This window comes from Xenopus laevis, chromosome 7S, assembly GCF_017654675.1.
Source record: "Xenopus laevis strain J_2021 chromosome 7S, Xenopus_laevis_v10.1, whole genome shotgun sequence".
Classification (NCBI taxonomy): Eukaryota; Metazoa; Chordata; class Amphibia; order Anura; family Pipidae; genus Xenopus; species Xenopus laevis.
The window spans coordinates 71,645,850-71,790,028 of record NC_054384.1 but is presented as its reverse complement, the minus strand read 5'-3'; the positions used below and the strand labels follow the sequence as shown (position 1 = coordinate 71,790,028).

The window sequence follows — 144,179 nt, the reverse complement described above, 5'->3', positions numbered from 1 at the left end:
AGATTTTCTATCAATTATTCTAACTATACTAGACCAGTATAAGAAAAATGCTAAGTGGTTGTTAAGGGCCAGACCAAGGATCTGAAACTAGAAATGATCTTGGTGTTGTGAACTACACACAGGCCTGGATTTGTGGAAAGGCCACCAAGGTCAGCAGGATTTTATGGGGCGGCATGAAGCACAACCACACCCGCATTGGTTCAGAAGCTCTGGAGCTGATCATGAGATACAATTGTTTTTTAAAATTTCCCATGAGCCAATCCCCAGTGCTCCCGACCTGATGATGAAAATTTGTGCATGTGCACAGATAAAGGGGAGGGGACAGACGTGACAAACATCAGTGGCCTAGGGGCACCTGCTACACATGAACTGTACATCCCAGCATCACTGACTGCAGATGACAATGCTTGAAGTCACAGATGAAAACTGGAATTTGTAATGTAATTATGCTCTTGAGCTTTAGGCTGCTTAGGGTAAGGTGATACTGTAACATGAACCCAGTGTTCCTGAACCCAAGATACCGCATGTGTATATCCTGTACATAAATTTTAAAAAAATTCCTTTTTTCCCTGTTATGTACATTTGTTGGTGCTTGATCTCAGCTCTTCGCACAGCACATTTCTTATTCAGATAAAGGGTTTGTTAGTGTGAGTTATGGCTGGATGGGATGTGCATATTCTGATAAAATAATAACATCAGAGATACATCTACATGTGATATACGCTCAATGTCTAGACACAATATATTAGGATAATTTATCACTTTAGCTCAGAGCATACAAAATGAGACCACCAAACACCATCTGAGAGAATGGCTAGCAAGTTCAATATTGGTGGAGGGCAGGAACAGTTCAATGAAGGGTGCAAAACAGCTTATAGTAATACAGGGATCCATCATCTTGAAACTAGTTATCCAGAATACTCCAAATTATAAGAAGTCCATCCCCCATATACTCCATCCTATCTCAGATATAATATCTCATTGGGTTTTAATTAATGTTAAAGCAGACCTGTCACCGAAAGATAAAAAGCTGTATAATTAAAGTCTCTTGCAAATTAAACATGGCAACCAAATTCTTTTTTTTTATTAAAACAGTCATACCTGTTATAAAGTAAAAAAAATATCTGAGCTGTCAATCATATATTGCCTGTCCCGGCTCTATGCCTGAGACATAGAGGTGTGGCAGTCAATTACTTTCACTTTCCATTCAGTACTTCCTCGATATCACTGCACTCTTTTACACTCTATAATTGTGTAGGCCACTGCACATGGGGTCAAGCCCCCTTCTGGCACATACACAAAATGTTGGGGTGATATACAACTTTCCTTAATAACTGTCACCAAAATATTAAATATATAATAATAATAAAAATAATATAGTATAAGTAAAGTTTATTTTGTTCAATTAATAAGACAAAAAAGGATTTGGAATTATTTATTGGGGTGACAGGTCCCCTTTAAATTAATTTTTTAATAGACTAAAAGTATGGTGAGCCAAATTACAGAAAGAATTCTTAACCATAAAACATTAGGTCCCAAACATTCTATAACACATCCCATACCTGTATTGGGTGCAACTGTGCACATTGGTGATTCAGTGAAAGATGACTGATCATATTGTGCAGAGGCAGCTGGGGAAAGGAGAAGTAAAGCTTAAATAAAAAAGGAGCGAGAAATGATGTACATTATGTTTTGGGTGTAATAACTCACCCTGGTGGTCTAGTGGTTCGGCAGGGATGCCCGCCGCGCCATAGGCGGGGACGCCCAACACGCCGTGCCGCGTCTTCCTGTGAGCCGATTCCTTAGGGCGCGCGAGACAATGGCGCGAAATTCAAAGATATATAAAGGGCCTTTGGTATTTTTTCATTGCCCGTTATAGGTTTATCTCCTTGAGTTCCTGTGTGCTATTTCATCTGTTCCTGATATCTGATACCTGCTTTTGACCCCTGCCTGCCTGACTAAGCTGACTTCTGTGTTCCCGACCCCTGCTTGGTAAACCGACTATTCTGTTATCTGTATTCCGACCCGTGCCTGTCCTGACCATTCTTGATTGATCTCCCGGATTTGACCCCTGCTTGTTTTACTCCGCTTGTTTTCTGCCTGCACCGACCCGGCCTGATTTCGACTACACTTTCTGTATGTGACCTTCTGCCCAAAAGACTTTTACATAACAATCATGCCCCTCTGCTCGTCCAGAACCCTTAGCTTGGCTCATCTCTTTATAAGACCTGGCGGCATCCGATTAGCCGAGGGCTCCTCTCAAGATGAAAGGCGGCTGTTAAAGGCAGAAGCAAGAGCCGAGACCAGGGAGCCTAGCATTGGTTCTGGATTTTGGGTGCCGTTCGTGACATTGGGCTTCTGTACCAGCCCCCCCAAGGCAATCACATCCCTTTTGCAGTAAAGATCTGTGTCTCCAAAGATGCCCCAGTAGCTCCCCATCTTCTTTTCAGCTGATTCACTGCACATGCTCTGTGCTGCTGTTACTTACTGAGTTTAGGAGCCCACTCACAATATACAGTACACATAGAATAGAAATGTCACAATATACTGTAAGGCTAATGTAGGTGTACGAGATGAGGGATGCCAGTTAACTGAGAACAAAATCTGAAAGGAGAATGAGAATGAGGGGTTGCAGAGATGACTCACTAATGTGCACCATAGAGACAAGGTAATTGTACTGCAGTTGCAGAACCAAAGAAGAATTATGATGATTCAAAAGCAAATGAGAGATGTGCATGAACAGAAGTTGAAACATCTTGTGCATTGGTAGATGCAACAGAGAGATTTATGTTCTCACCCTGCTTTTGTGGTTTCCCCTCACCTCCAAAATCATCTTGGAAGGGCAACTGATCCTGATAAAAATGACTTTAATCAGGGACAGCATGCCACCCCCCCCCCTCCCGCTTCGAGATTAAAACATTAGCGTCACAGAGCATCATTGGGGGCCACATCGCTAGTGCAATATCGCTCTCTGCACTAGCAGAGCCAAATTTCCAGGTTAAACCCTGAAATTTGATTCTTAAAGGAGAACTAAACCCCCTCCTTAAACCCCCCTTAAAAATCACTACCCCCTACCCTAAATAGTCCCACTCTCTGCTCCCCCCCAACTAGATGTTACCTCATGTAATTGCCCCTAATTGCAGAGTCAGTGCAGCAGAGCTCACGTGCACCATCTTTGCCTCTTTGGTCTTTTTCAGGAACTGAGTGGTGTATCGGCTCATGCGCAGTTGGAGCAGTTTTCCAGATTATGACAACTGTCCATGCACCGTAAGTGATGGAAATTGCTGAAGGGAAAGAAGAAGACCTGAAGAAGAATGAAGAACCAGAAGATGGAGCCCGTGAGCTCTGCTGCTCTGACTCTGCAAGGAGATTTAAGTAAAGAATTAGGGGCAATTACAGGAGGTGATGCTTGATAAAGGGGGCGTGGCCCCAAAACGTTGCACTTTTGCACTGCATTAATTAAATTGCAAGGGCTTGCCCTGCTGCTCCGTATCCTGTGTGCCAGTGAAGTTTTTTGTACCTGGTTGTGAGGTGGCCGATTCCTCTGTCGCTGGGCACCAGGAGGATATTTTTCGCTCGGGAGGTGTGTGTTGTGTGGTTTCTCCAAAGTTGTTTGCAATTACAGGAGGTAACACCTAAACTGGGGGTGCAGAGAGGGGGGCTATGTAGGTTATGGGGTACTGATTTTTAATAGCAAGGGGGTTTAGTTCTCCATTAAAGTTACAAGCGTCGTTTTTTTGCAGCTCTGTAAAGAGCTCTGATGTATATTGCCACTATATAAAGTATATTAATAATATGTACACTGGGAAATGTGAGTACAGAGCATAACTGCCGAAAAGTGTAACTAAAGAGCTGTACGTATAGTGTCAGTTAAGTGATATATAGATACTAAGAAATTTCCATGCCATGCATCTCTGAATAAATTCACAAAGAAATTGAACCTCCATCTCTCCAGTGGATTTTCATTATTAGATGACCTGTTATCCAAAATGCCTGGAACCTGGGGTTTTCAGGATAATGGATCTTTCCATAATTTAAATTCTCATACCTTAAGTCTACTAGAAAGTAATGTAAACATTAAATAAACTAAATAAACTCCTTTTGCTTCCAATAAGGATTAATTATATCTTAGCTGGGATCAAGAACAAGGTACTGTTTTATTATTATGGAGAAAAAGGAAATCATTTATAAAATTTCAGATTATTTGATTACAATGGAGCCTATGGAAGACAGTGCTTATGTAATTCAGAGCTTTATGGACTAGGATAATAATCACAGCAAGCTTTCAGAACATTTCAGTTCCTTCTTCAAAGCTGCTTTGAAGAAGGAACTGAAATGTTCTGAAAGCTTGCTATGAAGCATACCTTTGTTATGATTCATATCAAAAGTTTTACCCTATAACGTTTTCAACTGGCTAACACAGTACACAACACTTTACCTTATTTTATTCTAATTAACAGAGTGATACAGTGGAGGATTAGTAAAGATATTGGACCTTTTTCTTCTCCAATGTGTCTGTCTTCTTGCAGAAAGAAGATGTTAAATGAATATTGGTGACTCATAGTTTACACTTAAAAGAATAGGCTTAAAGCATTAAAATGGCTAAATATTGGAAATTGCACTTCTCGTTTCAAGTAGTAACATGTGGTAACTTAATGATTGGAGCAAAGGCTTAATATTACCAAATGTTTTCTGGCACAAATAACCTCTAATAGTTATTGTGTGTTGCTTTCAAGTACCAGTTTAAGTAATGGAATAGGATACTATTCCTTTTTGAAAGACTAAGAAGAAACTCCAAATTGTATCTTAAAGAGCAGTACAATATGAAGTCAAATGAGAAACACAATGCAAAATGAATAGGGATTGCTTTTCTGGCGGGGACTGTAGATCAGTGCTATATTAGGTTTCTCAGATAGTTTGTCATGTCTTAGATCAATCTTAGAAATCAATCCCAGGAAAATCCAGACAATGAAAAGAGTAGGATAAGATCTAAACTGACATCCGCCTTGGTTGTTAATTGCCTTGTTAGCAACTTTGTTGTCCAGTGCATATTTTAGTATAGGATAATGGTTCTACTTTATTAGTACTGCATGTTATATCCCGGTGGGTACCATCCAATTATATGCTGGCATGGTTACTGGCAGATTAGACTTCCAGTCCAACAGGATTCTTACAATGTAATATATAAAAGAAACAGTAGGGTCAAATATGAGATTGTAGCAGAGTAAGGTACTACAGACTGACCAGGTGGTTCTGTTTACCCTTGGGTGGCTAATCTGTAATCCTTAAAAACCAGGCTGGTCAGTCTCTCAGGGGCTCTGACTGGGAAAGAGACAAGTTCATAGAAGTCTATATACATACACAAACCCACAGTTACCCGCTCAGAGTTCTGTAATTTTGCTGCCATTTTCTTTTTTCTGTATTGTTGGTGCTGCTGAAAGCAATTTTTGTTGTTTTGGAAGAAAACTGCCTTTATTTTGCAACCTGTTTTTTGCTGTTCTGACACTTAAGGGCACATTTACTTAGGGTCGAATATCGAGGGTTAATTAACTCTCGAATTCGACCCTCGAGGTAAAATCCTTCAACTTCGAATATCGAAGTCGAAGGATTTACCACAAATCATTCGATCAAAAAAATCTTAAAAAACTTATGGGGAAGGTCCCCATAGTCTAACATTGTAGCTTGGTAGGTTTAAAGTGGCGAAGTGTGTAGTCGATAGTACTTTGACTATCGAATTGTCGAATAGTCGAACGATTTTTACTTCGAATCATTCGAATCGAAGTCAAAGTCGTAGTCGATGGTCAAAGTACCCAAAAAAAAAAAAGTTTATTTACATTGAATCCCTCACTCGAGCTTAGTAAATGTGCCCCTAACTCTGTGGGAGCCTGTCATATATTGTGTCTGAAGTGGGATATTAATCCACAGAGTAGCACTTGTTTGTTAGAGGGGCCACAGCAAAAATGGAGGTATTTTTGTAAAACCTGGTGCAGCAACAGGGTGAGCAGATCCAGTTAATCAGGCAGTTACAAGAAGAAATATTCAAGCTGCAGCAGCACCAATTCCATCCTGTACAGTCCAGAGACAGCACCCACGCCTAGACATTGCCTCTTAAAAATGAGGCAGTCTGATGATCTAGAGACATTTTTGAAAACTTTGAACACCTTTGAAAGGGTAGTCAGTGCCCAAAAACGGCCTGAGGACCAATAGGAAATTTTACTGGCACCAATTCTGAATGGTGAAGAACAGTCGGCATACAAAAATCTTCCTGCAGAAAATGCTAATGTCTACCAAAAAGTAAAGTCTGCCATAATGGACAGACTGGGCCTCACACCAGAGGTATACCTCTAGTAATTCCAGTTTGAGCCATATTCCACCCTGGTCCAGCCGAGTTTTAGTCCAGCGGCACCAGGTGGGTCCAGCCTGCAACAAAGACTACGGATCAGGTGATAGAGACTGTTGTCCTAGAACATTTTCTGCTTGTCCTGCCTGTTGAGGTTCACCAGTGGGTCCAAAGGCAGCAAGCTAAAACCCTTCCGCTAGCTGTACAACTAGTGGAAAATTACCTTTCAGCAGAAGAGGAATGTGGTCCAGAAGCTGTGTAAAATAAATGGCAAAGGTTTGTGTAATTTTAAGCAATGCGAATGCCAGATTTTATGCCATTATTTCACATTGCTTCTGGAGGAAGTCTCTCTAAGAAAAACGCATAAAAATTGTATGCCGTTTTCTACACGGCAAAGCCTGGCAATGTGTGGTGTATTATCACACTGTTTTTACCCAGCATAATAAATATGCCCCTATGAGTTAATGACCAGCCAGTTTCCCTTGGTTTGCAGTTGCAAGGGACTTGCCTTTCTTTTCTTCCCGAATACCAATACCTTCCCCTGTGAAACATGCGTCCAGATGCACTGGATAAACTGTTACCTTTCTCACCAGACAGCTTTACCCAGGCACAGCTCTGGAAAAAGTCCCGGAAACAGATATGAATGGCCAAACAGGACTGGGTTTCTTAAAAAAGCGCCTAAAGGTAAAATCACTTTGGGGTCTCCTGCCCAGAGTCCCAGAGGGAGGTCTGGCAACTTAGCGTATAGAAGTCTACGAATATATAGACACACAGTTACTTGCTCAGATGTCTGTAATTTTGCTGCCATTGTCTTTTTTCTGTATTATTGGTGCTGCTGAAAGATATTTTTGTTGTTTTAGAAGAAAACTGCCTTTATTTTGCAACCTGTTTTTGTCTGAAATAAAATAAATTTTTGTTTAAGAGACATTTGTTGTTCTGACACTTACTTTTGGGAACCTGCCATAGGGATAATTAGACTAGAACATTGATCCCCAACCAGTGGCTCATGATGAACATGTTGCCCAACGACCCCTTGAATAATGTAGCTGCTCCCATTGGCTTCAAAGCAGGTGCTTATTTTTTTTTTAATTCTTGGCTTGTAGGTAAGTTTTGATTGCATATGAACCAGGTATACTGCCAAACAGGGCCTCATGTAGGCTGCCAGCCCACACAGGGGCTATCAAAAAGAGCACCCCCAGGTACTTTTTTTCATGCTTGTGTTGCTCGCCAACCCTTTTTACATTTGAATGTGGCTCACAAGTAAAAAATGTTGGGGTTCACAAAGCTACACAAGCTAAAACAATGCAATCTCCCTAACCTTAGTACTGTGCAAAATATAATATAGCACTGGAATTTCTGGTTCGTCTATAAAATGGAATTCTGCAACTGATAATCATAGCGTACACTCTTTTTACAACAATGTTTACAACAATGATATCACAACAACTCCTTTTCATTTATTATAGGCTTAATGCTGGCTTGAAACCATGGGAGTTGTAGTTCAGCCACAACTAGAGCACGGTTAGCTGCATATGCATATTTTTGAGAGAAGGATACAGAACAAGAGAATCAAAGAAACTCATTCACACACGTGATTCTCTTTGCGATCGAAACAATCTTTTTTGATGACATAATCTCTGCTAAATGTGCAGAGAAGATCTGATAGAAAAAGAGGAAAGACAAGGGGGGAGGAGCTGGAGGAAAAGGCAGATTAATTGGAGCCGTTCTTGAAATGTCAAGGCATAAGTTATTAACTTCAGGTAATGCAGGTCCCGGAGCCCTGAGGAAATAAAATGAGAATCTAGAACTCTCTGGGCCTAGGTCCCCAGGGGACATATATTAATTAATCAAAAAGTTAATGAGATGCCTGTACCCACCACCTCCTCCCAGAGCTGTATTCCTATTAACTGAGATTATTACACTGGTAATCAGACGTCTGCTGCAAATTGTTATTTGTTATTGCTCCACTGCCACCAATTTAGCAGGTCCATCACGGCTAGAGATAGCTGAATGTGGCAAGTACGATTGTCTGTGCTACCGACTGGCTCTGAGCCATCAAAACAATACTTCATATATTCTTTTAACAGAGCAGCATCTAATGAGCTTTAGCAACCTGTGACATAATCCACATAAGTCAAAAAGAGAATCATAGCCCAAGCAATAACAGTAATACTGGTGCTGTGCTATTATGTTTAGGGTAATGGAGTTAGATAAATAAATAAGAAGGAAAGGACATATTCCCCCTAACCCTTTCCTTCTGCATATTCTGAATGAGTAAAAGCACTAGTCCCCCAATATTCCTTTTTCCTCTTTAATTTCTACATGTGAAATTACATGGCATGCTATTTTGAAAAGAAGTGATCAGATGAGTGTTTTCAGAGTTTTGGTATCCAAGCCCTATTTTGGCCACAACCTACCTGATTACAAGGTTACAGATATATCAGAATAATTGATGAGAATAAATGATTGATGAGATTCGTCTTTCTGCTAAGACTAATTACAAAAATGCTAAGTGGGTAAATAAGAATTTGCCTCAAAAGAAAGAGTTGTAGCTGTTAAATATATATTTTTTAAATAGTTTTTAACCATTTGAAGGTCATGACACATTTGTTTTAGGGTGAGCTCATGTCTAGGGCATTAGAGTATCGCTTTGTTTTCCGAAGTCGCCCAAAGTTGATTCACGAGGAAACTTTGGGCGTCTTCGGAAAACCGAAGCGATCCGTATGACATCCTGCCGGCGATTCACATTCTTACTGGCAGGAAGGCATTTCGGGTAGATTAGTCACCCCACAGTAGAAGAGATTTGTCACTGGGCGACTAATCTCCCCGAATCTGCCACCAACCTTAGAAGGTGAAAAACGAAACTTTACACTTCAATATTATAAAAAAACAATCACTAATAGAAAGTAGTTGCAAAAAATCGTTATTTCTGGAGAAATGTCTGAAAACTACTAAACTGGAAAAAGTTTTTGAAAGTGAGCAACCTCTTCAATGCTGTCCCCCTTGTAAATTGTGAGTCCCTGCTCCTCAACCAGAGAGGGTCAGCCCTACATGTGGGGATATTTGGGTGATATGCTTTCAGTGGGACTCATTTATAAACTTCATGCAGTGCAGAATGATTCGTACAGTTGATATATTTGTCCTGCGCATGGTTATATTTATAAAACTGGATAAGAATGGTCAATTAATGTGCAAACAGAATTGGATTTTTTTTTCACACTGCGAATGCCCATAAGAGCTTTTTAAATATGACAAAAATCCCAAATTGAAAATAGTTATGCACACATTTACGCCACGAGATTGGTGGTAGAGAAAATATTTGCAAAACAGTTTAGCAAATTGAGAAGTTTAGCTGTCAACGCTATTTTTGCACACAACAGCCTCGCACAGTGGCCACGAAAATTTAATCACAATAGGAATTTGCAAAAAAACAAAAGATGGGCACAGCAGTGCAATATTTTGGCGTTCAGGAAAAAACATAGGCAATGCAACAATTTGCAAATATATTTACACTGCTCAAACTTTATAAATGACCCCCAGTTTTTCTAGTAGGTACAATTACAGAAAAAAAGGGGCTGGAGTCTAAATGAGCACTTGGGATGAAATTGTTATGATATGGGGATGCTTCTTTATAATATGTGCCCTCACTCTCGTGGCAGTGCATGAGCTACAAATCCTGACTTCTTACAGGCCATAATTATATATCATAAAAGCTAGTGGCTTACCTATCTCTGTCTAAAACTGATCGCTTGCGCCAAATGTTCTTAAAACATAAACCATGTCGCGAGTAAGGCGTCCCGATGGCACTACAACATTTTATTAAAATATATTGCAGAAGAAGCAGAGCCACATCACATTTTCTGGTATTTATCACAATACCCTTAGCCTTTAGCCTTCTTTCAATTCTGATACATAATTTACTAGTGTTATTGCTTTGTTCTGAAAGCATCATACAAAAGAATCTATTAAAATGATACAGGCAGCCAAGTTATTGTTATTATTTTTTCTAGAAACGTGTATGTATTTATGAAATGACTCCCCTGTTAAAAGCTTGCCTAATCCTAGAGCGAATCTTGTTGCCTTTTTCCTGAGTTATATGCTCACATCTCTGTAGCGTCAAGTGAACAAAATGCTCTGTAGGGAGCTAGGGCTCGGGAAGGGGGTTGGCTCTTTATGAGAAGGACTCTACCCAGATATCGTTATAAAATAATTACATAGTGGCTGGAACATAACGATTTTATTACAGTCATAAAGAAAACACCAATTAGTCTGTGAGCTCCGGCAGCTCTAATTACATGTTAATATATGAGGCACTTAGGTTACCAAGTACTTAGAACACATGGAATTCTGGGGAAGATATAGAGAATGGGATCTAGATATGCACATATATAAAGGCCACTGCCTTGGTTTTGTTTCCTCCTGCCTTCTGTCCTATATTACTGTAACAACACTACCAGATTCTCTGCAAATTATGATACAGCATGTGTCTTTGGGGTTATAATTATAGAGATTAATTCTTGGGACCTGGTGGAGTCCTGGGGCATATATCCTATATAATAAAGTTGAAGTGTCTCTGCGTCCAGTCCCTGTGTCCGTGGGATTGCGCTACTGCGCATGTGCCCCACGGACCGTCTCTGGCGAATTTTTTTTAGACTAGAACAATTCTGTTTTTATAAATGTTTGACTACATATGTTCTAGCGCCCGTTAATTTAACGGGCTTAATATCTAGTATATATAGAGCAACATCCAAGGGGTTGGAGAGCTCACGAGCTACTGGTTGGGGATCACTGGCCTACGTGAAAGCAAACGTGGCATGAACTTCTAATAGTTAAAAAGTGTAAATAGCATATATTTAACAGTTACAATTTGTATCAATAATCCCACATTAATAATTAATTCTTTTTTGATTACTTTTTTAATAGAGGATATGATTCACTGGCATAGTATTGGTGAGGATGTAGCTTCATCTTAACAATTCCCCAGGTAGAATCAGGACGAAGTAGACTTTGCCGAAAAGGGTAACGTATTGGAAAGTTTACATTTTGATAAATTTGTGAGTGAAACGGCGCGAAAGTTCTCTAGTGCTGTGCTTTTTCGCTATGGAATTGTCTTCGATAGCGATCGCCTTTAGTAAATGTGCCCCATGAATCATAGGCCTGCTGTAACAAACAGTTCAAGGTCCCTTCTGCTGGCAGCTCCATCTGTACTTTTCCTGCAACATAACTCTATTGCCATCAAAAGAATAAAGTAAAACAAACAATTCTGCTGCCAAGGGTGTTTGCTGAAATTCCTGCTATCCTGTCATCAGGGGGATAAACATTATGAGAGGTCTCATTCCATATACTGTATTACATTGTATTCTTGAAGGTGGATTTGCTTCAGGTTGTTCAGCTTTGCTGGATGACATGTGTACACCTCATATCAGGGTTGGAACTAGGAGTATACATAAGAACTTATGTACAGGCTTCAGTCCATGTGGATGAAAAGCAGATAGATAGTGTGACTAGTGATGGGCGAAATTATTCGCCAAGCGCAAACTCACTGCGACTTCCCGCAATTCACCGCCGGCAAATAAATTTGCGAAACCGGTGTAAAAATTCGCCAGTGTAAAAAAAACGGACAAAAATGAGTCGCTGGTGCCATTTAGCGAATTCTTTGCCGTTTCGCTGGAAATTCCCAAATTATTCGCCGAAGCGAAATGCCACAGATTCGCCCATCACTAAGGGGCACATTTACTATTGGTCGAATATCGAGGGTTAATTAACGCTCAATATTCGACCGTCGAAGTAAAATCCTTCGACTTCGAACATCAAAGTCAAAGGATTTACTGCATTTCCTTCGTTCATACGATCGAAGGAAAAATCGTTCGATCGAAGATTAAATCCTTCGAATCAAACTATTCGAAGGATTTTAATCCATCGATCGAAGGATTTTCCTTCGATCAAAAAAAGCTTAGAAAGTTTATGGGGAAGGTCGCCATAGGCTAACATTGGTGCTCAGTAGATTTTAGGTGGCTAAGTAGGTGGTCAAAGTTTTTTTTAAAGAGACAGTACTTCGACTATCGAATGGTCGAATAGTCGAACGATTTTTAGTTCAAATCGTTCGAGTCGAAGTTGTAGTCGAAGGTCAACGTAGCCAATTCGATGGTCGAAGTAGCCAAAAAAAACTTCGAAATTTGAAGTATTTTTCATTCTAATCCTTCACTCAAGCTTAGTAAATGTGCCCCGTAGTGTGACGCTATCATTAGGAACAAGCTAATGTTTTCACCTGTTTTAGATTTGTAGTGAAATTCACAGTCTTCACTTATTTTGTGAATTTTCAATAGAATTTCTCTATGATGTCTGTTTTGGCTGAAAAAGAATGCCATGCCTTCCAAATATTCTGCTTTTTTTTTTTTTGCACACTGGAGAGACAGCTGTATTCACGACATACATGTGCCTAATTAATGAATAATTAATAATTCATGCGAAATTAAAAGAGGGTTTTGGTTAACGTGTTTTTAAGAATTTCTGGCTTAAGCAATTGGGAGAAAGGGTATTTAGCCAGTATGATTTTGTTCTATGAAGAACAGTTGTAGCATAGTGGAAAGGAGCTGCTCTTACAATGCAGGATAATGAATATGTAATGGCAAAGCTACAAACCCTTAACTGCAATGTATTTTGGCAAGAAGATTTTGTGGAATTTTCCATAATTCACAAACTTTTACATGAAGCATAATACTCTGAGTTTACTCAACACTAGCCACCGCCTCTTTACATTCACATACTTTACTATACGAATAGTGTTTTTAATTACCATTACAGATATGGAACCCGATATACAGAAAGCTCTGAATTACGGAAAATATGTCTCCAATAGACTCATATATCAAATAATCTAAATTTTAAAAAATATTTCCTTTTTTCCCTATAATAATAAAACAGTAGCTTGTATATAAATCAAACTAAGATATAATTAATCCGTATTAGAAGCGAAAGCAGCCTATTGTGTTTATTTAATGTTTATATGATTTTCTAGTAGACTTAAGGTATGAAGATTCAAATTAAGTTATTCGGAAGACCTCAGGTCTCGAGCATTCTGGATAACAGGTCCCATACCTGTAATATTATTATTATTATTGTTAGATTTATGCTTTCAGCATTGATGAATCAGATGAATGGCTTCTTTAGTGGCACCCTCCCAAACAGGCCAGCGTTATACAGAGCTCTTGATGTGGTTTTGAGTACTTTGTTCACTGTTCATGTGGAGAGCTGGGACAGGTGATTATACTTTAAAGTATTGATTGGCATGAAGTTTTATGCAATCTGTAGGCGGTGTCCTATTCCATTTGATAAGCATGCATGTTTTTTACTTATTTGTAAATACACTTTTATTTACAGTCTGATCATTTTACTGCATGATCAGAGCCTTTCCTCTACTTATTTGTAGTTTTCTGTCTGAGCCATTTTGAGAACCTTTATCAGTAGAGGCAAAATGTTAATTTAAGCATTGGATTTCAACCTTTTTAACCTGAAATTCAGCTTTAATACAATTGCATGTTACCCGACTAAACCTCTCCAAGTGCAAGCCAGTTTAGTGGGGGTAGGGGTGATAGAACAGGTATCAGTCTGAAAGCCAGCCAGGGTGCCTCCATACACAAGAAAAAAAGTTGCCAAATTAGTCTATAGATTTAACTCCTAACCAGGCCCCACAACATGCTAATGAAAGGCAGACAGATAGTATGGTGCCACAACCAGATATAATGTATATTCCATGCCTACAATCCACTATGTATTCATGTGGAATGATTTTTCTCTATTTTTCTATAGTGTATACATGACAAGATGTGATGATGGGGTGCCTCTAGGACCAACCCCTGCCTGCAGCTCTACCTCCCCCCAACACACATAGGGCAAATTTACTAAAGGGACTAACGCTGGCGAAGATTGACTAACGGTCGCTGGCATATCTTCGCTAGCGAAGACTCTAGCTCCCTAATTTTCGCTCTGGCGAATGGACATAACTACACAAATTCACTAAGATGTGGATTTTACTGAAAGTTACCTCTTGTGCCAGACTTGCCTACGCCACCTCAGACCAGGCGAAGTGCAATAGAGTAGATAGAACTTCCTCAAAATTTAGTTGAAAGATTTTCTATGTCCCAAAAAACGCTGGCGTCTTCTCCTTTTTTCAGGGTGATAGGCTGCAAAAGAGCGTAAAAATTTTTTGGGGTAACCCGCTTCATTTCCTAACATGTGGCACATAAACTAAACACTGAATTCATGTGTAGGGCAATATAACAACTCTATTTTATTTTATTAAGCTTCCCTGGGCTTGTGTAATGTAATGTTTTTTCTGCAACATATACGTCCATCCAACTTTAACTTCCCTCCGTATGCAAATTAGCCAACGCTAGCGCAACTTCGCTCTGCTTGCCGAATTAACGCTAGCGCAACTTCGCCAGCATTCCGCGCCCTGGACGCAACTTCCCATGTTAGTGAATTAGTAGTGAAATTTTTGCCTGGGGAAGTGTTAAGCTGTCTGCGAAGCCATCGCTGGCGAATATTCGCCGATTAGTTAATTTGTCCCATACTCTCGCCTCTAAATTCTGAAAAAGTTTCCTTGAGCTCCAAGACACCATACTATGTTACTGAAACTAGCATTCCTGCTCAACTGATCTGAATCTGGAAGTTGAAGCTCTTGGAGTTTAGAACAAGAGTTAGAAAATACCGTCCATGAACATTTTGCTCATTTAGTAACTGCTATGTAGACATTTTAAATTGTACACTAAGAGGTCAGTTTTAAACATCCCATCTATATTTCCATTAGTAAGAGTAATTATTCTTCAAAATGAGGGGAAGCGTTGTTAACCCTTTCATTGTCTGTGGTATTCCAAAGCCCTAACTGTGTTGTTTTATTTCTTCCCATTCCAGATGACAAAATGTTAAATCTCTTTATAAAAATATATCTTTCCCAGAGGATCCATTAGTGTCGAAAATAAGGAAAATTCCCATCTCTACTAATTGCAAAGTATCTGGCGATTATTAATCTTTTTTTAATTCTATTAAGAGCGATGGTCCTGGAAGGTGTATTCATTTCACATTCAGGAGTCTGAGTACTTCATTAGAAAAAGCTTCCTATGTAATTGAAAACTAGTTCTGATCTTCTATAAATATCTATTCCTAGACTCCTGCCTGTGATGGGACCCACGCGCCTTTGAGTATTTCACAGTACGGGGTCACCAGAGGGCATGGATTTAGCATAATATACAGCAATCAGATTGGCTCATTTATTAGGCACACAAGCTGCATTCATTTAAATGATCCACCTCTCAAGCAAACACATAGGGGCAAATTCACTAAGCGCCGAAGCACCGAACGCTAGCGTTAATTCGCTAGCGTTTGGCATTTTCGTTACTGCGCAAATTCACTAACGAACGCTGGCATAGTTTCGCTAGTGTTACTTCGCACCCTTACGCCAGGTGAATTTTCGCTAGCGACGTAACTACGCAAATTCACTAACTTGCGCAGTGTACTGAACGCTACCTTTTACGCTAGACTTCCTTCGCCACCTCAGACCTGGCGAAGCGCAATAGAGTAGATAGGGATTCTTTCAAAAAAAGTCAACATTTTTTCTAAGTCCCAAAAAACGCTGGAGTGATTTCTACATTATGGGTGATAGGCTGAAAAAGATCGAAAAAATTTTTGGGGCTCCCCTCCTTCCCCCCTACATTTCCTGACTCATGGCAACTTACCTAGACAGTGAGCACATATGTAGGGCAAAATAAAAATTTTATTTGATGTTTTGAAGGTTTCCCAGGCATATGTAGTGCTGATACGTATTCCTCCATTGAAATTTGAATTTGGCGACGTATGCAAATTAGCCTTCGCTAGCGTAACTGCGCTTTACATAGTGAATCAACGCTAGCGGAACTTCGCAACCTTACGCTACCCCTGAGCGCAACTTCGGATTTTTGTGAATTTGCGGAGCGCTGGCGAAACTACGCCTGTCTAAGAGCGGCGAAGTTGCGCCTGGCGCAACTTTGCATCTTAGTGAATTTGCCCCATAACGTTTATATGAAGGTATGAGAAGAGAGCATGGGTCTGTATATACTTTCCATCTAATGCAGGATATCTGTCAACTCTGCTGACAGCAGTGCTGTTAACCCTCACTCTTCTGGAAGCAAGTGCTGTTATCTTTCTTTTATACAGAGCACTAAATGCTTTATGTCCATGTTTTTATGGACAAGTTGCAATTAGTGTCATACATGAAACTTTTTGGAGTTCTTGGAGAGGAAGGAAACTATTAAACATCCATCAGAGTAAACGTTATGCTATTTATACAATATGTAATTCATTCTTTTAAGACTTTTTATTTATTTTTATTTATTATACAGACCTACTGGTTTTCAAAGTGACCATTGAATGATCCCTTTATGATCTTCGTCTCATCATTTGTTTTGTACTGAGGCTTAAAAGTACCTTTGAGGGCTGTTATTATCCCTTACTGATACAGTAGTATTGACATATTACCAAGTTCTTTACAGGGCCTACCCTAGCAGAGCTTACAAAATTGGGTCCCTATCATAGTTCCACACACAGAAGGGTCTTATGTAGTGATGGGCGAATTTGTCCCATTCCGCTTTCACCCATTTCGCTTTGCAAATTTCCCGCATAATTCGCGAAATGCATTGATGTCAATGGGTGTCAAAATAATTTTGACGTGCTTCAATTTTTATGTGCGCGACTACTCTGACAAAGATTTTTGATGCACCGGAGTTTTTGACGTGCCAGATTTTTCGCCGGCAAATATTCTCCATAGTATTGCAAATTTATTCGCCGCAGAAGAAACACAGAAATTGCCTGCAAATTCGCACCTGTCGAGTTAGTCCCATTTCGCTTCTCTGAAAAATCCTCAAATTTCCCGCGTAATTCGCGAAACACATTGATGTCAAGGGGTGTCAAAATCAATTTTTATGTGCGCGACTACTCTGACAAATTTTTCTGAAGCGCCTGATTTTTTGACATGGAAAATGCCTGCAAATTCGCTCCTGCCAAATTTATTCGCCCATCACTAGTCTTGTGTATATTTTCTCAAGGTTTTTGAAGTATGAATAGAAATTGGAAGAATTAGAAGATCCCAATCTGGCACTAAATACAGGACCCCAACATTGAAGGGAGCAATGCAAATGATGTAGAGTTACAGGCCTCCTATGACAAAGCTTTGGATTACTAAAAAAACCCTTATATAATATGTGATTGTGCTATATACACTGTAGCTTCACTATTATTTCTCCAACCTTTCTATCTCTTCAACTTGCCACATTCAAGTCTATTCCTTCACCACTATATCACAAAAGGAGTTACTTCTGAACACTCAGATGAGCTTTTGCCCAGAATGCAGTGAGTTTTCACATAAATCTAGCGTTGTTGCAGCCACTTGTAAGTAGTGACTTGCACAATCGCACCCATAGGACAAAAAAAAACGTGCAATTGTGTATCAAGCAATTTTGTTGAAAATTATCTAAGGCATAATGTAATTTCCAGCTGGCCAAAGGCTTGGGCATGCAGATTGAGCTCGAGCTATGCGCCCCAGGTGTTGCAAAAATTTTAAAATCCGGCTGATAGGTCGGGGCTGCACACAGCCTCACTTTTATTAATTCCCCCCACTTATTTATTTTTTAAGGCACTTATCACAGTTTTAAGCACTTATTTTGGACAGGCGCAATGCCTCCGGGTATACACTTGTCTAGGGGGGAGATGTGTGGCCTTTTGGTTCCTTCTCCCCCTGAACATTGGCCTATGATGGGCGCATTCGGGGATCGGAGAAAGGGGTCCCCCTAGCTTTGCGGCGAAGGGGATCTGAAGACCCTTGCCCCCTGTCTGTGCCTTTTGGCCGGGGAGGTCGGGGATAAAGGGTCCCACCTTAGCCTCAGCGACGGTGGAGTTGAAGACCCTGTTTTATCTGCGCGCCTTTTGGGACAGATAATCTGGAGTTTTTATGGGGGGGGGGGCTAAATTCCATTGCACCCCTTGCACATTGTGTGTGACACTGGCACTGGGTGAACGAAGCAAAATAATGTAATTTCCAGCAGATTGAATCAAAGAGATCTATGACTTCACAATGTTGCCAAAGGTGAGGTGAATACAATCAGGCCTGGACTGGGATCTAAAATAGGCTCTGGTATTTCAAATATATAGAGGCCCAAAAAGTCTCAGTGGCATCTTTTATAAGCAGAATCCAAAGATTGCCAGTCCAGGCCTGAATACGGCCAAAGTAATACAATTGGATTGGAGGTTTGCACCTTCTGAGGCAGAGAAGAATAGTGGAGTCCATATGTGGGCATAAGTATGTGGAAATAAAGGGTTTATTATTAGCTGGTAAGACCAGAGTTATCATGCAATGTGCTAGAAGAAGTGATTAAATCCCAAATAAAAATAATATTTAAATGAGAAATCCCCACATTCTTATAGTTCATCCAAAATTAGCAAGACATGTTAATGTTAGATCTGTTCTTATATGCTGGTTATCGAGCTGTTCTGTTTAAGTGCTTGTTATCAAAATTCTAATTATTGGCATAGAGGGTTAAACAATTTCTTTTTTCAATGTTATCCCCTATGCACACTCTCTGCTCTCTCTCTCTCTGTCAAAGTGGAGTCCATATGTGGGCATAAGTATGAGGAAATAAAGGGTTTATTATTAGATGGAAAGACCAGAGTTATCATGCAGTGTACTATGTAAAATGAGCTATGAGCTACGGCACCAGAGGATTTATCATGTAGAAAACTTTAAATTAAAAAAAAAAATGTATAGAAGAAGTGATTTAATCTCAAATAAAAATAATGTACAATCCAGTTAGCCCAAAGAAATTAGAAATCCCCACATTTTAACAGTTCACCCAAAACTAGCAAGACATTTTAATGTTAAAACTGTTCTGTTTAAATGCTTGTTATCAAAATTCTGGTATTTCTTTAAAAATTGCAATTCTAATTTTGGAATAGAGGGTTAAACAATGTTTATCCCCTATGCACACTCTCTTCTCACTGTCATTTGCCTTGTTAATAGGACTCCTGTCTCTTTAATGAGATTGAAGTGAAAGCTTTAATTTTTCACCACAACGCCTATAATTGCATTTTCTGAGTGTTTGAAAAGAGTGACAAAAGGACTATTAATCTACGCTTTGCTAAAAGAACATAGAGAGAAGGTTTAATCTCTTCTGGAAGTTTATCTCCTGATTTTAGCTTATCAGACAGCACTGGGCATCTGTCTAATGTTCAGTGACCTGCTGGCTCCATAGTCTCAAAAGAAGCTCAGGCAATAATACCTTTCCTACTTAATATTGTGTGACTTTCTAACTTCTCAGCTTCTATCTGGTGTAAAGTGATTTCCTGATTACAGAGAGCCATAACATGTTCAGTCTTAGCTGGGTTCCTAATGTGATCTGCTTACCACAGATCTGTACACAAAGGTTTTAAAGATCTTACTGCATCCATATTCATTGACATCACATCCAGTAACAGGACAATGGAGTGCAAAAATGTGATAATCATTTTTCTTAGCATTCTCAGTGGAAAACTCAGGACATTCTCTGGCCATGCACCCAATCTACACCTTAAGGTGGCCATAGACGTAACAATTACGATCTTTCTTGGAAACTATCTTTCCAAGAAAGATCGTTCGTTTCAATACACACTTGTAGAGCTGAATCGTCAGATATACAGGTAGATATACGGGAAGAATAGAATAGAATTCTACCTGTATCTGACGATTCAGCACTAACAATGGGCGATGTTTGGGTCCCTTCAAAGACACCCTATCAAAATTTTCTGTCCAGCCCGATCGACGAGCCGACCGATATCCAAGTCTTCTGCCGATATTGGTCGGCTCTTTTTCCACCATACACGGAACGAATATCGGACGAAAATTCGTTTCGTACGATATTATCTGTGCGTCTATGGCCACCATTAGTCTCCCCTAATCAAATCTACAAATCATCCCCACTTACAAACATACTCCTCCTATATTTCATGAAGAGTGCCCTTAGACATGAGGGGGCCTCCTCTCCCAATAAATAAGGTTATGATAAGATTTATAAGCTGCCTCACCAAAGGAGAACAACAATTCATCTACTCAGGACCTTGGACATCACCTAAATGCATTGACTTTGCACAAGGCCACACAAAATATTATTGACCCGTCTGGGACCAGGACTATGGGGCCACCAGTCACTGTTTGATTCCCAGTTTAAGCATTTCTCCCTTTTCTAGTAAGCAGTAGATCATTTTTCTGTGTTAACATGAGTTGTTGACCCATAGGTACCTGGGGAGCTTTACTGTAGGAGGATGTGGTCCCAAATCTGTGTAAACTGGGACAGGGTGAATAACAACGTGTCCTCCGTTTTTAAAAACTTTAGAGACTTTGGAAATCTGGAATTGTCATTTTATAATTCACTTCCCCTGTCTGGTCTAATACCTCAAACGATCTTGCCACTAAGATTTTGTTTCATGAGAAAAGGAGAAGTAACAACATTTTATCACCAGACTGAAATGTCTGAAGACAAGCATTTCTACTGAAGTGTTGTTGCCGACTTCCTCAGATTTCCTTTGGCAAATTGACCAAACAGATCTAAGTGATCTCTTAAATCTCTGACATACTGGTCAGCTTGAAGAAGGTGAAATCATTTTATTTCAAAATGTAAATAGTTCATGCGATATTAGTTTAGCCACCAGGGTGCATCAGCCAGTACAAGTTGGCCTGGAGCGAGTATTCCCTATATAAGTACAGTAAGTGAAGGAGCCATGTACTTCCTTTTTGACAGACAATACAGACCAGGTGGGTACCTGTTTCTTGCTAGGGCTAGACAGAGAGGAAAGAGATTACATAGTTACATAGTTAGATCGGGTTGAAAAAAGACTAAGTCCATCAAGTTCAACCCCTCCAGAGCACATGCTATCATCCAAAGGCTCATGGATAACATTATGCACTCTTACAAATTAAAATTCTACCTATCTTGATGACATTGTAGTTTAAAGTAAAACTTGGCAAGGTTACCTGGACCAATTAATAGCTTGCACTCCTTAAGAGAAGCCAGCCTGACAGCAAATCTCAAGAAGTGTGCATTGGTTAAAACTAAGGCAAAATACTTGGGATACGTAGTAGGTAATTTACTGTATTTAGAAGAAGATAGACCTTTTGTAACTTTATTGTATATAGCTAGTGTAGTTAGTGTAGCCTATTTTATTATTGCAATGTTGAGCTGAATTTAATTGCCTAGTCTGTAAAGAAGGCATTTAAGTATGAATTCCATTGTACGGTGTACGTTGTACTCTTGAATCGTGAAAAAGGTAATGGGCAGGTAAAACTTGCTGCAGACAATGCAGTGGCTCAAAAAGACCCCAGTTCCAAAAAACAAAAACTGAAGTAAGGTAATTTTGGGAGTTTGCTGACTATTACTGCTGCTTTATATATTCACTAACCTGACAAAGAACAATGACCCAACAAGGGTAGTCTGCTCACGAGAGTGTGAAAGAGCGTTTGATCATGTTTAAATCTTTCTAACAAGCTGGCCTACATTAAAACGTTCAAGATTTTTCTTTTATTCTTTTAATAAATAATAATTTGTCCTTCAGACAGAAGCCTCAGAGTTTGGCCCGTGGGCAGTGTTGTTTAACAGGGTTGAGCATCCAATACTTAGTAGCAAATTTTCCCCAAAGAAGACAACTACTATGGAAGAGTATTTAGCTGCTAAATGGGCCATTGAGACACTAACATACTGCCGAGCAAGGGTACAATTTAACTGAATGCACCATTAAAATGGCTACACTGCAGTATGGCAGCCAATGACATGTGCACCTGGCGTCCAGTCTCTGTGTCATCCTCTATGAAGGATAACAACAAATCCTTACAGATCTGTACAGTCTACTACACAATATGTTATTGGGAACATCAACATACTTTAAGAGTAATATTATAATGAAACATTCTAATTAGAATTGATGAGGGAGGTCTAGCTGTCCAATACAATACAGCTGCCAATACCCCATTGCTACGTATATGTGTAATGCTAGTCTACAGAAATATCAATAGCAGCAGTAAGGTCCAAAAGGGGCAAAAATCAGCATTTAGGGTAGAAAAACGTTCATCTCAATGGCAAGACAAATATCTGCAGTCATCCTCGGTATTGCATAACATTTGAAAACAACTGCAACTTCCAGCAACTTTTGCACAGCCACAGGAACTGCCCCCTTGGGGCATATTTAATACAGTTTATGAAAACCAAGGCAAAGTCATATGGTTCCAGTCTTTTTCATACAGAGTCAGATCACTAAAAAAACTAAATTATTTAATGTTATAAGTAAGAAATAAAATCCAACTTGTGGGGTTTTCCTGATTTCATGGCTGCTAATCAAACAAATACATAATTATCTCTATGAGACAAATGAATTATTTATCAAGACTTGTATAAATACTTCCAGAGCAAACATTTATCCAGCGCACGCTGAGAGTAATTACCAAGTGCTAGAGACTCTTTTGCAGCATAAAATATTGTTATCCTGAGACACAAGAAATTTCCCCACCAAATATCATTGCCTGCGAAATAATGGATCTGTGTGAATAATAGATATATCTGGCACAGATGTGCCTGTGTTCAGCAGGCCTGCATGGCAAGAGTTGTGCCTGGCTCGGGAATCCTGAAGTCAGTGATATTAATATCCATAATAAAGTTTATTGCATTTACATGTAAAACATTACTTTTTAACTGTATTTTAGTTAGTATGGATGACCCCACAATGTAGAACATTATACAAATGGTCCAACATCTTGAGTAGCACATTGGAAGTGATTTTAAATGATTCTATCTTCTAGAAATATTTGTAGTTTTGTAAAAGGTTTATTGAACAAGGAATGTTTAACGGCAGTAATAATAATATGCAATAAGATTAAATTGTACAACAGAGCAACACAAGAGCATTACACTCACACATAAATATGCTATATTGCTATAATTATTTTAATTTTATTATATTGCTATAATCTGATTAATTGCATATTGTACAATATAGCAGCTTTAGTTGTGACTGTAATGTAAACTGTAATGTAGTACAGTTTATACTGACTAACTGCACTGCATTCGCCCATCACTACCTGTCCATAAATTTTTGACGCAGGCGAATTTTCCCTGGAGTTTTCAAATGTATTCACTGGAGGTGAAACGCAGGAATTTATTCACCCATTACTACCGGTAAAGAATATTAGAGACAGTTGATGCCAATCCCTGAGGTCTGTAATGAACCTACCCTAATGCCCTACTCATCTCAGGTCCCAGAGGAAGTTACTTCCTAATAAAGTGCCATGCAAGTGATGTGACAGACAAGATTTCATATCTGACTTCCCATTTTCCCATTAGTTAGTAATCGGTTATTAAAGGGGACCCGTCACCCAAAAAAATTATTAAAAATCCTATTTTATCACATTAGTCAAGCAAAATGAACTTAAAATAAATATATAAACTATATAAATTATTTGAATCTTGTTTCCTTCAGTCTGGGAATTCAAAATTATGGCAACAGGCAGCAGCCATTTTGTGCACATTCTTATTAAGGCAAGCCTTGTATCATCTCAGAATCTTGTTGTGCACCAGAATGGGGGACCTGATGTCCATCCCCATGCCCTGGCTACACAATTAAATGGTAAAGGGAACGGAGGAATGTGGGGAGAGCAGTGACATCTAGGAAGTGCTGAATGGAAAATGAAAGTAACTGTCTGCCCCGCCTCTATGCCCATGGCATAGAGGAGGGGCAGACAATATTTGATTGACAGCTGAGATTTTTAAATGAGTTTACAACAGCTATGAATGCTTTAATAAAAAATAGAAATTGGATTTCATGTTTCATTTGAAAAGGACTTTTATTATACAGATTTTTGTGTCTGGGTGACAGGTCCACTTTAAGTCACTTGGCCAGTCTGGTTATTGTAGCAGGGAAATGCAATAATCTCTGTTCATACACGTTCTTCTACATCACCCTCCAGACTCTTTTGTTGGGACCCTCTTTACAGCTCTTTTCCGACAATAGCAGTAGGGTCTCGTGCTGTCGATCCAGAAAAAAATGGCTACAAGAAAGAATGCAAAGGCAGCTTGATTTGCTTTAGTAAATAGTGTATCATAAAAGATAAAAACAGAAGTCAGTATCTTGTTATAGGGACCCCTAAACCAGGGAGAACCAGGAAGATACAAATTCTAAACCTGTCAGTCAGTACATTCAGTGTATAAGGGTCAGAGTCCATATTTCATAGCTTTTTGGTGTTGCTGTTGAAGGGACATGTTCTGTATCTAAAAGATTTGTTCTGCCTTTTGTATCCTGCTGAGGGACGTAGACTTAATTCATTTAAAAATGACCCCTAATGTCTGTAAGAAGGAATGTGACAGATTTCTAAAGTATAGGTCTCCTCCTCATGTTATACTGTGAGGTGGGGAGACAGAGACATATTTTAGGTGTCATAGACCCCCAATGTTTCTGCGTTTTATTAACTGTTCTCATTTCTCCGTCATACATTACAAGTCTGTGAGTCTGAATGCTAACAGAGACTGTGGCTAAGGCAGTTGCATGAAAGAAGAGTAATGGGTATAACCCTCTTAGTGAATCTTATTGAAGGGAGGATCCTAAAATAAGATACTAATCTGAATTTAACACATTACAAATGAGCTCATCAGCTCAAATCTAATTATTATGTGCCAGGCCTAGCTTAATTGCTTGTCCTTGACATAAATAATGTCTGCCATAAGCCTATTAGCCTATGTAAGCCTATTATTGCAGTAATTGCGGTGCTGTCAAAAGCACAAAACGGAAACGGACGAAGAGAGGAAAATAATGGGATGCAATTAATAAGCAAACAGGGACAAGCAGCTTTCTAATAATTACACAGGACATACAGATCTAAGTCGGTGTTCAGTCTGCAAAGCACAGGCCTAGAAGTAGGTATGTAGGTCAGATTTAGCCTGGCATGCAGAATGTACAGAAGTAAAACAGGAACACAGGGTCAGATAGTATGTTAGGAAGGGAGGAGAGGGTGCCAGCGGTCACACATAAAAAAGATTTAGAACAGTAGTAGGATAAGGGAGAGAAATACTGGGGTGAAAGTAAGTTGGCAGGTTTCAAGTGATAGTGAAAGGGTGTCAAGGAAAGTCTTGGGAAAGAGTTTATCATATCACAGGAGAATCAACTGGCAATATAAAATCAATTTAAAGGATCTGGATTCATTGCATATGATGTAAGCAAGCTCAGTTTAAGCACTAGTTGTAGATCAGAAGTAGAAATAAAATAATTTGATAGTATAATGGTGAAGATACACAGAACCACTAGTAGTCGCAGCTCCAAAATAGACTATAGTCTCTGCTTAAACACTACGGGCAGATTTATCAAAGGTCGAAGTGAAAATTTTAATTAAAAAATTGGATTTCAAGCTAATTTTTGTGTACTTCAACTACGGAATAGTCCAAATTCGATTGATTTGATTTTGAAAAAAATTCGAAAAATTCGAATTTCGAAATTTATCATGTACTGTATCTTTGAAAATTGACTATGACCATTCGCCATCTAAAACCTGCCGAATTGCTGTTTTAGCCTATGGGGGACCTCCTAGAACCTATTTGGAGTCAATTGGTGGACTCTGAAAAATCAAAGGTTTTTTGGGAAAAAACTTTGAATCGTACGATGTGAATGCGCTCGAAAACAGACCTATTCGATCGGAAACAGACCTGTTTGGCCAAAAAAAACAAACTTTGATTTAATTTCGGTTGGTCTTTTTGAATTCGAATTTCGAAGTTTTTCAAATTTGAAATTCGATCTTTGATAAATCTACTCCTACATGTGGTACTGGAGGCCTTGTTTATTATCACAAAAATGCATGTTCCCATTAATACACCCTACACATGCTCATGACAGCTGCATGCTGGAATTCTGGGAAAGGATGTTGCATTATGGGTAAACACATTGCAAATTGCACTTTTAGGGGGACATGTACCTTTTTAGTAGTCATGGTTAAGTGTTTTCCTATATTCCTATATATATATATATATATATATATATATATATATATATATATATATATATATATATATATATATATATATATTTACCTTTAATTTGCATACTTTCAGTTAATTAACATAAACACATGTCATTAAAAGAGACTCACAGATGCAGAATCCTACCTACCAATAAAAGTGTTTGGCAGAGAGAAAATACATGTTTCATAGACATAATAAAATAGATAAAAGCCCTACACATGCATGTGCTAGGAAAAGGTATAGGAAAAGAATTGTGTGATTATTTAGTTCAATGTTCTTACTAATAAATATATATTAATGCCTCTTGGATACTGCCTATGCTCTAGATGTCACAAATTAGATAATTAGATTGCATTGAATTTCTGATTGCATGGGCAATAGCACCATCTTCTGGGCAGCCATAGAAATATTAGAAAAGTAATATTTTAGAATAGCCGTAGGTTTCGCTGATGTGCAGCTCCAAATAATGCAAAAATTAAAAAGAAAAGGATTTATTAAATCACATCATGTTACATCATTATGGTGCTCAATACAACCAGTTTCTGGTTATTGACAGTTACTTTTCCTAGATTTGCCCTAGGCACTAAAGCCAAAAAATGAAATGTTTTCTAAATATTCAAATTTAGGTAGAATAGATCAAAATGAGCTTTGTTCTGTGCCCTCCTAATGCAACCTCTTCTGTCATATTTACATTTAGGCTATGGACATACGTGCGTTTTTTTTTACAAAGCCGACCACTGCGTAAATACGTTAGCGGTTTCAAGTTTAGACAATGGCACATTACGCTAGCATACTGTATTTAAGCAACGTGTGTCCATAGCCTTAGGTTTGGTGCATGCATCAAAAGTGTTATGGGAAAGCACTTTGGACAACACTCACTTGATAGAGTGGGAAGGAAAATGCCTATACAGGTATGGGACCCGTTATCCAGAATGCTCGGGACCTGGGGTTTGTCGGATAACGGATCTTTCCGTAATTTGGGTCTTCATGCCTTAAGTCTACTAGAAATTCATTTAAACATAAATAAACCCAATAGGCTGGTTTTGCTTCCAATAAGCATTAATGATATTAGTTTGGATCAAGTAAAAGCTACTGTTTTATTATTACAGAGAAAAGGGAAATCATTTTTAAAAATTTGTATTATTTGGATAAAATGGAGTCTAATTCGGAACTTTCTGGATATCGGGTTTCCGGATAAGGGATCCTATACCTGTATTAGAAATTGCTGAGTGACCATAGCTAGGGTTGCCACCTTTGCCAGTAGCTAATATTGAACATAGGGGACAGGGCAGATATCAGCTCGACGCGTTTCGTGACGATAGTGTCACTTCATCAGAAGCATGCTTCTGATGAAGTGACACTATCGTCACGAAACGCTTCGAGCTGTTATTCCCCTGCCCACTATTTTTGCTATAATGAAGCTATTTATTTTTGCTATAACAAAGCCGTATATGTTTTAACATATTGGTTCGCACCTACATTTACATCTTTCCGGTGGAGTCCATATTCTCTATTTTGCATTACTTGTTTGCCGCGGCCAGAGCGGATCACTTGGTCTCACCGGTGGGTGGATTACCTATGAGGACTCACTCTCCTCCACCATAACTCTTCCTTTTTTCATCATCGAGGGTGGGGCAGTGATATTGGAGTGGGCATGATGATGTCAGAAGCTGGCACACTGATGTCTGTGTTGTTATGACGCCGGACCGGGGTTATCGCATGACTTAGATGCAACTGGCTGGATTTCTGTTCAGTTTTCTCAATGTTTGACACCAGACATAACATTTAAACAGACATCCCTTTGAATAACAGATGTCCATTTCAAAACCACACTGTTGGCAACCCTATATCTGTCTATATTCTGCTTGACGAGTAAGCCTAATCCTTTAATTATAAGTATGGGATATACAGAAAGCAGTTATCCAGAAAGCTTTGAAATACAGCAATGCTAATTTAGAAAAAATTTCTTACTTTTGCTTGATATGTTTTTTTTTTTTATTCCTGTAATAAGAAATGAACTGCATTTGACATTAAGTAAATCATGCTGAGGTGAGTATTTTGGTAGATTGGCAGATTACTGGCAGATTATTGTCCGGGTTTCAAAAGTAGGGTTGCCACCTTTGTGCAGCTGACGATCAGGGCAGGAGGCGGGTCAGTGATGTTGTGGGCAGGGTGTGCTATGTCACATGGGCGGGGCTATGACCCTGTCAATCAGTGAAGATCCTGCCCGGTTTTGGAAAACTGGACAGACTGTCTTGACCAGGGCAGTCTTTCTGAAAACCGGCCTGTCTGAGTTAAATCCAGACAGGTGGCAACTCTATTCACAAGACTGAAAACCGAACAGAAAGTTGAGTCCCAAACAGGCCTTAGAAATACTGACCTGGTCAGTTAAAAACCAGATGGCAACCCAACCATGGCAATTTTGAATCTGGAGAAACATTTTTGAAAAATGTGTTCCCTTATCTGAATTGATAGATTGTTGAAAATTTAGGCTGATTTTGGATTTGCCGTAGATTATTCTGCCCACAGAGTCTCCTTACTCAATAGCATGTATAATAGAGACTAGGGATGCACTGAATCCACTATTTTGGATTTGGCTGAACCCCCGAATCCGAAATTCGGTCAAATACCGAACTGAATTCGAATCCTAATTTACATATGCAAACATTTTTAACTTCCTTGTTTTGTGACAAAAAGTCACGTGATTTCCCTCCCGCCCATAATTTGCATATGCAAATTAGGATTCGGATTTGTTTCTGCCAAGCAGAAGGATTCGGACGAATCCAAATCCTGCTGAAAAAGGCCGAATCCTGAACAAATCCTGGATTTGGTCATCCCTAATAGAGACAATAAACTTCTCCTCACCTCAGTGATAGAAAAGGAACACACACAAAATAGAACTAGGCCTGAGCCTGAGCCACATTGATTTATTCTACTGGCTGAGCCTTCAGTTTGAATTGGTTTTAGACAGCCAATCAATGTTGTAACAACTCAGGCCTCCCCCGTGGGCAAAAAATCTTCAGAGATGCCAGTTGTGGTGTAGCAATTTTCCCCGTTTCACTTGTTCCACCAGCATTTCATGCTCTCCTACCTGAGAGCCAGTGGGATCAGGAATTTCTACAACAACAGAGAAAGTAGATGCTGCAATCTAGGCCCATCTCCCACGAACACTGGACCTGCTTCCTTTAATGTTACACCACTGCAGCCAATAAAAGCATATTGTGTTGCCCATATGCCATATATTTTTGAAGAGCTGCTCTTGTATCATGGTATTTATGTGACTGATCTTCAGCTGGATTCAGAATAACTTGCTGAGGAAAACACAAAGTTTATGTTTTGCGTGAAAGTGAATTATCAAACAACACAAGACAATGCATTAGCCGATTGCTCCATGAGACAGTTTTGCTGAGCCAAGCTCCCAGCAGGACTGAGCATCTCCACAGTGTGAGAGTAAAGTTACCTAGAAATTTGATTTATTGCATGTACAGCAACCTACTAGACAGAAATTTCAGTGAAACCTGTACAAGGGAATGCTTGTGTCTCCTCCATCAGATGATAATGTGCTGGCATAATAATTCTGTAATGTCTCCTGTAGGTCAGTATATTTTATACTGTTTTCGTTAAATGCTTTCAAAATAAAGGTAGAAAGTCCTCAGACGATGCAAAACATATTTTTGCATATCATTAAAGCATCTTTCATGTGTATTTTTTCTGTGGGTCTCAGCTTGTGTCAGACAGTGGCACCTCTTAGTGAAGTCCGACATTGAATCAGCATTTTGTTGCCTATTCACTCTGATTGCAGTCATTCTTTCCCCATTCAGTCCTAGCTTCTGTTGTGTTTTGATGACTACCTCTCTATTGGCTCTGTGTAATTTGTCTTGCTTGTACAATAGGCAACTCAAAACTGGATAAATTATTTATTTGCAGGCCAAGCGGGGTCGCAGGCTTGTCATAATCATCCTATTAAATTGTACAGAAAGAGTTCAGCATCTAAAAGGAAAGGGAAAAACAAAATGAGTGCAATGACGAATCTGTATTGTGCATGTGTTACAATTTAAAACAGTGTCAGACAATACAGTATATAATTATTATTGTTCATTCAGAAAGAAGCAGCATATTCTACAGAGGTTTGGAATTCAGAATTTGAAAATAAGAGATATGAAAAATACAGATACTGACATAAAAGGTCAATATCCCTTTGCTTACATACAGTATATACAATCACACTCACAGCTACACTAACACAAATATCAGTTTAATTACCAATTAATAGTAGGTGTATAACAAAAGTCAGTTAGCACCTTTATGTATGAATTTTTCATGGGTAACATGATGCAAAATGAAAAAATATATAATTGTGGCTAATTATAGATCCCTGGTAAGGCCTCACCTAAAGTTAATTAGAAGGTGGATGCCTTCCTCAGCACCTGCTACAGTATTGTACATACAAAATATCTGCGGTTTCCAGAAACTGCTTCTGATGTAGGAGGATTCCCCAGCCTCTGTCATGGATTTCCATTGGAAATCCGGTGACAGAGCTGGGGGGGGGGTGGTGAGGGGTTAGGGTGCACGGCAAAAGAGTAAAGTGAAAAAACATATTCCCAACAGAATACTACTGTCTGCCTCAATGATCCCATAACTGTATCTCTCTAGCCACTGCTAAACTACAATTCCCAGCATTCAAAGCCAGAACCAGTAGCAGAGTTGTAGCTGATGGGCTAAGAGAGGAGATCTCAGCAGGACCTTCATTCATTGGGCATGGGAGAGTCCAGTCAGGGACCAGTGAGTTCTGATGGTGGCCCTGGTTCTATGACTGCTTATGTTTGATGTCTATTTGTTGTATTTTCATAAATGCACATTTGTGTGACTGATGTGATTGGCTGCCAATTACTGGTATATCATGCCTTACTTGAGGATGACATCACTCCCAGCTCAGCACTGATTGGCTGAAAGCTGCCAGGGAAGGTGACTTAACAGCTCAGACACAAGTGACCAGTATTTCATTTCTGGATTCAGAGGTAAGTGGAACAGACTTTATGGGGGGGGGCTAAAGTCAATGATACAAGGGGATAGTTTGGGCAGTGTGGTTTAAATGATTTATAGTAGTGCGGGGACTAGAGCCAGTAAATTCTGGCAAATGCCAAAGGGGCTGCTGTAAGATACCATAGACAGACACTATTTATTGGGCTGCTGGGGGGGGCTGTGAGGACCTCTGTGTGTCCCAAATGCCCCACCATTGCCTGCTATTGTTATTGTCTGGGAAGGTGCTTGTAATGAAATTGTCCATTGGAGATGTCAGTTTGTCTTTCCAGTTTCATCGTTTCCAATTTCATTGGAAAAGGGGGGATGGTCATTTTTGGTGATAAGCCATCAATGGGGGTACAATGGAGTACAACTACAAGGAAGGGGACAATCAATGATGGGGCCTTGAAAATAGTTTCTCGTGGCAGCCCTGCCCCTTCCCAAACTACTAAAACTTGTGGGTGCCAAAGTACCCAAAATCTGCCTGTGTGCCATTGCTAAGGGGAGTGAGACAACATGAGAACTTGCTGTCCCACCGACTCTAAACCTGTGCTTATCTAGCTGTGCCTTAACTACAATTCCCAGCACCCCCTGTGGCTGACTTGTAGTTATAGAATATAGTGTGTTATTTCTGGTTTACTTGTTACAGCTTTTGAAGTGTTAGACCATTTACTCTGCTGCTCTTTAGCTGTAACTGTCAACTGCCATTTTCCAACTGCCATTGGCCAACTGTCCCTCTCATCACTCATCCTAGTGGCCTCAGCATTAGAGCAGATGATGGGTAAGGGAGGACCTGAGAAGAAAGACAAGTAGCACAAGCCAGAACAATAGTTACATGCCTAGAATTAGGGTGTCTTGTGTTATGGGTGCAGGGGCACTGATCAGAGCTTGACTGGTTATGAAAAGCCCCAGTGGGCCCATTACTCACCTTGGCCTCTAATGGGAACCAGTGTATTCTGCCACTATTACACCCTGCCAGTATCATACAGCTTTACAGTATTGGCACAGAGGGGGATTTAGGATGTTTTGTCCCCATGTGATTTCCAGTTCAGTTTATGGCCAACCAAATGCTCACTTTCAAATGATCACTCCCATTCATTTCTAAATTCAATTTAATTGAGCCCTGGTGAAAGCAATTGGCATAGAAATGAATGAGGGTGATTCCAAGTGTTAATTTAACTATTAGTTTGTGCATTGTGTCACCAGGACTCAATCTTGGTCAGCAGGGGTGTCTAGGGCCCTTGATTGCACCATTCAATTCTGTCTCTACCAATCAGCTCCTTTATTCTATTAAAGTTGCTGCTGATTGGTGTTACTGGTTATTTATAAGGCACAAACATATTCAGTAGCGCAGTATTGAGCTATTAAGGCAAATCCAGTATATACAGATATATATGGCAGAGAAGGTTCAGTTCACAATCTCTTCTCTCTCTTTCTCTACCCATAAAGTGAAATACGAGCGATTCCCAGTGATTCTCAGCGATTCCTAGTGATTCTCAGCGATTCTCAGCGATTCCCAGGAGCAGAAGGAGATAAAGAAGAAACACAAAAGTCTTTTTAAAGACTATCAACGTTCATCAGGAGCAGAAGAACAACTTGCCCAACCCATTGTGGGTTATTTGGAGGAAGGTAAGGATCCTGCATTTTCGCATCCAGGGCCGCCATCAGGGGGGGGGACAAGTGTCCCGGGCATGAAAGGGGGCCCAGCAGTGCTGCACTTTTGAAAGAGTCAGGCCCCCCTTGAGAGCGCCCAAGCCGTGCGGCCATTTTTTGGTCCTGAACAGCCAAAATGCAGAAGTGTGAAAAGCCGAACAGCCAAATGACCCAAAGTCACGAAAACAGCTGAAGCCGAACTCCGGAAGCGGCGAAAAGACCCGAAGCTACGAAAATAGCCTAAGTACCAAATCGCCGAAAAGACCTGAAGTCACGAAAACAGCCGAAATTGAAGTCCTGAAGTGGCAAAAAGACCCAAAGTCATGAAAGGAGGCAAAGTTGAAGTCCTGAAGCAATTTAAATTCTACTGAACACCAATTTGTGGGTTTTTTTTAATCCCCTGGCCACCAATGTATTATTTTAATATTCTATAGGCCCCTGCCACAAATGTTTTTTTCAAAATTATTTTTTGGGGCCCCAATTTTTTTTAACTTGTAAGGGGGCCCATGCCACCAATATTTTTTTTTTTTAAAAAAAACAAACAAACAATTTTTAACTTGTAAGGAGGGCCCTGGAGCCAATGTTTTTTTTAAAAAATATTCTTTGGGCCTCAATTTTTTTTTTTTACTTGTAAGGGGCGGCCCTGGCACCAATGCTTTTTAAAAAAAACTTTTATGTGGGCCCTGACCATCAATAGCTTTTTTATAACTTGTGTGTGGGGGGGTTACTTTTTTAGTGCTGATGTCTGTGTGGTCTTTTAACTGTGATATGGAGTGGGTGGTATCTGGGGCCGGGCTCAGGCACAAGTGTGGGCGGGGCCCTGAAAATTTTGTTGTATAGGGCCGTGATTTCTAATGGCGGCCTCTTCCCATCTGTAATATTTATTACACAGTAGATGAGGCTGAAAAAAGACACACGTCCATCAAGGTCTACCTTTTTGTGTAACTGCTGATCCAGAGGAAAGTAGGGCCCTGACAGAAATAATGGGCTTATTTGTGGACCAAATAAAATGGGATGGTATTGTCTTAAAATGGGGACATGGGGAGCTGGTGGGGAGGGGCATTCTATATACATAAGTACGCATTTGTTTCTAATTGGAACCATATTAAAACCATAGTTTCTGAATGAAAAGGGTTCTTATTAAATAAGGTGTATATATGCTGCTGTTTTTACCTCTGCTCTTTATTGTGTTTATTTGGGGGTCTTTCATCTTTACATTAACTCTAACCTTCCCAAATCTCTATTTTATATTACAGGAACATCAAAGATGGGCATGAGTGCAAGTAGCCGGATTTACTACCAGTGGCGCTTTGAAAAGGTAAAGGTGCTCACAGCTAATTTCCTCATTTTATTTTCTGACTGCTGAGAAAGGTATCCAAGGGGTTAAAGGAGGGGCTAACCCAATGCTAAACATGTCATAACTTCTGTGTAAATACAACGAAACAGAAATTTGACAGGGTTTAGCATAGTGTGTGCCCTGACCTCAATGTTTTCTTGCTTCTTACATTTTTCTAGCCCTCACCGTGGATCTCGCCTGATCTGGACATCTTTGAGATCAGGGATTTTGAGGATCCACGCGCGGGCCCTTATCTCGAGTGCATCAGGGACAAGATCACCTTTGACATCAGGTTTGCACTCTACGATCTGTGGATGGCCAAGGACTGCGTGAAGATAACAAAATGGTGGAAATTACACCTTAAGAATGAGTTCTGGCAGGACTACAGATACATCAAGGCCCACGTGAAACACCTCTACAAAGAGCTAGAGAAGATCAACAAGGCCATACTGATTAAGAACAATGAGAGATATTCAGGTGCAGTATATAATCCATCCTTTTCTTTCCCACACTTGGTCAATGATTTCATTTTGCTTAATCACCTGATTTGTGCTTAATGTGCTCCTAAATATTACAGGTGTGGGATCCGTTATCCAAGAATCTCTCAATTACGGAAAGTTTATCTCCCATTTTATTCAACTAATCCAATTTTTTAAAAATGATTTCCCTTTTCTCTGTAATAATAAAACAGTTTCATGTACTTGATTCAAACTAAGTATAGTTATTGGAAGCAAATAAAAAACCCTGTTGGGTTTATTTAATGTTTACATGATTTTCTAGTAGACAGAAAGGTCCGTTATCCAGAAAACCCCAGGTCCCAAGCATTCTGAATAACAGGTCCCATACCCGTATAAGGATTTTACATTTATATCACTTGCTAATGTAAAAAAAAATACGTAGTCTGAGTTATCTTGTTTGGTTTTACAGGTGGTCCTCGGAACAACACGGCAAATGATACCAGCACCACCAGCAGTTTCCTCGGTACCAAATACCGATGCACCTCAGTCTAGGCACCACATCATCAGGAAACAGCAGTAACTATGGGACATCTCAATTCCACCAGCGATGCCCCCCTTTCATCCACTGCACTTTCACCAGCGGTGCTTTCAGCCACTGTAGTTCCACCAGTGGTTCCTCCACTTTATCCAAAATATGGTGTTATACACAGGGACTCCTTTAAGCCACTTGGTAGACCCTGCATTCCTTTTCATTCCATTCCTCAGACTGCAAATACCAGTGTCTGCAGGCTGGTCCAATGGAATGGAATAGAATGCAGCATTCATCGTGCGGCTTAAATGTGCCCTTGTTTATGCTGCCATATTCCCTTCTCTTTCTCATCCTTTCACCGCAGTCCCTTACCTTACCATATTCCCCCCCCTCCGCTTCCCTTGATTCATTGTGGCGCTTTGATCGTGGGAGCAAATCCGATCGCCTTTAAGGGGTCAGGAAGGAATTTTTCCCTCTAGTGAAGGAAATTCACTTTTCAGAGGTTTTTTGCCTTCCTTGCGATCAAAAAGCGCAGTTTATCTAATTATTAATAAAGCTGTGAATTACACAGATTAACCACAAAGTCATTGTGTGTATCTTTATTGTGGGTATTGGGCTAGGGATTTTTGCAGGGATAACATATAGAGGGGGAGGGAGAGAAGTTAGGATAAGGCTCTTATAGAGCAGGAAATGGTCACATTGGTTATGTTTCTCCTTGGTTCTTAACAATGAAACTGAAATAACATATAACTGCTGTGTCAGTCCTACTATCCTCCATAGGACTTATAGGAACCTATGTAATACTGAGAGCCAAAAAACATCCTTCCCAAATCTCACCCTAACTGGCCTTCGGACAACTCTCCCCTTTGGGTCTATGGAAAAGGGCCGGCTCTGTAGTTTAGAAGGGCCCTGATGGTCTGTGTTGGTTAAATGAAGCCATGGAAATTGAATATTTAGAGAGAAAACCAGTTACATGCAGATCTGCAACCAAATTCTGTTTTAGAATCATCATCTCATGCTCTTTTACCTTAGTTGTCTAAAATTCCCTGGAATTAGGAAGGAATCTACTAATTTAATAGATGATAACAAAGGCAAGTTATACTGGGTTGCAGCTGGATTAAGTGGGATATTTATATAGACTTGACACTGCCCAGCCTTTATCACACCCATTTATTAGTGTAAGAAGGTATAATCTATAAAGGTTTTATGAAACAAATGTTGAGAATCAGACTCCTGGAATGAACACAGGGTTGAACATAGCTAGCTGTACTGTATGGAGGAAGGTTATACAAGCTAAAAGTGCATTACACAATTCCCTCTGTAAATAGCTGATAAAGCAACAGGGTAATACTGAAACTGTGGGTGGTTAAATGACAGCAAGACCAGTAGTTTAGACATACAGTATGAATGAGGGTATTATAGATAAAGGGATCATGCAGGCAATTGGTTGGAAGTGATGTCATGCGAACAGTGTAGGGGGCGTGTTTAGGTCAGGTGCCTAGGGGGGCATCGGACTTATATACAGCCCTAGGAGAGAAACAAATTATCTGAAATTAAATGTTAGTACCTTAAAATATTCAATATCATGAAATCTTTACGAGTAGTAAAGGGAACCAACAGCACTGCTTGTGCTATTTATTTAAGAACATGGAATAGTACATTAGCTCTGATCTATGTTTGCAAGTGATATTTATTGTTAATGTGGCTACACTTTCAAACAAGTTAAGCCTATTGTGTGTATGTCAGAGCACTGAAATGAGATACCTGTACTTGGATTCTTTGTCGCACATCTAGATAAGTACACCAAAAGGGATTCTATACACTTACATATTACAGCAGAGTTCTGGTGAGCCCAGAGGAATGCCCAAGATGACAGTTTTATGGTATTTCTCTTCACCAAAATGCACCATTTCAGAGGCCCATAACTACTCAAAAGTGCTGCACATTATCCTTCATGTTTGTAACTCAACACAATACCTTTAAAAAAAAAAAGAAATATACTAATTTTTGAGATACTATCTAGGCAGTTTTTATTGTGCAGCATAGTGGGATGTCTAAGCAGTTACTGAATGAAGTAACATTGCAGTGAGTTGGAACAAAGTGTATCATTTACATTATATAAATACTTGAAGTCATATGGCGTCTGAGCAGCACATAACATTTTTACAGGCAACACAAAGAAAAAGGAGGTATGATAATAAAAATGTTTTCACCAGGTGTAATTACCTAGAGTCAGTGTCGACTGGCCCACAGGGATACCAGGAGAACTCCCGGTGGGCCCAGGTGTCAGTGGGCCCTCATGCTGCTAAACATTTGGCATATTTCATGGTCATTCTTTATTTCTATGAGAACAAAAAGACTAAATAAATGGAATAATAGATGATAGTATTATATTATGTAAAGAAAAGAGACGAGGAGAATAGTGGTTGAGCGAGGAGAGGAAGAATAATAGTACTGAGAGTGGGCCCCTGGTTTTAGGTTTTTGGGTGGGCCCCTGGTGTCCCAGTCTGACACTGATGATCGTGTGGTGGGGTAAGTGTCTTCTCCCTCAGGGTCCCGGGTTGTGCCATTACAGATGCACATGGGCAAGATAGGCATGAAGTACAAGTCCGGGGGGGGCAGTGCCCCTATATGTGGACGCCCATGCTGTCAAGTGATGTTTGATTATGTTAATGCCTTTTAGAGGGGCTTGGATGATTTCTGGATTAAGCATAACATCCAAGGCTATTGTGGTCTTAATTTCTACAGTTAGCATAGAAATACTGTATGTATAGTTATGTATGTGAGTGTATTCAGTGGTGAATTAATGAGATGTGAGACCTCCTAGGCTATACTTTCCACAGGCCCCAGACCCAAACCTGAACTGGTGTCGAAAGCTGGGGTGCAAGTGTGCCTGGATCTGCACACACACCTTGCCTGCCTTCCAGTGCACCAGACCAGACCCAGTACAAATAAATATTAAATGGTTCGGAAAGAAAAATAATTTTTAAAACAGCTAGATGGACCACTGATCACACCGGACCCCTAGGCTATTTAACCGTAATTGAATGTGTCAATTGAATATCTCCCAAATGAGAACAGCAAAGATAAACTGTGGCTAAGCTCACATGCAGTACTAATAAGAAGACAAAAGGAGAGTTTTAAACACCACAAAGCTGAGATCTCAAAAATTGCCATAGAATTTAATTAACCCAGTTTCAAAATGTATAGTGAGAGCTGAAATATCAGGGCTGATTAGGGTTGCCACCTAGCCGGTATTTTACCGGCCTGGCCGGTAAAAATTATTCATGATGTCAATGTTATTAATAGGAAAAAACGGCAAGAATATAGGAAGGCCGGTATTATATTTCCAGAAAAGGTGGCAACCCTAGGGCTGATGGAAACCACAGACATTATGGTTTGTTAGGTCATCATTCACTATGTTCCTATCGATGGACACGTTGCCAAAGGAAAGCCAAAGGTTGTCTTCAACAGTGTCTGATTTCAGCTGATACAACTTGTTAGTGAATCCATAATGGCACAGGTAGGCAAATCATAGGAGTACTATGATGTAAAAATATACAGTATTGCTAAGTAAGAATATACTGATAATATAATAATCATGAAAACATAATATAATAATATAGTGCTATAATGATAACACAAAATAATGGTAAAACAGCCATATAGTGGGAGTACTCTGTCATGATACTGTAATGTTAAATGATAATACAATAATCCCATGATATTATAATCCCATGAAAAAAATATTTTATAAAGCAGTGATATAATTGTAGAGAATTATGCAAGAGCAGTACAAATTAGATTTTCATCTACGTTATTAAAATTACAATGGACTATTTTTTGGTGCTGGAGGGAACCTCCTCCAGGCCCCTTGCAGTTTAGGACTGAATCTCATCCAATATAGAGCTTGACCTGGTTGCAAGGCCCGAGGTCTGTCTTGGGTTTCGCATTCGCTGCAAGTTGAATCAAACAATATACTGTAAGCATTATTGGCACTCACCGATGAAAGTTGGTGGCCCGGGTGCAGCGCCCCGAACCTGTAGCTTTGGGTGTGATGCAAGGAAATAAGAACGCACTCCTATGATAGACCAGATTGGATAAAATATCAATCTTTTTTCCATAGGTTAAAAACAAAAGTCCTAACGCGTTTCGCATCTAGAGATACATAATCATAGGCACCTTTTGTTTTTAACTTATGGAATAAAGATCGAGATGTCACAGAAGTGCATGCTCATTTCACCAACTCTTTGCATCACCATGAAATATGCAACATTGGCAACTTATTGTATTCTTGTTAGAAGCAAGCACATAAAGGCAAACTCTAATTATTTTCTACGCTCCTTGCATTAACAGTTTAAATTGAGGATAATGACCTATCTGCATTATACCTCTCCTCCCCATTTTATTTGCTAACAATGTGCAGCAGGAGTTATATGAAAGCATTACTGTATCTCCATGTGTGTTTATTGATCTAAACTGTCAGCATATCAGATCAATGTCAGTTTCCTACAAACAAAGCAGCTTCGAGTTGTTACCAAAGACAATTTAAATTGAAAATACCAGTAGGAAATTAATCTCAGACGTTTAGTGGAGATCAAGGAGGAGATTAAGCAAAGGTGTCAAAATGTCCTGTAGGCCAGGCCCCCTTGCAGTTTAGGATTGAAGATGTTCTGGTGGCAGAAGAAGGACCTACTCCTTATAAATTAACTGATATGAATATATTGTAAAGCATTTTTGCTGTTTCATCCACATGTAGTGGGAAATCTTGGCAACTGACTAGACTGGGATTAGACTGTGGGAAACAGTAAGAACCAGTGAAGTGTGAGATATTACAGAAAGAACCTATAGCCAAGGCTATAGCGCTCTCAAGATCTGTAGTTTATTTTAGTAGAGGTGTATATATATATATATATATATATATATATATATATATATATATATATATTATTTATTATTATTATTATTGTATTTTTTTATTTTGTATAATGTATCGATAGGTCTGTACAGGACCGTAACTAGGGGTTGGCAAAAGAGACATGTGCCTAGGGTGAAATGGTAGGGGAGCAATAAGTACGTACCTCATTTGTAGCCTATTCCTAGTCCAGGCACTTGTTCCCTTACCACCCACCCCCCATCGGCAACACAAACAGGCAAGTGAGCATGTGTTCAGGCATGCATGGGGTGAGCGATGAGCCAGGTTGTCTAGGGCACCCAGTGGGCTTGGCCCGGCACTGGGTCTATATGTATATACACTGGGGCATTTGGAGGTTTGAACTGGGAGATTTTTTGACTTTTTCAAGCCAAGTTAACTATGTAACTATGCAGCTGGGAAGGAGCTGGTAGGAATGCAAAATGCATTTAAGTTCACCTGTAGACTACAATGTAGATTTCATGAAAATACAAAGCTAGAATGCCCCCACCCATCTGAGCTGCTGCAGGATGGTTGCATATTGATGAGACAAGCAGTGAAATAAATTATTCTGACCAATAGTTATATAACTATAGCAATTATCATTCAGTCCTAGCACAAATGCTATCTGAACATGATTTCAGTATAACCCAGATGACAGCAGGTATTTGTGAACTGCGGTTTTACATTCGGCCTTTGATAAAAGACAAGATAAAGCATTGTGGAAGCTCTACCTCTCTGCTAAACTGAATGTAATCCTAACAAATAGGAACTGCGGAATGATACGTTACTTTATCAAAACAGATGACACTGCTGTGGGCTATAGTGAAGTAGCTCTATCCATTTATAAACCACCATTTCTAACTCCTTTTTCAGAAAGTTAATTAAAAAAAACTAAGGGGGTTTTCTTTCCTATTACAAAACATAAATTGTGTTCTTTTTATGCCAACCTCTATACTTTAGTCAGGGTTAATTTATGAGATAAAATGCAGCAATCTTTGCTGGCATTCATCCTCATCCTTCTTCACTTGAGGCAGGATCTGGTTTATAAAATCACATCTCCAGGTAATTGCGCTTAAGTTAGTGGGACATTGATCTGATATGCTGACAGTTTAGATCAATAAACACACATGGAGATACAGTAATGCTTTCATATAACTCCTGCTGCACATTGTTAGCAAATAAAATGGGGAGGAGAGGTATAATGCAGATAGGTCATTATCCTCAATTTAAACTGTTAATACAAGGAGTGTAGAAAATAATTATAGTTTGCCTTTATGTGCTTGCTTCTAACAAGAACAAAATAAGTTGCCAATGTCGCAAATTTCATGGGGGTGCAAAGAGTTGGCGCACTCCTGTGACACACCAGATTGGATAAAATCTCGATCTTTATTCCATAGGTTAAAAACAAAAGGTGCCGATGATTATGTATCTCTAGATGCGAAACGCGTTAGGACTTTTGTTTTTAATCTATGGAATAAAGATCGAGATTTTATCCAATCTGGTGTGTCACAGGTGTGCGTGCTCATTTCACGATTTCCTTGCATCTCAGCCCAAGCTACAGGTTTGGGCTGCTGCACCCGGGCCTCCAACTTTCATCAGTGAGTGCCAATAATGCTTACAGTATATTGTTTGATTCAATTTGCAGCGAATGCTAAACACTTAAAAGATGGACCTGGGGCCACGCACCCAGGTCAAGCTATATATCGGATGAGCTTTGGTTTTTCATTAGCAAATTTTTAAATGATCCTGTTTGTGGGAACACAAGTTAATAAACCTGATTTGGAGGGCTTTAGCAAATGTAACATTGTATTTATTGGAACTCCATTCCTAATTATAAGGCAAAGGCGACCTTTAGCTGTATATAACAATCCTGGCCAGGTTTTTGCCAAGGTACCTAATTTAAACACAGATCTGAAAGAACACAATAAGGGCACCTACTGGCGTGGTTTCACACATTTATCAATCAATATTTCTAATTTAGGTTTGCAACAGTCATTTGAAAGAGCAATTTTTATGTCAGTGGGGCTCTCCCTGGCTCAATGTGTCACCTAAGCTCAGCATGCAGTAGATGTTAAATCTTCCATTCTTGAACAGGCAATTGAAGTCAAACAGTTCAGATTTCAGATGACAATTTAAAGCAGGCAGTTTTTATAATCAATCAACCAAAGTACATGGCAAATCATTTTGCTTCTGTTTAACTCCCGTGCTGGTGTAAGCATGTTTTTTTGTTGAAATGAAAATAGACCAAGACAGGGCACCATCAAGCTTCTCCTCTGTTCCTCTGTGAATTGTTTTGTGTTTTATTCCATTGATCGGATTGTCACAAGTACAAGTAGTAGGGAACAGGGTCGGACTGGCCTGCCGGGGTACCGGGAAAAATCCCGGTGGGCCCCAGCCTTGGTGGGCCCCTAGCTAGGCCATTCGTTTAGTTAATATTTGACTGCATAAAAAGATGATTCGATTTTGGCACATATGCAGGCAGTGGGCGGTGTGGGCCCCACTAAAATGAAATCACAATGGTTACCGGTAAGTGATTGGTAAGTGTGGGCCCACCGCCGCCTGTTGCCCGCTTCAGTTACTTCCGCTTCTGCCCATAGCTGCTGAGGCCCTTCTCTGCTCTGCTGCTAGGGACTGTCCGCCCTGCGCCTGCACGTAAATTCTACGTTTCAGGCAGCAGGCAGCCAACCACGTCCCTCCTCCGTTCTATTAGGTGCGGTCTGGGTGCAGGGGCCAGACAGCTCGCACAATCAGAATCAGGCCCTCAGGATGTTTTTCGCATCAGTTAAGCAGTTGCTGGCAGCTGCAGAAAATGGGTGCTGTGGGCTTCTGAATATAGTGCAGCTGAGTGGAGCCGCAGCGAGGAGAACCGGATAGAAATGTAGCATGAGAAAAATCTCTTCTAAAGCAAATCAGTAGCCGCTACAGGTCCTCTCCCCAGCGGCAGCCCTTTCACCTACAGTCTCTCCAGCTCCAGGGATGCCTCTGCTTCCCATACAACACCTGATGGGGCAGAGGTTATGTAGCTACCCGAGCCTTGCGATTTCCACGGAAAGCTCCGGACCGGGCAGATTTACAGCTTGCTTTGCCTCCCACTCTCAAACAGCTTCGTTTTCTTCTTCACACTTCAGTCCTCTTGGAGCAACAAGACATGCTCAGCAGTCAAGGCAATGGGAAGGAATTCCAGCTATTTGTACATTGCAGTTCATAGCAAAGTTACTGCTAGGTGGGCAGCTGTATGAGTGGAGTTACCTAGTGGCACATGACAGGTAAGGGAAAGCTAAGTAACCCTGTCTCTACAAAATACTGGCCCACTCATTCAGTTATTTAAACATTCATCAGCAGAGAAAGTCCTAGAATTCTCTAGTGATAAATGTTTAAATAACTGAATGAGTGGGCCAGTAGCCCAGGTTCATCGCTAAATAACAAGTCATTAATTGCAGTTAGGTAGTTCTGCTCAATAAGAAAGTCTGAGAATCTCATGAATGTTTCAGCCAACCCCCCCCCCCACAAAACCTTATTCACTGTGTTACAGAATTTAGCATTTGTTTTGGGTGAAAATAACAGAGCTCCTTAGTTGTAGTAATTCACATATTTTAGCACATCATCTAACTAACTAACCTAACTAACTTGAGGACATTACTGGCTACACTGAAGCCTCCAATTGTGACTCCCAGTTGCATCAGCAGGTGTACTGACTTTGGTCTAACTAAAATAAAATAAAAAATAAAAATGTGTATAAAAGTTTGTGTCAGTGTTACTATGGTGGGGACCAGCAGAAAAAAGTTACAAGTTTTTTTTTAACCTCTTAGGGGGTAGTACACATTTAAGATAACTTTTACTATGTTATAGAATGGACAATTCTTAGCATTGTTTCAACTGGTCTTTTTTATATTTTGTATAGTTTTCAAATTACTAATGTCCTACATTTAGCCCAATTGACAAGCTTAATAAGCAAAAATTAATGAAGTTGAATTGCAATCCTTTATAAAAAAAAAAGCATGTTACAGGGAACAAGAATTATGTTATGCTTTTGTATTTATAACTAATATTTTAATTTAATATTGTCACGGCCATTCCAGTTTTTTTTATATAAAAATGCTAATTTTGATATTTGTGGGTGCTATTTTTTCCCGTTGGGGTGGGCCCTTGAGATGAGGTTTCCTGGTGGGCCCCAGGCACCCCAGTCCGACACTGGTAGGGAAGTTGTAGGACAAGACGAAAAATTCAATTGCAAATAATACAAAGCAATCCAATGTACCTGTACTGTAGGCAGAAGGACTAGAAAAGAGTCAGATAAACTCAACAAAACAGTCCTTTGAAATTACAATGCACATGATTGGTTACATTATAAAAGAGCTGTCCATATGGAGGTCTGCTGAATGGATGTGCTCCTCCATGGAATTTCTATGGCCCTCGTAATTTTCTTTTATAACATCAATATTTTAATATAATCCAGTGCTCTAAAAGTCAGTATAATAAAAAAATCAGCTGCGGCATGTAAATAGTTGCACAGGTCAGCATTCACAGATATGCATGTCTATGCACACGCACACTAAATTATATTTGAAGACCAAATGAGACCCTTTCTTAACAAGACATTGACTGTCTGATTGCTTTGGCCAAGGACATAACTTAATCTATGTACAATATTGTTTCCCAAATTGTGGGGCCCTTCTAGGGAGACCAAAGTAGTAAATGGAGGGAAGCCTGGGCACCATTTAAGATTATAATTAGTAGAGGTGGATGCTAATTTGTATTCTTGGATGTTAGCAGAACAAATGCAGGGTAATCATGTCACTGACAAAATGAAAATGAAAACACAAGGCAATATTGTACAAAAAGAGAAAATAACTCACAATACCAAAAGTATTTCATTATAGCTATTTGCTTTCATATGACCATGGGACACCTTGGGGATTTCTCATATTTCAGAGCAGGGATATACAGTTGTGTTTAGCATAATAGAAGTGTGTTTAAAAAGCGAATAAAGCTCTTATTCCTTATAATGGCTTTTATTTCCATATACACAAATGCATTGGGAACACTGCACATTCTATTCCATATGAAAACATGAAGTATCAGTTTTGTGTTATTCCTTAGTTAAGAAAAGGGAATATTAGGCTGTTCCAAAAAATAGTAGTACCTTATTTACAATAGTAGCATTCTTCTTTACAAACTCAAAAGTTCACTGTATAAATGGAAATATTTTGCTTTTCTTTGAATGACTGAACTAATATTTAGTTGTATAACCACTGTTTCTGAGAACTGCTGCACATCTGTGTTGCACGACCAACTTCTGGCACATTGCACAATTCTTCTGCATTTCTTGGTTTTACCTCAGAAACAGCATTTTTGATGTCACTACACACGTTTTCTATTGGATAAAGTTCTGAGGATTAGGCTGGGTGGTATATTTGCACTATTCTAATTAAATAATTCTATTTCATAATAGGCAACAATAATAATGTTCTGGAAAGAACATAAAATTTTAGGTTTTTAATGCCTTTAGTAAACTTCTGCTGAATACTATTCATTTGTGTCACTGATCGGGGGGGGGGGGCACAGCGGGTACATCTGCACTTGTCAAATTAGCCAGGCCCTTGTTGACAGCCCTGAACTGTTGAAGTCCCAAAGAGCCGATGTCCCGAAGACCCGAAGCCGCGAATGGAGCTGAAGCCACGTAAAGAACTGAATCGCAGAAGACCCGAAGCCGGGAATGGAGCCAAAGCCGCAAAAAGACTCAAAGTTGAGATCCAGAAGCAGCGAAAAGACCTGAAGCCATGAAAGGAGCAAAAGCTGATGCAGTCGAATCCGCAAAAAGACCTAAAGCCATGAAAGGAGCCTAAGGTAAGTTCCACTGAACACCATTGTGTTTTTTTTTTTTATTTAAACCCCTGGCCAACAATGTAATATTTTAATACTATATAGGCCCCTGTGATTTATGATGGCACCCTGTGAAGAGACAACCCCTTTTGAGAAGTAGGGGAACAGAGACCCCATGAAGTGGATTAGACTTTCTAGGAATGTAACATACAGTAGTGATAAAAAAGAAGCCTTGTGCTCAACCTAAAGATTGATAGCTGAAGGTAGCTCTCACCTAAATATAACTGGCCTAAAGTGAAGTGAAGGGACCACAGTTCAGGGAATCAGGCTTAGTATTTACTCCCTGAACATTTCTGCTGGAGGGAAACCAGACCACTAACTGTTAGCCTTCAACCTGCCTAGCCATCTCTGTAAGGGTGCTAGATATATATATCTGACAAACCTTCAGGCGTTTAACATATATATGAATTCAAAAAAAGAACCGCTCTCTCAGGACTTGATCAAAGTGTAGAAAATAATAAACGTTTCGGCTCCAAACTCAAGCCGTCATCTTTTGGAGCCGAAACGTTGAAATAAACATTTATTATTTTCTACACGTTGATCAAGTCCTGAGAGTGCGGTTCTTTTTTTGAATTCCTATATTACATATTTAACCAGCACCCAGTTAGTGACTACTAGAGGATTTTTGAGTGCACTGGTTGATGGTTGGTTATATTTATATATATTATATATATATATATATATATATATATATATATATATATATATATATATAATATATATATATATATATATATATATATCATATATATATCATATGTTAAACACCTGAAGGTTTGTCAGCTATGGTAAAAACTGAATGTGTGGTATATTTGCACTTTTTATTTAATTATAGCTGGCAACAATAATGATATTCTGGAAACAAAAATCTAATGTAACAGCAGCAGCAGCAGCAAAGTAAGAACATCAAATTTTAGGTTTTAAATGCCTTTAGTAAGCTTCTGTTGGATACTATTCATTTGTGTCACTGCCGGGTGTCTGGCTCTGCGCTGTGTCACTGTTTGTTGAAAGGTTGTTAGGTACACAAACCCCAGGCTTTCACAAACACAATGAATAGGCTCAGTCTCCACTGGCAGAACGGGCTTTCATATTCTAAATGCCTTATTTATGCCTAACTCCTCCTGAGAGGGGGGGGAATGACTGGCAGGGGAACCATAGAAACAAAACACAAGAAACTTGCGCTCAAATCAGACACCACGATCAGAGCATGGAGCTCCCCTCATTTTCCTGTATCTGTGAGCTGTGTGACTGTGGGTGAGCTGACCCGACATTCTCATTTTTGCTTCATATATTGCTGTCATACAGGTGGAAGTTTGCAGTAGAATATTGTAATTAATCAATGGTTAGCTTTAATTAGCTGTTGAAATAATGAAAATAAATGTTTTACTGGTTGCTATTGGTTCATACACTGATGTACAAATGTGTTTGTTTGGGCTCCTTAAATAGTGAAACATGTACTATTGCTATTATTTGAACTCCAATAACCATCAATCCTTGATGTGGCACCAAACTTGCTTGTTTCCAATTAAATGGGGTTTCAGTGCCCCATTTATAAAGTATTAAAGGGGAACTATCACGAAAATGAAAATTTAACATAAGCTTCCACATAATGAAATAAGAAACTTTCCAAATACAATCAATTATAAATTATGAATCGTTTCTGAATTAATCAAGTTTACGTTCACTATCCCTCTCTCAGCATCTGTTTCTCTTCATTCTCTCTTCATGCAGCAGTTGGGTGTCAGATAATCATTAACAGTCACATCCAATATATCTTATAGGGGGGCTTCCTTTCCTAACAGATGTATTAGAGCTCACTCAAATAACTGATTCCAGTACAAACAAAATCTAACAAAATAACTGCCTTTTGCACAAATCCTGCATGTAGAGAGACATGACGTCTGGTGATTTTAATAAATTGAACTCTAGGCTCTTCTAGGCAAAAGGAAGCCTCCCTATAAAGCTCCCCATAGACGCAACGATTCTTCTTGCCGAACGACCGATTTTAGGGAAGCCCGACCAATCCTTCGAAATTATCGTGCGGTTAGTGGGATTCAAACGATCGTACATCTTACGATTTTTCGGCTGACATCTGTCGGGAAATTGATCGGCCAGGTCAAAAAATCTTTGTCGGTCCCAGTGCAATCTCTCTATGTTTTCAGGGCCAAGCAGGCAGCTCCCCTTTGTTTTCCTGGTAAATTGGTCTTTTTAGTTGATGGTAAATTCGTACGATCGTACGATCGTTCTGAGAAGATCGTGGTCTCACGATCAGGATCTGATCTTTTAAAAATCTCAACATCTATGGCCAGCTTAAGATATATTGGATCTGTCTGTGAATATCTGACACCCAACTGTTACATTAAGAGAGAATGAAGAGAAACAGATGCTGAGAGAGGAATAGTGAAGATGAACTTGAGAATATTTAATTGGTTGTATTTAGAAAGTTTCTTATTTCAATATGCATAAGCTTATATTAAATTTACATTTTTGTGATAGTTCCCCTTTAAGGAAAAGGTGGCAGTTTTTTATAGAGCACACAATAGAGAGGGAGAAGTGCTGGTGGTAGTTGATAGAACACAAAATAGTGCTCCTTAGTTCTCATTTGAGAAACGCAAGTTTCTATAGATTTGCTGCACTGCAGGACACCTAGGTGCCTCATCCTGCTTGTCCATCATAACTACAATGCTGCCAAAGGTAGGTAGCACTGTATTAATGGGCGCAACAAAGGTTCTGCCCACCAGGGCTGCCACCTTAGGGGTCCACGTAACCCTCCCCCGCCACATGTACCATATATATCTTTTCTTCATGGCCGCATTGGGGGAGTTCAGGTGGATTGAGTAGAGTTTCTGGCAGGGACCAGGTCTGGGTCAGCGGGGCCCACCGAGTTTTTTCCCTGTTCAATCCAGATTGTGCTACGTTTGGAGAGAATAAATCTGCAGCCAGAGATACCAATGGCAAGGCGGAGTGCACTGTGCACCTTGCACCACCTTCAGTAAAGTGTCATATCAAATCTGCATAAGATACATCATTTAATTTATATCAGTTAGTGACCAACAATACCCAACTTTCTGTAAAAAAAAACGGTGGTTTCACATAGTTGCCAACTATCCAATATTTCCTAGGACAGTCCTAGGTTTTTATTCTCTGTCCCTGGAAAATGTCCAAGGTTTTATACAAGTGACAAATTCCATAAAGTTTAAAAATTAGAGGACAGATTCAAGTCAGAAACTGATCTTTTGGGTGATTTGGCACTGCCTGACACAGCATTCAAGGTAGCATTCAAATTAAATTAAAGTCTGACCTATTAGTAGGGGATTCGGAGTACCCAATAAGGACTAAAATCCTTAAAGAGATACTGACACTAGAAATTAAACCTTTTTATACATCTATCATAATATTGTCTTTGCATGCTATCTATAATATTGCCCTAAAAGTATTTACAGATACTTTTACATTACCCCATGTTCCTCTATGAGGGGCTGCCATTTTTGAGCTTCAGCAATCTGTTCGCATTAGAAACTCTGACAAGTTTAGAAGGGACAGTCAGGTTTAGGAAATTTTACAAATTACACATAAAAGCAGCCCTATGAGTGAAAAATCAACATGAGCTATAGGTAACATTTGATGTACATTCATATTTTGAATGATAATTTTTTAGTGTCAGTATCACTTTAAGTCTTAGGGAAATCCATTTCCATTACCAGTATCGTTATAATCTTACTGCAGCAAAAAGTAATGTTTTGTATCAGTATTTTGCTGACTGTGATGCTTTTTTTGCATCATCAGGAAATGTTAGAATTGGAAAATCTGAGGTCAGCAAGCAGTAACCTCTTGTATAAACTGCCCTGGCTTTCATTGGTCTATTGGTTGAGGCAATTTTTTTTCAGCAGACGTATGTTTCTGGTAAAATTTCACCAAGAAATAAACTTGCCAGAAAAAAACGCTCATTGATGCCAATGCATTTCTGGCATTAAAAAAATGACTATTGATTCCAATGCATTTCGCACGAAACAACGATGGCAAAAACCACCCACTGACTTCATTGCATTTAGAACATTTTCTCCATTTTAAGAATTCTCCAACGGTTTCACCAATTTTTTGGTGAAGCGAAACAAGACAGATTTGCTCATCACTAGTTACTTACATTGGTAGTCTAGCTGCATTCATACTTGGATTTCCAGTATCAGGCAGTGACATAGTAGCTATACTGTACCTTGGATGTATGCAGTGGGCATGGAGTGCCTGGCCTGGTAAGGATTTGGAAGATATTTTATAACATTTCTTCCCCAGGCCCATGCTTGTGTACTTATGCTGTGAAATGCATCACACTGGGGTGGCAGGAAACAGTTTATGGTGGGCCTGGGAACTACAAATTTTGCCCCTGCCTCGATCTCTTAGAAACAGTACTTACACAACTGGCTTTTTTAATTTGTGCCTCTGTGTATACGTTTTACTAAATGAGTGGAGATAATTTGGAGCAACAGTAACTAATGGAGCATAACTGAACTAAGGTGTTACAGATATGCCCAGGCACTGGTTATATTCACTACTATCTGATTTGCAGGCGCCACAAACATCACAAAGACTGCAAGAGACAGCAAGGTGTCCAGCGCAGAGAGATAAAGGGTGACTGTTTCATCTCCCACTACAAGGCAACTTTCAAGGCACCAAGGAGTAAGTGGCCTAGTGTAACCATGTAATATTTGCAGCTGAATAAACTAGAAGTTATTGGTCCCTGCAGCAAAATACCTTCTGGATGGCCTGTGTGGCAAATATATTATAATATAAATATAATATGAAATAAATATCACTTACTAATGCCACTGGGCCCTCTACTCCTGGGTTGCAGAGCAAATGCTGGGCCCACTGTTAAGGTGGCCACACATTATAAGAGCCGCTCGTTTGCATAATTGACAACTGCTAGATAAATATGCCAATGTATGGCCACCTTTACCTTACAGACTAATGGCCAATAAAGCTGTCTGAGCAGAAGGGATGCACCGATTCCAGGATTCGGTTTGGGATTCGGCCAGGATTCAGCCTTTCAGCAGGATTCAGATTTGGCCGAACGGAATCCAAATCCTAATTTGCATATGCATGACTTTTTGTCACAAAACAAGCAAGTAAAGAATGTTTTCCCCTTTCCACCCCTAATTTGCATATGCAAAATAGGACTCGGATTCGGTTCGGCATTTGCCTGAATTTTTTGAGAAAGGATTCGAGGGTTTCGGCTGAATCCAAAATAGTGGATTCGGTGCATCCCTACTGTGCAGGAAGTTTTTCCCCAGTCACAATACAGTTCAGCAAGGAAATGCTGGTAACTTTTTTTTTTAATAATTGTCTAGGCTGACATTCTCTTGGGAGGCGCAAAGATCTACCCTCTTTATTTTTGGTGAATTTCTTGCTGTGATCAAATGCATTTTGATGTGTATCATGTATAGCAAAAATGTGAATATTAGTTAATTGCAGCATAAGCTAAGCAAGCTTTGAAATCATGTACAACAATCATTTTAAAGTAATTATGTCCTAAACATTTGGATCCATATGATCACTCATTTTAAATTTGATTGAAATCTGCATCTTTATTTCCAAAGACTTGTCCCCGATTCAGTCATGATTTCAGTCAGCCAAATTATTATAATCAGGTAAGGTCCTTATAGCCCAAGGAATGAGAATGGGGTCACACCTGAGGTAGTTAGTAGCCTGATTTTTTTTCTATTATTGCCACAGATGCTGCTGCCCGGAGCAGTAAGAGACCACAGCGAACACCAGCGTATGCCAACTTACCTCCAATGAATTTGGTCACAACTCAGCAAGCTGAATTCATACCACGACCGCTTGAGGGAAGGGCAAAGCCATTTGTTCCTCCAGTGAGTGTCATACCATATGTAGTGCTAGCCCTTTTTAACATTTTTCATTAAAACCTGGACAGTGGAATATAATACCACTCATACTTTACACAGGGCCCGTCTTTTTTTAAAGGAGGAAAAGATATACAATAAGACTTCCTTACAGTTAAATCACCTGTGTAATGAACTTCCCATGAGACCAAGGCAGCAAACAGGGAAAGTGGGGAGCTCTCAATGCAACTAGTCCTTTTCAGGGTCTGGAGCAAGGAGAACAATACACAAGTGCAGGCAATTTCCAATAACTAGCCAAAGGGCGCTAACAACTCTCTAAGTTGAATATCAGGAAAAGGTTGCGGCAAGCACCAATCAGAATAGCCAGTCATGCATATAATAAGGCAGTACATGTATGAGATGCATTATCCGGAAACACGTTTTTCATAAAGCTCCGAATTACGGAAAGGCCTTCTCCCATAGACTCCATGTTATCAAAATAATAACCATCTTTAAAAATGATTTCCTTTTACAAGAGAATATCTTGTACTTGACCCCAACTAAGATGTAATGAATCTTTTTTTAGGCAAAACAATCCTTTTGGGTTTAATTAATGTTTAAATATTTTTTTACTAAACTTAACATATGGAGATCCAAATTATGGAAAGATCCTTTAGCCAGCAAACCCCAGGTCCCAAGCATTCTGGATAACAGGTCCCACACCTGTAGTAATAAATTTAAGCAGACTGAGGACTTCCAAAGTAAGACCTATAGTCAAGTATTGACCCTGAGTCATCAGTGTCCTTTTATTCATGTCAATGCTGACATTCCTTCCTTATAGAAAGTACAAGAGAAGCCCTTAATAAATAAATTATAATTGTTAATAAAGCATATCAATTTCTAAATCCCATACTTAATAAAAGGCATTATGTTTGCCCAGGAGCAGTAACCCATAGCAACCAAGAAGATGTTTGCTTTTAAACAGACAACCAGTAAGTGCTTCCTGCTGATTGGTTGCTACGGGTTACTGCTCCTGGACAAATTTAGTGCCTTTTATTATATAACCCGTTAATGAGCAGGCAGGGCTTTATCAGGTAGTTGTAGTGTCCATGGGCTGGCTTCCATCCATTGCCCTCACAGCAGATAAGAGTGTATTTGCAGGTCAAATAGTAAAGATTATTGCTCCTTTTAATTAGTAAAAAAAAAAGTTCAGAGAAGAGAGGGAAGGGGCTGGGATGGCCACATCACCCCCCCCCCTCCACCGCGCACGTGAGCATACCCTATGCATGCATGCAAGAAACTGCACAGGCACACAAAGGACTGGGGTAGGCAGCAGGAAAGGTATGTACCTGGCGACCCCCCCCCAAGCTTTGTGTCCTAGGCACGTGCCTCTTCTGCATACCCCTAGTTCCCACCAAATGACAGTCCTTTGTAGTGATTTTGTTGAGACCCCTATAATCTATATTGGGCTGGAGAGCTACACGTTTTTTTTCCTACAAAGAAGCCATGGCTGGAGAAATGGAAGTCCTAATAAAGCCACACTGAATATTGTCTTGAAAGCATTCTTTCTGCTCTGGTTTCAGGAGACATGGGATAGGTTTGGCCATGAGGAGGCATAGTTCCAGAAAGAATATGTGGGGCAATCATAGGGGAGAGATGGGTAGAAGAGTCATGAGCTGTAATAAACAGTTATACACAGATTTACAATGTTTAAGGTCAAAGCATAAATGGATATATGGCACATACTGTATATAAGCTGTTTCAGTTCTAAATAGCTATTTTATTTTAGTTTGAAAGTGTTTGATACACTGCCTGAATATTACATATACTGTTCCTTTCTTTTGAAGAAAGCTTTAATCTGAATACTGCTGCATTATTTGTACACAGAAGGGTTATTACCAGAGCCCAGAGGAACCTCTATTGAGCAAAACACTCTACAGTCTGCAGTATACTCCAAAAGAAGCAGAGAGGACTAAGGGTGCCCGGCCTAAAGACAATCTGCATGTTTTGCCCCAATCCAGTACTAACCATACCACCACAACTAAAGCCGAGTACAAAGAATGGAAGTCAGAGCGCCAGCCTCAGTTTGGGGAGCTACCAGATCTTGCAGGTAACTGAAAGATAAAGAAAATAAAAGACAACAGGATAAAGAACAGATGTGTATCCTGCCGCCATCAGAAATCCCCGTACACAAAATTTTCTGGCCCCCTGGTCCCTGTCCCACTCCAGATCTTGCCCCCAAGCCCCACCCCAGATCCTGCCCACCCCACACCGCAATTAAAAGTCCACACCAATGCTAAAAACAGTAAACCCCCTCGCTCACAAGTTGTAAAAAGCCATTGGTGGTCAGGGCCCCTTGGAATTAAAAAACAGGCCAGGGTCCCACATAAATGTTTTTTTTTAAAAAACATTGTTGGTCAGGGCCTCTCTACAAGTTAAAAAAAATCATTGGTGGTCAGGGCCCCCGATAAGTTAATAAAAAATGTTGGCACCAGGGCCCCCCTTACACGTTAAAAAAAAATTTGGGGCTCCAGAGAATATTTAAAAAAAAAAACATTGGTGGCAGGGGCCTGAAAAGTATTAAAATACATTGGTGGCTAGGGCTTTTAAAAAATAAAAAACAAACATTGGTGTTCAGTAGAACTGAAATTGTGGCTTCAGGAATTCAGCTCCTTTCATGAATTCTGGTCTTTTACCTCCTGTTGTATAGTTGTACCCCCTGTACCCCCCTGATGGTGGCCCTGCCTGCATCCATAGCGGAATAAACATTATATACAGTATGGGAAATATTTTGGAGAAGATGACAATGGACAGTGTCATTGAGTAGCTGTCATAAGAAGAAAAAATAAAGAAAGATGTAGGTAAATAGTGTTGAGGTAAACCATACTGGTCCTTTTTCTGTATTCTAGCTGTACCATAAGTTTAGCTGCAGAATCACAGGTTAAAGGGAACCCCTACCTGTAATTGTATAATTCCAGTTAATCGGGGGTGTTTGGTTGTTAAAATTTAAAAGAGGCACCATGGCTGCTGTTTTTGAAAATCAAGCTGCACTTTATTTGAAAATGGTACTTTATTTGCAAGAAGCTCCCTAGACTCATTTTACAGAGCAGGCAGACTGCTTTAATCTTAATAAAAAAGTACTTTTACATACAGTATACGTATAAAGGCACATTTCCTGCTTGCCCATGTAGTCTGGTCACTTTTTCCTAATTGTTTCTGTTCTCTTCCCATAGGGTCACTGCTCTTTCCTGGTGATACAAATGAGATGAAAACAACAACCCAAGACCATTATGTGGAAAAGAAGACAAGGCGAGTGAACCCAGTAAAAGCTGCTCAGTGTCATCTAGTCATGGAAGGTGGGCAATGTATAGCTACATATGTACAGTATGAGCGGTGGACAGAAATCTTGCAATGATTTGATTGGCAGAGTATGGTTAGAAACAAGCTCCAAACTGGTTTCATTTATTGTAAATATAAATCCTAGCTCAAGAAAAATAAGTTATTCATCAATTACAGTAGGTGACAATTAGTCTGTCTGCGGGAGTCACATTCCATGTTGCTACAGCACCCAGAGTTATGTGGAATGTTGGTGGTGGACTACACTACACTACATCTGATCCAAACCTGTTTTTGACAATAGATTCAGTATGTCTGTGGTTGTGTGCATTGAAGGGGCTTTGAGATTAAAGGTTTTAAACCAGGATGGTTAGAGAAATTTATCACCTGCAGATGCATCCCATTCCTTTTAACACGCTATTCGCTACACATGGTGGGTGATGGTGCATAGGTGCTGTACAATCATGTATTTTGCTTGTAAATTAAAACTATTTGCTTTAAATGGACTGTATGGGAGATGGCATTCCTGTAGTTGAGCTTTCTGGATAACTGGTTTCCAGTAAGGTATTCCAAACCTATACAATAAATTAGAAACATGACATTCTATGTTATATACAACATGTCATCTTCATACACAATATACAAGGTTAAATATTTCATGTTATTACAGTTTAGTCTACTATAATTAACTTTTTTGTTCTAAGGGAAACATCATATGGAAACTACCCATCAGTCCACATATCATCCCCTGCCATTGGAGAAAGGAACAGTACTTAGGAACCCTGTAATACAGAAAGTAACCAAACGACCACAAATAGAAGTAACAACCAAATATCAGAGTGACTTCCCAACACCACACTGCCTGCCACAACAAACCAGAGCAGCCTTGCCACCCCCAGATAACCTCAGTGTAAATACCCACCTTAGGTAAGGAAAACAATGGTTAATGTTTATTCTAAAGTATCAGTTGATAAACTTCTAGAAACTAAGAGGAAGCTCACATTGTGCGTTTTTATGTTGCGTTTTTAAAAACGTGCGGTCGAGCATAAATACCATATGAAGCCCTACTGAAAACAATGGAATACTCACTATAGCAATTCCCACTGGATGTTTGCGAGCCAACATCCGTCACAGATGCAAATATTTGCGTTTTTCAGCAGAAATGCCAATAGGCCCAGGAAACAACATACTATTAAACTCTATGGGAACTGCAGGCTTGGAAATACACTTTGCTTAAATACGCCGCGTATTTTCAATATAGCAGCCAAACACTTGCGAGATGGAATGCACATGTATAGTATATATATTTGTGGCGTTGTCTGCTGGTGACGTCTTTTTGATGAGTATTGATGATCAGTCTGCCTACATTTTACATGTGAATTGTTTTTCCGCTTGGCTTTTTTTCACAAAGGTTTAACATATTTCTTCCAAGCTGAATTGTGGGGAACGAGAAAAGCCAGAAATGCGTTTTGGGAAAAGAAACGACAGGGTGAAAAATGCACATTATTATGCGCATGTGGTTTCTTAGACGTAATTACGCTTGACCGCACGTTTTTTTAAATCCGCACAGTAAAAACTGTCCCATGTGACCTCGCCCTTAAATGTCATCTAGAATGTTTACCGGTGTGGGAAGTTGGGAAAAAGATTAGAAAAACATGTACAATTCATTTGGAACCCTATGTTCTTTTTCAAGAAATGACTTTAAGACTGTTCAGAGAGAGACATTCCCTGGTTGGAACCCTCTGCTGCACCCACGTCCAGAACCAGCCCAGTTGAAGGAGGAGCTTACTGCTATGGACCGGGAGAGGGGGGGGCAAGTTGATGGAGACACAGTAACCAAGGTAATATTTTGTCTCCTTTAAAATCTGTACGTTTGCTTCTCTACATACTCTTAAATTACTACTCTATTAAAACTCCTACTCTGTCCATGATTTGCTCCATAGCAGTCTGTGTATTTTTCCTATTAGTACGATCTTTTTCCCAACTTTAAAGTCGCCATTATAAAAGGCCTCAAGTCACACTGTATGTGGTTCTTCAAATCAAAAAACAGCCTTTCCTTCTGCTGCCTTAGACTATTCCAAGCATAGGCTTCCTAGTAAGAAACATTTCATCCATTTTATTAGCAGAGCTGGGTATGTTTTTAACCCAGTATTATCTTTGTTTATCTGGAACAGTGGTGCATGCTATAGATACAGTCAAGCCTACCAGCCTACTAGGCAGAAGAAGAACGTGCCAGGGTGCAACATAGTGGGGCACCACATACCTCTTATTTAACCCTGGTCTGGACACTTGTTCCCCCATTGGGTCTTGCCTTGGCTCGCTCCTCCCCCCCCTCCACAAACACACACACATTGTGGCCCAGGCCCTGGAGCCTACAGCCCTCTATCATGTTATACTTATTCTCTATGTGTCCACACTTTATATTCAGTGTCAATAATAAACATTAGCAATCAAACTATGTCACTTTAAATAGTATGGTAACTAGAGTATGTGTCAAGTAAACAGCATTGGGAGTGCTAACCTTTTAAGTAGCTGGTTTAATTCTCCTGGACATACAGTACATCATTTATTGCCAGGGTATGTTTCTACAAGAATCCCAGTTAATGGTTATTAGGGATGTAGCGAACGTCGGAAAAAAAGTTCGCGAACATATTCGCGAACTTGCGCAAAAATGCGAGCGGTTCGCGAACGGTTCGCGAACCCCATAGACTTCAATGGGAAGGCGAACTTTAACATCTAGAAAAGACATTTCTGGCCAGAAAAATGATTTTAAAGTTGTTTAAAGGGTGCAACGACCTGGACAGTGGCATGCCAGAGGGGGATCAAGGGCAAAAATGTATCTGAAAAATCTGCCTGTGTGTGCTTGGAAGAGATAGTGTAGGGGGAGAGCTGTTAGTGATTTCAGGGACAGATGATAGTAAGTTTGCTGGCTAGTAATCTGCTTGATACTGCTCTGTATTGGAGGGACAGAAGTCTGCAGGGATTTGAGGGACATTTTAGCTTAGGTAGCTTTGCTGGCTAGTAATCTACTGTTCTCTTTAAACAACTGCCATACGTTGACCTTGTAGGCATTGTTTGCCCAGTTTTTTTGGACGCAGCCACTGAAGCACAGTTGCCAGAAAAAATATGCCATATAAATGCTGAAAATAGTCATTTTTCGCCATACGTTGACCTTGTAGACATTGTTTGCCCAGTTTTTTTGGACGCAGCCACTGAAGCACAGTTGCCAGAAAAAATATGCCATATAAATGCTGAAAATAGTAATTTTTCGCCATACGTTGACCTTGTAGACATTGTTTGCCCAGTTTTTTTGGTTGCAGCCACTGAAGCACAGTTGCCAGAAAAAATATGCCACATAAATGCTGAAAATAGTCATTTTTTGCCATATACGTTGAGTCAACGTATGGCAAAAAATGACTATTTTCAGCATTTATATGGCATATTTTTTCTGGCCTCTGTGCTTCAGTGGCTGTGGCCAAAAAAACTGGGCAAACAATGCGTTGACCTTGTAGGCATTTTTGCCCAGTTTTTTTGGCCACAGCCACTGAAGCACAGAGGCCAGAAAAAATATGCCATATAAATGCTGAAAATAGTCATTTTTTTGGTCGCAGCCACTGAAGCACAGTTGCCAGAAAAATTATGCCATATAAATGCTGAAAATATAAATTTTTTTGGTTGCAGCCACTGAAGCACAGAGGCCAGAAAAATTATGCCATATAAATGCAGAAAATATGCATTTTTTTGGTCGCAGCCACTGAAGCACAGTTGACAGAAAAATTATGCCATATAAATGCTGAAAATATAAATTTTTTTGGTTGCAGCCACTGAAGCACAGAGGCCAGAAAAATTATGCCATATAAATGCAGAAAATATGCATTTTTTTGGTCGCAGCCACTGAAGCACAGTTGCCAGAAAAATTATGCCATATAAATGCTGAAAATAGTAATTTTTTTGGTTGCAGCCACTGAAGCACAGAGGCCAGAAAAATTATGCCATATAAATGCAGAAAATATGCATTTTTTTGGTCGCAGCCACTGAAGCACAGTTGACAGAAAAATTATGCCATATAAATGCTGAAAATATAAATTTTTTTGGTTGCAGCCACTGAAGCACAGAGGCCAGAAAAATTATGTCATATAAATGCAGAAAATAGGCATTTTTTTGGTCGCAGCCACTGAAGCACAGAGGCCAGAAAAAATTAAACCAGTAGGGTTTGCACCCTAGTTTGTAACGGTGGCGGAGGGAGGAGGAGGACGCTAAAGGACAGCTGTGTGTGGAGTCATGAGGCTTGAAGAGAAGGACAGCTGCATAGAAGTCAGAACAAGTCTTCCGGCGTGCAGTAACCCTCCGAGATCCACCCCTCATTCATTTTAATAAAGGTCAGGTAATCGACACTTTTGTGACCTAGGCGAGTTCTCTTCTCAGTTACAATCCCTCCTGCTGCACTGAAGGTCCTTTCTGAGAGCACACTTGAGGCTGGGCAAGACAAGAGGTTCATGGCAAATTGTGACAGCTCTGGCCACAGATCAAGCCTGCGCACCCAGTAGTCCAGGGGTTCATCGCTCCTCAGAGTGTCGATATCTGCAGTTAATGCCAGGTAGTCCGCTACCTGCCGGTCGAGGCGTTCTTTGAGGGTGGATCCAGAAGGGTTGTGGCGCTGCCTTGGACAGAAAAACATTTGCATGTCTGACGTTACAGACTGGCCAAAGGGCTTTGTCCTTGCAGGTGTGCTCGTGGCAGGATTACTGGCACCTCTGCCCCTGGAATGTTGATGAGTTCCTGAAGTGACATCACCCTTAAAAGCATTGTACAACATGTTTTGCAGGCTGGTTTGTAAATGCCGCATCTTTTCGGACTTGTGGTATGTTGGTAACATTTCTGACACTTTATGCTTGTACCGAGGGTCTAGTAGCGTTGCGACCCAGTACAGGTCCTTCTCCTTAAGCCTCTTGATACGGGGGTCCTTCAACAGGCATGACAGCATGAAAGACCCCATTCTCACAAGGTTGGATGCAGAGCTATCCATCTCCGCTTCCTCATTATCAAGGACTGCATCATCCACGGTCTCCTCCCCCCAGCCACGTACAAGACCAGGGGTCCCCAAAAGGTCACCACTAGCCCCTGGGAAGCCTGCTCCTGTTGGTCCTCCTCCTCCTCCTCCACAAAGCCACCTTCCTCCTCTGACTCCACTTCTGGCACCTCTCCCTGCGTTGCAGCATGTGCCTGGGTTCGTTCTGGTGATTCCGACCAGAAATCGTGCGCTTCCAGCTCCTCGTCACGCTGGTCTACAGCCTCATCTGTCACTCGTCGCACGGCACGCTCCAGGAATAAAGCGAAGGGTATTAGGTCGCTGATGGTGCCTTCGGTGCGACTGACCATATTTGTCACCTCTTCAAAAGGTCGCATGAGCCTGCAGGCATCGCGCATAAGCACCCAGTAACGGGGGAAAAAAATCCCCAGCTGTGCAGATCCAGTCCTACCACCCAGTTCAAAAAGGTACTCGTTGACGGCCCTTTGTTGTTGCAGCAGACGTTCCAACATAAGGAGCGTTGAATTCCAGCGAGTCTGGCTGTCAGAAATCAAACGCCTGACTGGCATGTTGTAGCGCTGCTGAATGTCAGCAAGGCGTGCCATGGCTGTGTAGGAACGTCTGAAATGGGCCGACACCTTTCTGGACTGGGTGAGAACGTCCTGGAATCCTGGGTACTTGGAGACAAAACGTTGGACTATTAAATTTAACACATGTGCCATGCAGGGCACATGTGTTAAATTGCCTAGTCTCAACGCTGCCAACAGATTGCTTCCATTGTCACACACCACTTTTCCGATCTGCAGTTGGTGTGGGGTCAGCCACCGATCGGCCTGTGACTGCAGAGATGACAGGAGTACAGATCCGGTATGGTTTTTGCTTTCCAGGCACGTCATCCCCAAGACAGCGTGACAACGGCGTACCTGGCACGTCGAATAGCCTAGGGGAGCTGGGGGTGCACAGGTGTGGAGGAGGAGAAGGAGGACCCAGCAGCAGAGTAAGAAGAAGAAGAAGACGAGGTAGAGAGCGATGGAGGAGTAGAGGTGGTGGCAGAACCGCGTGCAATCCGTGGCGGTGACACCAACTCCACTGTTGTTGTTGAGCTACCCATTCCCTGCTTCCCAGCCATTACCAAGTTCACCCAGTGGGCAGTGTAGGTGACATACCTGCCCTGACCATGCTTGGAGGACCATGCGTCAGTAGTCATATGGACCTTTGGCCCAACACTAAGTGACAGAGATGCGGTAACTTGGCTCTGCACATGTTGGTACAGGTGTGGTATTCCCTTTTTAGAAAAAAAATTGCGGCTGGGTACCTTCCACTGCGGTGTCCCAATTGCTACAAATTTGCGGAAGGCCTCAGAGTCCACCAGCTGGTATGGTAAAAGCTGGCGGGCTAAGAGTGCAGACAAGCCAGCTGTCAGACGCCGGGCAAGGGGGTGACAGTCAGACATTGGCTTCTTACGCTCAAACATGGCCTTCACAGAAACTTGGCTGGTGGCAGATGACTGGGAATGGGAACAGGTGGTCAAGGTGGAAGGCGGAGTGGAGGGTGGTTCAGACGGGTCAAGGAGAGCAGAGGTAGAGCAGTAAGATGCTGGACCAGAAGGAGTGTGGCTTTTAGTTTGCCTGTTGCCTTTGAGGTGTTGCTCCCAAAGTGCTTTGTGCTTGCCGCTCATGTGCCTTCGCATAGAAGTTGTACCTATGTGGCTGTTGGGCTTACCAAGGCTCAGTTTCTGACTGCACTCATTGCAAATTACAATGCTTTTGTCAGAGGCACACACATTAAAAAAATCCCACACTGCTGACTTTTTGGAAGTGTGCGATCTGGCGGTAACAGTAGAAGTTGGCGGAGTTGGCGGTATTGGCGGCAATGGCGGGTGCGTTGGCCGGCTGAACACAGGTGCCGATACATGTTGTTGCCCTGCTGATCCCTGCGGGCTGTCCTCCCTGCTTCTTCTAAGTCTTATTCTCCTACTGCCTCTCTGACTCTCCGTCTCTCCATCTGAACTACCCTCCTCTTGCTCTCTTCTACTAGGCACCCACAAAACATCAATCTCCTCATCATCATTCTCCTCAGATGCATCAATTTCTTCTGACACATCACAGAAGGAAGCAGCAGCGGGGACCTCCTCCTCATCACTCATTATGTCCATCTCTATCGTGTTCTCTGCCAGAATTAAATCTGGTGTAAGGTCCTCATCTCCTTCATCTTCTTCTGGCAATAATGGTTGCGCATTACTCAGTTCAAGAAACTCATGGGAAAATAACTCCTCTGACCCCAGTGAAGAAGGGGCACCGGTGGTGGAGGAAGTGTTACGTGGGGTGGCCATAGCAGTGGAGGATGAGGAGGATGTTGTGGTAAAGTTAGAAACGGTAGAGGATGGGGTGTGCTGTGTAAGCCAGTCAACTACCTCTTCAGCATTTTGGGAGTTCAGGGTCATTGGCTTTTTAAAACTGGGCAATTTGCTAGGGCCACAGGATTGCATAGCAGCACGGCCCCTAGCACGGCCTCTGCGTGGCGGCCTGCCTTTGCCTGGCATTATTTTTAAAAAAACAACAACAACACAAAAACTCAGTTGGTTTTTCTGGAAACGATAATACACACAGCTAGATGGCGGGTTGAAGAAAACACTGTGCAAATAATGCCTACAAAGTCAACGTATACACTACTACAGCGGTGGATACGGATTACGTAAAATATATGAATGCTGCTTGAAAAAAAGTAACTCAAGTGGTTTTTCTAGAGACGATAATATTATCAATATTTAGACAAAATGTGAACAAGGTCACACAGCTCGATGGCGGGTTGAAGAAAACAGTGTGCAAATAATGCCTACAAGGTCAACGTATACACTACTACAGCGGTGGATACGGATTACGTAAAATATATGAATGCTGCTTGAAAAAAGTAACTCAAGTGGTTTTTCTAGAGACGATAATATTATCAATATTTAGACAAAATGTGAACAAGCTCACACAGCTCGATGGCGGGTTGAAGAAAACACTGTGCAAATAATGCCTACAAGGTCAACGTATACACTACTACAGCGGTGGATACGGATTACGTAAAATATATGAATGCTGCTTGAAAAAAAGTAACTCAAGTGGTTTTTCTAGAGACGATAATATTATCAATATTTAGACAAAATGTGAACAAGCTCACACAGCTCGATGGCGGGTTGAAGAAAACAGTGTGCAAATAATGCCTACAAGGTCAACGTATACACTACTACAGCGGTGGATACGGATTACGTAAAATATATGAATGCTGCTTGAAAAAAAGTAACTCAAGTGGTTTTTCTAGAGACGATAATATTATCAATATTTAGACAAAATGTGAACAAGCTCACACAGCTCGATGGCGGGTTGAAGAAAACACTGTGCAAATAATGCCTACAAGGTCAACGTATACACTACTACAGCGGTGGATACGGATTACGTAAAATATATGAATGCTGCTTGAAAAAAAGTAACTCAAGTGGTTTTTCTAGAGACGATAATATTATCAATATTTAGACAAAATGTGAACAAGCTCACACAGCTCGATGGCGGGTTGAAGAAAACACTGTGCAAATAATGCCTACAAGGTCAACGTATACACTACTACAGCGGTGGATACGGATTACGTAAAATATATGAATGCTGCTTGAAAAAAAGTAACTCAAGTGGTTTTTCTAGAGACGATAATATTATCAATATTTAGACAAAATGTGAACAAGGTCACACAGCTCGATGGCGGGTTGAAGAAAACAGTGTGCAAATAATGCCTACAAGGTCAACGTATACACTACTACAGCGGTGGATACGGATTACGTAAAATATATTATGGCTGCTTGAAAAAAGTGACTCCGGTGTTTTTTCTGGAGACGGTAATATTATGGATATTTAGACAGAATGTGAACAAGGTCACACAGCTCGATGGCGGGTTGAAGAAAACAGTGTGCAAATAATGCCTACAAGGCCAACGTATACACTACTACAGCGGTGAATACGGATTACGTAAAATATATGAATGCTGCTTGAAAAAAGTGACTCCGGTGTTTTTTCTGGAGACGGTAATATTATGGATATTTAGACAGAATGTGAACAAGGTCACACAGCTCGATGGCGGGTTGAAGAAAACAGTGTGCAAATAATGCCTACAAGGCCAACGTATACACTACTACAGCGGTGGATACGGATTACGTAAAATATATGAATGCTGCTTGAAAAAAGTGACTCCGGTGTTTTTTCTGGAGACGGTAATATTATGGATATTTAGACAGAATGTGAACAAGGTCACACAGCTCGATGGCGGGTTGAAGAAAACAGTGTGCAAATAATGCCTACAAGGCCAACGTATACACTACTACAGCGGTGGATACGGATTACGTAAAATATATGAATGCTGCTTGAAAAAAGTGACTCCGGTGTTTTTTCTGGAGACGGTAATATTATGGATATTTAGACAGAATGTGAACAAGGTCACACAGCTCGATGGCGGGTTGAAGAAAACAGTGTGCAAATAATGCCTACAAGGCCAACGTATACACTACTACAGCGGTGGATACGGATTACGTAAAATATATGAATGCTGCTTGAAAAAAGTGACTCCGGTGTTTTTTCTGGAGACGGTAATATTATGGATATTTAGACAGAATGTGAACAAGGTCACACAGCTCGATGGCGGGTTGAAGAAAACAGTGTGCAAATAATGCCTACAAGGCCAACGTATACACTACTACAGCGGTGGATACGGATTACGTAAAATATATGAATGCTGCTTGAAAAAAGTGACTCCGGTGTTTTTTCTGGAGACGGTAATATTATGGATATTTAGACAGAATGTGAACAAGGTCACACAGCTCGATGGCGGGTTGAAGAAAACAGTGTGCAAATAATGCCTACAAGGCCAACGTATACACTACTACAGCGGTGGATACGGATTACGTAAAATATATGAATGCTGCTTGAAAAAAGTGACTCCGGTGTTTTTTCTGGAGACGGTAATATTATGGATATTTAGACAGAATGTGAACAAGGTCACACAGCTCGATGGCGGGTTGAAGAAAACAGTGTGCAAATAATGCCTACAAGGCCAACGTATACACTACTACAGCGGTGGATACGGATTACGTAAAATATATGAATGCTGCTTGAAAAAAGTGACTCCGGTGTTTTTTCTGGAGACGGTAATATTATGGATATTTAGACAGAATGGGAACAAGGTCACACAGCTCGATGGCGGGGTTGAAGAAAACAGTGTGCAAATAATGCCTACAAGGCCAACGTATACACTACTACAGCGGTGGATACGGATTACGTAAAATATATTATGGCTGCTTGAAAAAAGTGACTCCGGTGTTTTTTCTGGAGACGGTAATATTTATGGATATTTAGACAGAATGTGAACAAGGTCACACAGCTCGATGGCGGGTTGAAGAAAACAGTGTGCAAATAATGCCTACAAGGCCAACGTATACACTACTACAGCGGTGGATACGGATTACGTAAAATATATGAATGCTGCTTGAAAAAAGTGACTCCGGTGTTTTTTCTGGAGACGGTAATATTATGGATATTTAGACAGAATGGGAACAAGGTCACACAGCTCGATGGCGGGTTGAAGAAAACAGTGTGCAAATAATGCCTACAAGGCCAACGTATACACTACTACAGCGGTGGATACGGATTACGTAAAATATATTATGGCTGCTTGAAAAAAGTGACTCCGGTGTTTTTTCTGGAGACGGTAATATTATGGATATTTAGACAGAATGTGAACAAGGTCACACAGCTCGATGGCGGGTTGAAGAAAACAGTGTGCAAATAATGCCTACAAGGCCAACGTATACACTACTACAGCGGTGGATACGGATTACGTAAAATATATTATGGCTGCTTGAAAAAAGTGACTCCGGTGTTTTTTCTGGAGACGGTAATATTATGGATATTTAGACAGAATGTGAACAAGGTCACACAGCTCGATGGCGGGTTGAAGAAAACAGTGTGCAAATAATGCCTACAGGGCAAATAATGCCTAAAAGGTCAACTTATACACTACTACAGCGGTAGTAAAATAAAAAAAAGTAAAATAAAAAAAAAATGAATATTAAAAAAAAAAAATTAAAGTTGGTGCTGCTGAACTACTAGGAGCAGCAGATTAGCACACCAGTCCCACTCCCCAACACTGCTAGACTAATAGCACTGGGCTCTTATAGTAGTAGTAGTAGTAGTAGTAGTAGTAAAACAACAAAAAAATAAATAAAAGCAGTCCTTACAAGGACTACTGTTATTGCAGCAGTCAGCAGATGAGATCAGAAGCAGGACAGCTGCCCACAGCAGCTACATACAGAGCACTGCAGTAGAAGGTAGATTACTAGCCAGCAAAGCTACCTAAGCTTAAATGTCCCTCAAACCCTGCAGACTTCTGTCCCTCCAATAACAGAGCAGTATCAAAACGATTACTAGCCAGCAAACTTTCAACTGTCCCTGAAATCACTAACAGGCAGCAGCTCTCTCCCTACACTATCTCTTCAGCACACACAGGCAGAGTGAAAAAAACGCTGCAGGGCTTCGGTTTTTATAGGGAAGGGGAGTGGTCCAGGGGAGAGCTTCCTGATTGGCTGCCATGTACCTGCTGGTCTGGGGTGAGAGGGCAAAAAAAAGCGCCAACAATGGCGAACCCAAAATGGCGAACGTCGCGCGACGTTCGCGAACTTCCGGCGAGCGCGAACACCCGATGTTCGCGCGAACAGTTCGCGACATCTCTAATGGTTATACACCAGACGAACTCATGATGTGAGACAGTTAGAGGCACATTTATCAAGGGTCGAATTTCGAAATCATGTGAGTTTTTTAAAACTCCCATAAACTTCCATGAATTCGAAATTCGACCAATCGAAATTTATCAATAAAATAACTTTTTTCAAACACAGGGGAATGGAATCTACCTAAAAACTCAAATCGAATTTAAATCGAATTTAAAAAACTCGAATGTCAGGAAGGCTGCAAACAACTCCAAATTGATCCTTGGACGTCTCCCATAGACTTGAACAGCAATTTGTCAGGTTTTAGGTGGTGAATAGTCGAATTTAAGTTCTTAAAGGGCCAGAGTATGATAAATCTTGAAAATGGAATTCAAATGTTTTGAAAAACTCAAATCACATTTTAATAACTCCCTAGTCGAATTTGACAGCCTTGATAAATTGGCCACTTACTGTACAGCTAACGATACATAGGTATGGGCACATTCCATTGTTACTTTAATTCTGGTCAACAGACCAAATGATTACACTACAGCTGGGGCTCCTCTTCCCCATCTGCCAATACACAATGCACCTGCCAACATGTTACATCAGCAGATTAAATAACAGTTTGGATTCTCAGCTCTTAAACAGGATTGCAGGATGATTGTCCAAATTGATCTCTGAGTAGAGGTCAGTCAGTGTGGTGAAACTGGCAAAATTGCCTGACCAGATGTTGGCATGTATGAACCTGCAACACTTTCTTTCACCATTAACTTTGTCCAGTATCCCTCTAAATACCATCAGGTGACCTGGTTGACGTCTTAGATTTTCTTTGCAAGATCCACCTGCTTTGACTATAAACACTTTACTTGAAATGCATTTTCCTTATGTATTTCATCATATACAGTATAGCTTACCATAGTTTCTTTTATATTTGTTCTTGCTTTATCTGACCTTATCTTAGACTACACTTACTGTAAATATTACCAGGTATTTATTATCTTTATTAAAGTTCATCTAAACCCTTACTGCTCTCATTTCTCCCATTGTCCTGCTGTTATTTAGTTATGTACCAACGGCTACATTTAATTGCAAATTGGGTTTCTTGGTTTTTCCGCACCTTCTAACCACCCATCACCACTGTTTGGAAGTCCTTTAATCCAGTAACGTAACTAGAGGGGGGCGGGCCCTGGTGTGTGACGCGCAGCTGGGCCCCCATCCCCCTCTGTAACGCTAATTTCTGCCCACATTTCAGTGGCGCGCAGGCTGCCGGGGGGCCCTGAGGGCGTGTGGACCCTGGCCCGCTCACACCCCCTGCTCCCCAGGTAGTTCAGCCACTGCTTTAATCTTAGACATGCAGACAGCTCTTAAATATGAACATGAATTTGTACCAAAAGAAAGGAACTGCAAAGAAGAGCTAACGAGGTCGCACAGCCTTGTTAATAATTATAATTAGATTGTGTGTAACTTGGAAACCATTAAAGGAATAATTAATGCCTTAAAAGATGTTTTTGATGAGTGCAAATAAATTCATTTACATTCATTGTGTCCACACTTTGTTGTGTTGTCATTATTATATCTTGTGATAAACAATAAAGAGTTAATAAAGTGCAATAGTGTAAGGAGTGCTAATTACGTAAGCAACAGTTCGCATTCCACTAGTCTGTAGAAGAAGGAATCACTCAATAAAACATAACATTTAATAGTTCATTTAAAATCAAAAGAGGGAATTAATGAAATATAAAAACACTTAAAAATATGATGTATCCCAATCTAGTTTCACAGTTGTAAGGATTGCAGTATATCTGAGTAATGAAAATACTGGTCCCACATAGATCATTACATCAACCTATATGCCCTCTGATAGTAGTACGAGTTGGGGTGGGGAGCAGGAGGGTGTCTATAGTAAAATAAATTAGGTGGCTCCCATTATGGGAAAAACAACGGACAAACCAACACCTTGTATGCTGGAACTTGAAGTATCGCACATGTGTTAATTCCAAAATGGTGTGCAAGGAGAGTAAACTGACACTTTGTCCTCTCAGAGGCATCTAAGTAGGTATGGCCTATTCCCTATGTCTTGTGTTAAAGCAACACCAAAAGTTTGGACATGAACACAATAGGTTAAATTACCAAAGGTAGTGCATACAAACAGAGGACAGACCCGGTGTACTGTACCTTGCAGTATTATACAGACATATATGTTTACAATACAGTGTGCATAGAGTAACTGGAGCTTTGTCCTCTCAGAGGCACCTAAGTAAGTGTGGCCTATTTCCTATCACTAGTGCAAATGCAACACCGAAAATTGAAAACGGGCAAAGCCCAAAATTAAGTCTGTGCGAGTGCTGGTAACAACATCACCAGTCTGTCCAACGCTACCTCCGCTATTAGAAGGAAACTGCTGCCACCATTCAGCCCACCCTCCAGAGTGCCTCCTCCCCACCCTTAGAACACTCCATAGAGCAATCGCCTGACGTACATTTCGCCTGTATAGGCTTTCTCAAAGGCAAAATGACGCCCAAGTCTCGCGATATTTACATCCTCTCGGTTGCGCCCATTGGTTGTCAGTAGTCATGTGATCATTAGGTAATTCTCCGGTTTCTTCAAGGTCCTAGTGCCGAATTCTGCTGTAGTTTAAATGGTAAGGAATGTGCAATAACTGCAATGCCACGGTGCATCCACTGGATCAGAGTATCATGCACGAAAAAACAATAGTATTACCAATCCAAAATTATACATTTATTTTATAATATACTAAACTAGTCGATGTGTTATTATGTATTTAGCATATAGAGAGTTAATGTTGTGTTAATTCATACAGATGAGGGGGATAACTTGTCAAATTCTAGCAGATTATATCTAAGCAGATATTGTATTATGATTTTAGATCAAATATCATTTACCATAGACACCCTCCTGCTCCCCAACCCAACTCATACTACTATGAGAGGGTATATAGGCTGATGTAATGATCTATGTGGGACGAGTATTTTCATTACTTAGATATACTGCAATCCTTACAACTGTGAAACCAGATCGGGATAAATCATATTTTTAAGTGTTTTCATATTTCATTAATTCCCTCTTTTGATTTTAAATGAACCATTAAATGTTGAGTTTTATTGAGTGATTCCTTCTTCTACAGACTAGTGGAATGCAAACTGTTGCTTACGTAATTAGCACTCCTTACACTATTGCACTTTATTAACTCTTAATTGTTTATCACAAGATATAATAATGACAACACATCAAAGTGTGGACACAATGAATTTATTTTGAATGAATTTATTTGCACTCATCAAACACATCTTTTAATTATTCCTCTCATGGTTTCCAAGTTACACACACCATCTAATTATATTTATTAACAAGGCTGTGCGACCTCGTTAGCTCTTCTTTGCAGTTCCTTTCTTTTTGGTACAAATTCATGTACATTTAATTGCACTCTTTATTCGACTATCTAATATTGTATAATTCTTTTGGCAGCTTGCATTTTCCACTCCAGCGTGGCTTCCCAGAGAGCCCATTCGACGTCCACGTTCTGTTCTTAAACCCCTAAATGCCACATTTGATGGTTCCACACACAACAAGTCTGTGTACAAAAACTGGGTGGTGCAACCACACTGGCGGCATGGAGACCCTCGAGATGGCATTTCATTGAGGCCTATGGTGAGACTAAACACAAAAAGACATCCCTCCTTTTTTCATGCTAGTCCACAGAAGACATTTATAATGATCATTTCTATGCTTCAATATTAGACTATGACATCTATAACTTATATAAATAAGCTATTTTTATGAGCTCTCAAGTATTCCTTGTGCATGCTTGGGGTAGGTACAGTTGTGTTCTGTTTTTGCTTTTGCAATAATTGCATGGTGCAAAATCCAAGTGCTTTGGCAAGAATATATGCAGGGAGTAGTAGAACAGTTTTGAAAATCAATTACCAGTTGATACTGCTGCTTTTCAGTGTCAACTCTCAACAATCAAACAGGATCAATGGTTACCAAGCACTTACTGTTCTCAAATCTGTTTAAATGCAATGACTGGAAATACAAATTGAACTATTTATTGGCGTGGATAATGCGTTTTGTGCAGCCAACTCTTTTGTATCCCTTTAATACTACAACACTTTATTTGACTTGGCTCAACAGTTGTAAGCTGTATAATGGCATGTATGTCTTGCAGATGTACCCTAGGTTTAATTAGCAAGTCTTTATCATTTTATATACTGTAAATAATATACTGTAAGGACAAATTTGTTAGAGTAATGTTTTACTAATAAGCGACTACAGCAAAAAACGCTTCTCTCTGAACTTAATGACCTTATACCTATTTTAATTTTAATCCAACAATAAAGTGACACATTTTTATTGCAGGTCAAGTTCGAAAGCGAGACAACAACTGGAAGCACATTTGTGCCCAAAAAAGGAGAGATGGTCAGAATCTGCAAACCTAAGAAGGACAATTTAGAGTTAACAGGCGAAAGTGACTTCAACACAGTTCACAGGGAGACCTACAGGTATTGATAGACAGACAGACAGGATAGATGAAATTTGATGACCAGCAGAATCCATACAGTATGCATGATGACAACTTGTTTTAAGCAAATAGACAGGGACATAGTATTAGATGCTTCATTTTGCTGAATAGTGACTGATACAGTTGGATGCCGGTGCTGAAATAGCTTTATATCAGTCTGTATGTAGAGGCTCTGAGAAAACAACATGGGTTACTTCTACTGCTGTACAACAACACTAATACCAATTACATTTGTTGGTTTTCTATTACTCTACTACACCTACTAGTAAATTATTTGCCATGTACAAAACAGACTATTATTCTGAACACATCTGTATATGAATATGGCATCTTCCATGAATGAAAGCAATACTGTATAAGATGTAATTTCCCATCCCTATAGCAGATGCATTTACAATTGTAAATATAACAGTAAAAACAATCAAAATGAGGCAAATGGTGTGATAACATCCAGCAAATGTAGAGCTCACGTCACTGCAAAAAATATTGTTCCATATTTGGGAAAGTTAGTGGCTCTGCTAGTGTCATACTAGGAAAGTAGGGATAGACCAAATCTTGGATTCAATTTGGAATTCAGCTGAATCCTAGTCTTTTTTTGGCAGAATTGAGCCAAATCCAAATGCTTGGCCAAAGCAAATCCAAACCATTAAAGTCATGTAGCAAGATGTTTTGATATCCCACCCACTTACTATTTTAAATATGCAAATCAAGGTTAGAATTTGGTTCAAGATTTTGCCAAATGCCGTGAGAGATTGGAAATCAGCAAAACCCCAAAAAAGTGGATTTGGTGCATCCCTATTGGAAAGCATTGCTTCATTGTTCCTTTTAGTATTGGGCTTTTTATCCCCCAAAGTTTTCAAAATTCTACTTGTATATTTTGCAAATTCAGTGCCTTTAGCTGGTTTCCAGCTTATAACTTTTTTTTTTTTGTAATTGTGTTAATTTGATGTGTTTTAGTTCTTTGAACTCTGATGATGATGATGACATTTCTTTATTTAATGGACTGCTGCAGCACTGGCTCAGCAGCTGTCTTTTTGCTGGGCATTGAAAACAACAGCTTCAGCAGCATTATTGAACCATATTACACAGATAAACCAAGCATCATACACGGTAATCAACTGTTCCCATCTTTTACAGGATGCCCCAACGTCCTCAGTGTCGACTCCAGATTTACCTCCAACAGCAGAAGGGAAATACATCTCTAGAGGACAAAGAGAACCCATAAAGGACTAGACACTAGAGAAGGTCCTACACTACACATAGTACATTGCCTGCTTTAATCATCCAGTAACTGAAATACATTTGCATTGTAACCTCTACAAAGTTCTTTATAAAGTATGAGTGGTTAATGGCAAGGAAAACTTTTGCAGATACAAATGATAATCCACACTGATATCAAATCTTTGTTGGGAACACTGTATTGTTCACAGTTAAGTGTTTTATTGTGCCCACTGTCTTTGTTAAAAACAAATAAAGATTTGGAGCTATAGAAGGCAAGGTATACAATTTCAATATAATAGTAAAAACTGTTTTATTGGACATATTGGACATCACTAAACCCACAGAATAATCACCAATATGGCAATTGCTTCAAATGTACAGTATAAAAATAGATAACCTTGAAAGTAAGCAGATTTATAAATGTATGTCTTAACATTTAGGGGGTTATATATCAAGGTCCAAATCAAAAAAATCAACTCCAACTACCCGATTGGACCTTATTTATCATCAAAAAAAAGTCCAAAAAAATTGGGTGCTTTCTCTAGGCCAGCAGCCACCAGAACCTACAGTAGTGACCAAACTTTACCTAATTTCATTGCTACAAAACCTTTTCCACTCCTGGTCTCATTCAAAAAAATGAATTATACAGATGAATGAAATTATCTAATCTCATCCACTGTCTAATACAAATCAAAAAACTTCATTAGCTGTATTGTTTTTACCCAAGCAACAGGTGTGGCAAAAGGCAAACCTGTAGAAGATGCCAGGAACCTAAGGCCCCATACATACATGTAATTTGGTTGTGCCCCAGTATCCAGCATTACTGGAAGGGAACGGTACACAAGCAACCCATGTAAATTCAGTTTGCCTCAGGCCATTTCCTCAGATATGTGTGTAATGGGAGAATCGGGTTATATTTTCATGCAAAAAGAGATATGTTTAGAACTTTCACTTTCTTTGCAAGGAAGGTAGTTTAAGAAAGTTTCAAACTTGCTGGATACCTCAATTCCAACTCTGAAAGTATGGAAGGAAGTAGTAGCCACTTCTACCATCCCAATTTAAACTCCCCTATCTCCCCTAGATGGTGCCCTAATAAAAATGATAAAATCTTGCAAACCTGAGATGAAATCCATACCTAAAAACCATCCCTAATGGTACTGACCCAGAGATGCTGGTGTTCAACCTATCAATAAAATGTAGTCTTTCAAAATTTGGACCACTTTAACCTATAAACACTATGGTAAAGGCCTTAATATGTTCTCCCATTTACTGCATAATTTTATGTTTTGTTATTTTAATAAAAGTAAGACATTAGGAAAACAAATCACAACACTTTTTTTAATAAAAATGAAAATATTTAATATCTTACTGTTCACAGTTCTCTCAAGACTTAAAGGGCATTTAAAGTCTAAAATAGAATAAGGCTAGAAATGCTGTATTTTGTATACTAAATATAAACATGAACTTACTGCACCACAAGCCTAATCAAACAAATAATTTATGCTTTCAAAGTTGGCTACAGGGGGTCACCATCTTGTAACTTAACTTGTTAACATCTTTGCAAGATGCAAATGCTTAGTGTGGTCTGGGCTGCTTAGGGATCGTCATAAACAAAGCTGCCTGAGTTCTGCATGGCTGGGAAGTAAGGCGGGGGCTCCCCCTGCTGTTCATAAGTATGATTGTTTCCCTGCAGAGCAGTTAGGGACCGTCTGACAATTCCTATCCACAGCAGTAAATGAAGGGAGAATTTCACTGCATACAGTAAGGTTTCTTATAAAAACGGTACACACTTTTTAATTAAAGTATATTGGAGATAGGTTTCTTTTTCATTAAATAAGTAAAAATGGGATTTTATTTTTTTGCCTTTATATGCCCTTTAACAGAAAAAAATAAAACAACTTGAAATCAAGGTAGATACCTTGGAATTCAGCGGAGTATTGGAGATACTGTACAATATATAATATTATATATTATATATAATAATGTTTAACCACAGGTATTCTGCCCATGGTCACCAAGAGGTACACAATGGTTGCTGCCAAGTATCTAAAAAATAATTACTGACAGAAGAGGCCAGTTCTACCTAACTAGAGGAATCAAAAAATGCTAGTAGTGTATTGTGAAGACTTTTTCCCTGCTCTGCATGAAGTCTGTCCTCTTGTTCTCATGTCTACACTCCACTTGTATGCTTTCTGCTGTACAGCTGTCTTTTCTGCCATACTTCCAAAGTGTTGCTTCTCAAATCCATTGGACCTAGGATAGAGAGAATGACAGAATATTATTGTCATCTTCCTTTTTTTAGGGTCTGAAGCGGCAACCTGGTTAATAATTACAACATTTTTACATTTCAAGCTAGAGAACCCTGGTTACTTTTTCACATGGATACTTGGATGTAATTCTACTCTTTTTATAAATTTACCTTAATTAGTAACAGTTTCCAGCCACCTATGATTTGATTTGATGCAAAAATCTCTTTTATATTTAAAATATAATTTGCAAATGCAGTCACAATATGCAAAAGGCACTTATGTCAACATGTTTTACCCACAATACAGCAATACAATTTGGTATAATTTATCAAAGCAGGCAGAACCAGAAGACTGGTTCTTGGTGTAACATAGTATATATTAATTATATCAACCACTGATTTTGAGAGAACAGTACCTAAAATAAGGTATTGTATTTAGTAAGCCAGGTGGATGTCTCCAAACTGTGAACATGAGTGAATTTACAAAACTAAAGAAGACCATGGCCACCAAGAACTTTAATACCAATGGGATACAGGTAAGAAATTACAGATATACAGAGATGGAGTAGGGTTAAAACCACATGCTAACCCTGAAAACCAAGGCCCAAAGGTCTGGACGGGCTCCAATCTTACCAATTACAATATTTAAATATGGGCAAAGTTATATGAAAACTGAAATGCACAGTTAATTAGCCAAATATATGAATATCTAAGCAGCAGTGTGGTTGTAATTGTAACCTGGTGTTTTACTCCCAGGATTCCCATCTAGAAATTAACTGCTTTCTTTCAAGGTAATGAGATAGACGGAGAAGCTCTAAGCAAAACTCAATGCCTGAAAACATATTCCAAAAGAGAATTTGTCTGATAGCAAATGAAATACATTTCTATTCACCTATCCACACCATACCAGCAATATCCAGGCCAGATATTAAACCTGTTTGGGGGGGGATTTGGACCCTTATACCTTGGACGTTCTGTACAGGATATGGGAGATCTTTTCAACTCTCTCACTACAACGGACTTAATTCAAGGACACATTCTGGATACGTTAAAAATCTTCACATCCTTTATTTGTTACATATGAACAAATAAAGGATGTGAAGATTTTTAACGTATCCAGAATGTGTCCTTGAATTAAGTCCGTTGTAGTGAGAGAGTTGAAGGAATCCAATGCCAGGATGTGGGACTGGAGGTCACGTGAGTAGTCTGGACGAATGGGGAGCTCCACACTCGCAGCGAGGAATTTAGGATATGGGAGATCAAATGTAAAATTTAAAGAAAAAAACTTGCCCTTTGCTCTTATGTTAGAAGACAAAGATTAGCCTTACAAAATAATTCAGGTTAACTATATTACACTAAGTACAACATATAGAATCCTACAAAATCCTTAGAGCTTGCCTGCATTGTACCTTATTTAGGACACAGAAATTAGGCTGCAATCACATGATGTGGCAATTTACGGTTCTGGTACATATAAACTTTTGTGTGAACTATTTGCTGCAATGATCCTCTTGCATCAGCACTTAAGTCTGGACACCCAATGTAAATTTCCTTTAAGAGGCTTCAGGCACACAAAATGTATTCTAAAAACAAGAGTCCTCAAAGGCTACAATATATCCCGCCACCATACTGATTATCCCTTGGCTCTGAGTGAATTGCACTCTGGAAAATCCAGGTGCCCATATGCCCCATCACACCAAGAGGTAGAAGGATGCTACCTTGGGTTCTGATAGTGGAGCATTCCTCTTGACGTAAATTTTCCCTTCTCTGTTTCCAAGAGTATGGTGCAACTAATATTTATTGGATTTCGGAGGTAATTGTATTTTCAAAATATGTTACAGCTCTAAGCAGAATAATACCATCTTGACCTGCATATAATGAACCGTCAAGTTATGATCATAATAGCACAAACAATAAAAGTCATGGATGCAGTATTGTTTCATACACTCTAGTTTAATATGATTCAAACCCAAGAACACTTCTAAGGGTCACTTGCCAGTAAACTCACCTTTTTTCTCAATATTTTTTTTTTAATCTTTCTTTTTTTGCAATAATTTGGCCATTGAGTCACCCTCTCTCTCCTGTTCTTGTAGCATTTTGTCCAAGTCTTCATCATCAATGTATCTGGCTAGTGGCTTTTCCATCTTTTTCACAGCATCCTTCAGTTTTTTTTGCTGTTGCTCTTTTGGGCCAAGCTAGAATAAGTTTGTCACAATTTGAAAACAAGCTTAAAGGAGAAGCAAAGCTACAGAGACAGTTTATTGCCAATAGATAAGCCACAATAATGAAAGTTAGAACACTTTATTTATTCTGTAGAATGCTTTACCATACCCGAGTAAACAGCTCTAGAAGCTCTCTCTGTTTTATTAGGATAGCAGCTGCCATATTTGCTTGGTGTCATATAACTTTCTGCCCAAGTCTCTGCCTGCTGCTCATAGCTCTGGGCTCAGATTACAGCAGGGAGGGGGGAAAGGGAGAGGAGCAATCTGAGCATGCTTAAGCCCTAGCCCTGGAGGTTTATGCTGAAAACAGGAAGTCTGAAAGAAATACTGTGTTTCTTTCGACAGAAGACTCAGAGCAGCATTACTTTTATGGTTTATTGGTGTATTACATAGACCTTTCTGATAAAGCGTACTTAGTTTTAACCTTAAGTTTTAATTTATTTTTCTTTAACTTAATTAAAAGAATAGTTCCATGCATACACAACCAACCCATATTTTTGCCACAATAATAGTACAGTCAGTACATGATTAGAAAGATAATCAGAGTATAATGTACACAAGGAAAGTGTTAGCAACTTCCACATGCAAAGAAAACAGTCCAAGCAAATCCCTCTAAAGAGTCCACCAACTACCAATTTCCTCAAACTGCAGAAGCAATAATAGAGCCACTACCAAATGGTAAGACCAGGAAATGCTTCTCTGAAGGAGGTTTAATGCAATCTAATAGTAAGTCTTTTATGCTTCGGCAAACTGTTTTACTTAAGGTAAGTTTTGCTTTCCTCCATAGCTCTTCTTATGAAATGAAGAGTCTAAGCAAAATATTGTACAGTAGGTGAAAGCCACAGAGAGAGAGGAAGGAGAGAGACAGTGTGAGTGTGTGAGTCTGATAGAGATGGGCATACTAAACTGTGTTTTTATTTCTGTAGTGATAAGTCAAACAGATAACAGTGATTTTTCTGGTTATTTTGCACTATGACTTTAACTCAGTCTTTTTTTCTTTTTGTCCTGAACTGCCTGTTTCTGTTGTGGTTGTTGCTGTTCCATATTCAGGTCCCTGCTTCTGCCACTTTTATCCCTGAAAACAGTTTCTTCATTCCTGGATTCATCTGAGGACACAAAACATAGCAGTATACTAAAAAGTAATTTCTTTGATTTTCACTTTACAGTTCTCCAGAGCACAATCACACCTTGTTCTGCACCATACAACCAATAACACCCACACGTAAAATGTACTGAATCTTTGCCTTACAAATTGAATTTATGCTTCAACGCCTTCATTCATCTCTCACCTTCCAAATGTTTGTTATCTGGACCAGTCAAAAATTTTTTAAAAATTCGTTAGTATACAATGAAAAATAAACACCAAGACAAATGGAACTTTTAAATTGCAAAGCCTTTATTAAGAAATAACTTACTGAAACTTCACTTCCTGTCTCTTCCTGTCCTCTTCAAAACAGGCGACACGGCGACAATCCATCCTGCAGTGCTCGATTTCTCCTCCCTGGCTATTCTAGTGACAGCTATGAAGGAGGCTGAGGCTCCGCTTTCGAGTGCTGGCTGGTGGAGCAGGATGTGCACCGAGCCTGCCAGCGCCTGAGTGCACCTCACCTTCACCGCTGCCTCCCACTCTGCTCTGCTGCTGACGCTGATGTTGCGCGGCTGCGTGCCCTACATCTGCTCCCCACTTGGTGAACTCAACTAAAGTATATTAGCGCCTTGGATAGGGAAAACTAAATATTTACTTGCAGCATTGAGTTAATGATTGGACTCAGGGAATGTCGGGGGCAATGGGTTGATAGAGCAATTACAGTGAATCGCTGTTGGGTTCTGTTTTGCGCTGATGTACTGCGCTGGCTGTTACGTGTGGTGCAATGTATGCAGAGCATCTGTATTGGCAGGTCGATGGAAAACCACGAGTGATTCGCCCAAGACAGAGTAAGCACCTACACCTTCCAGTCTGCATCTGTTACCTGAAATCTCTGCAATTACTACAAAAACAAACCTCTCCGCAAAAAATTATTAAACGTGATCTATAGGTAACTTTTAATGTACAGTCATATTTACTGTCAGTGTCAGTATCACTTTAACATAGCATTCTGTCACAAATGGTTTAATTTTAAAAGAAGAGAAAAGAATACCCCGTATATTCCCCTTATTGATTATCAGTTAGAACCCTTATGCTAATTCCCTACGGAAATTCACTTATTATAACCTCCCAAGACTCAACTTGCCGTTTCCATGAATTTACAACGTTAATCAAACAATTCATTTATTTGAGAAAAGTTGTGTAAAAGGTTATAAACAAATAAAAATGAATTTTCTGATGTTCTTGTTTCGTAATAATGTATCTAGATTGCTTGTGATGATATAATAATAAAGTGCTACATGCTAGTTAATTCATTCATTTCAATTAAATTGGAAATTAATAGATAAGAGAACAGTAATTTATTAACTGAAAGTGCACAGTGCTTAAATTGCAAAGAGAATTAATTCTATTACAAACTTCTATTAAATAGAAAGCGCCCAGTGCTTCAATTCATTGTATCTAATTCTCAAACAATTAGTTAAATAATGCAACTATTGATAAGGTACAGAAACAATAAATTAAACCAAAGTGATAATTAATAGAACGCTTGATTTCATTGGAAATTAGAATGAAAAGGAAATTGAAGATGATGGAGCTGTCACCCTATCTAATTTTTTGCTATCTCAGGGACACCACAAAGTCAAGACAGTCAAAGTATACTGGACTGTTGTCATAATATTATTTTAAGCTAACTCTGATAGAGCTATCTATCGACAAGACCACAAATCCAGCAACCTTTAGGAGTTTATAGAAAGACAGAAAGAGGATAATAAAATCAATTGCTGCTCCACAATATAAGTAGCCCCACCAGGTGAAAGGCTGTTTCAAGTTCTAAATAGGAGAAACCCTTCAGTGCTTTGAAAATTAAGATACAAATGCACTAGGGTAAAACATTTTTTAAAATGTAGCTTTAAAAGATAGCTATCCGTAATACCAAATCCAAACCTTAATCTCCATGACGCAGGTGCAAATTAGTGTCTACTTTAGTAAACAATAGGGTTAATTTAGTGTAACTGCATTGGCATAACTAGAGTTTGGGGGGCACCTCCCCCTCAGAAAATTCATGAAGCACATGTATACCTTGCAACACAGTATTTTCTGCTTCAAACTCCAATCAAATACGCTCAGGTTTTTTTACAGTTACCCATATTTATTTTTACATTTTCCCGAAAATTTGCTTTGCAGGAAAAAAATCAGATTTTCACGATTTTTTTCAATTTTCGCCCGAAAACTCTGGGGTATTGCATGAAACCCAGCGCACATCAAAAAATCATTGGGACTTCTCCCATTGACCTATATGCAACCACGACAGAGATAGCAGATTTTCAGATTCTGACTTTTCCATCCTCTGGGTTTAATAAATTCCAAAAAAATTGTGATTTTTTAAAACTCTAATTTTATTTTAAAAAATCACGAAATTTTTCGTGATTTTTGCATTAGGAGTTTAGTGAAAAAAAAACCTTAGGGGGTTATTTATCAAAGTCCAAATTTATCTCAATATTTTCTGCTACAAACTCCGATCACATCCGCTCTGTTTTTTTTACGCTTATTTATTATTACATTTTCCCAAAAATTCGCTTTGCGGTAAAAAATAGATTTTCCCAATTTTTCCGGATTTTTCCATCCTCGGGGTTTAATAAACTTTAATAAAAGTCAGTTTTTATAAAAAAAAAATCACAAATATTTTCATGATTTTTGCAATCGGAGTTTAGTGAATAATCCCCCTACAAAAAAAATCCCAGGCTTGCCAGTAAAACCACTGCAAATATGTACAATGATCACTCCATTAACTCAAGACTTGCCAGTAAACTGACAGCAGAAATGGCCTCTGGGCACTGCATTGATAGATTGAAAGCATTAACTAACCAAGCTGAATACCACACTTTTCTTCTAACTGTGCCTCTCTCTCTTCCTCTTACACCTCACTGAAACTATAAAGAAAATATCAAAGATGGTCATGCGTTCCACAGGTGGAAATAGTTTTTGACCATTATGTAAACATATTATTATGTTTACAACAACAGTTGTAAACATGTTTTTTTGCATTTCCTCCATTTCCGTGGTGATAAAAATATACACATTTACACTTTGTGTGCTATTTGTTTATACCAACAACTATTTTGTCAAATGTTTTTTCCATACAATTCACAATTATGATTTCTAAAACAGCCCTCTTCTATTACCCAAGCATCGTATCATTCAAGTGCAGGCCTAGATTTGTGGGCAGGCCACAAAGGCCTGGGCCTAGGGCAGCAAAGGATTGCCCAGTTTTCTGAAAGAGCTGCCCAGATCAAAACTAACTGCCTGGTTTTCCAAATTAGGAAAACTGGGCAGAACTGTCCTAGATTGAGCCAACCAGCCTGTCATTACTCTGCTCTGTGAGCCGATGCACCCAACAATGTAATTGTTCCACCATGTGATGTCACTTCCCACCCTCCTTCCTGCTTTCAGGATGGGGAAAAGGTGACAACCCTAATCAGGGGGCAGCCTCTAAACTGGGTATGAGATATATATATATATATATCATTATAAACGATGCTTAGTGATGTCATCATTTATTTATAATCAGTGCTTAAGGATGTCATTTCAGTCACATTAGTTATTGAAATTTGTGTATTATAATAAATAATGTACCCTTTGTTGAAAAATATGAGGATATTAGAAATTACCATGGAATTCCATGCCATGTATAAAAGCACTCTGCCTTTGATTTAGTACTTTTATATGGAATGGCGCTCCTTGGTGACTATATTCTTATATTTTACAACAGGAGGACATTATTGACTATAATTTATATATACACAGCATATGTTACCTGTCTGCAATCAGCATAGAGTTAATACTTGCTCAAAGTGAACATAGGTTGAGTATATGCAGATGCTGTATCTGCACTCATGGTTGCCGCCCGGACTTTTACTGTCCTGACCAGTAAAATGAATGCCTAATGCTGTTTTTGTAGGGAATAAAGACCTTTTCTATTTGTTACAAAAACAGTTTATTACAATGTACAATACAAACAAGCTTATAAATATAAAACAGAATGCTTTAAGACTAATCCAATTAGACATATGGATGAATTCAAATATAAAATACAGTGGTGTTTTGAGCTCTTAATTATAAAATTGGAATGTCCCTAATGTGTAAACAAAACCTTGAGCTATTTTATACCAATGGGTACCATCACACTTTGACCACTGAACATAATTGCCTATTGATACTGTAGCTGTAGCGAGTGTATAAAAGTTACTGTGATCTCACATTTCTTCGGTGGATTATTAGTTCCTCAAAGTCGTATTATTAGTCCAGACTCTGGGCAATGTCCTTCCACAAGGAATCTAGTTTTTCTTGCACATCCTCTACCGGCCCAACACTGTCTTGAAAATCCCAAGATGCGGGGGACAACTTGTTCTGCATCTCCTCAGCCTCTCTACTGATGGTCCTTGTAAAGTCCTCTATCTGCATCTTAGTGCTTCTCTGGAATTCTTCCACCTCTTTCTGTACCTGAGCAGCCATCTCATCCACATAAGGGGCTACATGTTCTACACTGTGTCTATTAGGGAATTGTTGTTTTATCTGATGAGGGTAAGAGACCAACTGCTGTTTTAGCTCATCCAAATTCTTGTGGATTTTCTCATGAAGAAGCCTGGCATTCTTAGTAAGCTTTTGAGATAGTTCCTGAACCTGTTGGCTCATCTTCTCCTGGGTTGTTTGTGTATGGGGCAAAAGATTTAAATGTAGTTCCTCTGTGGCATGATGGATCTCTTCCACTAATCGTTCAGCTAGTGGGTAAAAGACTTCCTTAACTCTTCCGGTATGGAAAATAATACGGTCTTGGAAATTTTCTGCTAGTTTATCCATTTTCCTGGTTTTCAGATCATGTTTATATGGCCTGAGTTGCAGGTGCAGCTCCTGTGCTCCCCATTCCACCTGGTCTTTCAATTCACTGGTGTATGGTAGTAAGCGCTTTTGTAGCTTCTCCAGATTTCTGCTGATTTTCTGGTGTGCTTCATCCATGTATGGATATATCTTCCTGCGAAGCTCTTGCAATTCTCTGCCAATAAGTCTTTGGAGCCCATCAGTGTCCTGATACAAGCGTTGCTGGAAACCATTTTTCAGTGGTCCTAGGAATTTGCCAACATAATTAACTCCATTTTGGAAACTGCTCTTGAGAGTGCTAAAGCGAAAAGAGAGAAACTGAGTTATACATGGGTAGGAAACACTTGAACACTTAAAACACTTAAAATCTCTTAATTTGAAATGTGCTAACCATATCTTATTGTAAGAAAAAAAAATGATTTTGTATTTTCAGTGGAAATATTTCACATCAACAAACCAATGTGACAAATCCCCACAGTTGCATTTATGCATATTGGAAGGAATGAAAGTTCATTAAACACAGAATTGCCCCACAAGAAGTGCAACTATTTGCTGTGAGCATTGCCCAGACCAATAACTTAACAGGTGCAACAAGACTTATCTCCCCAGTAAGTGGAGTTAAAGGAACAGTAACACCAAAACATTTATGTTTTTTAAAGGAATGACAATATAATATACTGTTGCCCTGCACTGGTAAAACTAGTCTGTTTGCTTCAGAAACTCTACTATAGTTTATATAAGCTGCTGTGTAGCCATGGGGGGAGCCATTCAAGCACAGGATACACAGTAGTTAATATATACATTGTGAAGAATCCCATTGTATACTACAGAGCTTATCTGTTATCTTCTGTGTATACTGTGCCTTTTCTCCTTTTTCAGCTTTGAGTGGCTACCCCCATGGCTACACAGTAGCTTGTTTATAAACTATAGTAGAGTTTATGAAGCAAACACACCCGTTCTACCAGTGCAGGGCAATCAGTGCATTATATTTTCTTATTTTAAGATGCTTTAATTTTTTGGTGTTACTGTTCCTTTAACTGTATCACACAAGACAACACTGACCAACCTTGACAAAAGACTGTTAAGGCTTGTGCATAATATGGCAACATTTACTTTTTAAGAAATTGTGTTTTCTGCATCACAGCCTACAATAGTAAGAGCATGAAGGGTGTCCTTAACAGTGGTGTAACTAGGGTCCTATGGCCCCCACCATGTCCCTCTTAAACTCTCATTCCCCTTACTCTCTAAACATTTCTTATCTAAAAACAAAATTCATTCTTGTCTTTAAACCCTGCATAAAGTATTGTGTGTTAACTCATGTAACACTGCATTTTGTTTGTTAATGGGGTGACCATTCATTTATCTCCCTGTGTTTTTTCTTTACTTACTTCATCTCTCGTGCTGCATTCTGCTGTAGGTCCCATTTGTCCTTGTCATTGGTCAGTTGGCTTAAGTATTCCCAGAAGCCACTGCTGGTATTATCAGCCTTGCAGCCTTTTAATAAAGTTAAAGTAGAAGTTTCATTTTACACAATGTATGAGTCGTATTACATTAATGGGTAAGCAATAACTGCTATTTTGTTCAGTGAAAATGCACAGAGATAACAGATTAATGTGCCCACTAAATGTTGCCAATCAGTATCTTTCAAATAGAGATCTTTGAAGTTTAAACCTTTATTTACAGCATTTTACATTCAGTTTTATGATTTGACCTTTATTACATACACAGTCTGGGGAGGTATAGTAGAGTCACAAGGGTTGGTGCTACCCTCGGGCTTACTGTCCTGGTACTTTTCTTTCACAGGGGCATTTATTTTGGCACATTCTATTGCACTTTAATAAATAGAGGCCAAAGTGAAACACTGCGTGGGGTTCCACTGAAAACAGTTATGACATTTTAAATACTTTAGTGGATAGGGTGAAACAGATTAATACCTATCCCATTAATTCAGTGGGACAGTAAACTTATTCCTATAAAACACTGTGAACACTGTGAGCAATAGATATGAATAATATCATCCATTTTAGATTATCCATGATGCCTTATCAAGAAAGCATACATCCCTAGAGGCTCCATTGGTTTTAATACTCTCTTTCTAGTTAGAACTTTTGTTTCCCTATAAGATAATGCATATTCATTAATATTCAGTTGAATGGAGGAGGTGCAGAAATTTGCTGCAAAAACTTTATTTATTAGGAGTATAAAAAACTACATGTTTCGGGCTCACATGTGACACTTGACAAAGGGCGTGTGGGCCCAAAACATGTAGTTTTTATACTCCTAATAAAGGAAGTTTTTGCAGCAAAGTTCTGCACCTCCTCCATTCAACTGAATATTACTGGATTTGTGCCTGGGCAGGAGCACAGGAGGTGAGCATTAAGAGGACAATTAACTTATACTACTGCTACTACTGTTATTCTATTAGAATGCATATTCAGCCAGCACCTTTTGCAATTAAACTGTACATATAGTGCCACAGATAAAAGGCTCATTTAGGTACATTTTGCTGTAAAGGCTAATTTGTTTTTCTACATACCCGTCAGAGTCACAAGGAGCAGCAGGTACAACCAACTTGTTTGCACCATCCTGATGCTAGATAACAAAAAACAAGACTTCAGAACCTGCAACAATAGAAATAACCAAGTAATTAATAAGTGGCTATGCTTTAGGTGTTTGTATCAAAAGCACAAGATTTAAGGAAGCCAAGTGAAGCAATCATGCTCCAATACATTAAGTTCATGTAAAACTGGTTAAATTAAGGAATGTTGGCCTCGAACATAGTATTTGTACCTGGTTAGAGAACTGGCTAAAAGATAGACTACAAAGAGTTGTCGGTAATGGAAAATTTTCTAATTGGACCAGTGTTGTTAGTGGAGTGCCTCAGGGCTCTGTACTAGGTCACTTGCTTTTCAACTTGTTATTAATGACCCGGAGGAGGTAATTGAAAGTACTGTTTCTATTTTTGCAGATGATACTAAATTGTGTAGAACTATAGGTTCCATGCAGGATGCTGCCACTTTGCAGAGTGATTTGTCTAAATTGGAAAACTGGGCAGCAAACTGGAAAATGAGGTTCAATGTTGATAAATGCAGGTTATGCACTTTGGCAAAAATAATATCAATGCAAGTTATACACTAAATGGCAGTGTGTTGGGAGTTTCCTTAAATGAAAAGGATCTAGGGGTTTTTGTAGATAACACATTGTCTCATTCTGGGCAGTGTCATTCTGTGGCCACTAAAGCAAATAAAGTTCTGTCTTGCATAAAAAAGGGCATTAACTCAAGGGATGAAAACATAATTCTGCCTGTTTATAGGTCCCTGGTGAGGCCTCATCTGGAGTATGCAGTGCAGTTTTGGACTCCAGTCCTGAAGAGGGATATAAATGAGCTGGAGAGAGTGCAGAGACGTGCAACTAAATTGGTTAGAGGGATGGAAGACTTAAATTATGAGGGTAGACTGTCAAGGTTGGGGTTGTTTTCTCTGGAAAAAAGGCGCTTGCGAGGCGACATGATTACACTTTACAAGTACATTAGAGGACATTATAGACAAATAGCAGGGGACCTTTTTACCCATAAAGTGGATCACCATACCAGAGGCCACCCCTTTAGACTAGAAGAAAAGAACTTTCATTTGAAGCAACGTAGGGGGTTCTTCACAGTCAGGACAGTGAGGTTGTGGAATGCACTGCCGGGTGATGTTGTGATGGCTCATTCAGTTAATGCCTTTAAGAATGGCTTGGATGATTTTTTTGGACAGGTAGGTGAGTATTATTTATTTACAATGTGTAAAAGTCTACAAATAATATGTACCTGGATATCAGTGTGAATATATATGCAAGCTAGTGTATACATATAAAAGTCCACGTAAACAATTGCATATATGTGTTCACATATGACTGTAAGTGAGTGTGCAGTGTTTTTCTAGGAAATTAAAAAACTCCCAATTGCATAAATGTATATAACTAAACAGAGCTGTTGGTCTTTCCTGAACACAAGTTTTTGTGTTCAGATTTATACACGTGGATGTTTATTGATAACTATGCATCAGAAAATGGAATGCCTTGTAAAAATAGGATAATGAAGAAATGATACCAAATACAGAATATTAATCATATCATTGGTTTATTTTCCTTATCGGCAATGTAAAAACTTGCAATTTTGTACATTGAATTTTGTTTGAAAACATAATTTTGATGTGCACACATCAGTTTTTTAAAAGTGCGCACACAATCCTAAAAAGTGCACAAAGAAGAAACATTTTTTGAACACTGCCAAGAAGAAATTAGAGAGAACATTGCCAGCATGGATTTGTGCAGTGTAAATTCAAAAACAAAATATTGCTTTCTTACTACAGAGAAAAAAAATTCATTCAAAAATAAAATCTGTTTGCTTGAAAAATGGAGCTTTCTGGATAATAGGTTACCAGGTTATAGTTCCCACCCCATATGCCTTTTGCTGTTCACTGCTATAACATGCACATGAATAAATAAATGTGTGTCTATATATGTTCTGGCTTGATACATAAGAACAAAATATAGTTTATGCCTGTGTGAGATAAGGTATTGGTCTGTACAAGAGCCTATGTGTAATGCAAGGACTTACCTATATAATAGTAAATTAGATGCTGTTCTTAGTGTTGCTGACACCAGATATAACACAGCATTTCCCTGCTGTCCTTTGGACACTCTGACATGGGTTCATTCCAGTGTGGAAACCCTTCTCACATTTTATATATTGCTTGAAAAAATGTTGGGCTTGTGGTGACACCCTCTGTGTGGGGTGGGCGAATTGCACTTCACTGATGTGTCATCTATGCACCTGACCTTGTGGGTGACACACATACTGACAGATAGTTCTGTTAAGGTAACGGCTGTGATATCACCACAAGGAGGCACAATGAATTAACCCATCTTGTTCAGCAACCAAGCGCTCACTTGTCCCTATAATGCAGACTCTGTCGTTAAAGGAGAACTACACCCTTAAAATGAATATGGCTAAAAATGCCATGTTTTATATACTGAACTTATTGTACCAGCCTAAAGTTTCAGCTAGTCAATAGCAGCAATGATCCAGGACTTTAAACTTGTCACAGGGGATCACCATCTTGGAAAGAGTCTGCAACGCTCACATGCTCAGTGGGCTCTGAGCAGCTGTTGAGAAGCTAAGCTTAGGGGTTGTCACAAATTATCAAACAGAAAATGAGGTTGGCCTGTAATATAAGCTGATGCTACAGGGCTGATTATTAAATTCTGATGCTAGTTGCACTGGTTGCTGTTCTGCCATGTATTAATTATCTGTATTAATTACTAATCAGCCTTATATTGTGACATATCTATTCTATGGGTACTGTATATTGTGAGTGAGACCCTAAGCTCAGTAAGTGACAGCAGCACAGAGCATGTGCAGTGAATCAGCAGAAAAGAAGATGGGGAGCTACTGGGGCATCGTTGGAGACACAGATCTTTACTGCTAAAGGTTGTGGTTGGCTTGGGCTGGTACAGAAGCACAAAGCATCATGTACAACATTTCTAGCCTACTTCTTTAGTTTAACTTTCCTTGTCCTTTAAGGTCTAGCACAGGCTGGCAATGATTATGCTTCTTCTTATCTGGGCTTTAAGCATCTGCTAAATTTAAATCAGGGTTTAATTGTATGTGCTGGTATGTAGGTACCACTTTATTTTGCATTTGCTTACATTTTAATCCAATTCAATAATACCAGTTGGAAATAGATAGGGGTCACTGTTTCCTATGCAGAAAATAACAGGTATTGAATTTGTTATCCAGAATGCATGGAACCTGGATTTTTTCAGATACGAACTGTTTCCATAATATTGACCAGCATGCCTTATAGTTATGTAAAACCTTTAAAGGTGAAGGAAAGGTCTTTTTACTTGGGGTGCCAAAAGTTAGGCATCCCTAAGTGATTGTATTTACTTACCTGAAACCCCAGGACAGCGCTCCTATGTATTTTTAAGTTGCATAAACTGTTGTTGATAAGGATTAAAGTTTAACTATGTAGGGTGGGTATGGCAAGGAATTGATAATGCATATACTGCAAGGTTACTTTGATATAGCTACATCATAGTGCATAAAGGCAGTGCCGTAACTAGAGGGGGGCGGGCCCTGGTGCGTGACGTGCAGCCGGGCCCCCGCCCCCCTCCATACACGGCGGATTCCAGTGGCGAGCAGGCTGCCGGGGGGCCCTGAGGGGGTGCGGGCCCTGGTCCGCTCACATCCCGTGCTCCCTGGGTAGTTCCGCCACTGCATAAAGGTAAGAAATTGATAGCACTGTAAATCTGTAGTTTCACCATGACTGCTGCCATCAACACCAATCCAATTTACATAGTTACATAGTTGCATAGTTATGTTGAGTTGAAAAAAGGCCAAAGTCCATCAAGTTCAACGCCTCCAAATGAAACCCAGCAGCCATACATACACACCCTCACATGACCCCTCCATACCAGGGGCGTAACTACAGAGGAAGCAGACCCTGCGGCTGCAGGGGGCCCAGGAGGTACAGGGGGCCCCATGAGGCTCTCATTGATGAGCAATTTGAACATATATTGGTAAAACAGGACAAACACTGGATATGTTGGGGGCCCTAAAATTAATTTGCTGTGGGGCCCAGCAACATCTAGTTACGCCACTGCTCCATACACTCACAAAAACTATATATACCAAAATCTGTATTAATTGTAGATTTTAGTATCTACAATTAATACATATTATACTTGTCCAATAAATCATCCAAGCCCTTCCTAAAGGCATTAACAGAATCAGCCTTCACAACATCATTCAACAGTGCATTCCACAACCTCACTGCCCTCACTGTGAAGAACCACCGTTGCTGCTTCAAATAAAAGTTCTTTTGCTCTAGTCTAAAGGGGAAGTGGTCCAGCGATCCTCTTTATGAATGAAAAGGTCCCCTACTATTTATCTATAACGTCCTCTAATGTACTTGTAAAGTGTAATCATGTCCACGCACAAGTCTTTGTAAAAACAACCCCAACCATGACAGCCGAACCCTTATAATTTAAACTTTCCATCCCCTTAACCAGTTTAGTTGCTGCCCAGTTTTCCAATTTAGACAAATCCCTCTGCAAAGTGGCGACATCTTGCATGGAACTTATAGTTCTGCACAATTTAGTGTCATCAGCAAAAAGAGAGACATTACTTTCAATGCCTTTCTCCAGGTCATTAATAAACAAGTTATAAACAAGTTAAGTACATACAGTATACTATTTTCAGCCAATTTCCTATAACAAGTACCTCTGTGTGATATATGTTAGAAGTCTATACATCCATGTCCAGAGTGAGGTTACCTGTTTCATGCTATTAAATATTCTGATGTATTACATACTAGCTGACAAATGATATATACAATGAAGTCAAGTATCTTTTCTTTAATTCACCTTCCAAAAGCTTTTTTACCACTGACATTTTGAGTTTTGGCAATCACAGAGCCGCGCTAATTTAGTACTCTGGGATGAATACCATCCGGTCCCAGACCTTTGTTTATCTTTCCATGCATCATTCATTTTATCACTAGAATTGGTACCTTCATTAGCTGGTTCCTCATTTGTGTAGACAGATGAAAAATAACAGTTCAGAATATCTGCCTTTTCTCTGTTCTCATCAACCAGCTGCCCCCTTCTGCTTATAAGGGTCCCACCCCTTCCTGCTTAATTTTTTAATCTTCTCCAATTACCAATGCATGCTGCTTGTTAGAGACTTTCTAGCAATACTCATATTTGACATGCAGTCCAGGTGTTCTCCCTTGCTAGCTGTAGATTGAGCTTACTAGTATCCAGGTGCATAGTCTCTATGGCACAGCAATTCTCATGTGCCAGCCTGCATTGCATGATGTTTTAGTGCCTAATCCCCTTCTTGCTTCCCTCTATGTTATGGTTGGCATTAGTTGTGGACCTTGTGGGAACACTACATTTTCTTGTAATTAAGATCTGGCAGTAACTCTAAAGAGTAGTGGAGAAGACCTAGGCTAAAACCAAAGGCAGCTGCTGTAGGCTGGTTAATTAAGTATATTTATATAAAATAGTTTGTGCAAATAAGTGTTAAAATCTGCATTAGGAACATGGACTGGGACATTACTTGTGTACTTATGAGATGATAACTCGCTGTATTGTGTACAAACACATTCAATTAGGCTAAAGTTGATTGCCTCTGAGAGTCTGTTATCTGCCTGTTTTCATCCTTTCTGTAGAAGTCTATTAGATCAACAGTACAACGGGCAATTCATGAGTTCCAGCAATACAGAAATATTCATGTTCAGACCAAAGTCTACAGCATCAGTTCACTGGCTAAAAAACTGCAATATATTTGGCATCTAAGTTTTTCAAGACAATAAATATATTTAAACGAAAGCAGAATATATCTTTATCTATATCTGTTTTTAGTTGTTTAAGGGCAGGACTACACGACTGATTCCGTCACAATCCAACGCGCTGCGCAAAATTTGCAGGCGTCACGTTCTATGCAACGGAAATAAGGTAAGAAATGCCAGTGTCGGATCGTGTTGCATTGTTGATGTGACATGACTGTCGGATGCAGCGCAGCGTGCATCGTCTGCATCCGACAGTCGTGTCGCGTTGCATCAACAATGCAGTAATTCAAGACTTTCGACAGAGCAGGTCTCTTCAGTGTCTTTTTACCTTGGCTAAAGTGTTGGTCCAAGATGCCTTTCTGATATGCAGTCTAGGGTGTGCCAAGGGCTGCCAACAATACTTCACTCTTTGATTTTTTTTAATCAAATGCAAGTTGTATATACATTTGTTGTCAATCTAGAGTTTTGGGGGGCCTGGAAACATGGGTGGTTTCTATTTTATTTAGTAGTAGTTTATATCTGTTCTCAGCATTCTCTGCTTCCCTGTGATCAACACTATGACCAGAACTGAATGTAACTGAGACACTGTAGTCAGTTTTGGAAAAAAGTTTGATTTTATGTTATCTTCAAGCAGGGTCATATGCAATAGTATGGGGTCTTTGGGCAAACTGTGTGCATAAAGAGACTTATCTTTTCATAGTTAAAATTAGGGATGCACTGAATCCACTATTTTGGATTCGGCCAAACCCCAGAATCCTTCACAAAGGATTCGGCCAAATACCGAACCGAATCAGAATCCTAATTTGCATATGCAAGATAGGGGTGGGAAGGGAAAAACATTTTTACTTCCTTGTTTTGTGACAAAAAGTCACGCGATTTCCCTCTCCACTTCTAATTTGCATATGCAAATTAGGATTCGGATTCGGTTCGGCAGGACAGAAGGATTCGGCCGAATCCAAATACTGCTGAAAAAGGCCAAATCCTGGATTCGGTGCATCCCTAGTTAAAATAGGTGGAAAAAAGACCAAAGTCCATCAAATTCTACCCAGAGAGAACAACACCAACCTTCAAAGTCTACCCTCATAGTTTAAATCATCCCCTTAACTAGTTTAGTTGCATGTCTCGGCACTCTCTCCAGCTCATTTAAAGAACTGGAGCCCAAAACTGCACTACAAATATCCAGAGATCCTTTTCAATTAGGGAAACCCCCAACACACTGTTATTTAGTGTATAACTTGCATTTATATTATTTCTGCCAAAGTGCATGGCCTTGCATTTTTAAACAATGAACCTAATTTTCTAGTTTTTGGCCCAGTTTTCCAATTTAGTCAAACTACTCTGCACTCGACAAATGACTTGCAAAGTTCTAGATATTACTTGAAAGGTTTTGGCATTCATATTTTATATTGTTTTTTTTCTATTTACTGTATCAATCCAAAATGTATAAGCAATGTAATGCTCTGAGGCAGGATTTTTTTCAGGGAAAATGAATGGTATACATTCTTGCTTTAAAGTTGAACAAATGAAGATTGCATTTTCCTTTCATTTTTTTTCCCTAACTCAGCTAATAACCACATCATGGGTGATTTATTGCTCAGTGCAGATAACATTTGCTTTATCAGCTACTCTCTTAACTTTTGAATTTTGGACCTTCAGAACGTCACCAAAGAAGTAAAATGCTGAACCTTGTTAGTTTGAACAATAAAACCTAATCATAAACAAAAGACCTCCAACTTTTTTAAGATAACCATATTATCTTTTGATCTGAATCTTGTGTATATGGATATGGAAATTCTTATAAAGGAACAGGTGTGCTAAAATGTAACTTGTTGGCTTTCATGACCTCTGATTTAGAAGACAGAAATGTATTCATACTAATGCCTCTTATGGATAAGTATCCAGAACCAAGTATCATAAAAACAGATAAACTGAGGGCATTCTAATTTAATCACAATTGGAATAAGGTGCAAAAAGCCCAAAGACACCCGATAAGGCAGCTTCAAATGCACTATTTTACTATTACGGGCTTGCACACTAAAAAAATGATATAGTGACAATGGTGGTATTGCAAGGGAAACCTCTTTATAATTAATTCATTGATTGTACAACAAATGTGCTTCGTACAAATAGTGCACATCAAAGACAAATCAATAATAGCATTTGAATACATACCACCAAATTGTAATCAGAATACATAAGCAGTACAAGGAAGCAGATATACTTGCCAAAGAATGAGAATTGCACCAACATTTCAGCGTAAAGTCTTTCTCAATTTTTACTCCTTGAGAAAGCCTTTATGCCAAAATGTTGAGGTAATTCTCATTACTTTGTAAGAGGTAATTCCTAAGATGCTACAGGAAAACCTAGCTGGGATAGTCACATGTTTCTTCCCAGAAGCTCCAGCAATGGATCTTGGGGGGTTACTAAAACTTTATTTGGTGTGTCCATGTAAAAGTCTTCAGATAGCTATGCAAATTGGCTTTTTACTTAGAGATTATCTAGATCTTATTATCATCATTATTATTATTATTATTATGCTGTATAATAGAAGGATGCATAAACAAAATGCACTTTACAATCTAAAAGTTTTGTGAGCTAGCAACCCACTGGGCAGTACAGATTTCAGCATTAGGGTATTTGACCCAGTGAAGGGTGTTTGTTTTTGTGGAGGTACTGATGAAAGAAAAAGGTGGGGCACTGAGGCTTCTGCTACCGGTAGTACTGACTACACAATAACTTATGACAGGCCCACAGAAGCTAGTGGTAGTTGGAACCAGTGGCGGCACTACCGGGAGAGCAGGGGGTGCGAGCGGGCAAAGGGCCCTCACCCCCTCAGGGCCCCCCGGCAGCCCGCGATCCACTGAAATGTGGGCCGTACGGAAGGGGGCGGCGACCCGGCTGCGCGTCACTCACCAGGGCCTGTCCCCCTCTATTTACATTACTTGTTGGAACATATTACATAAAATTAGTGGATGGTGACAAAGGCATTTTCAGGTACCTTTAGCCTAAAAGATTCATAGGCTAGCTAAAATATTACGGTTTAGTCTGGAGCAGCAGAAGTTTGGGATCTAGTAATGGAATGGAATCTAGTAATGCAATTATGCCTGATAAAGATGTTTCCAGTTTTCAAAGAAAACTATTAGGGCAGTGACGTAACTAGAGGGGGGCGGGACGCGCTGCCGGGCCCCCCACCCCCCTCTGTACACCCGAAACCGCCGGCCTTACACCCGGATCCGCCGGGAATCGTGGCGAGTGAGCTGCCGGGGGGGCCTGAGGGGGTGCGGGCCCTGGCCCAATCGCACCCCCTGGTCCCCCGGTAGTTACGCCACTGTGTTAGGGGGTTATTTATTAAGGTCCGAATTTTTCTAGTCAGACTTTTAAAGGGGAAAATACAATTTTTTCAGAAAACAAAATGATTTTTTCAGTCTTTTTTTAAGTCTGATGGTGTTAAAAGTTAGTCCTGAATTGTCAGATACAGGTAGAATTCTATTGTTTCTACCTGTATATCTGACGATTCAGCTCTACACGTGTGTGTTGAAACGAACAATCTTTCTTGGAAAGATCTTTTCCAGCAAAGATCATTATTGTAACATCTATGGCCACCTTTACCCCCAGTAAAACTGATCTGTTTGCTCCAGAAAGACTACTATAGTTTCTATAAACAAGCTGCTGTGTAGATAGGGGAGGCACAGATTTCATAGCATGTAACATATAGTCCCAGTAGAGTACAATGGTTTTTATCTGTTATCTGCTGTGTAACCTGAGCCTTTTCTCCACACTGAATGGCTGCCCCCATGGCTACACAGCAGCTTTGTTTATATCAACTATAGTAGTGTTTCTGAAGCGAACACCCAACTTTTACCAGTGTAGGTCAACACTACATTTTATTTTTATTACTCTGAGACATTTCTGTGTTTGGCATTAATGTTCCTTTAAAGGAATTGTTCAGTGTAAAAATAAAAATTCGGTAAAATTGACTTTATATGAGATGGCCTTGCTGTAATTAGGAGCTGTATAGATTATGAGTTTCTGGATAATGCATCCTATACCTGTGTGTGTGTGTATATATATATAAAGCAACAAAGTCCGCACTCACAGGTCTTGTGTTACAAAAAATAAATGGTGTTTATTCAACGTTTCAGCTCTTGGACGTGAGCTGCCTTCAATGAAACGTTTGAGTCTATGAGCCTATGAGTGCGGACTTTTTGTTGTTTGATACTATGATTTAATGTACCAGCACCTAGGCATTTTCAGTATTCTGAGTGCACCGGTCCAGACTTTTGTATATTTCAGAGGTGTTAAATGCAATATCAAATACATGTTTGTCATACAATGTCCCAGTTAGAGGTTAAAGGTTTTAATAAAATCAAACTGCATAATAATAATCTTTTCGTTTCGTTATTCCTACTGTGAACAAACATCACAGCAGTAGGAATAATAAAACATTAGTGGCATAACTGAAAATTTCATGCAAGTCCTGCAACTATATACACAGATTTAGGACCTATTGATATTGAGGGTCCTGCCATCATGATGACAAAACAAGAAAGGTAATTTAGTATTTCTGCAAGTGCATATACTCTTAAAAACATGTGTTTTTAGTTACAAACTTCTCATAATAAAATTGGCAAACCAGCAGTGAATGTTAATTGATCAATCCCCTTTCTTTTGCATATTTAAAGCTAACTTGGCTAGACCAGTCGCACTACCATTGTACCTATATATTTTACTTAGCCTTGGAGTGTTCGCGCAACTGCCATTTTTGTGTAATTTTAATAATACAAATATCTGCCCAGCAAGACCCATCCAGTTGCATACAAAGGATTATTTATGCACACACAGCCTATAAGAAATTAAAGGGGAACTATGCAGTGGTCATGACTGAAACTGACATCTTGAATGGTGTCAGGTCTAGGGAGAAAAGGAGAACATATTCTTAACCAGGGAAATATACAGCGTCGGAATGGGCTGGTGGGACAACGGGAAAAAACCCGGTGGGCCCCAGCCCTTGTGGGCACTGCTGGCCCAGACCCGCTCTAAACAGCCAATGCTCCTGACCTCCTCCCCCCACCCGTTCGCATAAAGAATTGCGCGTAAAGCAGGTATGTACGGGGGGGCAATTTGCAGCTAGGGAGGAGGGTCCTTGTGGCTGGGGAGGGGGCCCTTGGGGGGTGCGACGAACTTTATGTGGCCAGAACCCCCCAGTCCAGCCCTGGAAATATATACCTCAGTGCCAAAAAAGGTAGCAGATATAATAAATAACACGCATTGGTGGATTGTAATGAGCATGCATTTAGCAGATTTTTTTGTATACAGGTTCTGTTGTTGCTATTAGCTATTTATTTTTTATATAAAAAAGGCAAATGTCTTAAGGAGGCCATACACGGGCCGATAAAAGCCCGAGTCGGCAGCTTATTGGCCCGTGTATGGGGCCCCCCAACGGGCTTCCCCGATCGAGATCTGGCCGAAAGTCGGGCAGATCTCGATCGGATGGGACTAAAAATCCCGTCGGATCGCGGCCGCATCTGTTCCTTGATGCGGTCCTGCGATCTGACCATACATTCCCATTCGTTAGGATCACCAAACGAGCAGATCTCTCCATGTATGGCCACCTTTACTATTAAGTAGGGCAAAGGTACTAATAAATTCATACATATTGTATTGAATTGTATATTTACAGTTCTTTCTTTTTCCTATAGCCATGATGAACCAATAAAGATACAGGATATACTGCAATACCTTTCTTGGTGTAGTAAGATAAGTTTTGCAATATATCTGTATATAATAACTGCATTATCTTGCTTAATTAACAATGTTACATAACTCAATAAGCCCACTACTGGATATAAATCACTGTTTGCAATACCCCCCTTTATAAACATATACATATTTATAAATAAATACATAAACTGTACTTTGAATGAGCTATATGCACCCCCCTAGGATTGGTTAGGCAAAAAGCATGACTAGTCTTAAGAAGATAATGAGCAACTCTCACTTTATAAAGGCTCTTTTAAGTCATGGTTTGAAAACATGGCAATGAAGAGAGAAGAGTTACATAGGTGACCACATACAATCTACTATGTTACATAAATGTATTTACTTATTTACTTCTGTTGATTCTTTTATCCAATAAGATTTCCAAATAATGTTATGTGAATGTATAGCTAAATAAGCCACAGAAAAATGATTGGGTTGTGTTTTATTGAGAAGAAGTCATAAAGGATTATCTGCATTCTCTCTTATTTTAGTATCCAGTTCTTGGATGACAGACCTTAACTGCTGGCTGAGTATATTGGTATGTTTCTCCAACTGGTTTCGCAGTTCCTCGGCATAAGGAGTCAGTTTAAGCTGCAGCTCCTGTTGATACGAAATGCGTTAGGCTGTGTCCTAGTGCTCTTCAATAAATAAATACTTTTTTAATTGAAAAGTCTGCCTGGAAGATTGGTTCCTAGAAGTGCCTGCTCTATTTCTATAAACGGTTATCCGCTAGATCTTTCTAAAGTCTTGAGAACACTGTCCAGTTCAATAAATGAACACATTTCTTAGCACTTGGTATTTATGTCAAACCCCAGTGTATGGTGGAGTGAACTGTTTTGCCTCTGCATCATAGTGAAAGCAGCCAATCAGCTCATGTACAATATTGGGTGAGTAAAATCTGTCCCTATACCCAATTGTTTCTAGTAAATAATCTCATTTTGCCAAAGATAAAACTCTTTTTAATACTCTTTATTTTCATTTAGGACTGATGCATGGACACTGCCTTGTCGGGACGCATCAGCTTATGCATACTTTGTATAAACCATATAACTAAAAGTGTCTCTTTTTACTAAATACAGACATTTTCCTTCCAATCTGTTTTTTCCTTAAGGCTATAATAACTTAGATTTTAAGCTGTAGGGGACAGGAATTCCCTTACTCTTGTCTTTTTGCCATTTAAGTCTCTTTAATGTAGCTGTACTTTATATTTATTTGAATGTAGTATTGTAATGACACCTGATTGGTTTACTATTTTATATCAATATAAACCCTAACAATTAATGTGGCTAAAAATGCCATATTTTCTATCCTGAAATTGTCTTGAGTTTCAGCTTCTCAGTGATCGAGGGCTTCAAACTTGTCACAGGGGGTCACCATTTTGGAAAGTGTCTGTGACACTCACATGCTCAGTGGGCTCTGAGCAGCTGTTGAGAAGCTAAGCTTAGGGGTCGTCACTAATTATCAAACAGAAAATGAGGTTAAATTCTGATGCTAGTTGTACTGGTTTCTGTGTTGCCATGTAGTAATTATCTATATTAATTACTAATCAGACTTATATTGTGACATTTCTATTCTATGTGTACTGTATATTTTGAGTCGCTCAGTAAGTGACAGCAGCACAGAGTATGTGCAGTGAGTCAGCAGAAAAGAAGATGGGGAGCTACTGGGGCATCTTTTGAGACACAGATCTTTACTGCTAAAGGGCTGTGGTTGCCTTGGGTTGGTCAGAAGCCCAAAACATATACATGTTCAACATTTCTAACTTTAGTTCAGCTTTAGTTCTCCTTTAAAACTATGCATACATACAGAAGCTGTATGCATTTTAATGATATCTTAGATAATACACTTATGGGGGAATGTAATAAAAGTTGCAAAGAGCAAAACTGTTTGCACAAATAATGTAATATTGTTCCTTAAACTGTTATTGAATTGCAAATTTTATTTGTGCGCCTGAAGTGCTTGAAGGTGTCGCAATCTTTTGGAGTAAACAGAACAACTCTTCCAGTAAGAATTTTATTCCATTCACTGGCATCAACTATAACATTTGCAAACCTTCTTCCACTGTCGGAAGAGGTCGCTGAACAGTTTCCAGGTTTGCAAAAGCTATATTAAATTTGCACAAAGGAATATTTGTTTGCACAAAGGCATAACTTTTCGCATTACGAGTTTGTATTTCATTTTGACTTTTATTACATTCCCCCAATAGATTCTTAGTTTATATGTCACACAACACATATGGACATAAAAGACATTCACAGCTCTTGCTTCATATTATAGAGCACACACTCACTCATGATTTACAGTGCACCAGTATCTATGCTCCCTTTCTCTCTGATTTCCTTTGGACCTTACTTACTTAAGTTGTTTGCTGATATCTGAGTGTTGGATCACGGTATCCTTGGTGCTGCTGTGCAGCTGTGACACATAGTCCCAGAAAGAAGTGGCCACTTGGTCTGTGCTGACATCAGCTTGGGAGCCTAAGAAGATAAATTTGTGAGAGGATGACATACAATACCATTTGTGCAGTGTATATTTGCTAGCATGAGGACCTAAAAATAAATGATTAAAACATATAACGTATATGCAGTTGGTGCAATACATAGATTATTCTCTATATTCCCATACCTTTGTTTTTATTCTTCATCTTCCTCATTACAATTGTCTTATCTTTAACTGTTCACTTCTCTCGGGTTTGCTCTATTAGTTCATCTTGTCTATTCCCATAATTTTTTTCCACTACCAGACAAACTTGTGTCTCTCATTCTGCTCTGTTAATTGTTTATGAGTTTTCCCTGTCTTCTTGATATGTAGTTTAATACCATTGCTTATATTGTTATCTGAGAGTATCTGCACGTTGCATACCTGTGATAGCACATAGAACCAGAGCAAGCCCTGCAACCTTCACCAACATGTTGAGTCTCTGGAAAGATCATACCTATAAGGAAAAAGAGTTTTAAAAGTCATCATAAAATATATAGTAGTGATACCCATAGCATACCTTAGGCAGATTGTATTAAAGGTGTTGACCTAACTTGCCTTCCTCTTGGATTAATAATTATGGGACTTACAAGTTATTTGTTAGACAAATTTCAGGATAAATAAACCCTAACTGGCTTATTGCATGATTATTTGATTGTTACTAGTTTTCCCATTTCTTTATTAAATGGAAATTAGAACAAAAATCCTCCAGGATAGTTTTAAGGTGGCCATACACGGAGAGATCCGCTCGTTTGGCAAATTCGCCAAACGAGCGGATCTCTCTCCGATATGCCCACCTTGAGGGAACGGGTGGTCAGATCGCGGGGCCGCATCAACGAACAGATGTGGCCGTGATCCGACTGGATTTTTAGTCCCATCCGATCGAGATCTGGCCGACTTTCGGCCAATAAGCTGCCGACTCGGTCTGTCGGCAGCTTTTATCGGCCCGTGTATGGCCATCTTTACTCTCTTTAGAAGCATAGCAGAATCTGACATTCCTTGACTAATATGGTTGTTCCTGCTCAAAATGCAGCACTATGTCTGAAGTATCTTGAAACTGATTCCTGTCCTTTAGAATGCTGACCAGATAATTTAAAGTATGGCTGAACTGACTGTATTCAATTGAAATGCAGTCAGTTTGCAATTCCACAAAACAGAGTCCCTTATTTGTTTCTATTTAATTTTACAGCCTTATCCTATGACTTTGTCACATAAAATAACTGATCACACTTAACTGACGAATAGCCACAAAGCAATCTCCCATTGGGGTCATTTACCGATGGTGGAGCAGAGTGCAGAATGCAAAAATCACACACAATCTGACATGTATTTTTACACAGTGCTCCTCTGGCTGTAGGACCTGTGTGTTCCCCCATGAATACAGTGTTGCTTGCATTTAGCAATACTGTGTTCATGAGGGTTGGCGGAAACATATATAAAAGCTTTTAATTTTACAGCTATATTACTACTATATTAAGTCTGAAAATATCCAAACTAACTTCAAAACTACTAAGTAAACAATTATCCTTTTGGGTATTTAAGCTCCAGTTTCCAGTAACAGAATAGTTATTCCACCAACAGGTTGTAAGTAATTGAATACTCCTTATTCCCATTATTTAAACCATTTCCCTTTGCATATATGCTATTTTTCATGGATATGCCACCCTGGTATATGTAAGGGCTGATTTACAAATAAGCTGCAGTACAATCGCAAATGCCTTTTTTAATAAAAAAGCAATGAGCCCACATTTTCATTAAAGTTAAACCAACCCCTATAAAATCGGTTCCAGTAAAAGGTTATCAGCCTTTGTTACCTGGTCCTTTGGCATCTGAATGGAAGTTAGATGCTTGTGTCACTTACTGTTATTTATAGTGCGCATAGAAGACTATCCTGGACTTTCACTCTCCAGCATGGAGTTCCTGACGTGCCAGGTCTGATGTCTACAGCAAGTCCTTGTTAATGACTCATATTACTAGGGGGCTGCCAGCTGATTGTTTAACTAGTGGTAAAGTATTTTCAATGTTTGTTACACCATTTCATATATTCATACATGATAACATCACACTTGAATGTCATTTTTTTTGGATGGCAGCAAGTGCAAACTTCAAATGACATCAGCCTTTAATATGACCTGGGCTGTTTAGAGTTTGATATGTGACTAAAGTGCTGAACATGTGACCTGTCTTAATATTTTAATATTTAAGAAAAACTTATAGCTAGATTTATAAAATGTGTAGACATTTCCCCATAGTCTTTACATAATTTTAGGTTGTAGTGGTTTTTATCAATAACTAGAAGACATCTGCATCCTCTGAACTTGGAATATGAATATGTTTGCTTGTTAAGTCACTATAATTAAAGAAAAAACTTGGATGAAAATCACACATTCCTAGAATGTACAGTATATTGTTTTGTAGCCTGTGCTATGTTTTGCCATGTTATTGGATATACAGTATTTTCTTCTAGCATATTTTAGTTGGCAGAGAAGAGCCAGAAACTTCCACTTGTGTATCCCATTGGCCCTTTTCAACCAAAAAAGTCAATCTTTTTGCCTCTTAAGCAAAATCCAAGGACTTGCTTACCGCGATAGTACAGAACAAAAGCATCACTTATGGTCTAATCCCAAAATGCCATGCATTTTCTTATACAACAAGTGTGATGTTAAGTTTTGTGACCTACTCTGAAATGCCAGTCAAAAGTTTTTGAACATTTGTAGTTCATATGTTTTTTTTATTTTACAGTTAAAGCACATATTAGTGCCTAATTCAGAATTATGTTACAGAATGGAACAATGTAGGTCTCTATAAAAAATATATTGCACAAAACAGCTTATATGTAAAAACCTACTTGTTGTAAATAAACCATTTTCATAATAATTTACTTTTTTAGTAGTATGTGACATTGGGTAATCCTAAATATAGATAAGGGCTGCCCCCTTGGATCCTAAAATTCATGGCGCACACAAACAAACCATACGGGGCCTATTCGCTAACTTCGAGTGAAGGATTCGAAGTAAAAAAACTTCGAATTTCAAGTAGTTTTTTGTGCTCCTCGACTATCGAATTGGCGTAAATTCGCCTGAGTAGAATGATTCGAATAGATCGAGCGCAAAAACGCTGCGACTATTCGCCATTCGATAGTCGAAGTACTGGATCTAGCGCAAAAACGCTGCGACTATTCGCCCATTCGATAGTCGAAGTACTGTCTCTTTTAAAAATACTTTGACTGCCTACTTCGCCACCTAAAACCTACCGAATTGCTTTAAAAGCCTATGGGAAAGTCCCATAGGCTTGTTTTCCAAGTTTTTGATCGAATAAAAAGGCATTCGATCAAATGAAAATCCTTCGAGCGAATATTCGATCGAGCGCCTATTCGCCTGGCGAATATTCGCCAATTGGACTATTCACCAGCGCGTAAATTCGCCCGAATTGTCTATTCGATTCTATTCCCCAGTCGAATTTCGAGGGATTTAACCCCTCGAAATTCGACCCTTGATGAATTTGCCCCTACATGTTAGGACACATGAGTCAATTAAGGGGTAGATTTATCAAAGAGTGAAGTTAGAGATCTCCACATTCCGCAGAGTGAAATACCGGCTCTCTCCATTCATTTATATGGGATTTTTAAAGGCGTATTTATCAAAGGGTGATAGTGAAAGTTCACTATTGATAAATAAGCCTTTAAAAATCCCATAGAAATGAATGGAGAGAGCCGTTATTTCACTCTGCGGAATGTGGAGATCTCTAACTTCACTCTTTGATAGATTTACCCCAAATTTGCCCCTTGATGTACTAACTATCTTTTTTTAGAATGTCTGCCAAACCCCAAACACTGCTTTCAAGGAATAGTTCTCAGTACAGGTATGGGATCCGTTATCCGGCAAGCTCCAAATTACGGAAAAGCCATCTCCCATAGACTCCATTTTATCCAAATAATCCAAAATTTTAAATATAGTTTCCCTTTTCTCTGCAGTAATACAACTGTACCTTGTACTCGATGCCAACAAAGATATCATTAATCCTTATTGGAAGCAAAATCAGCATATTGGATTTATTTAATATTTACTTGATTTTTTAGTCGACTTAAGGTATGAAGATCCAAATTACAGAAACATTAAAAAGTAAATTGGACAAGATGATCTTTGCAATGTTTTTACCTTGCATTGTGGGTCACCCTCAGTCACCATTAGATTAAAATGAGTCATTTTATTTATACTAGCAATGACAATGACAATGTTGGTGGTGGAGTCTTTGTTCTGCCTGGTGATGTTGTGGTAGGAAATTGTTCTGTAAAAGTGCAGAAAACATACATTTCTGTCTCTATTCTTTTTACCTTGCCCTCTTTTTGTAAATAAACACTTTTCCACCAGTCACCTATGCACCCACTTACAAAACTGAGTCTAGTAAAAAAAAACCTTCTTTAACTGTTCAGTGGTCTAAACAAAAGAAGAGAGTGGATCAAAATATCAGACCTCTCCCTGTTTCCATTAGTCAAAGTACTTGACTCCGACGTCCAAGATTCCAAACGCCCATGCTTAATGTATTTACTATATGATAAAAATAATTATAGTAATTTTACAGTTTTGCTCAGCTCTTCTATGCTCACCATTATTTGGACATACTAGTTGTTGGTAAAAATATGCACAGGCACAAAAACCAAATACAAAACACCATCTTTCTTTTACTAAAATTTCTTCAAAGATTTCAAGTAAGGAGTTCATGTACAAACATAGTTGTTATAACCCACTGCAACTAGAACCAACCCAACAGTCAACCAGAAGTTAGAAAACGACAGTAATAATCTTGCAGTTGGTAACTGTGCTAAGGAAATGCTTGATGCGTTCTACCTGCAAACGTCACATCTCTGTACCATAATGGGGCAGATTTACTAAAGGGCGAAGTGGCTAACGCTAACCACTTTTTGCCAGAAATCACATCAGCTGGGACATCGCCAGTTCACTAACAGGCGCCGATGACAATTCGCTAGTGAAAGAGACTAGCGTTCATTTACACTCTATCGACAGGCGTCTTTTCGCTCAGGCGAATGGTCATTGCTCTGCAAATTCACTAAATCTCACTTGTCTTTATTAAGGTTCCTTGGACATTTGTAAAATGGAAGATGCACCAACATCTATAATAAAGATGTCCATACAACTTTAACCTGCCCTATTCAAATTAACCTAAGCGTAAGATCACTAGCGACTTTTTGATAGGCATAAATGAACACTAGCAAAAATTCACCAGCGTTCGGTGCCCAGGACGCAAGTTCTCATTTTAGTGAATTAGCATAGTGGTAACAAATTTGCGCCTGGTGAAGTTTCCTTGAAACAGACACCTATTAAGAGCTACCATATTTCTTATAGCTAAAGAAGCAGCCTCCATTAACTACAGAAGAGCCTTTATGTATAATGGCTCTAAAATAGTAGAAAACGGAAGTTCTTTGCACACAGTGAACTTTGCCTTATTACTGTCTATTATGGGAAAGTAATTGGAAGATAAGAGTTACCTAGAAATAGAGGGTGTAGCTTCTAAAGTACATAGCATTTTGCTATCAAAAATAAAATCATGGTTCCCCTTTACTGACTAGCTGTTGACACCTCCAAAGTGATTAAATACAGTAGCCTTTTTAAGATAATCTCACACAAATCATTTGGACTGCCCCTGTCTTCAGACCACACAACTGCTTCCCACCACTGTCATATTCATTTATAGAAAATGCTAAACCTGAAGATTATGGTGCCAGTCAGACCTCTGCTCAGAAATGCCCACTTGAGCCTTAAAGGATTTGGTGAAATATGTTGTAAATGATTTCCTACTAATGCATCAACCTATTAATCGTGTCTCCTGGATGTATTCACTTATGAGAGTCCATAGAATATTTACTTGGTATTCATTATCTTAGGTGATGCTACAAAGTTGAAGCAACACCTGACATGCACAAAGTCATTATGGCAGTGGCCTACTTTCAACCAGATTATTTATTTGAATAGTCTCAAAATCTACAATTACAAAGCATAGGCATTTACACAAAAATGATACTGAGATAACTGTTAAGAAAAGCACTCTGCGTATTTCACTGCTTCACCATATGGGAAAATTTTGATCCACATCCCCAATTTGAAATAACTAATCTTGCTGAACTACATCTCACAGCTTTTTTTGTCAATCTACAAGCATACACTACAACCAAGGAACAGTTACTATATTATTTTTTGCAGGAAAAGTGATTACCCACCTGGATTCTGGAAACTGGAAAATGAGGTTCAATGTTGATAAATGCAGGTTATGCACTTTGGCAAAAATAATATAAATGCAAGTTATACACTAAATGGCAGTGTGTTGGGAGTTTCCTGAAATGAGAAGGATATTGGGGGTTTTGTAGATAACAAGTTGTCTAATTCTGGGCAGTGTCATTCTGTGGTGACTAAAGCAAATAAAGTTCTGTCTTGCATAAAAAAGGGCATTAACTCAAGGGATGAAAACATAATTATGTCTCTTTATAGGTCCCTGGTGAGGCCTCATCTGGAGTATGCAGAGCAGTTTTGGACTCCAGTTATTAAGAGGGATATAAATGAGCTGGAGAAAGTGCAGAGACTAAGTGCAACTAAATTGGTTAGAGGGATGGAAGACTTAAATTATGAGGGTAGACTGTCAAGGTTTGGGTTGTTTTCTCTGGAAAAAAGGTGCTTGCGAGGGGACATGATTACACTTTACAAGTACATTAGAGGACATTATAGACAAATAGCAGGGGACCTTTTTACCCATAAAGTGGATCACCGTACCAGAGGCCACCCCTTTAGACTAGAAGAAAAGAACTTTCATTTGAAGCAACGTAGGGGGTTCTTCACAGTCAGGACAGTGAGGTTGTGGAATGCACTGCCGGGTGATGTTGTGATGGCTGATTCAGTTAATGCCTGTAAGAATGGCTTGGATGATTTTTTGGACAGACATAATATCAAAGGCTATTGTGATACTAAGCTCTATAGTTAGTATAGGTATGGGTATATAGAATTTATATAAAAGTAGGGAGGGGTGTGTGTATGGATGCTGGGTTTTCATTTGGAGGGTTGAACTTGATGGACTTTGTCTTTTTTCAACTGAATTTAACTATGTAACTATGTAACAATTGTTTTTATACACATTTATTCATCATTTAATCATTGTGTTTCCTGTCCGGACAGTTTTTTAGTGAATTATATGTAAGCAATAAATTGTATATTTTTTAACATACTGGTCTCATAATCCACCTTCTATTTGTTTTTCCTTATATTGAATTGTATCCTCAATAGGACCTTGGGGATTGAAGGTGTGCATTCTTGACCAGTAAAATAACCTTCCCTTAATGTCACAAGACCTCTATTTGCAAATGCTTTTGGGGCAAGACTGCTCCACCTCTTGGGTCAGATTCACTAAAGAGCGAAGTGGCCAACACTAGTTGCTTTTCGCCCATGTAACCATCTGCAGCGACATCGCCAATTCACTAACAGGCGCAGGCAGGGCCACCATTAGAAATCACGGGGCCCTGTACAACAACAAAAAATTTTCCCGCCCACTCCACACCACAGTTAAAAAACCACACAGACATCAGCGCTAAAAAAAGTAACCCCCCCACACACACAAGTTATAAAAAGCTATTGATGGTCAGGGCCCCCTTATAAGTAAAAAAAAAACTGTGGTGCCAGGGCACTCCATTAAAGTATTTTTTTTAAAAATTGGTGGTCAGGGCCCTCCTACAAGTTAGAAAAAAAACATTGGTGCCAGGGCCCCCCTTACAAGTTAACAAATTCGGGGGCCCAAAGAATATTTTTTTAAAAAACCTTGGCGCCAGGGCCCCCTTACAAGTAAAAAAAATTGGGGACCCGAGAATATTTTTTAAAAAAAACCTTGGCGCCAGGGCCCCCTTACAAGTAAAAAAAAAATTGGGGCCGCAGAAAAATTGTTTTTTAAAAAACTTTGGCACCAAGGCCCCCCTTACAAGTTGAAAAAAAATTGGGGCCCCATAAAATATTTTTTTTAAAAAAAATTGGCAGGGGTCTATAGAGTATTAACATAAAACATTGGTGGCCAGGGGATTAAAAAAAACAAAAAAACCCACATTGGTGTTAGTAGAATTGAACTCGTGGCTTCAGGACTTCAATTATAACTGTTTTCATGACATCGGGTCTTTTTGCCGCTTCAGGACTTTAGTGTCGGCTCCTTTCGTGACTTCGGGTCTTTCCGCCACTTCAGGACTTCCGCATTCGGCTCTTCGGGACTTCGATCAAGTGGAACCGCTTTGGAGCTGTCAAGGGGAGCCTAGATCTTCAAAAAGTTCAGCCCTGCCGGGCCCCCCTTCAGGCCCGGGCCTGGGACACTTGTGCCCCCTGTCCCCCCTGTCCCCCCCCTGATGGCGGCCCTGGGCGCAGGCACCAATTCGCTAGCGAAAGAGACCGGCGCTAGAATTCGTTTGAACTCTATCGCCAGGCAAGTTTTCGCTCTGGCAAAAGGTCATTACTCTGCAATTTCAGTAAAGTGCGGATTTTACTGAACGTTACCTCTTTCGCCAGAGTTGACTTCACCACCTCAGACCAGGCAAAGTGCTAAAAAAAAGCTAGATCTTCCTCAATCTTCTGTCACTTACATCATATCCTGTGTGCTGGAAATGCATTTAAGTTCCAAAAACGCTGGCGACTTTTCCTTTTTTGAAACTGAATTGCCTGCAAAAGTCCTGACTTGAACTTTTTTTTGGGTAACTCCAGACATTTCATAACATATGGAACATTCATTTTACCGTGGGCTCATGTGTAGGACATTATATCAACTCTCTTGTCTTTATTAAGGTTCTCTGGACATTTGTAAGAAAAAGTAGCTTTAAGCATTTGCACCAACATTTATAATAAAGGCATCCTTACAACTTTAAATTACCCGCCGTATGCAAATTGACCTAAATGCAACATCACTAGCGAATTTTCGCAAGGCACAAATGAATGATAGCGCATCTTCGGTATGAAATGCTCACACTACAGAAGTAACCCTAGCGAAAAGTCTCAAGCATTTGGCGCCCAGGGCGCAACTTCGCATATTGATATTAGTGAATTAGTGTAGTGGTAGCAAATTTGCGCCTGCCAAAGTGGTGCGATGTGTGCGAAGCGGTTGCTGGTGACAATTCACCCTTTAGTGAATCTGCCCCATTGAGCTACCTGTTGTAGGGACCTTGGAATTAACAGCAGATGGTGACAGTAGCTCCAGGGTTGCCCAGTGTCAGTAGGCGCACTTGCGCATGATTCTGCAGAAGAAGCAGGATGGTTGCACTAGCACATGGCACAATAATATAGAAGTATTACACAGAATGTAATTGGTCATGGGAAAACATGTTTCAAAATGCATCAGTTAATAGTGCTGCTCCAGCAGAATTCTGCACTGAAATAAGTTTCGCAAAAGAGCAAAGATTTTTTTTTATATTTAATTTTGAAATCTGACATGGGGCTGGACATATTGTCAGATTCCCAGCTGCCCCCAGTCATGTGACTTGTGCTCTTATAAACTTCAGTCACTCTTTACTGCTGTACTGCAAGTTGGAGTGATATCACCCCACCCCAAGCCTAACAACAGAACAATGGGAAGGTAACCAGATAGCAGCTCCCTAACACAAGATAACAGCTGCCTGTTAGATCTAAAAACAACACTCAATAGTAAAAATCCAGGTCCCACTGCGACACATTCAGTTACATTGAGTAGGAGAAACAACAGCCTGCCAGAAAGCAGTTCCATCATAAAGTGCTGGCTCATTCTGAAGGCAAATGACCAGGTAAAATGACCTGAGATGGCTGCCTACACACCAATATTAAAAATAAAAAAAAATACACTTTCTGGTTCAGGAATGAAATTTTATATGGTAGAGTAAATTACTTATTTGTAGTCTAAACAGTGTAATTTAGAAATAAAAACTACACCATAAAAATCATGACAGAATCCCTTTAATGTTTTCCCATAGTGTGTGATTGGAAAGAATTCTGAATTGTTACATTAACCAACAGTGAAAATATGAAATGTGCAGTGTCTTCTATGCAGCTGAACACTATTAAATAAAATAATTTATTAATGTGCATGTCTTCCACACTATTCTATTCTCTCACAGTAAAGGCACACTTGGAGGCATGGTAGTACCAATCCTTCCTCCAGCACACTGCATTTTTGTGGATATACAAACGGAGTATTATAGTTAAGAAATCCACAGCAAGATACTTATATAACAATTTCTTGGGGAAACTGTAGGAGCACACTAATGAGATCTTTGCCCTGGGGCCGCTCAAGTGCGCTCCTGCCATGAAACAAGTTGAGCAACTTGTCTCAGGTGGCAGTGCCCTGCAGGTTGCAAGGGCAAAAAAGTCACATGTGGGTGAGGGGTGCAGCAATAGGGAGGCCACCCCTGGGTGGCATGGAGTGTAGAATCACCCTAGGCCCACTGATACCTCAAAATAACAGATTATATTAGTGGAGGAGGGAACAGCACAGTGATATACTGCACAGGGCAGTAAAATATATTGTAGCAGATTTGGTTAAGATCTAGGTTTTGGAGTTGGGATTGGACACACTGCCAAGATATGTCGATATCACACCTAACTTTAGCAGGGGTTAGTGTAATTAGTACAGATACTGTAGCAACACTGATGCTTATTTCTGACACTTGACAATGTCCCCCAAGACTTACTTTGAGGCAATGTAAAAAGAAATCTACAGAGGCTTACGACCAGATAACAAGTGCTCGAGACCTAGTTATTGACAGCTCTACATCTGATCTGCACTTAAACAGAAAAAATGATTGCCATAGCAAGATGTATGTCTGCATTATTTTGTTACAGTAATTTTAACCAATTAGATTTTCCTATTAATATGTTACCCATTAGACAAATCTAATAAAAATTCTGCAATACAAAATTTTGTAATACAGGTATGGGATCACTTATCCGAAAACCTGTTATCCAGAAAGCTCTGAATTATGGAAAGGCCGTCTCCCTTAGACTCCATTTTATCCAAATAATAAAATTTTTTAAATATTATTTCATTTTCCTCTGTAATAATAAAACAGTACCTTGGACTTGATCCCAACTAAGATATAATTAATCCTTATTGGAAGCTAACCCAGCCTATTGGTTTACTTAATGTTTACATGATTTTCTAGTAGACTTAATCTATGGAAAGATCTGCTACCCGGAAAGCCCCAGGTCCCGAGCATTCTGGATAACAGGTCCCATCCCATACTTATCTAAGTAAAACTGTTTGTGTCTCACAATAAACATGTGTAGCAGCCAAATAATGAGAACGTGTTTTGCATTGCTTGGTTGCATTTTTATTGAGAAGCATTCATGAATTGCATGCATATCAACTCTGGAAAGAAAGGTAGACATTACAGGGTCATATGTTGACAGCGCTATATAAATAAATGATGATGATGATGATATGTTGTTGTTGAGGAGCTTCATACCAGGCATAATGATAAAGATACAAGTACATCAGACTTAAAATGGCATCTTTTTGGGTTGTAAATTGTCTAATTTTTACTGTTAATGCATGAGAAACATAAAGCTATGCTGAAACTCATGGTCCCATCACTTCATCAGGCACATTAGTTAACAGAGAGTAATCTTTGTTATTACAATGCTTATTACAATATGCATTTTCTTCGCTTTTTCATTTATTTCTAACTTTCTTTTCAGTATGCTGGAAGTTCTGGGTGTTTCTAGCAGGACCCACAGTTCTTTTTCAAGTTTGACATGGCATGCAGGTAGTGCAAGTTGTAATGAACACCATTGTCTGATGATAATTTGGGCCTATAAAGTGTTTTCAGTTTTCAGTAGTAATACCTTTATTAATGAAGTCGCTAAACTTTTCTCTGATATCTTTTTCTAGGTATTCCATTTGATCTTGCACAGTCACTGTGTATTTCCCAAATTTCTGCTTCATGTCTTCTACCCTCTGGACTAGACCTTTGTTGAGTGCCTCTCCATAGGGGGTAATACTAACTTTAAACTCTGCAATCTTCTGGTCCATCTGCTGGCTTATCTCAGTGAGATATGGCTCAAGTGTTTGCTTGGCATCCATAGCATTTTCTTGGAGTTTCACTTTCAACTCATCTGCATAAGGGCTTAATTGATTTTTTAACTGCTCTGTGAACTCTTTTATCTGGGTGTCCACTTGCTCAACACTCTTTCTCATTTGGAATTCCATGCTCTCTATCTGCTTGGCCAAACTCTCCTGCATCTCCTCTGCATAAGGGCTCAGACTCTCACGTAGCTTTTGTACTTGATGGCCAATTTTGTCTCTCACTTCATCAGTGTAAGGGTTAAGTTGCTTTCTAAGTTGGTCTACACTCTCATCTATTTGGTTCTGGAGTTTTACTGAATATGGAGCCAAAGACTCTTGCAAATTTCCTGCATTCTCCCTAATCTTAGCATCCATTTCTTCTACAACTGACCTAAGTTGCTGACTTATTGTGTTAGTGTTCTTCTCTAGTTGGCTTTTCAGTTCCTCAGCATAAGGAGTCAATTTGAGCTGCAGCTCCTCCAAATTCTTGCTCACTTGTTTATGTACTTCATCTGCGTAAGGAGAAATCTTCACTCTGAGTTTCTCCAGCTCCTGTTGTATCTGCTCCCGAAGTTTCTCTGAATCTTGTGTCATCTGGTCATGGATCTGCTTTGCAAAAGGAATGAGTTGGCTTTGTAATTCTCCAGCGTACAGGTTCACACTTTTCATATTGTCCTGTATGAGAACACTGCAAATGGAAAGAGAGACTTTTCAATTACTGTCACCATAGGTAGCAAAGGTATTTAAACATAAATAAGCTTTAGAATATATAGAGAGCCAGTGTTATGTCTACCAGGTGGGTTAGAGACAGTTTTCTGGTTAAGAGAATAGCACTCATGACTTCAACTGGAGCAATAAGATTGTCAACAGCATTGTTAGGACAATGGGCAAGTTCAGTGAAATGCTTTGCCTATGAGGATAGGAGCTGATCAACTAAAAATAAAGAGACCTTTTTACCCTATGACACCCATCAAAGTGTGAATTGAGTAACTGTCCATGGTAGAGTACATATGGGTCATATTTCTGATTAGTAGTAATCAATATTTTAATGCAAGTTAATAATGGGCCTAACCAACTGCATATCCCATCATTTTAAATGTAAAAGAATAAATGGAAGGTCCAGTGAGAAATAAAATTCACAGGCGAACTAAAGTATTAAAGTTAACATGTAGAAAGTGCTCCCTTGAGCATTTTTTTTTTTAAAATACCCGCTTATAAGTTAATTGCCCATACACGAGGCCTCTCCACATACTGAAAAGCATATTGTTCTTCCCAATTTGGAGATATTTTTAAATTATGAGATACACATTGAAAAAAATCCATACAATTTATTAGTAAAAGGCTGCTGTATATCTGCCATTCATAAATAAAACTTTTTATGTAACATTTTATAGAATCTGGATCTTAATGATTATGGTCCATGTTATACTGTAATCCCTCTCTTTCTCTTACACTATCTGTGACTCTCAGCTTCATTCACTTACTTGAGTTGTTTGCTGATATCCGACTGCTGGATCTGCTCCACTGTATCTTTGGTGCTGCTGTGCAGCTGGGAGACATAGTCCCAAAAAGCACCGACCACTTTGTCTGTTCTGACATCGGCTTGGGAGCCTAAGAAGAGAAAGCGGTGAGAGGATGACATACAATACAATTTGTTCAGTGCATGTATATTTGCTTCAAAATAGTTCTTTAAAATACTTTATTTCTGCAGTTATCATCTATCATCTTTCTTTGCTTATATTTGTACCCTATTACGTACCTGTGATGACACATAAAACCAAAGCGAGAGCTGCCACCTTCAACAACATATTGAAACCCGGGGTAGGTCAGATCTATAAAGAAAAAATGGATAAGGGAAAGAAATTAAGGGTCAGTGAAAAGTACTGTGGCTTATGGTCCCCATACTGAAATCATCACAATGGATGCATTTGTGCATGATACACAGTTGCTAAATGCTCTTCAAATTAATCATAAAGTAAGCTTTTTTAATCTTACCTATTCTGTTTGTTTCTCTACAAAGTTTGACTCAGTGGTATACATTTTCTCTATATTGGGTTTAGGCAAATGAAAGTCATTATACTGCTTATTTGTCCAGGTGCATTAACCAATATAAACCAATCAGCAGGAACCAATCACTAGCAAAACATCTAATTGGCTGCTATGGGTTACTGCTCATGTGCAAACTTAGCACATTTTAATATATCTGGCGGTAAGACTTTTAATGGGCACCAACAATTGTAATACTAGAAATAATGCACATAGGACATAGGGTTGCTGTATGAGAAGTTACAAGAGTGAAAATCCATGGTTTGCATTTTGACCCCTGTTGCCTCCCGAGGAAACTTCAGACGACTTCGAAAAACAAAGTGCCATCCCACTGGCTATTTTTCATTATAGCTGGCGGGAAGGCAGGGGAAAGCAATTCGGGAGATTGTCACCCAGGCGACTAAATCTCCCCGAATCTCCCCGTGTGACCTTACCCTAAGTATGATGTAGAGATATATTCTGAAACTATATGCAACTGGTTTTCATTTTTAATTATTTGTGGTTTTGGGATCATTTGGCTTTTTATTCAGCAGCTCTCCAGTTTGCAAATTCAACAATCTGGTTGCTAGGGCCCAAATTTATAGACAATACTGGAATATGAATAGGAGAGGCCTGAATAGAAAGATGAGTAATAAAAAGTAAAAATAACAGTACATTTTAGCCCTATATAGCATTTTGTTTTTATAATGGGGCCAGTGACCCCATTCAAAGTTGAAAAGAGTCAAAAGAAGAAGACAAATAATTTAAAAATGATTTAAAAGAAAAAATGACAGCCAATTAAGTAGTTGCTTAGAATCAGCCATTCACTAACATTCTAAAAGTTAACTTAAAGGTGAACCACCCCTTTAAAGGGGAACTATATTCTAAAATAGAATAATGCTAGAGATGCTATATTTTGTATACTAAACATAAACATGAATTTACTGCACCAGAAGCTTAAATGAACAAATGATTTATGTTTTCAAAATTGGTCGCAGGGGGTCACCATCTTGTAACTTTGTTTACAATCTTTGTAAGACCAAGACTACACACATGCTCAGTGTGGTCTGGGCTTCAGTTGGGAGGTTAAGCTTAGGGATCGTCATAAATTATCAAAACAGCACAAGTCAAATAATATCTGCCATAGAAGCTAATACAGCAAGACTGATCAAGAATCAGAATATGCAGACTGCACTGGGTCTGTGGATACAAATCTCTACACAGTCGCCGGCTGCTTTATAGGGAAACAAACAAAGCTGCTTGAGTTCTGGAAAGTAAGATAGGAGGCTTTCCTCTGCCATTTGAAAGTATGATTGTTTCCCTTGCAGAGCATTTAGGGACCGTCTGAAGTTTCCTATCCACAGCAGTCAGAACAAGTAAAACAAAGTGAGAATTTCACTGCATACAGTCAGCATTCTTATAAAAACGTTACACATTTTTTAATTAAAGTATATTGGAGATAGGTTTCTTTTTCATTGAAGAAAGTAAAATTGGGATGTTATTTTTTTGCCTTTTATGATTGCCAGCTATCATTGAACTGCATCCCTTTCACAGCTGAAGTTACCGTTCCCTTCTTACCTGGTCACTTGGTATCTGGATGTGAGATAGATGCTTGTGCCACCTCCTGTTATTTATAGCAGGCTGACCATAAAGCAGCACTGTGGACTTTCACTTTACAGCGTGGCGTTCCTGACGTGTCTCCTGGAGTCTAATGACTACAGCATGTTCTTATCAATGACTCACATTGCTTTGGTGGGGAGGAGGTCAGGAGCCAAGAAATGTACTTGGAACTAGTGGTTATTATGTACTGCAAGTTAAGGGAAATGACATGCTCCCTGACAAGCACTCCGACATACAGTACAGTTACCTCTATGACTGCAGTAATCTGACCTAAAATTGATCCTAAAGCAGATCATGGGAATCTGGTTAAAATAAGCAAATACATATGTTTTCTTTTGGATAATCAGATAACAACTGTGCAGCATTGTTAAAAAGTGACCATTGTTTTCATTACTATGGAAGCCATTTCTTTTACACATATGGTGCATCTACACTGTACCAGATTTAATCCATTTGCATCTTCCAAAAGCTTCAGAAATAATTTGGTACTCAAAGGAGTATGTGTCAAAGAGTGACAACAAGACAATGCTACACAACGTTTTTAGAAAACTACCAAGGAGTAAATGAATCCTCCCAATGTGAGAACCTCGCAAGTATTAAATACCACTAGCAAGTCACTCATCGATCGTTCGATTCGAAGGATTTTAATCCATCGATCAAATGATTTTTCTTCGACCAAAAGAAGCTAGCAAAGCCTATGGGGACCTTCCCCATAGGCTAACATTGACTTCGGTAGGTTGAAGTTTTTTTTAAAGACACAGTACTTCGACTATCGAATGTTTGAATAGTCGAACGATTTTTAGTTTGAAAAAATCGTAGTCGAAGGTGGAAGTAGAAGAAATTCGAAGTTTTTTTTCCTCTATTCCTTCACTCGAGCTAAGTAAATGGGCCCCAAAGTGTCCTAGTGACATGAAACGTGTCAGGCGAGAGATGATTGTATAAATAAAGTATTCATTTTTATCCACAAATTTTTGGTCTGATCGATACATGAGTTACCAGTGTGCCCTGCATCAACATTTATGCTTTGCCTAATTCTTAAAGGGATACTGTCATGGGAAAAACATTTTTTTTCAAAATGAATCAATTAATAGTGCTGCTCCAGCAGAATTCTGCACTGAAATCCATTTCTCAAAAGAGCAAACAGATTTTTTTATATTCAGTTTTGAAATCTGACATGGGGCTAGATATATTGTCAATTTTCCAGCTGCCCCAAGTCATGTGACTTGTGCTCTGATAAACTTCAATCACTCTTTACTGCTGTACTGCAAGTTGGAGTGATATCACCCCCCTCCCTTTTTCCCCCCAGCAGCCAAACAAAAGAACAATGGGAAGGTAACCAGATAGCAGCTCCCTAACACAAGATAACAGCTGCCTGGTAGATCTAAGAACAACACTCATTACTAAAAACCCAAGTCCCACTGAGACACATTCAGTTACCTTGAGAAGGAAAAACAGCAGCCTGCCAGAAAGCCTTTCTCTCCTAAAGTGCAGGCACAAGTCACATGACCAGGGGCAGCTGGGAGATTGACAAAATGTCTAGCCCCATGTCAGATTTCAAAATTGAATATAAAAAAATCTGTTTGCTCTTTTGAGAAATGGATTTCAGTGCATAATTCTGCTGGAGTAGCACTATTAACTGATGCGTTTTGAAAAAAACATGTTTTCCAATGACAGGACCCCTTTAATACCATTCTTAGTCATCAAAACCAAACACTTAAGGCAGGACCGGAACTAAGGGACAGAAGGCAGAAGAGGCACATGCCTAAGGCATGAACGATGGGGGGGGGGGTGTGCATAACTCTTCTTTTGTAAAGCAATAAATCCAGCTCTGCTAATGGCATGAATAAATAATTGAATCACATATTGGAGTGCTGCTGGATTTATTGCTTTACTGTGGATATATTCCTTGGCAGAGAGGAACACAGCTGTGCACCCGACGCTTCAAAAGGCGATTCAGTGTAAGTGTGGCACCTTTACTGATTTGACCATACCTCTTCTTTTGATTACTCCTTATCTGTGCCTTTGTTACCCCACCACTGCTCCTATGTGCACGCTCCTCCCCCTGCACGCTGTCATAGCACGGGAGGGGCAAGGTGGCCTGACAGGTTGCCTAGGGCTTCTGGTCGGCTTGACCCAGGTCTCACTTAAGGGATCATTTACTAAATGAGAAAACATACAAAATGCAAAGAATAGAAACAAAGTGACAAATTTGTTGTCCACAATAACCTTTATTCCTCTGAATGTGCAAATTTTCTGACTCTGAAATCAGTCACAAATGTTTGAGTCTGGCAGTAAATGGCAAGCAGCAACAATGTGTGCCATCCTGGACAGTAGGTGCAGCATGTGGGCGGCTACATAGTTATAGTTACATAGTTAAATTGGGTTGAAAAAAGACAAAGTCCATCAAGTTCAACCCCTCCAAATGAAAACCCAGCATCCATACACACACCCCTCCCTACTTTTAATTAAATTCTATATACCCATACCTATACTAACTATAGAGTTTAGTATCACAATAGCCTTTGATATTATGTCTGTCCAAAAAATCATCCAAGCCATTCTTAAAGGCATTAACTGAATCAGCCATCACAACATCACCCGGCAGTGCATTCCACAACCTCACTGTCCTGACTGTGAAGAACCCCCTACGTTGCTTCAAATGAAAGTTCTTTTCTTCTAGTCTAAAGGGGAGGCCTCTGGTACGATGATCCACTTTATGGGTAAAAAGGTCCCCTGCTATTTGTCTATAATGTCCTCTAATGTACTTGTAAAGTGTAATCATGTCCCCTCGCAAGCGCCTTTTTTCCAGAGAAAACAACCCCAACCTTGACAGTCTACCCTCATAATTTAAGTCTTCCGTCCCTCTAACCAGTTTAGTTGCACTTAGTCTCTGCACTCTCTCCAGCTCATTTATATCCCTCTTAAGGACTGGAGTCCAAAACTGCACTGCATACTCCAGATGAGGCCTCACCAGGGACCTATAAACAGGCATAATTATGTTTTCATCCCTTGAGTTAATGCCCTTTTTTATGCAAGACAGAACTTTATTTGCTTTAGTGGCCACAGAATGACACTGCCCAGAATTAGACAACGTGTTATCTACAAAATGCCTTGATCCTTTTCATTTAAGGAAACTCCCAACACACTGCCATTTAGTGTATAACTTGCATTTATATTATTTTTGCCAAAGTGCATAACCTTGCATTTATCAACATGTACGCTTCTCTATACGATACGATTCTACAGGTGCTAAAAGGAGCATTTGGGTGTACCGAGTACCCCTTACATACCGCTTACTCTGCATCAGGTGCACTTGCACTCAATTCAGTAGAATAGGCAGCCTGACGTTTTAAACATTTGGTTCCATTTTAATGCAACAGCACTTGCAGCTGGATTTGAAAATGACCCTCGTTGTGTGTGCTGTTAAATAATATTGTGAATGTATCCTTTTGAAAGGAAAAAATAATAATGTTTCAACATATGCACAAACATTTAAAGGGTCATTTACAAACACATTGCACACCCTTCATTTGAGGCACTTGATGCATTTTGCACAAGGTACTACGTATGACCCTAAAAATCACTACAGACTCACACGGTATTTGATGCAAGTATTTAGAAAGAAAACACCAAGTACAACAACAACATTTGTGTCATGAGTTCACAGGGCTTGTAGGGCATGTTAGCAATAAGCCAAATAAATCAGACTATGGATGGCATCTTGTTTCACAATCTGTTTCAGAAAACCTCTGTTTGTTTTCAGCTTTTGGGCTTCATTGTTGAATTTAGCAATTTATTCTTAGTACATAAATGTGAAAACAGCTTAAGTTGTCAGACCAAAGTGTAAAGTTCAAAGCACACATTTCCCAATATGCTTCTTTTCAGAGATAGTAGAATATGTGGCAAAGGGCATTTTTTCAAGTTTTAGCAGTCATATACGTTTCAAGTGAATCCCATAAACATCAATTCTCAGCAATATAATTGACGTATCACAATGAAAGTACACAGTCAGCAAAGTCCAATGCAATTCCAAGAAAGGCCGCTTATTGGCAAGAGGGCAAGCTCTGAACCTAGAGAATAAAAGACTAAGGGGCCAATATTAGCAAATAGAAATAAACAGAATATATGTTGGGGTAGTTCTGTGTTAGAAACAACAGAAAGGTAATCCAGCGGAAATGTCTGACCAAACATATTGAGCAAATATATTAAGCATTAAATGTCCTTATACTCAGTGTCAGACTGGAGCACCAAGGCCCCATCACAACCTGATATCAAGAACTTACCAATCACTAGAATGATGGACCCAGGGCTAATGCTACAAGGACAGTTGTGTTCCTGAGCTCTGTTTGTTGCACTGTATTGTAGCTATGTGAGTGTATTGAGCAATTCAGAGAGAAAGACAGCAATATGCAGACCACACTGTGCCTGTGCTGTATACATACCAGATTGTATATGTTTTGGGTAATCTATTATCTCTCACTTTGCATTTACACTGTGCAAATTCTTCTTGAGAAACGCACCTATATATTAATATTCAAAATTAAAATTAATAGGATATATTAAATAACAGCCTCAATGAATTCTCTACCTTGTCTTTGACAAAATATTTGACTTCAGTCCTGCTGCTGTAATCCCATCAGAGAATGATGACTTTTTATACTCACTATTGGCAATACTTAAAAATATAAGCAGAACCTGGAAAAGGTAGCAAAGAGTTACATCTTTGTGTTCCAAAATGATGGAAGTGCTCTCCCAGACCAGAGCCCAGTGGGACCTCCTGCAGGCCAGATTGACCCTGCTTACATTAAAGCCTAGTGTAACATAGAGAAATAAGTCAGGATAGCTTGGTGTGATTTTAAAAATTATTTGGACGAAACCTAATCCGCTCTTAGCCCTATGGGTGCTGAAATTATATAGACTTGCAGCTTAGAATATTAGCAGATGATACTACAGACACTATAGATTTATGTCCAAGGCAGAACTAAGGTAGCCAATTTTCTGCAAAAGAAATACAAGCCTTCCTATATTTCTACCTTCCTTTCCAATTAATAAAATTGGCTGCAGGCATCATTTTTTACCGACCAGGCCAGCTGGCATCTCTAGACAGCACCTAAATCAGTTCTTTGGTAAATTCTACTGTATATATTATTATATCTACATAAAAAGATAGTTTATTCATATAACAATACGTAATAAATGCATTAAAGTAGGAAGAAAAACTCAAATATCCCATTAGTATATTTAGGGCAGTAAGACGGGAATTGTTTGTCCATACATAGGATCTAATAGAATCTATTATGCAGAATGCTTGGGACCTGGGGGTTTCTGGAAAATGGATCTTTCTGTAATTTGAATATCTCACCGTAAGTCTGCTAAATAAACCCATTAGGATTGTTTTGCCACCATTATGGATTCATGCAGCTTAGTTTCAGTTTTCAAGTGTGGAATATGACTAAATATTGTTTAATGTAAAACCAGACTTTCCCAATACAAATTCCATAAATGTTTTCTTTTGTTATATTTGTTGTATTTGTTATATTTATATAGAGAGAGAGAGAGAGAGAGAGAGAGAGAGAGAGAGAGAGAGAGAGCAGGCCCTTCCTGATGACGGCTCGAGTCTAAGAGCCGAAACGCTGAATAAACCCATTTTTTTCTTCACAAAAGACCTATGAGTGCGGATTTCTTTGCTCTATAGATTTTGATATATGTTCCAGCACCTAGGCATTTCCATTGTTTTCTGAGAGCATCTATCCAGTAGTTTGTTTATATATATATATATATATATATATATATATATATATATATATATATATATATATATATATATATATATATATATATATATATATATATATATAGATAGGCTTGTAACTGCTTACGGTTAACCTGGCAGCTGGTGCTGTTACAAAGAAAAGAAGAAGCTAGGAAAAGCACAAGGTTATTTTCTCTATAGACCATTAGTGGCGGAACTACTGGGGGAGCAGGGGGGGTGCAAGCGGACCAGGGCCTGCACCCCCTTGGGGCCCCCCGGCAGCCCGCTCGCCACTGAAATCCGGCGTGTACGGAGGGGGGGCAGGGCCTGGCTGTGCATCACTCACCAGGGCCCGCCCCCCATCTAGTTAGGGCACTGCATTGTTCATGTTTTAAATGTCATATGCTTATGTAAGACTATATAAACCCAGTGTGGGGGACAATAAAGCGGAAGCAAGTTTGAACTGTCACTTTGACTGTGTTTTTCCTGCTCCTGAGATCTCGGCTCCTGGCTGAAGTGCTCCCAGTTATCCTACACCCAGACACCAGTTGCGGTAGAACCAACTGTAACTAACATCAAGTATGTGGTTTCACACAACAGATAAAATATCCATCCTGTGAAATAATACTGTCAGCAACATTACTGAACAAAGTATATTGCCCTATAACAAACAAGATGAAGCATGGCTGCATCATCCCTAAGGCTAGGGCCTAAATCTGTTGGCTTTCTGCCCTACCAAGGGCAATAGCCTTGTCTCTCTCTTCCGTATTGAATCGGCTTGGCACAAAACACTCTGCCTAGTCTGTTCTGTGTACATTTACACTGTTTTATTCGGTGTTGGACTGGACACTGGACAGAAGAAATTGTCCTAAATACATTCTGTGTACAAAAATATCACTGCTACACATAGAGGCACATTTATCAAGGGTCGAATTTTGAATTCATATATGTTTTTTTAAACTCTCATAAATGTAAAATTTGACTAGTCGAAATTTATGAATAAAGTCAAATTTTTTAAACTTAAACGAATTTCAACAACATGGAAACTCTAATCAAATTCGATTTGAATAGTAAAAACTGGATTCAAATTTAAAAAACTTGAATGTCAGGAAGGCTACAAACATCACCAAATTGATCCCTGGAACTCTCCCATTGACTTATACAGTAATTCGGCAGGTTTAAGTGGCGAATAGTTGAATTTGAGTTCTAAGGGCCAGAGTATGATTAATCTCAAAATTCGAATTAAAACTCGAATTAAGTTTGGATAATTCACAATTCGAATTTGAGAGTTTTGACCAAAAAAATGTTTTCAAAATTCAAATTCGAATTTTTACTTTGACCCTTAATAAATCTGCCCCCTAATGAATGTATCTCAGGGAACATAAGTATTTGTGACCATATACACAGATAAAAAAAAAAAGACAAAATTCCTATTTCTGTTAAAGAATGAGGGTAAGAAGAATATCAGTGACTGGATATCTAACATATCAGAACACTACTTCCTGCTTTTCAGCTCTCTAACTCTGAGTTAGTCAGTGAATTGAAGGGGGGCCACATGGGACATAACTGTTCAGTGAGTTTACAATTGAGCCTTAGCATTCAGCTCAGATTCAAAATCAACAGTTATGGCCCATGTGGCCCCTCCTCAAGTCTCTGATTGGTTACTGCCTGGTCCTCTACTCTCTTTCATCTAATTCAAGGAAAACTACTGTTATTACTGTTGTTGAAAGTATGAGGTCATAGTATAAGCATTGTTTATTCCATGACCTCATCATTTCAATAACAGTATTATTATTTGGCCATATATATCAATTAGAAAATGAACATTCATTTCTCAGGTTTGTTACAGGAATTGCAACAGAGCTATGAGTATTCAACAGGTGAATAACCTTGAGGTGAACCCTAACCTGGAAGACTTTGAAAAGATACAAAAATACAAACACACACAGAGTAGACCTCCAATGGAGCCAACCAGGGAAGCTTCCTGGAAATTTAAAGCAAAAGGGTTACTGCACCTGTGTGATAAGGAGTTTGGTTTAAAAAACAAACAAACAGGTATTGGATCTCTTAAAGGAGAAGGAAAGTCATCTTGCACTTGGGGTGCCAAATGTTAGGCAACCCCAAGTGATTGCATTGATTTACCTGAAACCCCGGGCTGGTGCTCCTATCAGCAGAAAACGGCACCAGCCCGGGGTTATACCTGTGAGCGCCACAGAGCGATCCTCTCTGGCTTCTTCTTTCTTTAAATTTCCCAGGGCAGACGGAGTTGAGAGAAATAGCCGACTTTTTAGTTAAAGTTCCGCTTTTCGTTCTACTGCGTATGCGCAGCCGCGTGAAGAAAGAGGAAGATGGAAGAGGATCGCTCCGTGGTGCTCACTGGAATAACCCCTGGGCCGGTGCAGTTTTCTGCTGATAGGAGCACCAGCCTGAAGTTTCAGGTACATAAATACAATCACTTGGAGGTGCCTAACATTTGGCACCCCCAAGTACACGAAGACTTTTCTTCTCCTTTAACCAGAAGCCCAATTTCTAGACAGCTCCAGATTATGGAAAAATGTAATTTAAAGAAATAATCCCAATTATTTTAATTTTCTTTTTCTCTACAATAATTAAACAGTAGCTGATGGTAACTAAACTCCATAAATCACAACACAAGCCTATTGGTGTTTGCTTGAATATTTTTAACCAGATTTAGGGGGTTATTTACTAAAACCCACATTTTTCTGGTTGGGGTTTTAAAGGGAAAACAAACAATTTTCCTGAGAAAAAATAGATTTTTTTTTCTAGATTTATTATACCCCCACCTGCCAAGGTCCAGTAGAAGTTAATGGCAGATGTCCCTTTTACAGTTGGAAGATATCATGATCTGTGCTGGGTTTTGTACAATAATACAAAGAATTTGTGGTTTAGGGGCTGTAAACCCGCTGAGTTTTCAGCGTCAAATCTGAAACATTTTTACGATTCAAGCTATTTTTACAATTTTCCCACGCCAACATTTTTTAGTTATTTTATTGATAAATAAGGTAAAATTGTGGATGGGAGTTTGGTCAAATTTGCTTAAATAAAATAATGAGAAAATTTTGAGTTTTAGTAAATAACCCCCTTTATGGTTTACTTCACATTTTTTCCACCTTTTTTCATTTTTCACTATTGCAAATTGCCTTATGATTAAATACAGGGGTAAAATTAATGCAATTTCAGTCATGTGACACAAAATATGCAAAATACGCACAAATTAAGCAATGTTTAAAATGATCTAATTTCCTGTATATGTTTATATACTAAATACAAACTATTATACGACACATATTTTGTCCCTATGACATAGATATAAGAATTTAAGGACTCATGTATTAAAGGGGGAAACGTGTGAAAATATTAGCACAATTTATCATATTTTTACCAACAATGCAACATTCTTCCCAGAATTCCACTATGGTTACACCTGTCTCAGTATTGGCATGCAAATGGCTTTTGACTGTATAATAAAGGCCCAAGGGCAAGGCCCTTCAAACCCCTATTAGCCCGTATGCCTCGTGCTTTGCTCCTGATTAAGGCAGGTGTAAGGTATAGGTGTCCCTTGTGGTAGAGCATCCTGCAACTTTAACCTCATGCTCCAAACAAGTAAGTAATACCAGCAAATACTGTAGCTGCAGCACACTAGTATAGATAAGTGGAAAGGGCACATGTGCTTTCTGTATGGCATTGTAAAGTGTACAACCCATAATATTTGCTCCTTTCTCTGCTCTTAAAATTAGTACATGATGTACATAAATTTTTCATATTTGTAAAGAGTAGGAATATAATTAGCAAAATGCAAACATTATCTTTTATTTAAAAGTGAACAATATTGTGAATTCCACAAATTAATTTTATATTACATAAACTCTGCAGGCATGCAATAATCATTTTGTAAATTATATACAGGTATCAATTAAAGGACAAGAAAATGCTGAATCTCTGGTTAGGGCCCCCCCCTCCATCCCAGTGATTGCACCCACTGGCTTTAGACCCTGGTCTGGTGCACCTCTTTGCTAAAAACACCCCCGGCCTGATGTAGTATCTTAGGGAGCACCTTACTGCCATCATGCTTTTGGGTCCTGTGCTCCTCACTGCTGCCTTGGTTAGGGCACATACTCAAAGAAACTAAACTAAAAGTCAAAGTTTTTGCTCTACTGTGAATTCCTACAACCTTAAGCAGCAGCAGATGGCAGCACGAGGGGGGCGTGCCTAACAAACTGTCAGTACCCCACAGGTAGCAACATCTGGAACAATTATATTTATTTCCAGCAGATGGAGCTATAGAAATGCAATAGCTTCTTCACTCTGTAGACTCCAAACATAAACAACTCAAAAGTATATTTTGCTCCTTTATCATTAGCTTATACGAGCTGTGTCTTTTAAATGATTTTTATTGTTTGTCCAAGTTAAACAAGCAGAAACTTTGACAAAAAATTAAGACTGAACAGTGAAGCTCATTCAGTTACAAAACATTAGGTGGAGCCATCTTGATTGTTTAAGAGATTAATACACATGAGTTACACCAATCATACAACCAAACTACTAAACTACCTAACCTTAAAGTAACACTCAGCAAATATTACAAGATTCTCAAATAGTACACATGTAATGCAATGACTTAAAATAAAGAATACAATACATTGAACCTTTATGGATTAGCTTAATATTGTAGCAAGTCCATTTTATTTTTCAGGACCCCAAAATGTCTAGAGATTGACCTGTTTTATCAATATCTAATGAAATTGTATGAGTTAGGGCCTCATGGTGCCCCTTATACCTCCTGGGCCCCCCTGCAGTTGCAGAGTCTGCTTCCTCAGTAGTTACGCCCCTGATAGAGGTGCTGAACCTTTAGGCTGATGCCTAAAGTTTAGTAAAATGTGGCATTTCTAACCATATTCATATTTAGGGTTTAGTTTTCCTTTAAACACGAGATGACTGCATCAGATACGTTGTCTTCTCATACATAATACAAATTATTTTGTACAAACATACAGAGCCATATGCATACAGGCCGGTTTATTTGAAAATGATCTAATTGACCAGCCAGATTTATACGTCGGTGTCCATGTTTATCATTAAAGATTTAAAATAGACTCATGATCAGCATATTCAGGCATGCTCATATCTATGGTGAAATAATAACCATAACAGTGTATGTGGTCACTGACTGCCACCAAACCATCTGGCCTACAATATGTCTACTGACTGGAACTGAGCAGCGCACTTTGATCTTTCTTTCATATTACACCTTAACATTGGAATTACTTTCTAGCTCCTTATTATTTCCTTCTGTGTTAGCTCTGACTCTTATCTCATTTTACAGGTGGGAGGGTGGGGGGTGTTGATATGGGTCTGTCTGTGTCAAAGTCTGTTAGTTTATCCTTGTTCTGTGGAACAAAGTCTGAACTGAATTCTGCAAGTACAGACATATAAAATTAACCTTATCAGTATGAGTTATATATATTTATTAGAAATATTGCCTGTTACTAAAATACAGTATCTATTATAGAAATTATAAAGTTCAGTCTTGGTAAAGATAAGATTGACTATAATTTATGTACTGTTTGTCGATATTTGGGGTCATTTGAGATTACAATGAAAGCTAAGGGAGTGGAAGGCATTAAAGAATTAGTATCCATTTTACCATAATTGACAAACTTTAGGTGGAACTAAGGGAGGTCTGTGAAAAGAAGAGTTTGGGATACACTCCTTAGACAATTCACTGGGAGACTGAGGCTTTCTACGTCATCCCTAAGGGGCGAATAGGGTACACACGGTTCAAAGACAACGCTAGTTTTGGTCACAAAAACGTAACCCGGATCATCCGTATGCTGGCAAACACAAAGGGGGACTCGATACGTTTATTTTAAAGCCACAATTGTGAGTGCAATTTTAAATAATTTTTTTTATTCAATAAAAAGATCTACACTATGTCTGTCAAATAGTGAGAGGCAACTGCAAACAAGACAATATGGACATAAATGATACGTTTAACCTTAAACATTTCCCACTACCTGATTTGCAACGTACTCAATCTCCTGAGCTTTCAGCGCTGACTCTCTTTATTCTGGTTTTTAAACTTTAGGTGGTACTGCTAAGCCCTCACTTACTTTGAATGATCCAACCTAGCCTTGTTTTGCAATACACACAAGTAATCCTGCACAATCATCTGCATTCTTTCGTTGGCTGCTGTCTGCCTAAATACACATCCTACAGCCCACTGGATCCTAGTAGGGTACACAGTCAACATCTACACAGACACGGATTTCAGCCTTGGGCACCCTTGGCCAGTAGGGTCCTAGCACCCCACGCTGGAGCACTGGGGGTTATGCATACAGGTGTACACATCCCCAGTGCTCGTTAGTTTGCGACTGGGCGGCATGCCACCCCTAAAATCTTGCCAGTCTAGGCCTGGGCCTTTGTGGCCTCGCCACATCTACATCTCCAATGCATCATCTAGTCTGCCGGGCACCCAAATATGTATCCATATCCATGCCTCATATCTTACAATGTCGTAAAAAGCATGAAACACTGTAGCCGGCTAGTTACACAAGGAATCTGTAACAGGGATAGGCAAGTCTGGACAAAATGCATGTGCCAGGGTGCCCTAGTTCTGTAGCAGTTGCTGAAACAAGGGTTTCTTATTCCTGTTTGTATGTCTGTTTTCATAAAAGCATGTCTGTGCCAGTGTTACCAGGAAGGAAAGTTATAAAGGAACATTAGGTAGAACTGATTTTCTATGTTCCGCATCTTTATAGGTAGATATAACAGCAGGTTGATGTGGCTATTGACATTGACATGAGCCACCACAAAAAACCCTTTTAATGTAAAGTGTTAAATGAAAATATCAGATGATGTGCTGTATAGGTGAAAGGTTTCAGACATTCTGCACTCTCGACTTATAAGGCAATTTATTAACAAAACAAAACAGTGCGCAATGTGTGCTTTGAGATTGACTGTTATCAGTCTTCTATCGCTTATACACACCCCTTGTCAGATATCTGCAGCTCCACCTGCAGTCAGTCCGACCCCAATAGGTAAGCCGCCTACCAACCAGTCTGCCCCTTGCTTGTCTGACATCCGCCTCCCCCCCCCCTTTAATCAGCAAGGGTTAGAGGGAGCAGACTATATAACTCAGAGGACTGAATTCTGAAAGACCGCTTACAGCTCAGGGTTCAGCAACAGGAGGTAAGTTTCTACACAATAGTCACAAGGGTCTTTACCATTACTTGTGCTTCCTCCACTGGGACAGGGACTGCTTTATATATAATCTGTGCACTGCTTTGCAGAATAGTCAGCACTACGTAAATAAAGTATAATAATCATATTTGTGTCCAAGCAAAATAAAATGACCATTAATGCATAGCTTAGTATGGAAATAAAAGACCTTCTTTTATAATGTATCCTGTATCCACAGATTTTCCTACCTACTCAAGCCTCATTATGAAGCTGCTTACTGCCTCCATTTTAATTGTCCTTTTGGCTGTATGTACAGGTAAGATATCATAATATTCAATTTACTCTTTACTCCTATTTCCGAAACGAGAAGCCCAGGTTCAAAGAATAACCCACATTGGAATCTTAAAATAAGGCTTAAGTTGTGGCACCCTTGCGCCAAAAAGAATTGGATATATAGAAAAATAAGAACATTCGTTTTGAATATATATATATATATATATCCTTTATGCTCCAGAACACCCCGTTTAGTTTCAGAAGCACAATGGAGTTTGTGATAACCCTTAATGCCTTACAGGACTGACTTTCTGTTTGTTCTTTGCCCACAGTTTCTGCTGAGGAAGAGTCCATCTTATCCTCTGTTATAGGCTATGTACAGGGGCTTTCCACTGATGCAGTCAGTAAAGCAACAGATGCTGTGAACACTGTGAAGGACCTGCCACTGGCTCAAAATGCCATGTAAGGAGATTCCTCCCCTTTTCAAATTACTTCAATGCCATATTCCTACTCTTAACACTGCTTTCCTAAATAACACTAACGCTCCATAATATTTATTATCAATATGTTGTATTATACATTATAATATAATACATATGGTAAGCAGACACATGCTGTGTCTGTTTACTATATGTAAGATTTAAAGGGTATCACTACAGAGATTAACTGGCCCCTGCATTGTTTAAACCTCAAATTCAGACTAATTCCCTGTATTGTTCACACCTGAGACACAGACTGAGACTGCCCACATGGTTCACCTGTTCACACCTTATTCAAATCTGTGTCACTGTATGTAGTACATATTAGAATGATAGGTTTCCATGTCTCCTGCTCTGTTCTGCCTTCCCTCCCTGTGTGTGCCATTCTCTGCTTGCCCCGTGCTGCTTGTGTGTGCCATTCTCTGCTTGCCGAGTGCTGCTTGTGTGTGCCATTCTCTGCTTGCCCCGTGCTGCTTGTGTGTGCCATTCTCTGCTTGCCCCGTGCTGCTTATGTGTGCCATTCTCTGCTTGCCCCGTGCTGCTTGTGTGTGCCATTCTCTGTTTGCCCAGTGCTGCTTGGGTGTGGCATTCTCTGCTAGCCCCAGTGCTGCTTGTGTGTGCCATTCTCTGCTTGCCCCAGTGCTGCTTGTGTGTGCCATTCTCTGCTTGCCCCGTGCTGCTTGTGTGTGCCATTCTCTGCTTGCCCCATGCTGCTTGTGTGTGCCATTCTCTGTTTGCCCAGTCCTGCTTGGGTGTGGCATTCTCTGCTTGCCCCAGTGCTGCTTGTGTGTGCCATTCTCTGCTTGCCCAGTGCTGCTTGTGTGTGCCATTCTTTGCTTGCCCCGTGCTGCTTGTGTGTTCCATTCTCTGTTTGCCCAGTGCTGATTGGGTGTGCCATTCTCTGCTTGCCCAGTGCAGCTTGTGTGTGCCATTCTCTGCTTGCCCTACGCTACCTGTGGGATGTAAGCCTGTTAGGGGTTTGTTCTTTGGGTTTGTTAGCATTTGTAAATTGTTGATAAGGGCCCCTAAGGTGTTTAATCATGTGTTGGGGGAGTTGCTGTATTATCCACAGGGGAGGATGAAGCATATGGATTTAAGGGTATGTTTTTAACATGACTTTTTTTTCAAGGATTTGCCTGCAGTGAGCACCAACCATTTGGTTTTTTGGTGTGCTACCACCATTAATGTGGATCTGATCTTCAAAAGTTCTTGTGTTAACATGGTTGTGGTTTACAGTGGGTGTGGTTTAAAAGGGGGAGTGGCCCACACTGAATTCCATTATCGGCCCTCCACCACATAGGCCAGTAAAATTGTGGCCCTCCGTACCACAGAAGTTGGATAGTACTGTCCTACAGTATACTTAGCCTTTGCCTTTTCTCCATTTCTTAAGCCTTCAGATTGCAATGTATAATTTGTTTCAACCCATGTAATTTCTTTTTTCTGTCTTACTCCATTTCTAACCTTTTTCATTTCTGTTTCTAGGGAGCTGTATGATACAGGAGCTGGCTATGTCACATCATTTGTCAGCTCTGCTGTGGACTTTGCCAGTGATAAATGGCAACAATTGACCAAAGACTTATAATGAATCTTCCTCCCTCTCCAATGTATCTCAACAGAGAAAATGGTTTTGGTGGTGTAGGATATCTATCTTCCCGACTGTCTGGGCAGTAACTCTGTGATCCTCTTTGGTACTTAATTATAAGCAAATATCTGTTTTGTAAATAAAGTTTCCATTATATGGGGGATTGGAGTTTGTTTTTGTTATGTTTTTAATGAATGTATAACTGAAAGCAGACAATAGAGGCACATTTATCAGAAACCCTAACCTCCCATTATGACAAATCTGCCCCTAGGATTTGGATGGTGTGAATAAGCAAAAACCTCAAACATACACACAGACCTATTTCACTGTGAGGGGATTGGTAAACTAAGGAGGAGCAAACAGACACAGCCTTCCACCATCAGGGGTGTTGCTACAACAGCTGGGCAGATAATGACAAATATCATGTAGAGTTTTTTTTTAGAAAAAAGAAGTAGAAAAACTGCAGTGTAGAGGCAAATTCACAACTGATACTCAGGACATAAGGTGTACATAGAGGATCAAGAGAGTTGGAGTATAAAAATATTAGTGGTTACTGGGGGCAAAGGTGTATAAGGCAAAATAATTAACCAGGGCCCATTTACCTATAGTTATGCCATTGACAGCCAGTTTGTGCAGCATGGGGTTGTCTAAGAGAGTTATGACTACAAGTACCTTCTGTTGGTTGCTAACCATGAGCATACACCAGCAGGGGCGATCAGTTAACTGATCCTGAATCATCATCCAATACTAGACTAGTGATTCATATTAAGCAGGAGTGGATAGGTAGGAGACACTTTTAGGAGGTTATTTATTAAAACACAATTTTTTTTCCTCTAAAAATACAAGCTTTTTATTATACCCCATAGCTGCTATAAGTCAGAATCTGAAAATAATCCATCTAAAACCTGTCGAATTCATGTAAAAGTCAATGGCAGCTGTCCCTTTAACCATTTAAAGAAGTTTTGGGGTGTTTGATGCTCAAAAACTTGATAAATATCGAGGGAATTCAAGGTTTTTAAGCCTACATATTAAAAAAAATTGAGCTGTATAAGCATATAAAGTCAAAAAATTTGAGGTTTTTTTTATCCGATTGTTTCAAACATAATTATTAGTAAATCAGCCATATTTGTGCATGAGAGTTCTGGTAAAATATGAGAATTTTAACTTTCTAGCCAATTTGTAATATTTTGTAAAATTACACACTTCCACAGTACTACTGGCACAAATAATAATACTTATAATAAACCAGGTATATGAGCAATTATAGTTTTATAATTAGGGATGAGTGAATTTTTTCGCCTTGTTTCGCCGCGAAAATGACGCCCATAGATTTGTATGGCGTCTCACATCAAAAAAAAAAAAAAGACGTGCGTCAAAAAAAAATTTGCAGAGCAACTAATTTTTTTTTACTCCTATAGACTTTAATGGGCATCGGCGACATTTCGCCGGTGGTGAATTTTTGTCGAAACGAAACGTCAAATTCGCCCATCCCTATTTATAATAATATAGCAAGTGAGGCTAAGAAAGATTCATATCTATTTGCTCCAACCCTTTGCTCACATAATTGCCCCTCCTCATGCTTTAAAAGATTTTTTTTTGGCTAATGGAAATGAAATAAACTTTTTTCAAACACAAATTATAGTCAGAACACCTTTTGCATGAAAATGTGGAATGTACAGGGCACAGTTTCATCAGTCCTTGGATTTAATTGACTAGCCAAGTCAGCTCATATACAAAAAAACATGTCCATGACAAATACAAGTATGGGACCTATTTTTCAGAATGATCTGGACCTGGGGTTTTCCGGATAAAAGCTCAATTTTTCAATTTTTTAAGTCTGATAAAAAAACATTTAAATATGAAATAAGGCCAGTAGGATTGTTTTCCCTCCAATAAGGATTAATTATATCTTAGTTGGGGTCAAGTACAAGGTTCAGTTTTATTATAACAGAGAAAAAGGAAATATACAGTAATTTAAACTTTTAAATAATTTTATTATACAGGTATAGGATCCCTTATCCGGAAACCCAATATCCAGAAAGCTCCAAATTACGGAATGGCTGCCTCCCATATACTCCATTTTATCCAAATAATCCAAATTTTAAAAAATGATTTCCTTTTTCTCTATAATAATAAAACAGTATCTTGTACTTGATCCCAACTAAGATATAATTAATCCTTATTGGAAGCAAAACCAGCCTATTGGGTTTATTTCATGTTTAAATGAGTTTCTAGTAAACTTAAGGAATGAAGACCCAAAAATCTCATTCCTGTAATCACTATAGTTCTGCACCACCACTGATCCCCCCTTGTCAGCCGGTCTTATTACAATGTTAATATTCTTAGATAGAGAATGTATTGCATCATATTCAGCTTTCGTCAAATTAGGGCGTGTTAGCTTCCCTGGGGTTACCTTGTGGGTTTCATCCACTAAGAGCCGAGTAAATGCCTCTATAGACTTAGGTGTGTTTACTGGTAGAGATGGCGCGAACTGTTCGCCGGCGAACTTGTTCGCGCGAACATCGGGTGTTCGCGCTCGCCGGAAGTTCGCGAACGTCGCGCGACGTCGCGCGACGTTCGCCATTTTGGGTTCGCCATTGTTGGCGCTTTTTTTTGCCCTCTCACCCCAGACCAGCAGGTACATGGCAGCCAATCAGGAAGCTCTCCCCTGGACCACTCCCCTTCCCTATAAAAACCGAAGCCCTGCAGCGTTTTTTCACTCTGCCTGTGTGTGCTGAAGAGATAGTGTAGGGAGAGAGCTGCTGCCTGTTAGTGATTTCAGGGACAGTTGAAAGTTTGCTGGCTAGTAATCGTTTTGATACTGCTCTGTTATTGGAGGGACAGAAGTCTGCAGGGGTTTGAGGGACATTTAAGCTTAGGTAGCTTTGCTGGCTAGTAATCTACCTTCTACTGCAGTGCTCTGTATGTAGCTGCAGTGGGCAGCTGTCCTGCTTCTGATCTCATCTGCTGACTGCTGCAATAACAGTAGTCCTTGTAAGGACTGCTTTTATTTATTTTTTTGTTGTTTTACTACTACTACTACTACTACTATAAGAGCCCAGTGCTATTAGTCTAGCAGTGTTGGGGAGTGGGACTGGTGTGCTAATCTGCTGCTCCTAGTAGTTCAGCAGCACCAACTTTAATTTTTTTTTTTTAATATTCATTTTTTTTTATTTTACTTTTTTTTATTTTACTACCGCTGTAGTAGTGTATAAGTTGACCTTTTAGGCATTATTTGCCCTGTAGGCATTTTTTGCCCAGTGTGTTATTCAACCAACTGCCATCTAGCTGTGTGACCTTGTTCACATTCTGTCTAAATATCCATAATATTACCGTCTCCAGAAAAAACACCGGAGTGACTTTTTTCAAGCAGCCATAATATATTTTACGTAATCCGTATCCATCGCTGTAGTAGTGTATAAGTTGACCTTTTAGGCATTATTTGCCCTGTAGGCATTTTTTGCCCAGTGTGTTATTCAACCAACTGCCATCTAGCTGTGTGACCTTGTTCACATTCTGTCTAAATATCCATAATATTACCGTCTCCAGAAAAAACACCGGAGTGACTTTTTTCAAGCAGCCATAATATATTTTACGTAATCCGTATCCATCGCTGTAGTAGTGTATAAGTTGACCTTTTAGGCATTATTTGCCCTGTAGGCATTTTTTGCCCAGTGTGTTATTCAACCAACTGCCATCTAGCTGTGTGACCTTGTTCACATTCTGTCTAAATATCCATAATATTACCGTCTCCAGAAAAAACACCGGAGTGACTTTTTTCAAGCAGCCATAATATATTTTACGTAATCCGTATCCATCGCTGTAGTAGTGTATAAGTTGACCTTTTAGGCATTATTTGCCCTGTAGGCATTTTTTGCCCAGTGTGTTATTCAACCAACTGCCATCTAGCTGTGTGACCTTGTTCACATTCTGTCTAAATATCCATAATATTACCGTCTCCAGAAAAAAGACCGGAGTGACTTTTTTCAAGCAGCCATAATATATTTTACGTAATCCGTATCCATCGCTGTAGTAGTGTATAAGTTGACCTTTTAGGCATTATTTGCCCTGTAGGCATTTTTTGCCCAGTGTGTTATTCAACCAACTGCCATCTAGCTGTGTGACCTTGTTCACATTCTGTCTAAATATCCATAATATTACCGTCTCCAGAAAAAAGACCGGAGTGACTTTTTTCAAGCAGCCATAATAAATTTTACGAGATCCGTATCCACCGCTGTAGTAGTGTATACGTTGATCTTGTGGGCAGTATTTGCACAGTGTTTTCTTCAAACCGCCATCGAGCTGTGTGAGCTTGTTCACATTTTGTCTAAATATTGATAATATTATCGTCTCTAGAAAAACCACTTGAGTTACTTTTTTTCAAGCAGCATTCATATATTTTACGTAATCCGTATCCACCGCTGTAGTAGTGTATACGTTGATCTTGTAGGCATTATTTGCACACTGTTTTCTTCAAACTGCCATCTAGCTGTGTGTATTATCGTTTCCAGAAAAACCAACTGAGTTTTTGTTGTTGTTTTTTTAAAAATAATGCCAGGCAAAGGCAGGCCGCCACGCAGAGGCCGTGCTAGGGGCCGTGCTGCTATGCAATCCTGTGGCCCTAGCAAATTGCCCAGTTTTAAAAAGCCAATGACCCTGAACTCCCAAAATGCTGAAGAGGTAGTTGACTGGCTTACACAGCACACCCCATCCTCTACCGTTTCTAACTTTACCACAACATCCTCCTCATCCTCCACTGCTATGGCCACCCCACGTAACACTTCCTCCACCACCGGTGCCCCTTCTTCACTGGAGTCAGAGGAGTTATTTTCCCATGAGTTTCTTGAACTGAGTAATGCGCAACCATTATTGCCAGAAGAAGATGAAGGAGGTGAGGACGTTACACCAGATTTAATTCTGGCAGAGAACACGACAGAGATGGACATAATGAGTGATGAGGAGGAGGTCCCCGCTGCTGCTTCCTTCTGTGATGTGTCAGAAGAAATTGATGCATCTGAGGAGAATGATGATGAGGAGATTGATGTTTTGTGGGTGCCTAGTAGAAGAGAGCAAGAGGAGGGTAGTTCAGATGGAGAGACGGAGAGTCAGAGAGGCAGTAGGAGAATAAGACTTAGAAGAAGCAGGGAGGACAGCCCGCAGGGATCAGTAGGGCAACAACATGTATCGGCACCTGTGTTCAGCCGGCCAACGCACCCGCCATTGCCGCCAATGCCGCCAACTTCTACTGTTACCGCCAGATCGCACACTTCCAAAAAGTCAGCAGTGTGGGATTTTTTTAATGTGTGTGCCTCTGACAAAAGCATTGTAATTTGCAATGAGTGCAGTCAGAAACTGAGCCTTGGTAAGCCCAACAGCCACATAGGTACAACTTCTATGCGAAGGCACATGAGCGGCAAGCACAAAGCACTTTGGGAGCAACACCTCAAAGGCAACAGGCAAACTAAAAGCCACACTCCTTCTGGTCCAGCATCTTACTGCTCTACCTCTGCTCTCCTTGACCCGTCTGAACCACCCTCCACTCCGCCTTCCACCTTGACCACCTGTTCCCATTCCCAGTCATCTGCCACCAGCCAAGTTTCTGTGAAGGCCATGTTTGAGCGTAAGAAGCCAATGTCTGACTGTCACCCCCTTGCCCGGCGTCTGACAGCTGGCTTGTCTGCACTCTTAGCCCGCCAGCTTTTACCATACCAGCTGGTGGACTCTGAGGCCTTCCGCAAATTTGTAGCAATTGGGACACCGCAGTGGAAGGTACCCAGCCGCAATTGTTTTTCTAAAAAGGGAATACCACACCTGTACCAACATGTGCAGAGCCAAGTTACCGCATCTCTGTCACTTAGTGTTGGGCCAAAGGTCCATATGACTACTGACGCATGGTCCTCCAAGCATGGTCAGGGCAGGTATGTCACCTACACTGCCCACTGGGTGAACTTGGTAATGGCTGGGAAGCAGGGAATGGGTAGCTCAACAACAACAGTGGAGTTGGTGTCACCGCCACGGATTGCACGCGGTTCTGCCACCACCTCTACTCCTCCATCGCTCTCTACCTCGTCTTCTTCCTCTTCTTCTTCTTACTCTGCTGCTGGGTCCTCCTTCTCCTCCTTCACACCTGTGCACCCCCAGCTCCCCCTAGGCTATTCGACGTGCCAGGTACGCCGTTGTCACGCTGTCTTGGGGATGACGTGCCTGGAAAGCAAAAACCATACCGGATCTGTACTCCTGTCATCTCTGCAGTCACAGGCCGATCGGTGGCTGACCCCACACCAACTGCAGATCGGAAAAGTGGTGTGTGACAATGGAAGCAATCTGTTGGCAGCGTTGAGACTGGGCAATTTAACACATGTGCCCTGCATGGCACATGTGTTAAATTTAATAGTCCAACGTTTTGTCTCCAAGTACCCAGGATTCCAGGACGTTCTCACCCAGTCCAGAAAGGTGTCGGCCCATTTCAGACGTTCCTACACAGCCATGGCACGCCTTGCTGACATTCAGCAGCGCTACAACATGCCAGTCAGGCGTTTGATTTCTGACAGCCAGACTCGCTGGAATTCAACGCTCCTTATGTTGGAACGTCTGCTGCAACAACAAAGGGCCGTCAACGAGTACCTTTTTGAACTGGGTGGTAGGACTGGATCTGCAGAGCTGGGGATTTTTTTCCCCCGTTACTGGGTGCTTATGCGCGATGCCTGCAGGCTCATGCGACCTTTTGAAGAGGTGACAAATATGGTCAGTCGCACCGAAGGCACCATCAGCGACCTAATACCCTTCGCTTTCTTCCTGGAGCGTGCCGTGCGACGAGTGACAGATGAGGCTGTAGACCAGCGTGACGAGGAGCTGGAAGCGCACGATTTCTGGTCGGAATCACCAGAACGAACCCAGGCACCTGCTGCAACGCAGGGAGAGGTGCCAGAAGTGGAGTCAGAGGAGGAAGGTGGCTTTGTGGAGGAGGAGGAGGAGGACCAACAGGAGCAGGCTTCCCAGGGGGCTAGTGGTGACCTTTTGGGGACCCCTGGTCTTGTACGTGGCTGGGGGGAGGAGACCGTGGATGATGCAGTCCTTGATAATGAGGAAGCGGAGATGGATAGCTCTGCATCCAACCTTGTGAGAATGGGGTCTTTCATGCTGTCATGCCTGTTGAAGGACCCCCGTATCAAGAGGCTTAAGGAGAAGGACCTGTACTGGGTCGCAACGCTACTAGACCCTCGGTACAAGCATAAAGTGGCAGAAATGTTACCAACATACCACAAGTCCGAAAAGATGCAGCATTTACAAACCAGCCTGCAAAACATGTTGTACAATGCTTTTAAGGGTGATGTCACTTCAGGAACTCATCAACATTCCAGGGGCAGAGGTGCCAGTAATCCTGCCACGAGCACACCTGCAAGGACAAAGCCCTTTGGCCAGTCTGTAACGTCAGACATGCAAATGTTTTTCTGTCCAAGGCAGCGCCACAACCCTTCTGGATCCACCCTCAAAGAACGCCTCGACCGGCAGGTAGCGGACTACCTGGCATTAACTGCAGATATCAACACTCTGAGGAGCGATGAACCCCTGGACTACTGGGTGCGCAGGCTTGATCTGTGGCCAGAGCTGTCACAATTTGCCATGAACCTCTTGTCTTGCCCAGCCTCAAGTGTGCTCTCAGAAAGGACCTTCAGTGCAGCAGGAGGGATTGTAACTGAGAAGAGAACTCGCCTAGGTCACAAAAGTGTCGATTACCTGACCTTTATTAAAATGAATGAGGGGTGGATCTCGGAGGGTTACTGCACGCCGGAAGACTTGTTCTGACTTCTATGCAGCTGTCCTTCTCTTCAAGCCTCATGACTCCACACACAGCTGTCCTTTAGCGTCCTCCTCCCTCCGCCACCGTTACAAACTAGGGTGCAAACCCTACTGGTTTAATTTTTTCTGGCCTCTGTGCTTCAGTGGCTGCAACCAAAAAAACTGGGCAAACAATGTCTACAAGGTGACTATTTTCAGCATTTATATGGCATATTTTTTCTGGCAACTGTGCTTCAGTGGCTGCGTCCAAAAAAATGCATATTTTCTGCATTTATATGGCATAATTTTTCTGGCCTCTGTGCTTCAGTGGCTGCAACCAAAAAAATGCATATTTTCTGCATTTATATGGCATAATTTTTCTGGCCTCTGTGCTTCAGTGGCTGCAACCAAAAAAATGCATATTTTCAGCATTTATATGGCATAATTTTTCTGGCCTCTGTGCTTCAGTGGCTGTGACAAAAAAATTTATATTTTCAGCATTTATATGGCATAATTTTTCTGGCCTCTGTGCTTCAGTGGCTGCAACCAAAAAAATTTATATTTTCAGCATTTATATGGCATAATTTTTCTGGCCTCTGTGCTTCAGTGGCTGCAACCAAAAAATTTATATTTTCAGCATTTATATGGCATAATTTTTCTGGCAACTGTGCTTCAGTGGCTGCGACCAAAAAAATGCATATTTTCTGCATTTATATGGCATAATTTTTCTGGCCTCTGTGCTTCAGTGGCTGCAACCAAAAAAATTTATATTTTCAGCATTTATATGGCATAATTTTTCTGGCCTCTGTGCTTCAGTGGCTGCAACCAAAAAAATTTATATTTTCAGCATTTATATGGCATAATTTTTCTGGCAACTGTGCTTCAGTGGCTGCGACCAAAAAAATGACTATTTTCAGCATTTATATGGCATATTTTTTCTGGCCTCTGTGCTTCAGTGGCTGCGGCCAAAAAAACTGGGCAAACAATGCCTACAAGGTCAACGACGTTGACCTTGTAGGCATTGTTTGCCCAGTTTTTTTGGCCGCAGCCACTGAAGCACAGAGGCCAGAAAAAATATGCCATATAAATGCTGAAAATAGTCATTTTTTGCCATACGTTGACTCAACGTATATGGCAAAAAATTACTATTTTCAGCATTTATATGGCATATTTTTTCTGGCAACTGTGCTTCAGTGGCTGCGACCAAAAAAACTGGGCAAACAATGCCTACAAGGTCAACGTATGGCAAAAAATGACTATTTTCAGCAATTATATGGCATATTTTTTCTGGCAACTGTGCTTCAGTGGCTGCAACCAAAAAAACTGGGCAAACAATGTCTACAAGGTCAACGTATGGCGAAAAATTACTATTTTCAGCATTTATATGGCATATTTTTTCTGGCAACTGTGCTTCAGTGGCTGCGACCAAAAAAACTGGGCAAACAATGCCTACAAGGTCAACGTATGGCAAAAAATGACTATTTTCAGCATTTATATGGCATATTTTTTCTGGCAACTGTGCTTCAGTGGCTGCAACCAAAAAAAACTGGGCAAACAATGTCTACAAGGTCAACGTATGGCGAAAAATGACTATTTTCAGCATTTATATGGCATATTTTTTCTGGCAACTGTGCTTCAGTGGCTGCGTCCAAAAAAACTGGGCAAACAATGCCTACAAGGTCAACGTATGGCAGTTGTTTAAAGAGAACAGTAGATTACTAGCCAGCAAAGCTACCTAAGCTAAAATGTCCCTCAAATCCCTGCAGACTTCTGTCCCTCCAATACAGAGCAGTATCAAGCAGATTACTAGCCAGCAAACTTACTATCATCTGTCCCTGAAATCACTAACAGCTCTCCCCCTACACTATCTCTTCCAAGCACACACAGGCAGATTTTTCAGATACATTTTTGCCCTTGATCCCCCTCTGGCATGCCACTGTCCAGGTCGTTGCACCCTTTAAACAACTTTAAAATCATTTTTCTGGCCAGAAATGTCTTTTTTAGATGTTAAAGTTCGCCTTCCCATTGAAGTCTATGGGGTTCGCGAACCGTTCGCGAACCGCTCGCATTTTTGCGCAAGTTCGCGAATATGTTCGCGAACTTTTTTTCCGACGTTCGCTACATCCCTATTTACTGGTTCAAAATAACTTTTTGCTTTAAATGTATCAGCCTGCTGACCAGGTACACGAAAATGTTCTTTCACACACAGCAGCGGTAAGCTAGCTCGGACCTAATTTCTAATGTTTAATCTAATCATTAGCGTCTTAGTCTTTTAAAGGATGTGCACTTTAATTGTATTCCATCAATATTTTACTACACTTTTTATGATGGGTATGTTTGATCACTGTTGTATAAACACTTGTCCTCCTTGCAACCTTGTATCGGATGGATACTCCAGTAGATATTGAAACAATTTTAGCTTTTGACACTTTTTATCATGTAGTGTTGAGTTCACTTACTGAATTGATATGTATGTTACAATTGTTGATTGAAGATCTTTGGGGTTTTCTTGGTAGGGGAGTACTCTGTCAGTACTTTAATAGATATACACGTCAGAGTGGGAGGGTTTGTAACATTTTCGCGCCACTGGTGGGGTATTTATAGGCAAATGTTTTAACATTTTGTTACTTTGACAAAGGCTGGTGTGACAGCCGAAACGTTAGTGTGATTTAATAAATTCACCATTTCTTTATAAGTCCTGAGTTGTGCGGCTTCTTTGGAGGAGGATTGTATGTATTATCACGTGGCATGCACCCAGGCCCTGAATATACATCTGTCGTGAGTGCTGGGATTTCGGGGGAGTGTATTTTTATGCGACCGGCACCCGTGTTTTTTGAACAGTAAGAGACATTTACCTTTTTCCTATTTGATATTTCCACCATGGCGTCGACTGAGGGAGGAGTGATTGACATCCCACTGACTGGCTATCAGTTCTCCGATGTGGAAGCAGCTGATATCCTTTTTAGTGAAACTGCTGAAGAGATTAGCCCCTCTGCTTCAAAAATAGATCTATACCATGACCTCTTGAGGCTCCGTGAGAGGGAGGTTGACCTTAAACTTCATGGGATATACCTATCTGATTTTTACAAACAACAACATATCCCTAGGGGATTTAGGATACGGAATATACCCACTATTGGCCGCAGTAACATTGAATTTTGTAAACGCTGGTGCCAAATTTTGAATAAATGTTCAATGGACTTAATGTTACTAGTGATTGAAGAGGTGTCTAAAAATCTGACCTCCACACGCAGTGAGCTAGCAGCCTTTGAGAATGCACATCTAGCATGTTTAACTGCCGATACTGACACTAAATGGCTTGATAAATTGCAGCAACAACTTTCTCGATATACCACTGAACTGCATAAGTTCAAGAAGCAAAAAGTGGTAACTGTTAACGCAGACTACCAGAACAGGAGAGTCTACCGGTGGCTGACCGGAGGTGAGACAAACCAACCAGGGAGAGCACAGAGATTCCACACAGCAGGACACAATTTTCGCTTGGATTCCTCAGCCTATACCACCAATTCGTCTGAAGGCGAAACCCCTGAGACGAACAGGAGGAGATGGAATCCTAGAGGTAGGAGTGGACGCATCTACCCCTCTAACAGTGGCCGTGTTGGAATGGGAGGTCAGACACCCTCCTCTGTACCTCTTGGTTCTACTCCTTTTTAGATCGAGGCCCGCAAGTAGGCGACCGGGAAGGCCGCACAAAAGAAGGGGCGGGATTAAACACAAGGTCAGCTACCAGAGGGGTGAAACCTCCAAGAAAGTGATCTTCAATTTAAGCTCCCAGGTACTGAATGAAGCTGAAATCAATTTATTAACAAAAGGTTTGTCATTTATTCCTTCTTTTTATAGCAAACCTCTGGACATGATGATTGACATTCATAGAGTTCAGCGATCACTGAAATTGAAAGAACATTTTCGTGTACCTGGTCAACAGGCTGATACATTTAAAGCAAAAAGTTATTTTGAACCAGTAAACACACCTAAGTCTATAGAGGCATTTACTCGGCTCTTAGTGGATGAAACCCACAAGGTAACCCCAGGGAAGCTAACACGCCCTAATTTGACGAAAGCTGAATATGATGCAATACATTCTCTATCTAAGAATATTAACATTGTAATAAGACCGGCTGACAAGGGGGGATCAGTGGTGGTGCAGAACTATAGTGATTACAGGAATGAGATTTTGCGCCAACTCAGTGATAATTCTGTATACAAACAATTACCCGGGGACCCCACAGCCCAATTTAAGATCCGAATTGATAGAGTAATTGAGATGGGCCAGACGTTGAGGTATCTCAGTGAAACTACAAAAAAGTTCTTAACGAGTGAACACCCAGTTTGTCCCATACTGTATACTCTCCCTAAGATACATAAGGATGATAAGACACCCCCTGGCCGCCCTATTGTCAGCGCGAGAGGCTCTTTGTTGCAACCGGTGGCGAGATATGTTGATCACTTTCTGCAACCTGTGGTTATGAAAACTCTTTCTTACATCAGTGACACAGGTGATTTCTTGAAGAAAATCCTTAGGGCAGCTCCTATACCAGCTGGTTCATGGCTCGTTACGATGGATGTAGCATCTTTATACACGGTGATTCCCATTGAAGAAGGTATCCAGACGGTTCGTGAGTTCCTATGTGAATTCCCTGACGATAAACGTCCACAGATCGATTACCTGGTGGATCTTTTGAGACTATGTCTCACCTGTAAATATTTCAAGTTTGAATTGTCCTATTTTTTGCAGATAAGTGGCACCAGCATGGGGTCTAACGTAGCTCCGTCCTTCGCGAACCTCTTTATGGCAAGGTATGAGCAGAAAAGGATACTACCTCAGTATGGCAAGTACATTTACAGATTATATCGTTTTATCGACGACTTGTTCCTCATATGGACAGGCACCAAACTACAATTTGAACATATGTTGCATGATCTTAATTCCCTTAATTCGACCATCAGGTTCACTGCTTCTATCGATGAAAAACAGGTGTCCTTTCTGGACCTCACTGTGAAACTTGTGGAGGGGAATGTTCAAACGACTACCTACAGGAAACCTACTGATCGCAACACTATACTACTATATACCTCTTGCCATCCACCCCACACACTGAAGAGTATTCTGTTCTCACAAATGATCCGGATGGTTAGGAACAACACTGATCGAACCATACTGAGTGAACAACTAGAGGATCTGACTGAACGCTTCCTCCAAAGGGGCTACAATAGACAGGCTCTTCTTGAATGCAAGGATCATGCCCTGGAACGTACACAAGATGACGCGTTGGAGAGAGTAACTAGTGAGGTGGACGAAGATACCGAGAGACGACTGACCTTTATAACCACCTACACCCCTGATAACAAACCGCTGGTGGATGCCATACATTCACATTGGTCCGTTTTGGAGAAAGATAGAACCTTACCACCTATATTCAGATGCAAACCACGGATCTCATACAAAAGGGGACGAAATTTACGGGATCTCCTGGTCAAAACTGACCCCACACA

The 144,179-nt window shown here is 39.8% G+C and overlaps 3 protein-coding genes across 3 annotated transcripts; 1 reads left to right on the top strand and 2 right to left on the bottom strand.

The window, feature by feature from the left end:
- Positions 1-47,322: 47,322 nt before the first annotated feature.
- Positions 47,323-73,154, top strand: LOC108697585 (stabilizer of axonemal microtubules 1). The gene is made up of 10 exons (XM_018227748.2): positions 47,323-47,438; positions 50,749-50,858; positions 51,915-52,054; positions 53,912-54,134; positions 55,258-55,380; positions 56,065-56,287; positions 57,054-57,201; positions 70,609-70,791; positions 71,500-71,642; positions 72,800-73,154. The coding sequence occupies exons 1-10, from the start codon at positions 47,392-47,394 to the stop codon at positions 72,885-72,887; spliced, it is 1,428 nt and encodes a 475-aa protein (XP_018083237.1). The 5' UTR covers positions 47,323-47,391; the 3' UTR covers positions 72,888-73,154.
- Positions 73,155-82,618: 9,464 nt separating this feature from the next.
- Positions 82,619-85,907, bottom strand: apoa5.S (apolipoprotein A5 S homeolog). The gene is made up of 3 exons (XM_018227749.2): positions 85,852-85,907; positions 84,704-84,809; positions 82,619-83,613 (listed from the first exon to the last, which is right to left on the bottom strand). The coding sequence occupies exons 1-3, from the start codon at positions 85,898-85,900 to the stop codon at positions 82,737-82,739; spliced, it is 1,032 nt and encodes a 343-aa protein (XP_018083238.1). The 5' UTR covers positions 85,901-85,907; the 3' UTR covers positions 82,619-82,736.
- Positions 85,908-111,198: 25,291 nt separating this feature from the next.
- On the bottom strand, positions 111,199-113,785 carry apoa4.S (apolipoprotein A4 S homeolog). Its single transcript, NM_001090108.1, is given in 3 exon segments — positions 111,199-112,643; positions 113,440-113,566; positions 113,715-113,785. Coding segments are annotated over 3 exon segments (1,104 nt in total). The 5' UTR covers positions 113,764-113,785; the 3' UTR covers positions 111,199-111,715.
- Between the last annotated feature and the right edge of the window lie 30,394 nt (positions 113,786-144,179).

What these genes read in the sequence shown, in the direction of transcription:
- apoa5.S (XM_018227749.2), bottom strand. Translation starts at nt 85,900, where the DNA reads ATGGTGCAAACAAGTTGGTTGTACCTGCTGCTCCTTGTGACTCTGACG. An exon ending in GCTCCTTGTGACTCTGACGG is followed by an intron (nt 84,810 to 85,851) that starts GTATGTAGAAAA and finishes CTTTATTAAAAG; the next exon opens with GCTGCAAGGCTGATAATACC. An exon ending in AATGCAGCACGAGAGATGAA is followed by an intron (nt 83,614 to 84,703) that starts GTAAGTAAAGAA and finishes TTTTCGCTTTAG; the next exon opens with CACTCTCAAGAGCAGTTTCC.
- LOC108697585 (XM_018227748.2), top strand. Translation starts at nt 47,392, where the DNA reads ATGGAGCTCCCCTCATTTTCCTGTATCTGTGAGCTGTGTGACTGTGG. An exon ending in ATGGAGACACAGTAACCAAG is followed by an intron (nt 57,202 to 70,608) that starts GTAATATTTTGT and finishes TTCTTTTGGCAG; the next exon opens with CTTGCATTTTCCACTCCAGC. An exon ending in GTTCACAGGGAGACCTACAG is followed by an intron (nt 71,643 to 72,799) that starts GTATTGATAGAC and finishes CATCTTTTACAG; the next exon opens with GATGCCCCAACGTCCTCAGT.